We start from the raw sequence: 113,368 nt of genomic DNA on the forward strand, positions 1-113,368 counted from the left end.
GAAAGAACGAGATCGTGAATACAAGCGTCCGAAATGAGTTTCCTCTGCATGTGGCTGGGCTCTCCCTTAGAGATAGGGTGAGAAGCTCAGTCATTCGGGAGGGGCTCAGAGTAGAGCTGCTGCTCCTCCATGTCAGTGGTTCAGGCATCTGGTGAGGATGCCTCCTGGACGCCTCCCTCGGGAGGTGTTCCAGGCATGCCCAGGATGGCCAGGAGGCCGACCCAGGACACGCTGGAGGGATTATATATCTCGGCTGGCCTGGGAACGCCTCGGGATTCCTCCGGAAGAGCTGGTTGAAGTGGCTGGGGAGAGGACAGTCTGGGCTTCCTTGCTGAGGCTGCTGCCCTCGCGACCCGAACCCACCGGATAAAGCGGAGGACGACGACGAAAAAATATTTATTGGGAATAGGCCAACTAAAATATATGCAGGTAAAATCCCACTGTTGTTCATATAAACATGTTTTCAGGAACATTACAAGATTAACTTAACTGGACTATGGTTCATGTACAGTACAATATGTGAAACCTCAAAAAAAGTAGAAACAATTTTTCTTGTTTTAAAAAATTATTTTATTTAGTTTTCACATATTGATTTGAGGGCTGCACGGTGGTGCAGTGGTTAGCACTGTCGGCTCACAGCAAGAAGGTTCCGGGTTCGAGTCCCGGCTCGGGCACAGGATCTTTCTGTGTGGAGTTTGCATGTTCTCCCCGTGTCTGCGTGGGTTCTCTCTGGTACTCCGGCTTCCTCCCACAGTCCAAAAACATGCAATTGGGGACTAGGCTGATTGAATACTCTAAATTCACCGTAGGTATGAATGTGAGTGTGAATGGTTGTTCGTCTCTCTATGTCGGCCCTGCGATGGACTGGCACCGGATCTTTCTGTGTAGAGTGTGCATGTTCTCCCCATGCCTGCGTGGGTACTCCAGTTCATTCCCACCATTCCACTCGGCTAATTGGATACTCTAAATTGACTGTAGGTGTGCATGATTGTTTGTCTCTCTATCTTGGCCCTGCGATGGACTGCTGACCTATCCAGGGTGTACCCCGCCTCTTGCCCGTTGACGCTGGGATAGGCTCCAGGCTCCTGGGATAGGCCCCCCCCCCCCCCGCGACCCTTAATGTAGGAATAAGCTGAAGACAATGGATGGATGGATGTTGATTTGAATATAGGGTGGCACAGTGGTGCAATGGTTAGTACTGTTGCCTCACAGCAAGAAGGTTCTGGATTTGTGCCCTGTCTCGGGCATGGGGTCTCTCTGTGTGGAGTCTGCATGTTGTCCCTGTGCCTGCGTGGGTTCCCTCCGGGTACTCCAGCTTCCTCCCACAGTCCAAAGACATCAAGAGGGGACTCGGTTAATTGGATACTCTAAATAGACTCTAGGTGTGGCTGTGAGTGTGAATGTCTGTCTGTCTATATGTGTTGGCTGTGCAATGGGATAGTAACCCGTCCAGCGTGAACCTTGACTCTCGCCCGAAGGCTGCTGGGATAGGCTCCAGTCCTTCTCTGCATCATTGAGGTGAAAATCTGAATGAGTGAATCATCTCAGCAGGTGCTGAAGGAGAAAAACATGGAGAAAAAATTCCCAAATAAAAATGTTCACACAGCAGAATGTTTGGACAATAGTAGATATTGGCTACAAATGAATGAAGAATCCTAATACAGTGAAATTCGTGTCACTTTAAATGTTAAATGTGAATGGTCGTTCTTCTCAGGGTCTGTCTTCTCCTTCCTCATGGTGCTTCTCAGGGTCGTCCCTCATCTTGTTCAGCCCTCTGGGCTCATTTCACGTCTTCTCTCCATTCTGGGGGTCCTGAGGTCCTCTAGAATTGAAGGCGAAACATCTCTTAGATAAAATAACTGTGTCAAGTCAAAGCTCTCAAACTGAATTTTTCTGTGAGTGGTGTCATATTAAGCTCTTACTTCACATATGTCCCTGTTCTCAATGGGGAGACACTCTACACACACATTGAAACATATAATTTACCTGCCTACCTGTCAGTACCCCAGGACTGTCCATGTGAGCTCAAAAGGGATGAGGAGGAGGAGAAAGAATGGAAGGAGGAGAGAAAGAGGATAAAGAACGGGAGTGGGTGGAAGAGGAAGTAGAGCAGCGGACAGGATTTGAGCAGCGGGGAGGGAGGAACAGGGAGAAGGTGTGGAGACGAGAGTAGTGGAGGGGGTGAGGAGGAACAGGGAGGTGAGAGGAGCAGATCAGTTGAGCAGGAGAGAGGAGAGGAAAAGGTTGGAGGAGGAGGAGAAAGGGGAAGAAGAGAGGTAGGAGGGGCTGGGGAAAGGGGGGAAGAACTGAAGAAGGAGGAGAAAGAGGACAAAGCATAAGAGGAGGGGGAGGAGGAAGAATGCAAGGAGGCTGAGGAAAAGGGTGAAGAGTGGGAGGGGGGAAGGGGAGGAAGAAGGAGAGCAGTGGACAGGAGTTTAGCAGCAGGGAGGGAAGCAGAGGGAGGAGGAGGAAAGGGGTGACGAAATGAGAGCATTAATTTCCTAAAAAAAAAAATTCTGCAACTCAGTCAGTCCCTTGCATTATATTACAGGACAGAAGAACTGAAAATATCACATGAACCTCCAGCAGTAAATACTGCTTTATAACAATCACGGACAAAATGTCCTTGAATTAATTCTTTTTTTGTCTTATTTTGTTCCACCATTGCCCCTACACCAACCTAGCCAGACATTTTTGGTTCTAAATGTGAATATTACATGCAATGATCTGATGATATTTTTTGCATATATATATATTTTTTTTTTAATTTATCCTCTGAATGGTCTTCTTAAAGGTTGGAAAACATTCTCTAAAAAACATTTTAGGATGGTTTTGTTTGATGCAACAGATTAAAGAACAAACAACCACCAATATCCCCAAAAATGACCTCAGAATATTGCAGTTAAAACTTTTTGTCTTAGTAAATGTTTATAGCTTAAAGCTGATGCATCAGTTGGGTTGCTTCATAGAACTCTCTACAAAATTGCCGATAGAAACTGTTTGGAAAAGGACTGACATTTCAACCAGCTTATGTCTGATGAATGAATGGATGAACCATTTGTCAGTCATAGGCTAACTTCAACTGGTCAGATTTTATCAGCTGACAAACAGAGCTCAAGTCAAAAATCAGATATCTTTTCCATCAAGAAAAACCCTTAGTGTCATTCCTTGCGCTTTTCTCAAGGAATAAATTTTCTCCACTTCCAATATAATTGATGCTATCTAAACTGTTGTAGCGTCATACTCAGGCTACAACATAACTCCTCAAAGTATGTTTTAATGGGGAGGACATTGGACATTTGGTCTAATTTCCAGCTTACCCATAGTGCTACCTATCACTGGAGACAGTTTTCAACCCATTTGGACTGATCCTTCTGCTGACGCTATCTGCAATGCTAATGCTAGCACGAGTGTATAGGATCCCATTAGCCTGCCATTAAAAAAAAAAAATCTTACACACTCCACAACACATTCCAGGCTCTTGAAATAAAGCTCCAGAATATCAATTTAAATGTGTATGTTGATAGAATAATTACAGATAGAAAACTTTTCGTACATTACATTTCTTTTTGAGGGACAAGCCTCGGGAGTAATTTTACCTTTCCTCTAGTAGGTAGTAGTGGGCTCATGTTACAGCTGCGGTGGACTGATATGCAGTGATTGCAGTCAGGAAGTAGCAGTGTAACTGTAGCCCACACTTTGTTTACATCCACACCAGTCAGAAGAGGAGCTAACTCGTTGGTATTTTATTTTATTCTACAGTGGCTACTGTTGACAGAGAAAGTGATGCATCTGATTTTGAAGACATGAATGAAGATTTTGTGTTGAGCAACCAACCCAAATGTCCAAAAAGTGAATCTCCTCTTTGAGATATTATATGTTGGGAATTTGGGGGCGGCATGGCTCAGAGGTAGAGTGGCCATCTGGCAACTGAAGGGTCGCTGGTTCGATCCTCACTTCCCCCAGTGACCATGTTGAAGTATCCTGGAGCAAGATACTGAGTCCCTAATTGCTCGGCATGGCCCTGCAACAGACTGGTGATCCATCCAGGGTGTATCCTGCCTCTGGCCCAATGTCATCTGGGATAGGCTCCCTCACTCATATTACCAAGCCCATAAACATGACTGAAGCTTAAGAGGCTTATGAGAAGCACGTTAGCACAAGGAACATACGACAAAGCTGTGAGATGGATGAAATAGTATAACTGCTTTGAGAAGAGTCAGCAGTATCAGAGGCAGCAAACACTAGTTTTTGTTGACAGAAACATGATGCCCTTTTCAAAGCCATCCTGATACAACAAGATCAGATCAGCTGATATATAACAGTAGCATCAGTGCTAACAGCAAGTGTTTGCAGCTATGTTGCAGAACTGTTTAGCAAATAGCACAAAATGCTGCTGAATAGTGAGCAGGCTGCCATTTAGTGGTGGAAAGACATGTTTATATGTGTGGTCCTAGTTATTTAAATACATTAAATTTATTAAAATCTAAACGTAACACCTGCATGGGAACTACCCCTTGGACTAAATCATCCATAAACAGGGATATTGGTGCCTACTGGCAGTTTTCACAGCACCTATTTAATTTTAAAAAAAATTGTAACTAGAATGCAGTTTTAGATCACATATCCACGCCTAGGCAAACTTTCATCTGCCTCACACTTTTTACCCTAATTACAACTGCGATGAGTGGGCACTTGCACACCTACACGTTACAAAGGGCAGGTGTTGTGTACAGTGAGAAGGTGGTCTGGTGCAAAGATCACTTCCTGTGACCGCTAGGTGTCACCAGAGAACACACATGTACGATATGCACGTCACCTGAAAACATCAGGGTAACTTCCTGTAACAATGAGGTGGTGCTATGGCCATGACTTAAATTCAGTTTGTAGAAGTTGTCATGTTGAAACTCTCATCAAACATGTGAAGTTTGAAAGAAAGCTGAGCATGTGGACACCAGTTAAAACTGCCTTATGTTCTATAGGGAAATATTCAATTGCCCACCTTGCCACAGTAACAGCCTTAAGCAGAGTCACAGTCTTCTCTAAACACATACACCACATTTTTAAGGCATTTCTGAGCGAATCTGAGACAGATCTGGTTGACCCACTAGGAGGAGGATATTGAAATCTAAAACATTAATGAATAAATACATAAATAAATCCATGCCATTTCCTGTTGCCACCAGGTGGGGCTATGATTAATATGCCCCATAATTTAAGGAGGTCTCTATACACCTCATCTAAGGCTTCAAAGTTTTCTTGCATAACACTGCAACCACACAAACAAACACTGCAACTGAAATCATGACCTCTTTGGTGAAGATCAAAACAATATTTCTTTTGGCTCTCTTCCATTCAGATGGACTGGAGTTAGTTATCATTCTCTTTTTATTCTTTATTACACATGAAACATGACTATAATTACTTTGATCAGTTTCACCAGGGTTTACCAGCTTTGACATGTCAAAATGGCTGCTGTGGAAATGGCTTATTTTCCTCAACAACTGGATGAGGACATTATAAACTACTGAGTTTTTGACTAATTAAGTAGGTTTTGATTGACTGTTTGTTTGTGTGTGTGTGTGTGTGTGTGTGTGTGTGTGTGTGTGTGTGTGTGTGTGTGTGTGTGTGTGTGTGTAAATGGGTGTAAGTGTAAATCTTTATAACAACTAATGTTAATGATTGGGAGTTGTAGTTCATTAAAAATCAGTTTAAAAATTGATTCCTTAAAGGCAAGCAGAGACTTAAAGACCATAATAATCAATATAAATAAATGAAAATATAAAATCAGCAATAACAAAATATTTACTAATACTTACAAAATTGAGTTGTTATTGTACGATCTATTTTAAAAACCTATTAATTTATGTTGCACACGTTGTTTTGCAACTTGAATTTTACAGTACAAATGATAATAGCGCTAGTAATTTGCAATTTTGCATTAGAATAACCATCCATTTTCTTCTGCTTATCCTGTTAAGGGTTGGGGGGGGGGGGGGGGGGGGGCTGGAGCCTATCCCAGCAGCTTTCAGGCGAGAGGTGGAGAGGACAACACATATAGACAGACAACCATTGACACTACAATCAATTTAGAGTATCAATCAGCCTCGTCCCCTCTTGATGTCTTTGGATTGTGGGAGGAAGCCGGAGAACCCAGAGAGGAACCACGCAGGCACAGGGAGGACATGCAAACTCTACACAGAAATAAAGATCCCTTGCTGTGTCGGGGCTGGAACCCTAAACCATCATGCCGTGAGGTGACAGTGCTAACCACTGCACCACGTGCCACCCGCATTAAAATAACAAAATACTTAATTTGAATCCATCCAACATTTTAACAATTAATATAATCATATATTAGCAATCGCTATTTATTATTATTTTGTGTTTCAGTTCAACTCCTGGAGGTCTTTTACACCATCTAATGTCACTTATGCTGAGAAAGGTGCAAATTGACCTTGTGTAGCACTGGACAGGGTGTCAGGTTGCTCTGCACACTATCACTTGAGTGTGTACAAACAGACATGCATGGAATATGTAGAGGTAAACATAGCAAGGAAAAAAAGATGCATGTACAGTATATGCAGGATATCTGAGCTCCTGCTTTGTTTCCCAGCGGCAGCTGAAGGCCAAATTCTCTGAATAGACATCCAGATGACGAGCACATGAATATGAGCTGATGTCATCACACTGGATGAATATGTGCTCAGATAATAGATGATAATTGACAATTAGTCTGTCCTCCTCTGCTCTTTGACCTTTTTCTGTCAGTCCAATTTACTGTATTTCTCTGAATGAGTTCAGTAGCAATGGTGTCCCTGTTTCACAGCAAGGTGAAACATAATAACTGAAAGGTCATATCTAATTTTTACAGTGAGCAGCAGTATTGGAGAAACATTTAGCTGTGTATTGAATTAATATTTTGCATTTCTCAAACAAAACACTTGGGAAATGTCAATGAAGCAATAATTCACCCCAGATTAGATTGCTTGTTGCATCTTTGTCAGTCCACCACTTTAGTCAAGACTGAAGTACCTCACCAACTATGGAATAGGTTCAGTAATGAATAGCTAAAACTCGAAGGATGACTAATTTGTACACACGTTCTGAATTAGGACCAGCTTTACCTTACTTTAGCATTAAAATGTTCTTGAATTTATAACTAGATTTAAACTAAACCAAAGGTGTCTTGAATATCCAATCGGCAACTTTAAAATATGAGTTGAATACAATGAAATCCCTCAATCCCATCCAATTCAGAAGTCAAAGAAATGAAAATGATGGCGAAAATGCTTCAGTTCATCTCTCCATAGGATTGTCCTGGCAGAACCAAGCTACAAACTTCTTGGAGAGATTAAGGGGACTTTGCTATAAGGTGAGACCTTCATCCAGAAAGATATCCAGCCTGAAGAACCAATAAAAATGGAAAATTCTGTACTGGTAATTGGTCAGATAACTGTGGAGAGACTGGTTGGAAGAGGTGGTACCTGCAGGCTAATCTCACAGTGCTTACTTTGGTGTATCCAAATTTGGGAAGGAAAAAACTCCTGAGTATGTACGATAAAAGCTTAAACTCTGCTTGCTACTTCTCCCTAACAAAGCTTCTGGAGTCTGAATCTCTTGCCTAACAAAGTTTCCATGTGCCTTTTAAGAACTGTGCTCCTGACTACTCTTAGTGACTGCTCAACCAGGACTCCAGCAAATTCAGACTGACTCTTCCAGTACTCCAACTAAAAGTCTCACTTGGAGTTCTACCATGAGAATACTCTACAGTGTACGAATGATATTTCATCAACGACAAAACAACAGCAAAATTTTCCATCCATTTTCTTCCGCTTATTCTTGTTAAGGGTCACAGGGGGGCTGGAGCCTATCCCAGCGGGTTTTGGGCGAGAGACGGGGTTCACCCTGGACAGGTCGCCAGTCCATCACAGGGCCAACACATAGAGACAGACAACCATTCATACTCACATTCAAACCTACGGTCAATTTAGAGTATCCAATTAGCCTAGTCCCCAATCGCATGTCTTTGGACTGTGGGAGGAAGCCGGAGTACCCGGAGAGAACCCACGCAGGCACGGGGAGAACATGCAAACTCCACACAGAAATAAAGATCCCTTGCCGAGTCAGGGGTGGTACCCTGAACCTTCTTGCTGTGAGACGACAGTGCTAACCACTGCACCACTGTGCCGCCTGCAAAATTTTCCAAGAATGTCAATTCATAAACTCACAAACATGCTATCTTCTTCATCCAGCCATACAGGCTGCATACATACATACATACATACATACATACATACAAACATACATACTCACACAAACACTTTCATTTGAGTTAAAACCAACCAACTATATCACCACTACTTTGACACATGAATAAGTGTGGATGATTTGTTCCAACTTGCTGATTGTGCCTGACAGTACCATGAAATTTAGTTTGTTTCAGCTCACATAAAAGTGTTTGTTGATTACTGAGCATACAGATGGATAAAGGAGAAGTGGATGATTTTAAGCAGTTTTGCAGTTTTTTTATCAGTGGAGATTAGCTTCGAGCTAAATATTCTGACTGGCTAATTCTACATTCTGAAGTCACAAAAAAGTGAGGAAGGAGGAGAAAAACATCTTTGTTAGTTCAAGTAATCTAGTTTGGAGTACTTGAAAGGCATGAAAACACTTTTATGGTGAAGTATTGTGTTTAAATGTAGAATTTAAAGCTTTAGATAGCACTTTTGCCCGGTTCATGACCGTGTGATCACTAGCTATGGGTGGTGTCCTGTCAGTGCAATAATAATAATAATGTTAGTCTGTATTGCAATTGCACAAACTAATTGCATATTGTTACACCTTGAATAGTCATGATTTCAGCTGGCTTATCATCATCATATCACACTTTATCTTATAAACCTTCTTCGTGATTCTGTCGGCAAAAAGGGGGCCATAAAAGGCTTGGGACCGTGTGTATTGAAAGTCATCAAGTAGCTCTTCTGTTTCCTCCCCCTGCAAAGTCTCAAAAATCCTCATCACCTACAAGGGAGTTATTCGGCAGTTGCACCAAAGCCTTGTGCTTGCACTCAAACCAAAAATGCTTCCTCATGAAGATAATTTTCACCCACTAATAGTGTTTCAAGATGAATACTGTGAGAACATATGTTTTAATGTGTTTTCCACATTATGCCATCAACACTTTCCTTACACATCTACTGTTATAAACTGAATCTAGTTGCAGTTTAGCCTGTTTTATTTTTATTTTAATGATTTTTTAGTAGCACACACACACACACACACACACACACACACACACACACACACACAAACACACACAAAATCAATCACTCACAAACCAGTTATCCCAGAAGAGCTACTTCTGTTGTGCCTTTCTGACACCATCTCCAGCCGCTCTTCTGGGCCAACTCAATGTTCACCACCCTGGAGTCGAGTGCAGGGGTTCCAACAGTACCTGAACCGAGCAGCAGTGAGAGCAAACACACATACACATGCAAGCATGCACACGCTCCATCGACTTCGGTCAGCGCACAATGCCAGCTGCAGCCTGCTGTACACTGGCACATGCAAGCCTGATGTCCCATAAGGGGACATGTTTGTTTTGTGTGTGTGTGTGTGTGTGTGTGTGTGTGTGTGTGTGTGTGTGTGTGTGTGTGTAAAGGTTGAAAGGCTTAGCCCAAAATCCTGCTACCCAGCTGCTACAGTTAGATGGCCAAAATTAACTCAATAGTTTCAACAACAGAATTTATAATCTCTATTCCATCCTCCAAATGGGAGAAAGATCTGTCGATCAATCCACACCCTAACTTTTGGATACAAATCTGCTCCAACACATTTAGAATGATTCGCAGTGGTAACCTACAATTAATAAATTACAAGGTTCTCACAGAACACACTACACAGGACAAAGGATGTTCCAGATGGGCCTCACACAAACAAACACACAAATCCTGCATGCTTCTCACTGCTCTAAGCATCGCAAAGAAGGCCATCCTGATTAATTGGAAATCCAAGAACAACCTAAGCATCACTCAGTATAGAAACCTTTTATTAGACCACATTTCCATGGAGAGAATGTCTGCTTGGGAGGAAAGTCGATCGTCAGAGTTCGAACAAATCTGGTCCCCGATAATTAAATCCATCACATAGTTTTGATGGGGGGGACTGGGCTTCGTGGCTCTGGCCCCGGGGCGGGTGGCTATGGACGCTGGCTACCTTGAGTGTCCGGTGGCTCGCTGGGCTGGTGGGCCCGGGGTTACTGCCTTCTGCCGCCTGTTGAGGGATGGTGTGGGGGGGCGCGGGGGCGGCTTCCCCTATCATGGCGGCACACGGTGGGATTGGGGGTTGAGGGTCCTTGGGCTGGGTCGGGGCCTCCACCCGGCATGGGGGGGTCGGGGGCCCAGGGCCCTAGTGCCGGGGATTCGCGCCGGTCCCCCGGTGGGGTCCTGCGGTGGGGGGGCTGTGGTCGCCCGGTCCCCGGGCACTGGCGGGGTGTGCTGGGGCCTGCCGTGGCGGCTGGGGCATGCTTGCCCCCGGACGATGGGAGGAGGGTGGGGAAGGAAGGTCAGGTGGGGGTTGGAGAGGGAGGGGGGTCGGGGGGAGGGGGGTTGGGGGGTAGGGGGGTGTCAGGAGGGAGGGAGGTAAGGGGCTGGAGAGTGAGGTAGAGGTGGATTGCTTGGCACCTGGGACTTGCTGGCTTGGGGCCCTGCCGCTCCCCCGGGGGGTCGCACCACATTTGGGAGGGGTTTGCTAACCTCGGCCCGTCCTCGGGCGGGCTGGGCCCTGGCGCGATGTCCTGGACTGCCGCCACTTCCGGACAATGGGAGGATGCTGGGGAACGTCTGAGGAATGGGGGCTGTCCTCCTTGATGCTGATCGAACTGGGGGCCCTGACCATGGGCTGCTGGCTGGTTGGTCGCGGGCCCTGCTGTTGTGCGGTGGCTCGCTCGCTGGCGGTTTCACTAAGTCTGAGGTGCCCTGGACCGTATCAGCATCTATGGAGTTCTCAGCCCCTGTATGGAGGAAGATGAGAGTATGATTGTTTTGTCCGGGGGTGGCGGTCCTGGGTGTGCGTGCCTTCGGCTCACCCCGGCAGGCGGGCTGGGCCTCTCGGGGGGAGTGGGGGGTCCTGGCTGGCTGATGGTGCCCTATAGCCTGAAGCCCGCCTGCTCTGGGGGGAGGGGGAGAACAGGGGATGGGGATCGTGGATTGGGGGGGGATAGCTCTGTTCGGGGGCGGTGGGCCTGGTCGTTGTGGTCGGCTGAGGTTGCCCCGCCTGGGTGTGGGGTGTGGGTGGGTGTCAGCCTCGCCGCTGGTGGACCTCTTGGGGGGCTCTGGTCGATTCTCGGGCCAGAGGGGCCCAATGCCCCTGGGCTCTGCTCATGACCGGGGTCATCTCTGCCCCTTCTCTCTGTGGGTTGCTTCCGGGTGGGGGTTGCTGCTCCTATGCTTTCCTACGGGTCCTGGCATGGGTTGGACCTGTGGCTGTTTCCTGGGGGGAGGGGTGGCCTGGGGCTCCCCGTGTCTTGGGGGTTTCTGGGTGCTCTGGTGGCCTGGTCCTGACCTACCTGCTATCCTGGACTGGGGGTGTGATGTCCTGGCCCCCCCACATCAGCTACAGCCAGCTACGCACAGCATCCAAGACAAACCGTAGCACACACACATACACACACACACATACACACGCGTATACACACATACACGCATGCGGCGCACAACTGACCCATAAACACACACTCAGACATTTATCTTAAAATTACATTAAACCAAATGATAAGCCTGCACAGGAAATTCTGCAACCAATGTTTTATCCTTGTTTTTTCTTCTTTTCTCCTCTCTGTTGTTGTTGTTACTTTTTCTTTGTTTGTTTGTTTGTTTGTTTGTTTTTTGTTTTGTTTTTTGTTTTTTTTCTGCTATTGCTGTTGTTGTTTTTGTCTCCCCCCTCCCCCTTGTCTTCCCAATCCTGTCCCTGTTCTCTCTTCCTATCCACTCCTGAGCCTCAGTCCGGTAGCTTTATCAATGAACCAATACCATTCCTAATAAAATTAAACATAAATGGCAATAGGAGGAGTTTATCAGATTCCTCCTATGCAGAGTAAAACTGCTTCAGTACAACAAGGCACCAGGAACATTGATGCTGCTTGCCCCAGCTACTGAACAGGACAGGTAAAAAAAAAAAAAAAAAGATGGCTAAAAAGACCCACATCAACAGATGTACATTACAAACCATACAAAATACCATGTCACACTCAGAATGTGTGTACTGGACATGCATGTGTGTATAGAGGAGGCTGTTAACTTTCCCTGTGAAAACTTTCAGCAATTTGAGCTGAACGTTAGCAGTACTATGTGTTTACAAGTGCAGTATACTGAGATGTCCTTGGCCAGTTTACAGAGCCACTTCTGAAATCTGGTGTCAGTTTACCAGTGCAGACTGAGAAGTGTACTGATGCTGATGGGCTGAAAGGTAGCTGGGAATCACTCTACTGTAGTTCTACCTGGTACTGAAATGTAAGAGAATTAGTGAGAGTTAAAAACAAAAACTTGACCGGTAGCGCTTTATGGTTGACTGTAGATCACAATGTGTAGGATGCTCTTAGAAGGAGGAGACACAGCAATCAAAACAATAGGGAAAAAAATCCAGGCACTCAAAAAGTGAACAAAGACGGGAGTATTTTAAAAATTGTTCATGAATCCAGAATCAAACTGTTTAAGGCCAGACAACTTGCACAAGCAATTTAATTTAAGTATGCCAGATAAGTCTTTTCTATTGTTAAGGTTTTTGTTTTTGTCTTGCTAAATATTTAGTAATAGTCCTATTTTTCATTCGTTTTTGTCAGTTCTTCTGTAACTTATTGCTAATTGCCTTTGCCCCACCAAATGTATTTGATGTCTTTTCAAACCATGGCATAAAGACTAAAGATAAACAAGAAACTGCCTGATATTTATAAGAAGTTATAAAGAGAGAATGTCAACAAGAAAAGGCTCAAGAACCCCCTAGAAGATATTCAAGGGACCCTGGGTGTCTTAAAAGCCCTAAGGTTCTCATAATATGTGAACAAATTAGGATGAACACAAAACAGCACTTTCAGTTTAAGTGTAACAATAATCTGAAAAGTTAAATTACATGTTGAAAATACAGTAGATGACGTTGTGATCACCTTTATCACCAGTAAAGATTGAGCAACAATGTAGATTCCAATCAGAGGGATTTCTGGAGAATTAAACAATATCTTAAAACCAATTATTGCATTTTCATCACATCAGTATGGCGTGATGCTCAGACTAAAACAAATGGAAACCTTCTTGAATGATTTTACAGTCAGAGGATATATCTGTAAACATTATCTGCTCCTCTCCCCTTGTGACTCCACCACTTCCACATAGATGTGTAAGTTGATCCAGCCTTTCCGACAAGGGAAGGTCCCATTAGCACCAGGCAGGAGCACCCATAGGAGTTGAGAGGAAAATTGTCCCACCCCACTCTGCCCAGCATCACAACATTACTCATGAAACATTCACATCTTTATGTGGCCAGCACCATCACGCCAGCACTCCCATTGGCAGAGGCGGGATCGGCCCAGAACAGGAGATGAGGTTCTATTGGAGTGATGGGAGAGGAAGTGATAGCTGGCCAGTGGAGAGGCCACTGAGGTTGTTGGATCGATCCATCCAGCCAGCACAGACGAAGGCAAGGGCACGCACTGCAGGGTTTCACTGGTTCTTCACTCTGGAGGAGTTTAAGTATCTCAGTGCAGCGGGCATCACAAATACATTCACAAATAAGTTTAAATGATGGCACTTTTTTTCCTGTTAAGGCCGAGGTCAAGTGTGAAAAAGGATCAGTTTGCTGGAGTTATTAAGATTTTATCCATTACTGCCTTTGGGGCGTCAAGCCAGGCAAATGTTGGACAGGTTTTATAATGTCCATGTCAGATTTCCTGGAGGTGAGGAAATGAATGAGTTTTACTTTTAAAAGGATTTAATACAGGTTTGAAGCTTGTTGTTCCCACAGTCAGTCCTCTATTCAATAATAAGGGAAAGCCAGCTCATTCTATGTGGTAATCAAAGCAAAAGTATGATTGAAAGCTCCAGAGCTAATGAAATAGTTAGTAAGGACATATTTACTTGATAAAGCTTGATTATTATTATTAGCTGTATGGATGGTTTAGCTGCAATCCATAGCAAGTTGGAGGTCAAAAGTTCTGACCCAGGCATTCACCTCACTTTCAACCTCAAAGCATTTAATTGCATCTGAAAACATGCCGCCATGCAGTATAAGTAAACTGATGTTTGTAAGGGCTTTTATGAACCACAGATCAACAGAAACTGGCCACAACAGTCTTATTACAACATGTTAAAATTGTAAAAATGTATGATAAATGAATTATGTAGTTCCACTGTTGCCTCACAGCAAGAAGGTTCTGGGTTTGAGTCCCAGCTCGGGCACGGGATCTTTCTGTGTGGAGTCTCCATGTTCTCCCTGTGCCTACGTGGGTTCTCTCTGGGTACTCTGGCTTCCTCCCACAGTCCAAAGACATCAAGAGGGGACGAGGCTGATTGATAAACTGACTGTGGGTGCAGCTGTGAGTGTGAATGGTTGTCTGTCTATATGTGTTGGCCCTGTGATGGACTGGCGACCCATCCAGCATGTACCCTGCCTTTTGCCCGAACGGTGCTGGGATAGGCTCCAGCCCCCCCACAACCCTTAACAGGATAAGCGGTAGAAAATGGATGGATGGATGGATGGATGGAATTATGTGGTGCCATATTTCATGACATTAGTTGTCTATCTCAGCAAACTTGGACTGAGTGGAGTTTCTATATTTGTTGTCAGATTATTTTTAAGGCTCCGTACAGAGGACTGAGATAAACTGGAGATGTAATGGTTTTAGGTTATCTGTGTCCATTCCATTCTTGTTAACAAACAGCCATTGGGATTCATGGATGATCTGAAAAGATTTTGGTCATCACTGGGAAGGGCAGACATTGTGGGGGCGTGCAACCATGATGCAGTAGTTTTCTGAGTGTAACAGATGAGCAGATGGTATGGTATAAATGTCTGGTCTAATAAGTGGGCATCGTCAGAGCTCCCCATCAATCCCCGCCAATCAAGTTTAGAGGTTTGTGAACATTGTGTAAGGGAAAGAAAGTTTTTCTTCAGTACAGCTTTTAATTTTTTGCTTGGGGTATATATATATATATATATATATATATATATATTTTGGTTTTGTTTTGTTTTTTGTCCACAGCAGCACTGAAAATAACAGCTCAGCACTATAAAATGTCTTGCTAGTGCCGGGACAGGCCTAGAATTTAATTTTCTTCTGATTTATTGTCTACAAAAACCTACTATTTTATTGTAACAATGTTGGGAAGAAGAGTCAAATATTAGGCAACTATGGGGGTAAAACAATCAATCATCTTTTAAAAAACACTTCTCCCATTTAAGTCAACAGATTCAGTAACTGAATTCTAAATTCTCCTGAGGTCACAGGGCAGGCCAGCAGATGGCTTGTTTTAGTTCATTTAAATTTCCCACTAATGACTTCATGTTCCTATACGTTAAAAGTTTGCAGTTCAGCAGTTAAAAATAAAATCCAAAAACAAAACAACAATATCTCAATGTTTTGTGTCATAAACCAAATATTACAAGCGTGATCAAGATGTGTCAAAACTGCTTTAATAACTGCCAATGAAACAACCACTAAAAGAATGAAAACCTTTTCTCTTTGTACAAAACGAACTAGTAGAATAAAAAGGTATAAAATATGCATATTCATTTTTTTTTTAACACCAGCAGTGATGCATGTCTTTATTTTGCAGGGTCCCATTTACAGAAAATACGATGGTCTTGTGAGACGATGACATGATATGAAAGGGGGTAAAACTTTGAAAAGCCATATTGAACCGAGTTGGTAACTTAAAACAAAAACAAAAAAAACACCTCTGCATGGTAGCTGCAAATATTGTTCCCTTCATTAAAGCCTTGAAACCAAACATGAAGCTAATGCATGATGATGATCTACTGACATCCATATTCATGACAGTCAAAGGAGCCATAGTGCATGTTTTTTTTTTTTTTTAAATCCTCCTTCAGTGTTTTATTCCAGCAATCTACATGAAAGCAAAGTGAAACAAGGAGAGCACTTTACTTGGGCGAATCAAATACGCCACAATACAAACACAAAGTGAGTTCCTTAAAAGTGAAAACAAACATAAAAAAAAGAGGTCTGCTGATTACACAAAGAATGCGTTACTTAATACATTAAGGCACCTGACAATGAAAGGGTTTATGAGGGGTTTAGAAATGGTTTGGGGGTCAACTGTTTAAGGCTGAAATGTTGCTCAAAAGATTAAAAGGATGCAATGACTCAAGCTGCACTGGTTTATATGGACAACTGGGGATACCGAAGTACCGTTCTTTCCATCAGCTGTAATATCACTAATGAGTAAATGGCAATGAAAGTAATATGTCTCTAAATGGGTAGTACTTCAAAGATCTTTTATTTTGTTGTACATTTAGGAAAAAAAAATATTGTGTGTAATTATATATATACACACATATATATATACATATATATACACACACATATATACATATATACATATATATATATACATATACATACATATATATATACATATATATATACATATACATACATATATATATACATATATATATACATATATATATACATATACATACATATACATATACATACATATATATATACATACATATATATACATACATATATATACATACATATATATACATACATATATATACACATATATATACATACATATATACATACATACATATATACATACATACATATATACATACATACATATATACATACATATATACATACATATATATATATACATATACATACATATATATATACACATATATACATACATATATATACATACATATATATACATACATATATACATACATATATATACATATATATACATACATACATACATATATATATACATACATACATACATACATACATACATATATATATATATATATATATGTATATATATATAAAAACTGGAAGTTTTCTTTACAACAAAACAATTGCCTGTAAAAAGGGGTTTATTTGTATTCAAAAACATGCCATGAGACAAATAAACCTCATGAATTTGACCAAATTTCTGAGGGTAGAAATACAAAACTACATCATAAGATGAACTGAAGACTGTAAAAAGCAGTGTTTTGGCTTGTTATTTTGTGTCAAGGGCCCAATCGTATATTACAAAAGTTTCATGAATTTATTTTTTTGAAACAGAAAGCAGAAAATAATTAGTCAGAACTGTCAACCATTTGTAAACCCTTCAGAAATTCCTTCGTAGGTGCTACCTCATTGTAAAGGATCCTAACTGTGGGACTCTGGATATGAAGCATTATAAAACCTGCCTATTTCGACTGGCATAAATAAAAGGAATGGCATTGTAAAAAAAATAAAAATATTAATAATAATAATAATAATAATAATAACAATAATAAAAATGTGACTTGTCTTTAAGTTACTTATTTCAAATATACACAGCGACTCCTTTAGTATTTACACATATGTACAGACTATTCATCTTTGTTTTGATCAAATACTTTGAATGGCGTTGCTGTGAAACTGAACTCTTTCAATGTACATGTATACATTTGAGATTTTGAGAACAAGGAGGTCAAACTGGGCAGCGCGACTTGGAGCCTCTGCTGGGCTCTTCGAAAGGCACTTGCTACCAACTCAAATACTGCAAAAAATCCTCAAACAGAGCTTTCAGCCGAGAAAACAGAGACAGGAGAAAAACAAAATGGAAGGCCACATAGTAGGCACTGGGGTTTCTGTCCCCTCTCCCCTCCAGGCCGAGTGTTTTGGTAAGGCTGGCGCATGATGGCCACAGGTGGATTGGTGGGCAGAGCCAGACAGAAAAATTAGGGTTTCCTCTGTTACTGTATTCAACCCCCCCCCCCCCCCCCCCATCACCACCACCACCAAATATTGAACAGGAGCCCGCTTACAACAAATCATAATCATCTGTAAACTAAACAAATCTTTATACAGCTCACTCTCTTCTTTTCATTGATTCAGTTTCTTAAATGGTACAGTTCCATGAACAAAAAAATGCTTCTTTTGCCTCCTCAAAATTTGCAGCTCTTTCAGGAATAATTAAAGAAAAATAAGAGAAGCAATAAAGGATATTCACTTTGCTCCAAAACAAAAAAAATGATAATTTCAGGTGAAAGTGACAAAAGATGAAAACAAAGCAAAGAATGGCTTATTGAAAGACAAAGCCTTCTCTTTTCAAAACTAGTCCCCCCCCCCCCCCAAAAAAAAAGTGGCTGCCTTGCAGCATCTCATTAGGAGTTTTTTGTTGAAATATCTTATACACAATGGTCTCTGAGGTCTTTCTGACCCGTCAAGACGGCACTGACATTTTTCCAGCGGTTGTCTTTGGGGCTGTAGCCTGGGGTCCGGTGGGGTGCTTTGAGGGGTGAACTGGAACTGTGCATGGTACAGATCACTCCTCCACTGGACTGCACTGCAGTCTTACAGTATTTTCCTGCTTCCGCTCCAACCATCTCCTCTTCGAGCTCAAGCTCGCCTTCTGTCTCCTCCTCCTCCTCCCCATCACATGTCCGATAGGAAGGGTCCATGAGCTTTTTGCGCTCCTGTTCAGCCTCCCTGTTGCTTTCTTTTAGCTGCTGCTGCTGCTGTCGTCCCACTACAAGCCGAAGTGGCTCCCACTGGTTGTTAACGTTGTCGTCAGCAGGTAAGCGTGCATTCCTCTCACGCTCTTTTCTCCGTTTACGTGTCCACCACACACATACAATGATGCAGAAGAGGCAAAGCAAGCAGAGGAGGACACATAGGAGAGGCACCAGGTAATCTGCCAACATCAAGAAGACTTGTTATGACAAAAAAATCACGGGCAAATTCATGGGTATTACTGTAAGACTAAATGTCAGAAAGTCAGTCAGTATAATATACAGTATCAAAAGTTGATGAAGATGATGATCAGTGTGCTTAGATCCAATTATGTAAATTGTTAGTCAGGGACATCATAAAAGTTGCTCATCAAGGAAGTGAAAGCCTGGGACACGTTCAGGATTTATCACTCACCCACTGAGCTGGATATGGCCTGTGTCTCCACTTTGACTTCAATGACAGCCAACATTATGGTGCTATTGTGCCGCTTGGACAACGTGCCCACAATGGCGTTGGCTGTCTCCTGGATCAGACTGTGGTCTGTTAGATCCTCAGGCTGGAAAGACTAAAAAAACAAATCGAAGAAGAGGGAACAGAGGAGACAAGATAGATAGTTGAATTCCAAAATTGGAAATAGAGTTGATTGTTTAGAACTAACAAAACAGCCTCCCAGACACAAACCACTGGTATCTGGCGTCATTGAGATAATGTACACAAGTGTATGATTCACTTACGATTGCCACCTCTACTGCATCTGGGTTTGACTGAGAGAGGTCACAGAGTAGGAGAAGGGCGTGGTCTTTTGCCAAATTCCGGATGTCAGGAAGATACCTCAGCTCAAAACAGATGTTCTCCACTGTTGTTCCCTGAGGGCAAACACACGGACACACACGCAGGATCAGCAATAAAATAAGAATTTCTACTTGAAATGGTGTGGCAGCATTAAATAAACACAATGCAAGGAGGTGACTCACTGGTGGGACTTTATCTTGGTTGAAAACGAGTGTTAAGCGGCCACAATTGTTGTTCAGGTGCCTGCTGTTTGGCTGGCACTTGGTGGCCGCTTGTGTGGTTGAGGCTCTGGCCATGGAGCACACCCCCCATTGATGACAAGGTGGGGAAAAGCATGTGAGGTATCGGTTTTCCAGACACTCCCGTCCTGCTGGGCAGACCTGCTGACTCTGGTCCTGGTCTGATGATTGGAGCCGGCAGGGATGACGGCCACACAAAACCTGCAGTAACAACATCAAAATCTCACTGTTTGCTTGCATGTTTCATTGCCATGGCAACCAACCAATGCTAGCTTGTACCTTATTTATGGCTGTAACCTCTAATCATTTTGATTTCTGAATAATCCAGGTATCATTTTCTAAATAAATTATTAGATTATGGCAGAAAAAGTCTTCATGCTCTTTCATGCTGGACAGAAAAAGAAGAAGTTTCAACAAAGCATCATGTCAAGTCAGATGATACATTTATGCTCAAATAGTTAGATTGATTCTCTAGACTAGGCAGCACGGTGGTGCAGTGGTTAGCACTGTCGCCTCACAGAAAGAAGGTTCTGGGTTCGAGCCCCAGCTCGGGCACGGGATCTTTCTGTGGAGTCTCCATGTTCTCCCTGTGCCTGCGTGGGTTCTCTCTGGTACTCCAGCTTCCTCCCACAGTCCAAAGACATGCAATTAGTGACGAGGCCGATTGATACTCTAAATTGACCGTAGGTGTGAGTGTGAATGGTTGTCTGTCTATATGTGCTGGCCCTGTGATGGACTGGTGACCCATCGAGGGTGAACCCAGCCTCATGCACAAAGGCTGCTGAGATAGGCTCCAGCCCCCCATGACCCTTAACAGGAAAAGCGGTAGAAAATGGATGGATGGATTCTCTTGACTTATTTGCACTTTGCATCAGATTAATAATAGAAATTGGTACATTTAGCCAGTATTTGAAAACTACTATGAACAATATGAATACATATAACACAACAGCAGTAACAGATCCAAGCAATTGTTGCAACTACAGTCTTTGACACAGGTCAGCCAGTATGAGTATTTGTTTAACAGACAGAACAGTTAGCTAGAGGTGCTGTCCGATCAAAATTTATGTTTTTACTTTTACATAGAGTGAGTGACTGTAAAGAACAACAGATGTTTTTCTTGTGGTGAGTTAGAAATGTCTTGTCTCTTTAAATTTTGACAAGAGGTCAATATAGATAAATTACCTGAGTGGCTAACACTGGCACATGAACACAGAAGTGAAGTCCTTGTATATAGAGACATGTTACCTTCGTACAGTACACTTTGCCGTTGGTACAGTGGCAGCTGTTGCACTCCTCCTCCCAGCGGCTGCCATGAGGAAACTGCAGTCCAGCATAGTGACAAGTCTTCCCGAAACCTATGACTTCACATACAGATGGCAGAGTTTTTTGTTTGTACCAGTGAGTTACTTACTGATTGGACAGATAGTCGTGATGAATGAAACAATGAGGTCTGAGTAATATTTACACTCTTGACACCGGGCTCCAGCCCTGCCAAGTGGACAAATGCAGCGGAAACCATTGATCTCATCCACACAGGTGGCGCCGTAGGCACAGGGTGAAGACTGGCACTCATTTATGTCTGTGTGAGAGAGGGACATCAATTTGAATCTATACAACAGGAACTGACACTTTGGACCACCAGCACTTGCCTATAAAGAGTCAGAGTCACTGGTTATACTTTTTTATGAGCTTATTAGTGAATTGATATCACCTTGTCAGATCCATTTTCCTTCTCAGGATTTTCAGTAATTTCCTCATCCTTAACATTCAACTCGATCTGAGCAGCATAAAATCACTAAAGCAGGGGATACACCATTTGATTTGAGCCTCTTTGTGGTCTGCTTTCAGAGCAATACCACTCACCTTGAAGTTAGCTGCTCCTGAAAGGATGTCTGACATAGGGATGAATTTTACAAATGTCAGAAATTTTGGTCGATCATCATCATGCTCAGGCACAGACTAACAAATCAGTCCCTTTTTCACAATAAGACATACATCATAGGAGGCAGGTTAGTCAAGTTTTCGACACATTTCTCTTTGTTTTCTTTTTCAAGATGCAAAGCATCTTTCAAACAAACCTTTATTGATAGTTTTCAATAGCCTGAATGGTCCACGGGTTCAGGTCAGCTGTGCTATGTGAGCACCAGGTTGTGGCATGGTACACAGTGTTTTGGTTTTACACTGAACAATCTATTCCCACAGTGCAACTTGGAATCAAAACAATTTAAAAAAGTGTACTGTATATGCTCATCTTTAACAACTCAAAGGGTTTCCTTTACATCTGCACAGGCTCAAAAAGGATTTTTGCTATGTTAAAGATCTCTTAAAAAAGGATCCAATGCCCCTGCCAAACCAAGACACACAGGTGAGAACGTGACCTCCAACTAAATAAAATCTTATCTACCTGCCTGTTAGCATAGCATCAACATCAACACATATTAATTGTGCCTCCCCGTCAAAACCACTAAAACCTACTGCAATTGTCACAGTTTGGATGAGAAACCTAAAGCCTGACAAAAAAGGTGAACACTTTCTGACCAAAACAAAAGAGTGGAGAAGAGGAATTTCTGGGTCAGTGGGTAATTTGTCTGTGCGTGTTTGTGTGACTGTGGAGGAGGGAAGAACTTTGACCCCTGAGACCTTAAGGGCCTAGGAAAGGGAAAGGGCAGCATCCCCATCTTGCACTTAGGTGTCGATGTGTCCATCTCCTGCCTGTTTCCTTCCATCTTCCACCTATCCATCCTCTTAAATCATTATGTTCCCAAGTTTATATCATGGATCGGCACATCAGGATCACAATATGTAAAATTGGGCCTCCTTGCATATTTGAAATTAATTATTAAGAGGGCTGTATTGCATAAACCTCATATCATCACTTACTGATTCTGCAGTCTGGCCCGGCAAATCCGGGGGCGCATTCACAACGGAACCAGTTGACGCCATCCACACAGATGCCACCATTGAAGCTGAGGAAGGAAATAAATTTAAAAAAAAAAAACGATTAGATGAGGCCGTACAAGAGCCACATCCTTTCCAGCTGCAACAAAGCATATCCTTGTGTGTGTGTGTGTGTGTGTGTGTGTGTGTGTGTGTGTGTGTGTGTGTGTGGTGGTCGGGGTCACAAAGCTCAATTCAGCTCATCAATACAAGCCTCCACCTTTCAGATGCTAATAGGCGTGTCCAGTCCCTTCCCTCCCTGCCTCTCATCATGCCCCTCTTCCATTTCTCCTCAAAAGCCCTGCTCTACCCCCTCCCAGGTCGCAAGGAGAGAATGGACATGTAAGCTCAGCCCTATGACTGCACCCCCACTCACATTCACCACATGCTAGGTGGACCCCCCATTCCCCTCCCCAACTCCCATCCTTCTCTGTTCCATTCAATAACCAAACCCTATCCTCTGAGAGAGGCTTCCTTTTAGGACAACTTCCACTCCTTTTAACAGCCCTTCACCCCTTCAGCTTGTGAGCCCTGGGTAAAGTGTGGACAGGAGGGAGGGAAAGGCAGATAAAAGAGGGTGGGGGTGGGGGTTGGGGAGTTGTTGGTAGTGGGGGTGCAGGAAACTGTACTTACCATGGATGAGGGTTGCAGTCGTCTGTATCTGTTGAAGAGAACACAAAGGAGACATTTAGTGCAAAGCTGACAGTGCACCAGTGTAGTCACTGCTACTTAGTTTAAAACCAATAGCTGATTTTAGTGTTTTCGCTGTACCAATTTGGGTGTCAACATTTCTTAAAACATGCATAACCTTTGTATGGATATAAATATTACAAACAACACTTGCAAAATTGCACAAAACTGGCTGACAATGGTAGGGTTCATGATATCAGTTAGTGTCAACCTTAATTTCACAACACAAAGAGATCCAATGATTTGAACAGTAAAAGAAAAAAAAAAAAAAAAAAGAACTTGAGGGCTTTAAATGTCATCATAAGCAACGTACTCTGGCCACAGGTGGGACCCTCCCATCCCTCTTTGCAGATACAAGTGAAGGTGTCCCCTCCTCCCACACAGGTTCCGCCATTAGAACAAGGACTGGAGGCGCATGTGCTGTTCTTGGCTGTGGGTAAAGCGAGGATGAGTCACGGACCAAACAAAAAAAACAAAATGCATCAAATACAAAAATATTTATGCTTTGCAGAAAAAAAACAGAACTGTACCCTCAGCTGATCTGAATTTTTGCATAAAATTTAAGTTGTTCTGATTATTATAATGATTATGATAATGATTATTATTATACTTCCCATATGACTAAGTTATGTGTAATTATATATTCAATTTACATGCCAGTGATGTGATCAGGAAATATGGGCTGAGGAGGGAGGGGACAAGTGCATTTACTATATATAATATGAGTGATTTTTAGATATTAAAAAAGGAAATGCCAATAAGTAGAATTTCCAAGAAAAACCTGGATCAGCTCATTTTTAAGCAATTCAATAATGCATGAACATGTCCTTTAAAACCCAAACAGAATTTTCTCAGTGATAATGACTAAGAAACTAGTTGACTATAGACCATCAATTCCTTGGTAGTTTGTGACGAATAACTTTGTCATGTAAGGATCATACATGGTATGATGATATATATGTATATGAATTCAATAGAAATCTTTAGAAATCAATAGAAATCTTTCACCTGAACTGACATTAAACATAAATTATAATTGAATACACAAAAAATGTTTGCTACAGGACTTAGCTACACCTGAATTTGATCCAGACCACTAAATGCTATACCTCTGAGTTCTTCAGCAATTCAAATATGCCTGCTGTTAAGCCAATTGGCATATATTTGGAATTTGGAGAGGAGAAAAAATGGGCAAATATGAACACAATTCAGTCATAATTCAGTCGAATAAATTTCACTGGAAAAATTCTGTTCCAATTAAACTTTGATGGGAGAAAAAGGCCTTTTTTACACGCAAATTGTGCAAAAATTTGTGTAATGTGTGAAAGCTGTCAGTCAGACACCTTCTTGATCATTTGAACATTCGTACAGGATTATTCTTCATCATCCTCTCCATGCCTCACCTGTGTTGCATGTGTTTCCTCCCCACCCAGGTGGGCAAGAGCAGCGGAAGGCATCTCCGTGGTCGTAGCAGGTGCCTCCATTACTGCAGGTAGTTGCATCACACTGGCTCTCACCTGTTCCAGATAACAAAGAAACACTGCAATTACATGTGAGCCATTTTAACACAACAAAATATCCTTCAGACTTGAGGAAAAGCTTCTTGTCATTTACGTGTCGTTTACACGGAGCCAGAGACATAACTCACGGGAATGGCAGGTCTTGCCCTTCCAGTTGTTGGCACACTCACAGTAGAAGTCATTCACCAGGTCAATGCAGCGGCCGCTATTCTTACACGGGTTATGTCTGCACTCATTGACATCTGGGGAAGACAACTCTACTGAAACATGTTTTGTTTACTACAAATGCCCCCCGAAAGACAGAGGCGGGGAACTTACTGAGGTCACACAGTTGTCCCTCCCAGCCATCAGGACAAAAGCACTGGAATGAGTTCACTCCATCAATGCAGGTGCCACCATTTCGACAAGGGCTGCTGATGCAGTCGTTAATATCTGAAATAAGAAGTGGTGAGATAGCAGCATTTATTAATGAACAACTATCTTCGGTTTTAGGTGAAATGTCAAAAGTGTGCACATACTCTCATGACAGTAGATGCCACTAAACCCTGGATCACAGACGCAGGTAAAGTTGCCCCCAGGCCGGCTGATGCAGTGTCCTCGAGGACCACAGACATTGGATGAGATGTGCTGCACCTCAGCTGAGTTGTTGATCGCTACAGTAACAGTGCAGCTGTCAATCACTGGGAGGAAAATACAATCAATTGATGTTCTTGCTCACACAATATGGTTCACAACATTTCACAATGTCAACGACAGTTTACCTTGACACGGCGTGGTTTGGCAGTTTTCCTTGACACGTTCACAGTTCTTCCCCTCATAGCCTTCCATACACGCACAGTAGAAGTCTTGCTCCATGCTGTGACACGTGGCTTCATTCTTACATGGATTTGGATCACAAGCATCTGAAGGAGACTGACCAGGGATCTACAGTTTGAGAAGTAAGGAAAATATTGTAAATGGGAAGCCCAATGACAAGTGATTCATGGAGAAAGTTTAGCTGAAAAGGTGTGAGGTGAACATTGTTCATAGCAAATCACAGGTAAGTGCACAGGCAAAGTTAACCTCAAAAACTTTTCCTCAGTTCATTAAGGAAATCTACCTTTCTGGTTTTATATTAACAGCTTGCTTAACCCTGCACTATTATACTGAGACAGAAGCATGCAGAGAGAGTGAGAGCCGAGCAGGCATTGTCGAGGAAAATATTGACTCCGCTCCAAGATCATGCCGAGCCACAGTGAAGATAATAAAGATAAATTATCAGTCATACCACCATGACACAGAAAGAACCATCACACTAGCGTGACATCTTTTGTCATTTCTACATGCAGCAATAAAAGCCACTGGAGTGAAAAATCACTCATTTTATGTAAACAGGTCTACTATGCATAAACTCTGGGTTTCACCCCTTTGCCATTTAAGGTGCTATATCAGAGCATTAGAGTAGGTCAGCAGGGTTGGTGAATTCTGTGGTCAAACTGTTTATTTTAACTCAAGTGTCATGGCCAGATACATTTTTTTCTTCATTATTTGTATCTGTGTGGCCAAGATATTTTGACTAGGAGCCGAGTATCCACAAATTACATCACATTTATGTAGATGTTAAAAGCACTAGAGATACTTTTCAGAGCCATAGTACACAGGATGAGAGTATTTTTTGGGGAGGTCAATATTATTACAGAATAATATGCTCAAAAAGACAATGTTGAGCAGAAAAATGTTTATAATTTTTATTCAGTTTTGTCACTGCGCTACATTGATGCTCTATCTGCTTCAAACATGTGCAAGCAGGTCTGCCATTTTGGACAATGATGTACATCACTAGTTTGACAGACGAGCTGGGAGATTATACACATACTCTGGGTAACTGCCATAGCGGCATGATATCTTAAAAACAGTAGAAACAGTCCATGGATCTTAAAAAAAATCTAACTGGGCTATAATGCCAACTATGGGTTGCATAGAATGACTGACACAGAGTAGCTGATCATGTGATCACACGCTTCTTGACAGTAGTGAGGAGAAACATGCTAGTTAGAGTGGTAACATTTGCAAATTGGCAATTCAATGCAAATAGCAATTTTGCTAAGGAGGAATTAAATCAATCACCAAACAAATGAACAAATTGAGTTTTTGACTTGTAACAAAAAAGGAAGGGAGGCAAAAGGAATTCTTGAGTCAAATTGTTTTTGTTAGAAAATTAATTTTGGGAGCTAAGTGGGACAAACAACATTCAGTAATATATATTCTATGACCAAGTATAGTGGCTCAGTATAGTTTCCACTATGATTCCAATGATCCACTGAAGACATTCATATCAGGATTGAGCAAAACTAGTATTACACAACCCAACTTAAGGACTTGCGAGTAGATACCGATCAGAGAAATATGATGCTGCAGGCATAGTAGTTTTGGCACTGTGGGGCAGGAATGTGCACCATGCCACAGCAGGCATCAAGGTTCTGTAGTATGCAGGCAGCAATCCAGCGTCACCTCATTCAGCCAGGCTCATATTTATAGTAGAGATGCTAAATCAGGATTGGCTCCTGACCAGCAATGTCCTCCATTCAGGACCCAAGAGATGCAGGGAAGTGTCAGTTTCCAAACTAACCTACATTCACTTCAAACACACGCTTTAGAAATATAAAAAGGCTGCAGCAAGAACACAGTGTTATGTCGGAGATAAAACCATACAGCCATGATAAGACATATTCAGGAGGTTTGCAATGAGCACAGATGACTATTGTAATACTTGGTGTATTTTGTATTTACATCCATCCATTTTCTTCCTCTTATCTTGTAAAGGTTTGCAGGGGGGGGGGCTGAAGCCTACCAAATGGCGGTCAATCAAGCGTTTATATTATTCTCACGATATCACCATCATGACTCAGAAAGATGTTTGATCTAATTTATTTGGAATTTTTTTTTACATGAAAACTGAATTTTGATCCTCCAGTGCGTCTTTGTCTGTTTTTAATACCCTGGATCAGTTATTTGCAAGTTTGAGCTCAACTATGCCTGTAAAAATAAACAAAACAAACTGAACCAAGAGGAAATCTTGCCACATTTGCAGAGGTTTGCGTGTTATAGGGCTCAGATCATGTTCAGATCTTGGTGTCAACATAAACACACTGAGACCACCTCTTCAACAGATCTTGCTCAAGATGTTTTTGTAGGTACTAAGTGCGATTGCTGTGTTTTCACCTGCTCAAAATGTTCATCATCCAAAAAAGAAAACCATTTTTTTGGACTCACTTGTGTACAGTAGCAACAAATCCCCCATATCAAGCTCCGTCTTTAACATCTTATCTGATTTACACTGCGATTTTATGCAACAGTGTAAAAAAAGTGAGCACAAATGCCAGACACTCAACATGGCTTGATACAAAACAACTGATTTACATTCTGGATCTGCATCCACGCATCCTGTGCTGGGATCTTAAACATGACACACACCTCACACAGCTGTCCTGCAAACTCCAGTGGGCATTTGCACACAAAGCCCCCCAACACCGCATGGCAACTGCCTCCATTCTGGCATGGCATACTGTCACACGCATTCCTCTGGATTTCACAGTGAGTGCCCAAAAAACCTGGGGGGCACTGGCAGTGGTAACCCCTCGGATTCTCCTTATAAAGACAGGAAATTAAAAACAATATTTAAATGGAGCAGTCAAAACAAATAAAACTTTTATTATGCTTTGTCTTTTTTGAAGTTAGAGATGAAAGCCATCCATACCCTGCATGTCGCTCCATTCTGGCACTGACCATGACAGCCTTTTATGTCTGAGAAGGAAGCAGAGGAGTTGTTATTAATTATTTGAAGTCTTGCATAAAGATGAGGTCTTTGGATCTAAATCACATTATATAGCACTATCTACAAAGTGGTATGTGCACAGATCAAGTCAAAGTTTCGAAAAGAAACACCTAGAGCTGCCAAGAGAGCATTAGAAAGACCTTGTAGGGATTATAACTGGGCATGCACTGGATCCAGAGAGGAACTGGGCATGCAAGTCCTTTCATGGTGGCAGATCAGAGCAGGAACTTCAGTAAGGCCAAGATGAGACAGTAACGCATTATCACGTGTGGAAAAAGTGAGTAGGACTAAACTGCACCTATGTTGTGTGACCAGGAAGTGAATGGAGGCCTTTAAAAGTAGCCCGAAGAGTGAGGTCGCTAGTAGAGACAGAAATGTAGATGCGATTTTGAAGGAGAAATACTGACTGATGTCACAGTTTTGTCCCAACCATCCTGGAAAACAGTCGCAGTGATATCCGCCAATCAAATTTTTGCAAGAGTGAGCGTGAACACAGGGCTTTCCTGCGCACTCATTAGCATCTGTGAAGGCAGGAAGTAGAAGGTTGGTCCATCAAATCAGTTAAACCAGGAAAAAAAACCAAGGAGAAAGAAAAAAAAATCAAACCTTTGAAGCCCCATTGATGGAAAAAAAAACAACCTGACAATGTCTCTTTCAAGATATGTAACTCACTTATACAAGATCATTTACAGACATTGCTGTCAGCAGTTTAAAATACTGGGCTGCAGTTTGGTCAAAAGAAAATAGCATAAACTGCTAACACCAAAGTGACATTTCTGTTGAGTTTTTTGGGTGCTTTGAGCACCACAAGGCAAATACCATGCAGCTACATTGTTAATGAGGAAAGATTTTGGCATATTACACCAAAATCATCTAAATCAGCGGCCACCAAACCTTTAAAGACATTTTAAGTTGATCTTTCAGATTACAGCAAGAACTGCATTTTCATTGACCATACCAAAATAACGAAATTGTTATCCTGTACTGGTGGAAGTCCTATCAAAAAATTGCTGTCGGCTCTGGGTCTGTGACATTATTTAAATTCAGTTAAATTGATGTAAAAAGTGATTCCGTGTGTGCAGCAGTGGATATGATGTGAGCCACTCACAGCCAACTCCAGGAACTGTCCCTGAGTATCATTTGTATTATCATTAATTGAAGTAATGTACAATTAAATTCAGGATTGGTCACATATTTCCACAAGACAACAAGCTAACAACTTTAAAAATGCTTTTTTGTTCTTGAATGGAGTTTGAATCTGAATAGAGACATGAAGAAACATAAATGCTTAACTAAAAATGAAATTATTTTAAATAAGTTTACCCTTTACCCATAGCCATAGCAATTGTTCTGTATTTTCCTTGTCCGGAGTACTATTACCGTAGCTTTCAACGGTGGTGGAAAACTAAGAATTGTGGGCATGCGCACAAATTTATTTATTACATACATTTCTTATGTCAGGAAGACCATCGAAAATGGTAAAACAGCTGCTACAGTTCATGGAGGAGAACAGTGATTTGGAGGACACTTCTTCTGAACTGAGGTATGTGAATAGCATGTTTTAGCATAGGTTATTTGCAACAAGTTTGCTGTGTTTAGCTCAACTTTATCATTTTAATTATTTGCAAGAGTGTGTGTGTGTGTGTGTGTGTGTTTCATAATGTCACATATTGTTCGTGTTATGTGGATTTTCTGTGGAAAATTGAAAGCACTTGTAATTGAAAACCTTTATTTGTCTGTTAGCGGAAATTTAAGTTAAACTGCACAAATGCACCTGAATGTTTTTGGATTGGGTCGGACTTGGCAAATTTTCCCATTCTTTCCATCACTATCAGTGTCCTCTCTGGGGATGAGCAGCCATCCTGCAGTGGTCCCAGCCATGGTGACAACATCCACCACGAGGGAGAGGGAGATGCAGAGACAAAGGCCCTCGAGACTCTGCTCATCACTCACCACTGTTATATGCACTAATTTTCCACTATGTATCCCATTATCTTTTGCAATGTTTTTTGCACTTGCAGAGTCCTAGACTCAGGAAATGACTGGTGATTATTCTGAACATGAAGAGGTTCACATCTCAAATGTCAAATCAAAACTTTATAAGCAATGACAAAATTTATTCTCATAAAAATCATGAAAAAACATTCGTTTTTGGAATTTTTCTTCTTTTTAACTGCTAACAATGCCATATAATGTGCAATACTCCTTAACCAGATGTCAAGTTCAAGTTCTCCTGGGAAAAGGGACAAAGCTCCCAGACTTGGGGCATTTCCTGACCATTTTACAAAAGAGCAAAACATGTCAAAATCACCATTTTTAGCCTCAGTAGGTAAAGGGTTAACATCTTAATGAATGTCACCCACTTATTAACTCTGGATCGAGATGAATAGAATTTTTTTTTAAATCTAATTTGGAGTGTTTGACACTGTTGCAGTGCCCCTTTAAATTTCCTAAACTAGAGTTCAGCATGTGTCCAATAAAAGACTGATTTAAAAGGTTTTTAACCAATTCAATGCTTAGCTATTTGTTTCAATATTAATAACCATGTGTTCAGATAATCTTTATTCAATGAAGATGCAATTTTATTTAAAGGTATTCAAGGTATTTGAGGTATTAATTGCTGTGAAAAAGCTAAAAATTGAGTTGTTACTTCGCCGTTTTATCTGAGTCTCTGGTCCACCTTCAATGCATTCTTTAAATTCCTCTTAAAATTTTTCAAAGAAAAAAGTCTGTGACATTTTGTTTGTTAATATATCCCTTATACATGAAACGCACGCAAACATTCACCTCCGTAGACATCAAAAATGTTACAACAAAGCACTCCTACTCAAATATTCAACAGGTGGGGGGTTGGTACTCCGTGGGGGTCCTGTTTTTCCTCACACACATGCGCACACACACCTTCTATCTGAAACCCCACACTCAACACATCACACAGATCGCCAGGTAAGACAGGAGGCCAATAGCTGTGTGTAAGCTGAGATGTGATCTGGTAAAATGAGACTTTGGATCTCTTTCCTGCCTTCACCCAGCCCCCCCCAACACACACCCCGGCTTTGTTTTTCCAGTCATAATCTATTTCCTAGCTTCATGCTGGTCACGTCTCCTTGTCATAACGAAAGCAATATAGGAGCAAATTCCACTACCACCCACAAACAAATGACCTGAGATATTAACGCTAATAGCTCCTAAAGTCATTGATGGACTAAAATTGTGGGCCGCTGATAGCTAGTCCAAGATATTAACTTCTTTTGTCTCTGTTGTCAGCTGATGTTGCTGGTTGCTGGAGCAGTGAGCAATGCTGTCTGTGTCCTCGAGGCCTTTTATTTATTTTGTGAAGGTACATTATAGAAGAACAGGCAAAAAACCCCCAACAAATCTCAAGTTAAAAATGGAGAACTGTTTGCCAAAAAACAAATCATGAAACAGGAAATACACTCAAAATTACCTCTGGTGGAATTAATAAAAATAATCCCCCTAAAAAAAATCCAGGAGCTTGAGTGAGAAGATGTGTGTGTGTGTGTGTGTGTGTGTGTGTGTAAAAGTATAAGTATAAGTTGCCTTTATTGTCACCAAGGGATCGAGCCCAGGGCGAAACACAACTCAAAGCCTGATACAACTATCACAATCGGTCACAATCATTACAGATTGAAAGTAATAATGGTACACTTCAGAAATTAACAACAGCACATATACATTTGTTGTGTATGTACGCTAAACTTGAGCAGTCCGTTGACCCAATGGAGGCAAGAGTGAGGCGTCGCAGCGGGGGCCGCTGCTGTGTGTGTGTGCGTGTGTGTGTGTGTGTGTGTGTGAACCTCACCAATCTGGCAGGTCTTTCCTTCCCACTGTGGAGGGCACACACACTGAAAGCCATCCTCCTGGCTGATGCAGGTTCCACCCTGAGCACAAGGACTGAAAGCACACTTGTCCAAATCTGAGAAAACATACACCACAACTTGTTTGACGTTTAACAATGTACTGCATCAGAGACATGAAATTAAAACAGGACTTGGGATGTTAAGAGCACAGTAAAATACAGAAAATAGAAAAGGACAGAAGAACTTCACTTTCATGAAGAGCACGATGATAGAACAGATTCAGTACAGCAACTCACTGTTTGCACAGGTCGGACCCCCCCAGCCTGGCAGACACTGGCACTCAAAACCTGTGGGAACTTCATGGCACAAACCACCGTTAGCGCAAGGACTGGAATTACAGGCGTGCTCGGCTGATGGAAAGAGAGAGGGAGGAAAAAAATTAGCTCAAGTTGAGAGCTGAAAATCCCTTGTTTCTTGTCAATCATGATAATGGAGTTTCATTTCTAATACACCACGATAGCATGTACTTTCAGATGCTACATAAAAATCTAAAGAAGGTGAAAGAACCATAAACCTGAGGAACCTCAAAATGAAAGTGCCTGAAGCCAACTGAAACAAATAGAGACCATTTTTCTATTGAACAAAACATGATTAACCCCATATTGGCTGTAAACTTTGGGGTTGTCTTACCTATCTGGCACATTTTGCCAGAGTAGCCCTGTGGACAGGTGCAGTAGTACTCATCCGGTTCAGTGTTCATGCAGGTTCCTCCATTGACACACGGCTGGTGGCGACCACAGTAGTTCAGATCTGTAGGAGACCATGAAACAGTGACACCTTTCAAATTCAAGTCCAACCTGTGTAATACCCATGTTGATTCTGTTTTAAAGGGTCAACCCATGTGGTCTAGGACAGGCTAACATTTCGAGATGCACTATTTGGGTTGCTGAAAACCGGGATGAAACAAATTAATCTAATAGCATGTTAGAAACTCTTCAGCAAAGAATGATCACATCCTCCATCTATCTGACCATCCACAAACGTTTCATATCACGCTTGAGATGGCAATTAGAATTTAAGTTATTCACAGATTGAATTTCACTTAAATCAAACCTGTGCATGCAAGGGAAAACATGTTAAATATCAGATCAGAAGGTAGATGCTCACCAAATTAAGTTAGGGAACAAGAAGTCTGTTAATGTTTAGTTATCTTTTGAAGGGACATGAAGGTTTGAGAAGCAAAGAAAGATTTTATGTACATTACATAAATTGGCTGCAACTGTACCCTAGCAAAAAGGATGGACCCAGTCAGATGGTGCTTTGCTTGTTCCACTATTTCTCCTGTTGGACACAGGAGTGCCGAGGAAGTTTGGTCAGGATAGAGGACCAGTTTTCAGCCTCGTCGGGAAGCACAGTGTTTCCTTAACCACTCTGCTGCTTAGGATCTTCATTTGGTTTCATTAATGGACTACTAGCATTGTGAACCGTGGCGTCACCATCAACAATGTATCACAAACAGGGTTCATGTACATTTTTACTTATAACTTCCCATGATTTGTGAGCCGTTCAGGAAAATTTTCGTGACCATATGCTCTCCAAAATATCAGTATACACAAAAGAGAAATAAACCAAAAACTGCATGTCAGAATTTACCATAACATGTTTAACTAAAATGAAAAACAAGCTATGTGACTTGATACAACACTTATAAACTAGAATTGATGTGATTGGAAAGAAACATAGTATATTCTATTATGCAGACATTTGTTAAACAACTTTCCATTAGCTTTCCAAATTTTTTCTCCTTTCTTCCAGGCCTGGAATTTTTTTTTCAGGTTTTTTATGATCAACGATTATTTTAGACACAACGATTCAGAAACATGACCAAAAACAAATATGTACTCTGGTAGGCTAGGCAGGCACTATTTCAAAATATTTTCTTTCCCCACTGTCCAGTTTTACTACAATACAGAAAAAACAAAAAATTAAACCTTGTTGCTAGCATATAACCCTCGGTCTAAAAGGACAGGTCACCCTAAAGCCTTGTAAATAAATAATTGAGCAGGGATCTGTCTCCACTGGGGATCTCAGGACCCATTCTCATCCCCTGAAGAGCCCTCAGTGACTAAATGAGAGGGGATAGAGTGTCCCTGCTACTCAGATACCACACACAGTAAAACTATCCAGCTGGTTTTCTTAAGTCAGTGAACAGGGAAAGACAATTATCATGTGATACAGGTAGAATCACGTAAATATACGTATATCTCAGTTCTTTCCCTGACAGCAGCATTTTACATGGTGAAATATAACTTCAAAAGACTCTTTGGTTTCATTTCAATGCTGAACTGTTTGCTTACTTGTAAGACATGGTATGAAGCCAACTGTAACTTCTTCTTTTTTTTTACCAAAAAACAAAAACCCCAACATAACCATAACATACCTTTATCACAGAGCAGGCCACCCCAGTTCCTTTCACAGTTGCACTGCCAGGGGAGGTTACACGTTCCATGGACACATCCAGGATACAGCCTACATTCATCACAGAGTTGGCCATCCCAGCCATAGTTACACCTGTCAAACACAGACAAAGATTATAAATCATTCCCCCTTCCATACTGTTTCATGCTCTATAAAGAATCCTTACACTTTCTCTGCTTGGCTCTCATTTTTCTGTGTTTTCACTCATTCTCCCTAAAATGATAAGTCACTCTGGTTTCTAATTATATACGGAAACTAATTGCATACTGTGCAACTGATAGCCAATGCAGTCCAAGTATTATGAGTAGGGATGCACTGATTGCCTGGCCAGCAACCAGAATTGGACGGTTTTCAGTTTGACTGGCCTTACTAGTGACCAGCCATTCAGTGTCATGTTTCCAATTCCTAACAGGTAATTTGCCAAGGCAAGCTGATTCGCCGCAAATATTGCCAAGTCTTTTTTTTGATGGATGATGTGTCAATTTGCATGGAACAGATTGAGTCAGGACATGTCCACATGTATGGAATAGTAAATCTGGTCAAATTTCAAAATAAAATGTCAAGTGTAGACTTAGTTGACAAAGCTGAGCAGGTAGCTAGAAATTGTAGCTGTGGAGGACAGGAACACAGTGCAGCTGTATCCGCTGGAAATACAGGGTCAGTGTGGAAGTTCTTTAATATGAGCATTGAGAACATACAGTCTGGCAAGTCCAAAAGTTGATCATACACTTGACAATTCTTCCATTTCCTATGGAAAACTTCTTGATCTAGGATTTGCATGCAAAGGTCCTCCTTCCATTTATTTGCAGTACTTGCTCAGAGTATGGTGAAAAAAATTGAACTTTTGCTCAAATTTGAATAGGCCATGGAGTGGGCACTAGCTGAAACGAGCTAACAGGCTTTTGCTACCTCTGCAGCCATCTCTGAAGCTTTCCAGGCAGATATTCCATGTGTCCAAGTGTCAAAAAACAACATGGGCTAATCACTAGACATTTTAATTGCCTTTGGGGGAATACTCTGTATTACACAAAATTACAGATACCAGATATGCATATGTGGAAATGAGGCATCAGGAGCAGTTTAACAAGTGCACAAAATCCCAGTACTGTATCTGCTCTTGCATCAACCCATCCCAAGGTCTCCTGCCAACTAATCTTAGTGGAGGGTCACATTCCAAAGCAAGAGGGGTTAAGAATACTTCCAGCAGCTTCCGTGCTCCTGTTAGAGTCTGGGGTGGAGGGGCAGGAGGCTACAAGGGTGGCAAAGTGGTTCTGAGAGCAAGTGGCTGGAGACGACTATATGTTTACAGAATGTATGAGCACACTCGTGCAGATTCATAACAGCACACGGCTATTCCAAGATTGCAAAGTGGTCCAGCCAGCTGTCTTGTCAATTGACTGCTATTTTGAGCCAACTCTCCTGAAGACGGCACCGCTGCCTTTCTGTGAGAAGAGGCCTTTGAAAATCTTTGCCATTCTCAGGCTCTGGCTAGGAGGGTGGGCAACTGGGAATACTTGGCATACCTTCTTCCACTGTATCTGATTAGCTTCAGAGGGTCTGACAGCAATGGAGCAATAACGCTAATAGAAATTTGGCAAGAATGCTTGGTTACACCTTTGGAGCTCGATGGTGTCAAAGACTCATCTAATGGCTTAATTCTTGGGCACACTGGTAACATGATTACTCATCAATTCTTTACAGATATAGGGTGTGTTGGATTCCAACATCTTGACACTTTAGGCCTGTTAGGACCTGTTACCAACATGCATCCTGACTGAGCCAATCAAATGTGGACAGCAATAGTACAGGTATCTAAATACTCAGGGCACAGAGATAACCCTCCAGACCACAGTCACTATACACTATATTGCCAAAATTATTGGCTCATCTGCCTTGACTTGCATATGAACTTAAGTGACATCCTATTCCTAATTCATAGGGTTTGATATGATGTTAGTCTACCCTTTGCAGCTATAACAGCTTCAACTCCTCTGGGAAGGTTTTCCACAAGGTTTCGTGTGTATGTGAATTTTTGACCATTCTTCCAGAAGCACATTTGTAAGGTCACACACTGTTGTTGGACAAGAAGGCCTGGCTCTCAGTCTCTGTTCTAATTCATCCTAAATGTGTTCTATCAGGTTGGACTCTGTGCAGGCTAGTCAAGTTCATCCATACCAAACTCTCTCATCCACGTCTTTATGGACCTTGCTTTGTGCACTTGTGCGCAGTCATATTGGAACAGGAAGGGATCATTCCCCAACTGGTCCCACAAAGTTGGGAGAAAGGAATTATCCAAAATCTCTTGGTATACTGAAGCATTCAGAGTTCCTTTCACTGGAAAGGGACCAAGACCAGCTCCTGAAAAATCACCCCATATCATAATCCCCCCTCCACCAAACTTTACCCTTGGCACAGCGCTGTCAGACAAGTACTGTTCTCCTGACAACCGCCAAACCCAGACTCATCCATCAGATTGCCTGATGGTGAAGTGCGATTTGTCACTCCAGAGAACGCATCTCCACTGCTCTAATCCAGTTGCAGCGTGCTTTACACCACTGTATCTGATGCTTTGCATTGCACTTTGGATGCAGTAGCTCAGCCTTGGAATCCCATTCCATAAGCTCTCTACGCACAGTTCTTCAGGTAATCTGAAGGCCACATGAAGTTCGGAGGTCTGTAGCTACTGACTCTGCAGAAAGTTGTCGACATCTGTGCACTATGTGCCTCAGCATCCGCTGACCCTGCTCCGCCATTTTACGTGGCCTACCACTTTGTGGCTGAGTTGCTGTCATTCCCAATCACTTCCAGTTTGTTATAATACCACTGACAGTGACAGTGGAATAGTTAGGAGCGAGGAAATTTTATGACTGGACTTGTTGCACCGGTGGTATCCTCTCAAAGTACCATGCTGGAATTCACTGAGCTCCTGAGAGGTACCCATTCTTTCACAAATGTTAGTCTGCATGCCTTGATGCTTGATTTTATACACCTGTGGCCAAGTGATAGGAACACTTGATATTAATTATTTGGATGGGTGAGTAAATACTTTTGGAAATATAGTGTAAATGCTTATAAGCGCAAATGTGTGACACAAACAAACTGCTTCATCATTGAATAAGGCTAAATACATACAGTTTTGTACAGTAACAGGAGCATACATATGTCTGTAGAGAAATATTGGTAGTGGAGTTAACATCTTGGGCATTTTGGTTTTACTGGACAGAGCCAAGAATAGAACCAATCAGTATTGTTTTGATTTCCAGGCAATACACACTTAAAATCTCATGCCATGATGCCCTGTCTTGTCAAAGTTAAAACCGGTTCACTTAGCAGCCAATTTTAGAAGATAGACAGAACTCAAAATGTTTGTTTACTTACTGCACCATAAGTACAACCCAATGTTGTATACAGATACAATGATATAAATTAACAATGTGATAAGTCATTGCAAACACAATTATCATCATGACTTAGTACAAGGTAGGGCAAGCGCCATGACCAATTCCTGTCTCAATGGTGGCCAGTGAGTCAAAGGTGGGGACAATGGAGTTTTAGTTTATTCACATCAGGGATCATCTCAAAAATGCATTAATCTCTCAAAGAGAATAGATGCTTTGAACAAGATATAGCTACAAGTTATTTCTATCTGCAGTCCCCAAGTAGGTGAAGGGAACCAACAAACTGGGTCTGAGCTGATTACTGAGGTTTTGGGCTTTCTCCCTCATTTGTCTTAAAGGGTGGCCCTGCCTGGTTTTTGGTGTGTTTCCAAGTCTCCTGATCAGCAGTGAGTAAAACACTGTCTAAGATCTTTGGAACTTCTACAGGCAGTTTTTAAAGATTAATTGAAACCTCTACATCACAGCGGCTAGATGACAGCTACCAGCACCATCTTGGGCAGGCAAAGGCCCTCCAAGTAGGCTTTTATTTGTATATAGAGAGAGAGGCAATGAGATCCGGAAATGTGAACTGGCACACTAAGAGCTGCCCACTTAAGATTGGATGACTCATACTGAGTCTGACCATAGCCTTTTTAATGTCAAAGGTTGCAAAATATTTGGAATAATGACAAATGTGTTACATGTCATGGGCAAGCCTCTGATGAATTTGTCAGAACAAGCCTAATGTGTGCTAATAAAAATCCTCAATGCTGCAATGTGACAAGTACATACCAGCCTTTGTGTTTTTCAAAAGCCTGTGGTGAACAAACCTTTGCAGAGCCCATAAAAATGATGAAATAAAGGAAATGAAAGTGCATGAGATCGCAAGGGAGTATTGCCAGCTTTCTGTGTCCTGGGGCTTCATTAAATTCATGCTACAGCAGGAAAATTCTTGCTGCTCTTCTATTCATATCATTCTTCCTGTTGACTGAGACTTGACATTTTTGGAAGAGTAAGATGCTTCCCTCAGTTGTCTGGCTGTTAACTGGAATAAGGATGCAACCTGGTAGGTCAGCCACAAAAAATGTGAAGCCATTTCCGAAAACTGGTCATCCCCTATTATTCCTCAGCTCCAAACAAAACTTTTTCCTCAATAACGGGAGGCAAGTGTCTCTTTTTATCTTGCAGGTGGGAGGGTTTTTTACAAATGACAACGGGATGTACCACATCCTGGAAATGTGGGCCTGTGGGGCTATTCAACATCACTTTATCTAACCGTCATTTCAACATTGGGGAATGTACATGACACAGTTGGATATTCATTTCCTTTTCTGCACCCCTGCCCTTCGAGGAGGACTGCATTGCAGATGGGGAGGGGATATGCCAATTCCTAGCACGTATACAGTGGTCAAATTCAGGCACTGACAATTCCTTTTCTTCAGCAAGGAGCTGATGGGATGCTCGGTATTCTGTGGAGGATTTTGTTTGGCTAAAAATACAAAAAGGCAGGCAGATGCCCACAAGGGAAGCAAATATAAAAAACATGCCTCTGTTTGGCATCTACCATCCATCATTCTGTCACACTTACAGTTTGTATATCAGTGTCAGGTGGAATCAGTGCAACAAGACTGCAGTGGCATTTTCAATATTACAGTCAACTGAAAACGCAAAGCAGCAGGGAAGTTGCCAACAGAAGTGCAATAAAAGAAATCAAGATCTTCGAAGATAATTGCATGAAAGTGCAGATCTTACTTGCATTCTCCTGGGACAGAGCAGCCACCATGTAACAGGTTACAGCCTTGCTTGCAGATTGCTAAAAGAGAAAAAAAACTCAGTCAGTCAGGATATAAGAGTAAAAACATATTCTTTAAAACAGCTTTACAAACGAGGGGGAAGGGGAAGGGGAGGAGAAACTCATTTGTTTACCATCTTTGTTACAACTGCAATAAGACAACATGAGGATTCTTTGCACCCAGACCAGGGTTGGATGGGGGCGGGGGGGGGGGGGGGGGGGCGACGACTTTATAGCCAACGTGTACAATACTTTCCCCTCTTCAAAAACAACCCAACCCTTCTACACCCCTCCTCTTTACATCCTTCGTCTCTTAAGGTCAGTTGAATGATTTATTGAGGCTCCCAACTCTCCAGCACCACCCACAAGCACAGCCCCAATACTGCTACAATTTTGCTTTTCTGTGGGAAGAAAAACTTTTCATGGGAAGATTGGACAAACAATGTTGTTGTGCTTTGCCCTTACATATAAAGTTTTATTTGCATATTCATTCATCACGTATACATTATTAGCTTTTAATTGCACAATAGGATCAGATATGTGTTGTTCTACAAAATAAAATGTCAGGAAATACCATACTCGTGAATTTCAAAGCCTTATTATATCCTATCCAATCCTATCCTGTATGAAACAGGGGTTGCTAACAGGTGGCTAAACGAGGCTCCAAATATTATCACATGCGTCCGTGGTGTAGCTCCTTTCCAGCAAGTTTATTTTGTAAAAATCATAAAAGTGGTGTTCATTTCTGAAGATCATCTTGTTGAAGTCTCAACTTTATTGTCTGCAATTATTTCTGTTGAGGGGAAACCATGCTGATGCTAACTTCTTGGTTGGCCTACAAAATTATATGATTTCTGCAGCACTCTATTGAAACATATGAAAAACATGATGCTGCCATCATTTTTGTCAGTGACTGTCGTTGACTGGCTGAAACTTACAATGCAGAAAACAACATGGAAGGCTGATTGTGTTCTGGGCCCAAGAAATCTATGTGTACATGTGCAGCTGGTAAAATATGTGTAAAGAGAAATTTCCAGGCTTCAGACAATATATCAAACATTAACAGAAAGTGGGTGAATGTCAGCTACAGTATCAGAGGACTGCTTGTATGAGGATTATAATCAAAGTGTTACTGTAGTCACAGCCGGTCCCTTACCTGTCCTGCAGTCAGGGCCCATCCAGCCATCCAGGCAAACCTGGGCACCTGACTGCTCACAGCGATAGTGGCCGAAGTAGTCATCACGAGGAACGCACAGTTTATTGCACTTGTTGCCATAGTAGTTATCGTCACAGCGCACACGGATACGGTAGATGAGGCGAGCCACGGGCCCGTCATGCTCAATGGTATCCCAGGGGCCACCAGGGTTGATCATACCAGTATTAGTGCTGCGCTCGATAAGCAACTCCTCCTCGTCTGAAAGGGATAAAAAACAGTGATGCAAATTATTTCATGACACAGTAGTAAGTAGAACACTTAAAATATCCTCTCAGTCAATTGTGCTTCGCTTAGAAAAGGCTAGCTCTAGCATCATTACAACAGCAACTCCGTGACACATACAAGATGTGATGGATGACAATTTGACTGCCATCAAAAAGCACAACATTACAGTAACACACAATTAGTTTGAGTACAAGGGCATCTGTCTACCTCCAAATTTTAAAACAATCTATCAGCTACTACATGTAGCAACATGGCAAAACCATATGGAGTAGATGCTGTGTCCCATCAATGGAAGACAGACTCTTCAGTATCCCTTTGCATTGATGATAGTTGAAATACACTGTAAACCTCAGATCTCTTTGCATTGTCACGAATCGACTGCGCTAAGTATGCTACCTCTAAGCCTTTAGCATGCAGGCTTCAACATTAAATATTGTCTGCCTCTGTCAGGCTCACTACAGCGTCAGCCTCCAGGAAGAAAGCAATCTTTACCTCTGTGGGATCGGAGCGCTGGTGAACAATCTTTGTGGAAATAGGGGGTCTGTGATTTCCTTTTCACCATGGCTTTGGGATGCAATGCACCATTGACATTTTGAAGTGAGCAAGCAAACACATACACACACCCTCCTCTGGTGAGGACTGACACAATGTCAGACAGAATTAAGCAACAATAACAGAAATAACCTCCGGCAGTTGTCAGATAGAGAACAATGGGCTTCGGGCCCAAGCCAGGCTTTGCTACTGCCGTGTCTAAACACTGAGCCTGGCCGCCCAGACCACTCCACTTCCTGCTCGATAAACACAAGGAAAACAGCCGGCTGCCTTTCCTGAGGACACAGGGGGAAGGGAAGAGGGGCACACTGGAGGACATGACGCTGGAGGAGAGGAATCTGACAGATGCACTGGTTGATGATTACGTAGGACAAGAAAAGAGGCTGGTGCTGCTGACTCAGGCCAGAGAACAAGTTCAAATCTAATATCTGGTAGGGGTCTGAAGAAGGAGAGAGCTTCATCATCATCATATTGTGGGATTATTCGGCGAGTATTCATCTCTATATCTGTGCATCCAACAAATGAGCTGTGTGGGCACAACTTAGTTGATTTAAGTAAAATTAGGTGTTGCTTTTGCTCGGTTGGAATGAAAACCTGCAGCCATGCAGCCCTTTACTGGATCAGTTTGACAACCCTGGTCTGGATCATCAGGGCAGTATCATATCTGTTCCTGTGATCGTAAGCACAGGAATGAAATGCAATTTTGCATGACTAAAGGAAGCATAATGAATACAAAGCTCATGCAACTCTGCTGACAATGGCTTTAAAAAAAGAGAGCTGACATTGATGCAAAATCAGTATCAGCTTCTCCTCAGTTCGTTACATCAATGTCATTACAGTGGGAGGTTTACATGGGTTGAGTTAAAGGGAATTGTAGAGTTCTCTAAAGCACAAATGAGGGCAATGATGACTGAACTGAGTAGTTCATCATATTTCAACCATAAAACAAACAAATAAAATTCAGTTTGCAATGTCATTGATAAGACCACTTTGTCATTACAGCTTAAAATGAAAGCCCCAATTTCTATGACAAAAATGTTTATGTTGAGTAAAGTAAATGCCTTCACATTAATTCAGTTGATCCACAACTTAAGTTCTATGAATCTACCATGTTTCATTCAAATTTTTGGAGTTATCCTGCTAAAAGACAAATTAGCCCCGGTGATCGCAATACTTCATTGGCTGAAGTCAAAATCAAATGTGACCATCCCAACCCACTTCTAAGCAATGGCTTCAATAACTACAATAATGAAGTGTTTGCTGCTTGAAGCAGAATCCCTTTGTGATATTTCACAGGAGGAAATCCTTGGTTCTCTATGTTTTAGTTTTCTTGAATCTGTGACACTATGGCTGAAGTCAGCTGATGTCTGTAACAGGCGGCTCAATTCCACAACATCCAAAAAACACATTTAGGCTACTTCAAATGCTGAAACTATGGCATCCTAACACAAATGTGTTTTTCCTGTTTATACCAATTTTGAAATCTTTGTAGCTGGAAATCTAAGTTGTCATGTTTCAAGCAGTACTTAAGCTGAACATCCATCAAAAATGTTCAAACAAATTATGGCAAATATAAACAGTCACCACATTTAGAAACTGTAGACAACAGAACATGAAACAGTCCAATCAAAGTGCCATGATCTAAAAAAAAAAATCTATTTCTTCTCCATTGTCTGCCCTGACGAGTGGAAAAGCGTTTGAAGTTATGGACAAAACAGTATGTCGTGACCTCATATAAAAAAAGAACATCTTTGGACAAGAGAGGACGGCATGGTATAGAAATACAATCATACACATGCTCACAAGCATAGAAAGGCTTCGGAGACTGCTGAAAAATGACAGATCAAAGCTGCGTCTACACACAGACATTAGAGTTCTCAATAGGTCCTCTTCCTCCCAGACTGGGCTACTGCTCGGACGGGAAAAAGGGGGCTGTACAGGAGTCCAGCCAACGGACGCAACTTTGGGAAAACAGGATACAGCTGGTCAGCGCTGACCACTACAACTCCACATAGCTAAGAGTGAGAAATGCTTCATTATATATGTGGTGTGTTGGGAGGCCAATAGTTACAGAACAACATATTGTTCAACTTGCTACTGTTGGGAATATTTAAATCCCATTATCAAATTTTAAAAGCACAAACAACATCTCCACCTCACCAACTTCTAGTGACACATTATGCATTATTGAAGCACAACACTGAGATGAGCAAAAAGGTTTACTTACTGTTACGTGTGACGTTATCCCAGTCCAAGGCCTCTACGATTAACGTATACGTCCGCTGTAGAATAAAAAGACAGCTGAGGTTAAAAAAGGATTTTTAACACAAGTTTGTAGTACTTTGACAACTGCATTCTACTAATACCAGCTTACTGCTGATAGACAATAGCTAACACTGAAGCATATGTCACACTTGAGTCAAAAGTTAGATGACCTCCCACCGTACACTTCTGCAGTGGCAATACTAAAAGGAATTTGATCAGCTTTCTTTAGTGATCAAAAATCAGTACATTTCCAGTAAATAACGCATCAGGTGTTCTGTAACATCAATATATGTTGGCATCAACGGTTTGCTAACCAGGTTCTATTTTTGTTTTCATTGTTTTCATTGAAAAACTTGATGAATTGGTAATGTAATGGCCTGAATTGAAAGAAAAGATGCAATTTAACCAAATCAAAGTTAATTTAAATCTGCATCTCAAAACACAAATGACCATATGAGGTCTTCATCAACCTTTGCTTAAAAGAGCAATGGTTTACAATTGGCTTTTGTCATTTCTGTCACATTCAACTGAGCAGTTCCCAATAATCCCACCAGCTACCAGCAGTTTATAGGCAAACACAAACAGGATGAAGTAAAAATCAATTTCATTGCTCCTACAGAGTCTTGATTGCAACTTGGCTGTGTTACCTGGCGGTGTGTTTGAGTTACGCTGTAAGTGAAACCCAATTATTATGAGATGAGACAGTAGGAGTTGGTAAGTACAACTATGGGAGAGAGCCAAGACAAGCTTGAGGATGTGGAGAGGGAAGGACACAGGGAGAGAAGTAATTCAAACTAGGCCAACAATCCTACTCTTCCAGAATATAGTCTTGTAGTATCAACCTGCACCCACTCATGCTGGGCTGAGAGGAGTTGTGGGATTACACCTAATAGGTTACATTACTTATCTTCTTTAATCCATCCATTCCATCAAAGGATACATTTCAAAGCCTTCAGGCAAACATTACTACAGTGTATAACACATGTAGAAAAGACATGGTTTCATGAACATTTAACCTATAAAAAGGTAGCTTTACTTAAGCCTGAGACCAACTCTGGACTAACACCTTCTTTTCCCATACAGCACTGTCCTCTGTAGTCCTTACTTCCATATAATACACAACAAGTCCAGCCATTCCCAATGCTTACCTTTGGGGTTTGTGATTTTTTTGCATTGCTCATCCTTTCATTTATTTTATGTATAGCAAAGTTGACTAGACCTAAGACGGTGTGCTAGCAAAATCAGGCTAACAAACTACAGGCTATAGCTTACTACAGTCATCTGTGAAATGATTCATGCTGATATTCTACATCAAAAACAGACATCATTTGACTCTCAACCCAGGCTAATCAGCGGCTGTTTCTATCAACTTGCAAGGTATCTGGTGCAATTAACAAAATTACCAAAACCAGACAACAGTATGTGGAAACGAGATATCAACCAGGTTGTTCCTGAATGTAAGAAGCCTCATTAGCACGTCAAATTAGAAGCACATCATTGGAAATAAATTGTTTAGAGATATTCCATCCCATCATTCCCCTTCCAGATACAAATACCTCAACAACTCCAGTAGCGGTGCATTATAAAAAACTAATAAAGTGTACATAATTTTTATACTAACAACTATACATATAACAAACCCTGTGTTGATGTGATGCGATGGTTGATTCAGGTTGTCAAACTGGTAAAAATCCAATCAGAGAAAGAAATCATTAAAACATTTATTTTATCCATTGTAACAGTTGCCCTCTGAACTAAAGCCATTAAATATACATGCTAATTGCTGAGTTTTTTCACAAATAAAATACTGACACACCGCTTGCATTTTGCTTTCTAATCATAATTATTTATCAATTTTTCTTGTGGAAGTACAGTGCAACTTCCTGTGTAGATCATCATTTTAGACCAGCAAAGAAGAATTAATTTCCAGTATGTACTATTAGATCGCTGAGCCAACTGTGGAGTCGCAAGGTCCCTTTTAGGGAGTGAGTGTATTCTTACTGATACAAATCCAGCATTTTTATAGAAATGACTCTAGTCTGTTGGAGGGTTTATGTCAGTGCAGTCAGTGGACAAAACTGCCAACAAAACAAGCAGTCTGACTCCAGGTAACTCCCAAAGTAGAGGAACACAAGTAGGACTTTTCCTGGCAAAAAGAGTTTGCTGCTAACCAAAGAGGATGATCCTTAATTCATAAGACACCAATGAGAGGGTTTTCTTTCTGTCCATTAAGTCAAGGACATTGTGTTGGTTGAACTGTTTCATCAGATCTGTAACATATAAAAAGCTTTTCCTCTCTATAAAAATAAATGTTAAGATTTAAGATCTGATTCCACCACGTTTTCAAGGGGAAAAGCCTCAACAGGTATGATGCCCATTAAGAAGGTCACTTTGCCAAAATTAGCTGTGAGGGCTGAATTCCGTCTGGCTTTGTCCTTGGTGGTCAGACAGAGAGGTAAATCAGGAGCTAAGGGGATTATCTTGTTTCACTCAGGTATGCTTTACACTTGACCAGTAAACATCATGCAATACACTTGTCACCAAATTTTTTGCCGACAACAATTAATCCTCAGGTGTATTTTTCACATAGACAACCTGTCCACAGTGAAATAAATGAAGGAAACAGTTCTATAAACACAAATCAGGTCACCATGTCAGAAAAAAGGATAACCTGCAAAGCAGCATCCTCGAGAAGATTAATGATAAATTGATAATTCAAACGTCTATCATCAAAATATTTGTGAAAGTATTTGCAACATTCTATCATTTCACCATCTCATTTGCTGATCTTTTCTTAAGAGCTAGAACACACTAACTTTCACAGCTGATTAAGCTGACGATAGCTTGTTGAGTCACGGATAAACAGAATTACCGGTGGCGATGTCGTCATTGTTCCTCAAAATTGCGAGGAGCACCTTACTTACTGACAATTCACTTTAAGTATCAAATAGAAAACGCTTCCTCAATCTAGCCAAAAGTTTTTTTGTGGTTGGTTGAGGTGTTTGTTTGCCTTATCTGAATAAAGAGTGGCTGTAACAGAAACCTTTTTTTTTTTAGTTTGGGGGTGGCAAACTATTTCACTGGTTGATGGTGAACACAGATTTGAATCAGTGTTTTTTTTGTACTTTTTTGTCATCAATTTCCCCTTTAGTGCCACAATCTTCATTATAAAAGAAAACTTCATAGTAAAATGTGAGCAGAAATTTATATCTAGTGACTGAGAAAATAGCCATTCAAATAATGCAGAGTTTTCATTGTTATATTTCATGATGATCCCAAATGAACCATTTTGATTCTGAAAGTAAACCCAAGTAATACCGTATGAAAAGATGAGGACATTTTTCTTAAAAAAAAAAGAAATTCCAGATCCTATTTACTTGGCCTGTGTTCATCTATGACGCACTGACAAAGACACTCCAAATTGGCAGCCAAAACTGAGCTTTTGTAATATTTCCCCAAACACGACATGTTTTTAAGCATAACAAGACAAAATGATAAACACTGCATACTCAAAAAAAGCAGTCAGGCTTAACATACTATCTTGTGAAAATCTGATAATGTGCAATTAAATTGGGACATGTAGTGTAGATATATACTGTATATATAAATGAAGCCACAGCTCCAGTTTCACTTGAAGATGACCTGAATCAGGAGAGCTCTTAATTGAACATCCGTCATCATATCAAATATAACTGGGACTTAACACTGTTCAATTTCAGCAAAAAAGTCACGATTATTACTGGTCAATATATGATTTTGAAAACATTTATATTCATTATTATCCTAACAACTTGCAAATCAAAATGCATCCAAATAACCTTTCCACAGGAGGCCAAAATTGTAATTGAAAATAAAATTTGATAAATTGTCGTGCCTTAAATATTCTTCACTTAAGTAAAGAATAAAAGGCATTTGATTTTCTCTACTAAATCTGTCAATTTCATCATCATTTTGATTGATACAATTTGAATGTTAGGATGGCTGTTCAAGCACTGACTTATTGGTTTTGTTTACTATGATGTATCTATAAAAAGAGATCTCACCGTTGATACTGGTCTGAGTAAACGTGAAAACACACACACACACACACACACACACACACACACACACACTAACCAAGCTAACCAGCATCAGAGGGGTAATCTAGCTGGTGTGCTGCAGGGCACACTGCTAGGCAACCAACTGACCTAAATAGCACTCATTGCGTCACCACCAGTGACAGTTGTAGTAGCCACAGTGTGACCTCTACTGTAATGTCATTTATAGGACATTGGACTGAAGGGGTGGGGGGCAAAAAAACATAAGGCCAGTATTCGAGGGACTTGTAGTTGTTTGAAGGAAACAGGGAAGAGAAATCACAGGGAGGGGGGACTGTGGAGTGTGTGTCCGTCTGTGTTGTTGATGTGGGGGACCAACAAGCTGGTAGGCGGGTTGCTGATGGGCTGTGGGATTAAGTAGGCTTGTCTGGCTGTGGGTGGTGGCGGCGGGAGGAAGGGGAGGGGAGTGTTATTGTGGAAGATCACGGGTGATAAGAGAAGGGGATGGAAGATGATGAGAGAGGGGTGAGCTAAATGGCCTGGTTCAGAGTTTGGACACATGGATACGATTGGTTAAACTGCTGGGGGAGTGGAGGTGGTAGAAAAGCTATATTTTGAATTGATGTGTGGACAAGATGGGAGTTTGGGGGTTGATGGCAAAGTAATGCAGCCTATGGGTGATGCTGTTGCTGCAAGAAGCTCTGCCAATCCATCAAACCGCAGACACACAACAGATGCAGCCTCAAAGATGATTATTCGACATAGATGTGGATCATCCCACAACATGTAGTTCGGCTTCTGACCTTTCCACACCCCCACCCCATCAGCACTACTTCCACCAACCAATCCTACAAAACGGTGGGCTGACTGTCCTTTTCTGAGCATGTAGGTGGGTGTGCCAATGCATACAAAACTATGAGTGGCAATGCATGAATTAGCGACAGGAGATCTTTAGATAATGCTGCCTTATTTTATAAGAATGTTCAGTGATTGATTCAGTGATTCATTGATGAGTCAAAATTAAAAAGGTCAAAGAACAGGTGGCCATATTGTTACCTGCACCTTTGGGGGTTACCTGAAAACCAGGCATTTGTCCATGCCTGCATGTGGTAAATGTTTGGGTAAAAGCTCCTGAGTCAGTGTATGTTGGGTTGTAGCTAAGCCAACAACTAGTCTGGTTTCCCACAGACCATCCCAGTCTGTGATTAGCTGGATTAAGTGACAGCTGCCCAAATGGTTGGAACAAGATAGATGATGGGCAGGGGGATAAAGGGGAGGAGTGGGGGAGGGAAGGGGGGAAAAGGCTACTGAACAAAGACCCTAGTCCCAACACCGTAACTCACCCCCATCCCAATCAAAACCATTGTCTGTGAAGAGACACAGTCAGCACGAGGACAATTAGTGTCAGCATGTGTGCTACTGAGCCTGGCCAGGACAGTTGCATGGGTGAAGTTGAAAAGAAAAAAAAGCTGCTACTGGTTCTTGTACAAGACTTCACCACACATCAGCTGTGCTACAACAGACTGTGTTTCAACAACATGCCCTTTTTCTTCAACTCAAACACATAACCATGCATGACGAGATAAAATACTACACTCGACCCTGAAGAATCCGCTGACAGTCAAATCACCCAAACCCAACCCAGCCCTTCCCCTAATGGATTAGAGGATTTAAAGAGAGAAATCCTAGTTTTCAAGTCAAGAAGGGGGGGGCACATTGAAAAAAAAATGTTGAGGTGTGTATTTGTCATGAACTCTGTGACTCTGCCCTTCATCATTTAAAAATCTGGTGCCATTTGTGCAAAGCATGCCATTAAAAACTGACTAAATGCCAAGTTCTGCTTAAATTCAGGAAGTTTTTGAAACTTATAATAAAAGATGTCAAGGATGTGGTGGTGATGTGTTTGGAGAGCTTCAGGTGTAGAATTCTGCGAGAGATCATGGTAAAGCCACATAGTTAAACAATTTTACCTTAAAATAGCAGCTTCATCATTTTAATGGTACAGTGACTTGACAAGGGAAAAAGGATAAGCACGATGAAAGCCTGTTCTTGCACCAAAGGCAACTTGGCTGAGAAAGAAACGTGTTTTGTGAAAAGTGTATTTTGTGAGAAAAATGGCAGCATCCACTACAGGCCCTCCACATATGCATAATAGAGCCATGGCCACAGGAAGACGTATTCCATGGAATGCACACTACAGATTGCATAATCATGTTGGTGACATACATACATTTATGAAGAAGAGGAGGGGCTTTGACTTGACAAAATTCTTCACAAAAGTTCTCAAAGTTAACATCCCATTTTAAAGCCTTGCTTGCTTCCTCTGTCACTGTTTTTAATCTCTCTGCAGTTATAATTATTTTCTTCTTGGGATAAAAGCCCAAAGTGATTCTGATGATGTGACAAACTGTGCAAGGATCTGCTTGCAATCAAATGTATTGACATATACAGTATAGGAGATTCTTGAGATAACAGTTGTTGTCCAAGCATGTTTCAACTTGAACTCTGAAATAAGCCAACACAAGCACTTTTCTATATAAATGATTGCCATCATCTTGACTTGGAACCTTCTCTGCTCAAGCAACAGAAAATACACCACCAGCACCTTTAAATAAAAAAGGCATGAGAAACTCAGGGAGGTGGCAGTGGGAAGTGGAAGCTGGGGCAGGTTGGGGTCAGTAAGCATGGGATCTGCATGCTTCCTATTCAAAAGAAGGGTCAGGGTTCTGCATTTGGTGTGATATACATGTTTGCACTCAAAGAATACCAAGAATGTGAGATCCACGCCTGGTGTGTAATCCCATGAGAGATCCCAGTTGGCCAACAATTCGCTATCAATAGAGGGGCATGTCTGCATTAAGGATCAGACGTTTGACTGACTCATTCTAGCCTTCCAGGGAAACTCAGAATAATTCTATAAGCATTAAACATTCCGATTCTAAGTGGCTATCTTTCCTTCCCTGTAACATCAAAGGAACTATTTTCATTCGCCATGCTTTTCAGAGGTGATCTGGACACCCAGCAACTCAAAGTAGAATTTCTCTTCTGATTTATTGCCTTCTGATGGGACATGAGGTCATCACAATTCATCCCGTGGCCAGTAATCGCTGCATGTAATCTTCATTAATCTGTGATGTCAATCCCAGCTTTTGGTTTTACTGGGCTGAGTCTACAGTATCCCAGCAAGGGCACTGAGCAACACCATCTCTGTTGAATGGCAAGGCCTGTGGGTACTAATGGTAAAAATGCAGATAAATAACCAATAAATGGATAATGCTTGATCTTCTGTCCGAAATGCAGACTAAGGTTCTGTGTCCATTTTATTGCATCTGAAATTACAAATACTCAAATTTAACTAAATAAATGTTTGGTACTATTAATGACACTGAAGGCAATAAATGTACATGACTCAGTATAACCAGAGAGGTTTCACATTGTAGATGAGTTTTCAAGGTTTTGGAGATGATGTTGCTTCATATCAAACAATAAAAATGAGAATTGGGTGAATTTATAGCCACTTCTGCCTGAAGGGTGACTCAGAGCACACATCTCTACTGTTCTTGCATCTCAAGCCGTTCAGATGTAAGGATCAGAGACCTCCAGTCGGTAAATCCTTGCAAATGTGAAGATGTTGACAGGCAGAGAAGTACAAGTTGGATTGGTTTTGACCATAGAACAGACGTACTTGTCGCAAGTGATATTTGTTGTTTCCTGTATTCCAGCTGGACAAAATCTGAGTTCCTCTTTATTAAGGCCTCATATTAAGCCCGCACTTACTTTCATGAAGATTACATTTTTGCTTATGTCCAAACAACAGAAAAAGAAATTCAAACTCACATGAGTGAAATTTTAAGTGGGCCAATTGATTTTGGGAAATTAATTATTTGCATTACACACTTTCCTTCATGGGGGGGGCCTGCCAAAAGATAAACTACCAAACATTTGTATTTAAGATGGGCAATGTCTTATTTCATTGTATAGCTGTGCTCAGTTCATTCATTGAGTCAGCTCCCCTCAAACCTGGTTTTGAACAGACTGACAACACAATGGACCCACCTGTGAAAAAGTTCACATCATGCATGTGATACGAGCACATCGCATCATTTGTGAAGAGTGAAATATCCTTGTACATACATAAATACAAGAGATGCACCAATTGCCCGGCCAGGGACTGGAATTGGCTGGTTTTCAGCGTGCCAGGCCTGACTGGTAATCAGCCACATCAGTGTCACGTATTTCCGATTCCTAACTGGTCACAGCGTGCCACTTCGCAGTGAATAGTGGGGAGTCTATAGAGGGACATCACATCAAAGTGCCCAGGGCAGATCGAGCCAGACAGGGAATCTTCACACGAATGGCATAGTATTTCTAGTCAATTTTTAAATAAAAACACCATGCTACTGATTGTAAAAACAGACCTGAAAAGGACTCAATATAAACATGTAGTCTACATGCATGTGATAGAAATATATAAATCACTAGAAAATGACCAAATCAGCAGAATTTGAGCAAGTTGACAAAGGTGGGTGGGTAGCTGGAAATAGCAGTGTGGAGGACTGACATGATACAACATTGCAGCCAAGACACAGTACAGCTTTGCGGCTGAAATTCAGGCTCAAGCTTGCAATTTGTAGAACATCTAAAAGGCTTTAATAGTCTGTGAGGATTCACAAGGAAAAAGTCCTGAGCAAAAAACCTAATCAGAAACTCAAAACTCCAAAAACCAATTGAGCCAGCCTGGTTTAAGGAAAGCAGCTAAGGCCAATAGGCAAAGCTCAGAGCCCAGCACAAGTATGCAGCCTCTCCTATCCTTCACTGGCTCCTGCATTCAACTGCTTTTGTTGATGTCAGACATAGCTGGAGATACAGCAACCCATTTTCAGTAGAATTTTATTTGTACCTCTTTCCAGTTGAAAACTTGATCTTTTCTGAGTTGTTTAAGAGAAGATCCCATAACCTGGTGCAATTTTGGAGAAACTGTAAGAGTAATATTTTCTGTACTGATGAAAATAAAAGTTTCCATTGAAGAAAAGTTTGTTTTTAGTTCTCAGACAGAAAATTGGGATCGGCAAAAATCAGTAATGGTAGGTCCCGAAAACAAAACAAAATAAATTTAAAAAAATAAATAAAAATCTAAAATTTTTGGCCAGGTATGGAATTGGCCCAAAAAACATGCAATCTCTCATACAAACCTGTGAAGAGTGCAATGCAAGTTCAACCCTCCCTGCATTCAATGCACACTCATTTGTTCACATAGCCCCTTCACACACAGACGTACATTAGCTTTTGCAACCAATGGAATCCAGTCATCTCTCTGCTGGGAGAGGTGGAGGGCTGCGAGTCCTGCTCTGCTGCCAGAGTCATGTGCCAAGAGATGTAGCATTGAAGGCAAGGCATTTGGCTGGCTGATGTACACCGTCTGGGCACACACACATACACACGGCCCATTGAGCAAGTTGCTATAATGCCAACAGGGTCATTACCCATGCACATCCAATACAACAAACACCTCCCGTCCTAGTGCTAATTAACCGACATGATCCCAGACATCTAAATATTTTTGTAGATGTGTAGAGAAATTCTGCTGGCAGGTTTGGATAATGCTTTGAATTTTTATCAAATTGATTTTCTTGCATGATTCATAATGGACGTATCAGTGAAAGGGCAAAAAGAAAAGTTTAAGCAAAAAAATTTGATAGTTTCAAACTATCACGTTTAACTCTAGTGTGCTCCTGGTTATTGGTTCATTACCGCCTAAGGTGTTAATTTACCTATAGTCAACCAAGAGCTACCAAGCCAATAAATATGCTTCAGACACATTTAACAGCTTAATTCCTGATCCAAAGTTTTTGGGCCTGACTGTGGTGCTGTTGGTTGGTGCTGTATTGCCTGACTGGTGGGCAATACAGCACCACTTCCAGCCGAGTCCCATTATCATTTCAAACAGGTTCAGCAGCACAGTGATGATTTAACTGACCATGTAATGACATGCTTTAATTACCCCCACCAGGAGCCCCTACCACCTGCACACTATTCATTTAACAAGAGGCAGGGGATGTGGAGGGCCATAGCCACATGAGTGGCAAGGTATTGAAACCCAAGAGTCCATACAGAAACATGCATATGTTGGCTGGGGAATAATACAACCACAGCAGGACTTCAGATGTATTTATAACCTTCGTAGGAAGGTCATAAATACGTCTCAAGCAATACAAACATAAAATGACATACACATTTAAACCATTGAAAGACATCACAACAGAAACAGTGAAAACAAAGAAGCAAATACCAAATAGTAACTGGCCAAATGGAAAGACACATCAAATTATTTACAACCACTATAAATGCACTTATCTCTCATGTAAGAATATGTTTCAGAACCTATTAATGTCAATAGGTTATAGTAGCCAGATTTTTCTAAGGTATAAAATATCTGTGATGGATTTCTACCCACTCAGATGGTAATGATGATACAGTAATATTTCTTCAACTAGTCACTGATCAAATTAGCCATAATCTTATTTTTGAGTAAAACAAACACCCATAACCTGTGATACATGAACCACACCAACCAAGCTTCTCAGATGCTTAAAAAAAAAGGTGCTTGTGGCTCAACTGCGAACAAAAAGGTCACATATGCAAACTTTTCTTGGAAATTTGTTAAATTTTTATCTAATCATTCGTGTGAGTGCATGATCTTTACTATGTTGGTAACAAAGACATTTCAGATGAAAGCAGTCCTTTTTTCATTCACTGGTCCAGCTTTCTCTCCCTCTCTGCACTGTCCTCGTTTCTGTGTAACCTACACGGCTGCGTCGCGTTCTAGCTGCAAGGTCCCAGATTAATAATATGCTGTAACCCAAAAAAGGGTACTATCACACCACGCGCTTGTGCAACAAAGTGAGAAACGTGGTAGCACCAGTGCTACCAGTGGAAAAGTTCGTCTAGAGCCCTGGAAAGGGAATAACTTAGAAACAATGTTCACAAAGAGTGAACTCTCTTTACAAAGTATTATTCATACAGCCCTGAAAGGACAACTAAAGGAAACTACTAAAAAGCCTTCAGCTGCTTTTAAGCTAGCACTCTATTAGCTTGTGTAAGGTCTCTGCAGCTGTTTTCATATAATGTCTATTTTTCCACCATTCTATGGAGATTCATATCAACAAATAGTATTGATATTGATTGAATACTGACAACGCACGTGGAGAATGTCGCAAAGTTAGCCCAGTGAGCATTGGCTCATGTATGCCCATCTCAAAGTGTCTTCAAATAAAAGTGCTACCGAAACGACCGGACTCTAAAAGCCTGAACTCACACCGGCCTGCCTAGTTCAGGAAGGGCATTTCTATGACAGCCCATAACCACTTTGAATGGTTGGCCTAGAAGTGGTTTGCAGTTGGACACTAACCTAAGAACAATGACTGTATTTTCATACACGGATTCTAAAGGCTATTTGTTTTTAATGTCTTGGTAACATATAAACAGAGGGGACAGGCGGCAGCAGTTCATGATAGCTTCATTCAAGTTGTATTCTTAAATCTAATAAACACCGTTTTGTTATATGTTGTGGTAAACCAGACGTCTAACCAACCAGAGAGAAAAGATTCCACAGGCCACAAATAATATGGACTAGAAGTTGCATAACTCATGCAGGTATAAGGAGAATGCACCACTGGGAAACTGGGGCATTTTGGCAGAAGCAAAAATATGGCCCAGATGAGTAGATACTAAAGATTAACTGCTAAATTGAAACATTTTGATATTGTTAGCTTAAAGTCTAGTCGCTCCAAAGCGATACAAGTGGGAAATGAGAAATAAATTCTTGGACAAAACACCATATTAAAACCCGTTACAAAAAAATGTTAATACTTTCATTTCATCATAAGTTACTTCATTTGAATGATAGAAGCAATATCAAAAACAACAGAGCCAAATCTAAAAACATCATCATAACTCCAGGAAGAACCAAGTAGGGCCATTAATAGTCTCCCACAGTAACTCACTACATAAAATCGACAAATAATTTTGAGACAGTGCAGAACCAGAAGAAAGGAGTTGATATTCTCTCAGCAGATAATTTTATGAAAGACATCCATGATGGGCTGAGGTCACCTCAGAAACAACTCACAGCAATTAATTAACAAACCTCAATTATTTTAAACTGTCTTGTTTATTATGAACTTCAATCCACCATGTTACATACAAGAGCAAACAAGGGCAAACATGGAAGGTCCCCTTTTAAGAGTGTAGTCAGATAGCGATGAGTTCAGTCCACACAGGCCCCCATGGAGCAGCTGTCCATAACACACAGTCAATACTACACTGCATCTTTGTTGATGAGCAAAACAACAACACAGATGTCAGACTTGTGCACTCGAACAACAAGCAACAGTAAGCACTAGACTTGTAAGACACAAATGTGTAGTGTCTGACAGTGGGGGTGGGGGGGTGGGGGCTAGTAAGAAATCAGGGCATGGGGTTGGAGTGATGATTCTCTCCATTCCATTAACATCTCCAGCCCCTCCCAAAATCGTTTGTTTTTGTCATGATTTCAAGACAACAGAAGAATTCGCAATTTTGAAATAGTTTACATACTTTCTCTGATCATCTACAAAGTTAAGCATAAAAATTTTACAATGTAAAATAAACATTGTGTTGGAATGTTATTTTCTTTTTAATGTTATTTATCAATTCTATAAAAAATTCTATCCCAAAATGATAACATTGTGACTTCTGAGCTTATCATTAATAAGTGTGTTTCCACTGAATCGTGAGTGTAATTGTGAGAAAAAATTGGAACTGCTGTAAAAAAAAAAAGGAAACTAGGTAGTTTCCATCAACTGGTTTTGGAGCAAATTAAAGAGGCTGTACAATGCCTCCAGAAGATGGCGGCACAGGCAATGTTATGTCTGTGGCTGTAATAAACATTGTGAAGTAGTAATAGGTTGCGAATATCCATGAAGATGCCGGCAGCAGAAAAAGTCACGAGTTTAAGATCTGCTATGGCAAGAGTGTAGTCAAATTAGGGGTTCACATTCAAAACCTCACCTCAAGCTAACATTTTCTGGCAAAACTGGGGGGCATTTTCATTCCACCTTTTCTAATGCGATATCCAAAAACGCATACCCAAATACATCCATGAAAACCTGACTAATTTCCACACTGACCTGTTAAGAGGGTTATGACTAGAAGCCCAAATGTAAATATTGGCATATATTAGTGGCATATATGGTGATGTAGTAAGAATGAATAAAAAAAATAATAATTTCAACAATTAAAATTACACTCAAAATCTGAAGTCTGAGAACCACCACCAGTCATACTCTATGCCATGATTGAATCGGCTTTTTGATTTACGCTGAACAGTAGACTGGATGTTGTAATCATCCAGGTCGCTCTAGGTCACTGTGAAGCACCAGCGTCCCTGAGGACTGTGCTCACGTTTTGATTACATTACACAAGATAGTAGATTAAAAAAAAAAAAGACATCCAGAATACAACTACAAACCTCTATTTAGGAAAAGGTGTCTGCTAGAAAACCTGACATTTCACTGTTGGAGATGAGCCTGACGAGCAAATTGTACAATCAATACAAAGCTAAGCTGAATCACAGGTGAGACTCTCCACACAGCAGCCCTGGGACCAAGAGAGGAAAGATGGGGGAGGGAAGCATAGCCAGAAAAGATAATTGTTTACCAGAGGCCTATGTAACCGTCTCCTAGCAACAGCAGTGACAAGCTCCATATCAGGTGTGGCTAACCATGGCAGCCTCTGGTAGCCTTTGGTTGTGCGAGTGTGTGTTCATCAGGAATATAGCTACTTTACTGCCGTCTCGGCTGGAGATGAAAGGAGACGGAGGAAGAAGAGACCAAGTGTTTGAATGAGCTGCTACGAAAGCCTCTGTCCTACTTGTAATAATTGAGCACTACACTGGATCTGTACCGTGTCCCACTTCTGTTTCCCCACTCTCATTAGCATGAACTCATGTGTTAACAAGGAATAATGACAACAATTCCAGACTTTTTCTAAAATTTCCTAATTTCAGTTGAAATCAGTTAAAGCTGTAGCAAACATCTGGTCAATGTTTGCATACTTTCCAGTGTGAACTTAATCATATTGTAACCTTAAAACATACCAACTTTGATACTAAATTGCTGCCTGTCAGAAAGCAAACTTTAGACAGGCAAGAGGCAAAACAATTCATTGACAGCAAAAGATGTAGAGATGCAGGGTGATGCAAGCAGAGGGAAACTACAATGGAAGATGTTTTGCTAACCACATGTTAGGTTGTGTGAGTATATGAGAAGAGATGTAGGTTTAAAACTGACACAATATTTCATGACATGTTTTATGGTAATGATGAAAATGGCACAATGGAAAATTAACCTATAAGATGCTGTTTTTTTTGTTTGTTTGTTTGTTTTTTAGCTAAAAGTCACTGCCTACATGAGCCAAGACACTAAGAATGGGACATTTTGTTCACTGAACAACTGACTTTCAACACACGCATGTCATCACAGTGAGAAATATTAAGTCAGTTTTTGTCTGACTTGATGGGCATGATTTGGGAATCAGTCAACAAAAATCACTATTTTTTTTCAAAACAAAACTTAATCAATTTTTTTTTAGTAGCCTTCATGTGAACATCAGGTTCAATATATACCATGCTTGAGAAATCAAGGGCATTCATTAATTGCCAAATAACTTTGAGAGGGCTGTTACTTGACATTATACTCAACAGTACATCTGCTTGAGAGCACACACCATGCACATTAAAACGTACACATGGCCAGAGCTGCAAGCCAAATGATTCAAATAGTATGGGTTGACTGGTTGTTTAAAAGTATACTTATTTGCCCTTCTCAGCAAAGCCAGCAATGCTACGTTGCCCACCACTAGCAAGTAAGTACTCGTAGGTAAGCGAACTAGCGGCCAGCAGGTCTCAGTTCCTTACTGAGGCATAGAGGAGACATTTTCATTTCTGGCTCTGAGATAGAAAATAAGCCTAACTCCCAAAAGGTTTATGAGGTGGTTGAAATTGCTATAACTGACTATAATAGCAAACTGCATTTGAATAAGAAAATTTTAAAGCTACACTTGAGCTTCTTGATGTGGTTGCTGCAGCTCTGACTAATGATATGCACCTATTTAGTGGAGTGAGAGAGGAGGTCTGCTGCATATTCAGGTTCAGACCAGATACAGTTTGAAATCAAACCAACTGTGATCTGCCTGATGCGTCTGGGACAGAGACATTCACCAGCACTTTCATTAATGTTCATATGAAGGTAAGACATGTGTTTCTCTCTACGCTGTGGTGAGGACAGAGAAGAACCAAGAAAGTGAGAAGACAGACTCAGAAGCAAACAAGGCATTAACTTATCTGTTCCTTAATATTTCCTCTAACAAATTACATCTAAAAAAGGATTTTTATTCGAATGTACCATTTCAGGAAATTGTTTTCAGAAAATGTCATTTCTCACACTTATCTTAAGAATGGGTGGCAGCAAGAGACTGAGTACCAGCATCCTTCTCACTCGCAACACACACCAGCTCTTCCTTGGGGACCCTGAGGTGTTCCCAGGCCAGATGAGACACAGAATCTCCCCCTACTATGTTCAGGGTCTACCACAAGACCACTGGACCACCAGTTTTAAAAAGTTCATTAAAAATAAAACCAACTGATGGATGGAAGTGAGTGATAACAGCTGTAAGGCCTAGTGTCACACCTGAATGTCATCTCAGCTCAGACGAAGCACCACCAGTTATTTTTACTGGCACTCTGGTAAGAAAATCTAGAATCAGAGAACCACTGGAGGATGTCCAAAGCTTTATGCAATCTGAGTCAAATCAGCCATTAGCCAGACTATCACACTGGTGTGACGGGAACTGAACTGAGGAGAGGTTTCACAGAAGATGCAGCTCTTCCCAGAAGTGAGTGATGATTTTCACTGTAACACACCAGTGACAGGCAAATGCTCTTTAAGAATTAACTTAAGTGTCAATCCAGAAAATGGAAAAAAAAAATCATCAAAGAGCATTTGCACAGCTCAGGATTTCAGGTCAAAATTAACAGAATTAAAAAGTGTATGAACATTGTGGTCTTTTGTAACAAAAGTTTACATATACACACACACACACACACACACACACACACACACACACAACTGGAAATCCATTTTGACAGTCAATATGCCATATTTTTAAGATGATGAATGTAAAAGGCCGACGAGCAAACAGTAATGAAAATAATTCTACAATGAAGCATGACTTTCAATTTCTGTCACTGAAGCTGGGTTTGGAAAGACGAGCTTTAACCCCCTGACCACCAGTAGTTCAAATTTGTCCTTTGTGAAGGACATTTGTAAAGCTGAATATCTCCCATCCATGCTTACGACTGAATTAACTGCTTTTGCTATCTACAGGAGACATTTAGGGTTTGTCAATGATACCAAATGTGAAGGGGTGGGGCTTTGGTATCTTTCTCTCGCTCATTAAGTACAATGGCATCATCAGTGCAAGTGCATTTCATGGGAAGAGGAAAAATAAGTGCATAATTCTTTTTATTTAGCAAATTTTGACTTGAAATGTTGGCATATTTTATACAAGTCTCTTAACAACATATTGAAACAGTTCCTTAATTATTTTAACTGTATTTTTGCATAGTATTTAATTGTTTAAAAAATGTCCTCCGTAGTGGACATTTGTAGTTATTTCCTCTATTTGGTTCTGTTTTTTTCAAATGAAAACAAAGACAGTCATTCTCAGCAGAAGCAGAAAGAATTTTACTGCGAATTGTTAATGGAAACTCAGATACTGAGTTTTGATTTAGAAGATCAGGATGCAGTGTTTGAGGCAGAAGCAGGAGGAAGATGCCACCCACTGCCTATGGCATTGAACCTCAGCACACGCGCAGAAGATGGTCTTCGAAAGACAAAAGGTTTGTCCAGGAGTCAAGGCCACTGGCAATGGCTGAGCACAACACCAACATGGGTGGCGTGGACTTGGCTGACCAAATATTGGGATTCTACAGGATGGCCTCTCACACTCGGAAATGAAAAGATTACTTTGGCCCAAGCAGGAATTGCAAGTAACAGCGAAGATGACGACTATCCCCAACGTCAAAAGTGGAAACCGCAGCCAAATGCAGCTCTAAGACACGATGGCGCCATCCAGAGATGGTGGACAAAACAAATGCATCAAGGTGTCACAGATCCGACTGCAAGAGCAAAACATATGTGATGTGCATGAAGTGCAAGGTATTCCTTTGCATTTCCAAGAAAGGGAATTGCTTTTTGAAGTATTATACCAAAAAAGCACAACAAAACAAAACAAAACATGATGATGGACAGTTATGTGATGTTAAACTCATTCTTATGTTAACTCTGGTATTTTCTTTGAGAGTAACTGGTTACTGGTCAGTTTCACATGTATGGCGTTCCGATGTCTACTGTAGTGGACGCATGATATATTTAAAAAAAAAAAAAAACTTTTCAGTTTTCTAATTACCTTACAAAGATTGGGGAATTTCAAAAAAAAAAAAAATTGTGATTGGACAATACTTTTTTCCTGGTAGTCAGGAGATGGGCAAGTGGCCAGATGACACAGCCAATAATACAGGGCATCTTTGTTTCTTCAGCGAGTAAAGCAACAACGCCACATCAAGTGACCCCACAGGCTTGTTGTGACATCTGGCACTGGTATAGCGCAGCGTTATCAGCCTGAGCCACTTAACAGATAGACAACAAAACACCTGAATAACCCTTTTCACTTCCATCTCGAGGTGTCAGTCACTGCTTCAAATAAGAGACTCCTAGGGCTTCATGGCTTCTGTGAATGTGAGACATGCCGTTCCAAATAAAGCCGGGCTTGCTCACTCAATATTAATTAGCTGAGGTGGTGTGTGTTGCACTTAACTCACTTCATCACTGGCTCTTTAGTTTTTAAAGCAGCATATTTGCTATTTTTCCCTTAAGCCTATAAGTCTTAGTGAAGGCTTGAAGGTTGACACCATTATAAAACCCTCAAACTCTTAAAGGTTTCCTACAGTTTGTCCCACAAAAAACAATATTTACATTTAAGCAGCAGGAGCCAGATGATATTTTTTCAGCAAAAAAGTCAAAAATGATTAGATTGTTGCATATAAATCTTCTGTGAAACCAAATAGCAGAGTTGTCTGATTCCAAAGCCACAAGATTTGTTGAGGTTGCAATGATCTGAAAGCACAAAATTTATTCGCTCTGAAATGGGACCCCGCTGCTTACTTCCTAGTTAGCTCAATTATCTCTGACCAATATTAAATACAGGAAATCAATTCTTTGCTGCTCTAAAACAGTAGCCTTCACAGGAAGCCCTGAGCGCCCACTGGCAAATACTATTTTAGAGAGGCAAAGAATACCTGATTTCCGCAGTGTTTCCCCATACATCATTCATTCATTTGTGGTGGCCCACTAAGGGCTCTAAAATTAGCTTCAGCTCACCAGCCAAATTTCAAGCAGATGACAAATTCTATTTTTTTTTTAAACCACACAAAAAATATGTAATAGAAACATGCATACAACCTTTTTGATGCATTGTATACATAGTATCTCATTGTGGTATTGAATAGAAATAGTTGAAACCTGATTGTGAGCGAATAAACTGCACTTTCTAGTTAAAATAATGAATAAAGTGAAACAGTATCCAATTAGCTGGCGACAATCTCATTTTATATCACACTGGTATCAGAGCAGTATTCAATATCGCCCAATATTAATAGTATAGGTTTCATAATCAGTCATGATGGACAAAATGTACTGAAGGATCTCTTCAAAATAAGGCAGCACTTAGATGGTTTTCAATAGTTATGCCGATGATTATTAACCTAGTTATTTAAAGTCTTTTGGTCTACAGACCACCAACCAAAGGGATGAGTTTCTTATTTTGTCAAATAAACAGACTAATTTCCAATCAGAAAAGATAAGCAATAAATTGATACAATTATGATGCAACCAGAGAATATTTCGCATTTGTGATTGAAAAGAATCCCAGAAATTAACCTTTTTTCCTCTCCATCTTCTTATTTACTTGAAAATATGAAGCACTCTTTTCCCCAGTAAGCCATTCAAAGATTCTATTTCCTTGGAGCTCGAAACATGATAAACTTTGTAAAATTACATCCATTTATGTAACACAACTTACAATAAGAGTACTAAAATTCAACAGGTAGATATTTACATCCCTCTCAAACCAAATTTGCTTAAAACTTTCAAGAATTGAGTTATTTTACAGCTGGGCGATCAAAACACACAGACACTTTATTCACCTGCCTGATTCATCACTCTTCTACAGTCGGGACGAGCTTAATAGCCCTGAAGGGACCACCTGGCACCCACAGCAGGGGAGGAAGCTGGGGGATGCAGAGGGGAAGCAGCCAACTGCCGCCCAGAGGCATCAGTCACTTCAGCTGAACACATATTTCACACTCACAACATAATGTCACCCATTCATCATCATAACACCGCTTAAATTGGAGCATCCACTCAACACATAAAACACGTCATCACACTAATTCCTTGTAGAACATCAAGTCGTTTCCCAAAACTTTTAACTGCTACGCCCCCAAAGATCATCCCCCTACATCCAACCGACACTTAAAAACTGACAGCTTATTAAATCCAAGGACACTTGATATGAATTTGCCTTCAACGCACTCATGAATCACAAAATTTCATGTTGTGAAGTCTACAGTTTTGCCATAACTGTCTCTCCATGTCAGAAGTTCCTCTCCAGGGATCTACAAGCATTTCTTGCAGTCTAATTAGCCATCATGGCCTTGGCAGGTGCAAGCTGGTGGCCTGGAACAAAGCCAGCACTCGTATATCAGGGCAACTTAAAAGATGACCCAGCAGGTGACATTGCCAACCACTGGAGCTGCAACGGGATCCTTGTGAAGCACGCGGTGGTACAGTCATGATGTGTGACTAGTCTTTTGAAGACAGGATGCGACTAGTATCCTCAACACTCCATCTTTAACGAAGAATGCCACGGTTTGGACACATTAACAAAGTCTGGCTAAGGGATGCGCAATGATATCAGTACATCAGTATCTGCAGCTATCCGTCGTTTTCTTAAAATATACACATCGATATTGGTCAAATAACCAGTTAGCAATATCTACAGTTTTACCTCATGTCTTTTTTCATCCTGAGAAAAAAAGTGTGGTGAAATTATAGTTTACTGGCTTCTCCAAATGTTTCTGAAATGAAAGAAACTACATATTCGCAATATGTACATGCATATTCACTTATTTTTTTACAGACATTTAATATCGAAGTTGGTAAATATCAACCAAATCAGATGTAAAAGATGAAATATCTGACAAAAATTCTTATACTGAGCATCCCTTTACTCTTTATAATGAAACTGAAGAAAATGTAAATTAAGCGAATAGGTTTGAAGTGTTTCCACTTATTTTAATCATTTGGTCGTATTAACTTTAACAACCTGAAAACAATAAAACTGCATGTTTTATAAAATCTTCAGGTCTTTACCTGTGGAAGATGTAATGTCAAACTTTTTATCAATGATTTCTACTTGTTTTGGAAAGATGCCATTCAAAAATATGTCCCTCAAGGTGCGCACACAGATTCATTTTTGAAAAATGTTCCCTACAAGATGCATTTGTTACCTCAAAAGTACACGATTTTCCTTCCAGAGGCCAGTAATACACATTTTGACTGAGGGTTCAAATTACATGGTACATCTATTTTTTTGATGTCACACACGAGAACATGCACTTGGACTTTAGCATTTACAACAGTTTACAACATTTACGACACTGTCCAGGCAAGAAGGGATTTAATGTTGGGCAAAATATAAAATGAAATAAAAATCACACTCACCGGCCATGCAAACTGGAAAGGGATGACAATCTTGCCGGCTTCGTCTAGTTTATTCGGTTTATTCTTCGCGCCCTTAAAATTAAACATATTTCCACCGAGAACTTGCGTAGATCCAGCTCCGAAGGTGCAGGAACTCTCGATGTTGACCTCCACCTGGTACTCCTTCAGGCACACTTTGAAGTAAGTGTCGCACTCGTCGCGGGTGCAGCGCAGGTCCTGGGAGCTCCGGGTGCCGTCGCAGCACTCTCCGTCCGCCAGCTCGCCGTTGACATTCTCCACGGAGATCAGCTGCAGCTCGAAATAGCCGGTTGACTGGGACACCTAGAGACAAGATTTTAAAAAAAGGCACAATTATATTTATATGTGTGGGCTGTATAAACCAGTGCGTAAAAGTGGCCAAACTTAATGATTTACGGCAAATTAAACCCAAAATGCATCATGAATGGAGCACGTGAATGGCCCCACCGTGAATCAACCCCCGCAGTAACAGCAAATGATGCCAACTTACAACTTGTTTGGCTCAGGCCTCCCCAAACATAACGCAAAATGGAAGAGTCGCCTGTATCGATTCATTTAGTCATGTCACGGTGACATGATCACATGCTCCACACAACTACGTAATTCAATTATCGATTAATATGCGAACATCCATCAACCCACGCCCACCAACTTTTCACACTGCTTATTTTAAATTTTTTTATGCATTTGAGCGGTGCGTAATTAAACATTATCACAGAAATCGCAGGCGTCTTCTTACCTTCGTCCATAACGTCAACAGCAGGCACACTATTGGGAAGCGGTGCCTAATCCTGGTGTGATTCCACATGCCTCCGATTAATTAGATAGGAGGGAGGGGAGGGAAGGGGGGCGATCAGAAAAGACAAACAGCCGCAGACCCGGCGACTAGTTCCTCCTCTCCTGACATGCAAGAATCAAATCTTCACACGCGCGTATTCCCCACCGTGTGCGTCCCGGTTTCAGCGAGCCATTACATGCGTGTGTGATTGCAGCGCAGTGATGGGCCATGTACAGGAGTGTCCCTCCGTCAAATCTCTCCACGCAGCAACTGAGATATTCCGTAGCCACAGCCTGAGGAGACGATGTCTGCTTTGATTGGCAGCTCCGCAAACCACTTACAAATTGGCCTGCGGGCAGTCTCTGAGCCAACCGGATTAAGGGGCGGACAATAGTATAATAACCCCCAGCAACCCTCCTCCTCTACCTCCTCCTCCTGCCTACAAAATTTGAATCATATTGGTTTTCTATTGAGCTTCTTTACAATGTGCATGTATAAAGAATTAATATAAAAACGCAAGGTTCTGTTTAGATTAAACGTGGAACAAAATGGGCAGATGAATTGTACGAATTTAAGGTTTAATTGGGAATTTCATTATAATGCGGATGCTTTCAAAACATTTATCTTGCGAAGTGTTTCATGATCATGTGACTGTACTTTACATTAAGTGTAATTTCTTTTTTAAATCGTTTATAGCCATTATAGAGACATTGCAAATCTAATTTTTCATTAACGCACTGACAAGAAAATTATTCATGTCAAATTATTGCCTGAATATTGGCTTTTACATTCCGCATTACGTCAAAACTGCATCTACAAGACTAGATTTTGTAATCCAGCAGTTTACTCTGGTCCTCCCCTCAATTCAACCCTACGATGCAGTAGTTTAGAGCGCCCTCTACTGTTTGCATTAGGCCCTAGCTAACCTGATTCTCTAAAACCTATTAGTAGAGATGCAAAATGTGATCTCATGTAAATATTCGTACATATTATCATAATTGTTATGTATTGAATGGATCTTAATTATGTGTGATGAAAAATATTCTGACTATTTACTGATATTTAGTCTTAAAATATTTTTTCCTGGTATGTCAACACGACTACATGCACTGTTTTAATGGACGCCATAGATGAGAAGAACTGAAAAAGCTTTTTTCCCTGTTCACTAACTAACTATTTCCCTGTGAGTCAGCAACATGTGCCTTTATTCCTTCTTCCTGGCAACCTTCTCCCCATGATGCAAAAAACAATATCTATAAAGAAACACATTTGTACAAAAACGTGGGACAATTATACCTCATGACTTTATGTTCAGATGCTCTGAAAGTGGCAAATGGCTACCACATGTATAGGAAAGGAATATAGTGTTATTTTTTTGTGTGTGTTTTACTTCACGGATATTTTTAATAAATGAATATGTGATAGTTGCTGTGATTTTTCTAATTTTGTCAACTAACGTTTGATGCAGCAGTACAATCTTGTAGTTTAGTCATTTCACCAGGTAAATAAAGCATATTCGTATAAACAGTTTTTTGTTTAAAAATTACAGATTTTTTTTAATGCTATTAAATATTATTGCACTGTGAAACCAGTCACACTTTTGGCTGACAAACCAACACTGAATGTGCTATTAAACATATTTAAATTGGACATTGGCAGTGGTGTTGTCTATATAAAGCTGATAAATAGTTTCCAGAATTATAAATACATCATTTTCCTTTACTATCCCTGCTAAGTATAAGTGAAATGTATCAAACTACAACCACAGGAGATACAACATTACGCCTTTAGTCCAGAAAAAACAGGGACAAAAGCTGCCAGTCGAAGTGCCTGTGAGCCCCCCGTCTCCTGCTCGTCAGGTGACGGCTAGGCCACCAGATAGGCCTTAAAGGAGGCTACCGATAGCCCAAACCATCGCAGCCGCTTTGACTGGAACATTTCACACGCTGTCACAAGTACATGTGAGTGGCTCAAGTTGGATCGCACCTGGTAAAGGACTTCGAGTGGTGAAGGGACAATGTGTGTGAGCTGTCTGTAGTGTCTGACCAGTGTGTGTTTGAAGTCTCACTGCTGGTGTGATTTAGACATAGACTGTCAGTTGAACAATCTGACTGAAATATTTCAACTGTAGAACTGCCTTTCTGATTTGCTTTTTAAAATTTGAACATTCATGGTCCCCAGGTGATGTATCCTATTGACTTGTCACAGGGCATCACCATGATGTCCACATGAAATTTGGTTCATGTTCCCCTCCAGATGAATCATGGTCACTTCACCATCATCAGTAGGAAATGTGTTTTTTGTTCAGTCCTATTGCTATGACCAAATGTTTGATAAATTAATTTCATTAGATGTCAATGTACTTGTACCTCAGAACTAATTAATGTTAAATAATATGCTAACAGTGCTAACATGCTAAACTAAGAGGGCAAATTTCAACAGTGTCCGGACGAACACTCACAACTGCTGCCAACATGGTAGGCATGTAAATAACAATACATAAGCATTGTCGTTGTCTGCTTGCACGTTAGCCTTTAGCCTTGAGTGCTTAAATACTTTTTCTTCTTTATTTTTTCTACCAAGAATTGAAAGCATTCAGTGCTAACTCAAGGACTGTTGTCCTTGAAGAGTGACAACATAAAAAAATAATAAAACTGTCCATTTTTACGGGCCTCTAGGTTAAAACTGTGACTAATGAAATGTGTCTTTAAGCCAGTTACCCACCACAACAACCTGGATATATTTGGCCTTTACATTCAAGATAAATTAACCAGAAGCGACAAAAAATATAAAATAGCAACAGAAGATTCCATATTCATCCATTATAGCACCAAATTCTACCATCTCCTGAATACTAGCACCTACCAAAGGGCCTTGGGTGGTGTGTGCCTCGCTTGTATTCCTGTTTGCATACACCACATGCATGTGTGTGAGGCACAGAGAGAAGTATGTGTGTGCAGGAGGAGAAGGGATTATGAGTGGGAGCACTGTGGGGGGTTTGCTAGCCTCCAGGGGGGAGGTGAAGTGGATTTCTTCTCTCATCCATTTTTCATGGCTTTGCTCCTTTCAGATCTCCAGTCTCTGTACATACGGCTGGCGGGTCGATTCTCTTTTATCTTTAAGCATCTTTCAGGGACTTGGTGTGTGTGTGTGTGTGTGTGTGTGTGTGTGTGTGTGTGTGTGTGTGTGTGTGTGTGTGTGTAGTGAACTGGGAGGCTTTTGGTGGCAACAGGGGTCAAGGTTGAGACATGCTGATTTTTACCATGCAGTAATGACTGTCTAGGTTTACTGCCTACTAAGATGATGCTAATTTGCTGATGTCCTCATGGATTCAATTATGGAAGATAGCTTTAGTCACAGGACACTTTTAATATTTCGTGAGGATGATGTGGACCTGTGGATGACGGGAAGATGTGTAATCTCAAAGGAAAGATATAGATGTCAGTCCACATGGACCATATATAAATAGTGCCGTTTAATGGCAGTTTATTCCCCTGTGGATTAATTCAAACACATATGTCTTCTAAAATGGACTGTAAGTAATTAATGTCCTCGATTGGTGACCTCTAAAAGACCCATGTTCCCTGGCCACCACCCTTCCCCTTTTGCTATATTAATGAGGGATGTGGAGCAAAACTGCCATAGAGCAATAAAGACCAATAAAGAAAATTATTTTTATTTGGCGTGCTAATTTGCAAGCTTTTTGGACTTCATAGACTGTATCCAAACTGAGGAAGAACGAGAATTTCTATGAAGACATCCATCTACCTGACTTTCAGGTTATTCCCAAAAAGCAATAAAAGCTACCATATTTTTTATTCTTCCTCATGTTTTATTGCAGGACAGTAAATCTATCATCATTTATTCAGAGTTAGACAGATATCACTCTTGGTCTCGCCTCCACTGATGATTCTTGATCATACCAGAATGCATAATGATGTCTTGTATTCAATTTCAAGCAGAACGCAGCATCAGTGTATTACAATTATGACTCGATCATTATTAGAGAACGTAGAACCATATTTTGGAAAAAGTATCAAATCTCAAAAGGTCCAAAAGGTTTGGTACAATTATTTCCTCCCTGTTTATTATGTCTTCAGCAGGTTTCTCTTGTCTGTTGTGCTGCCCTCACATGATTCCTGGTCTTGTGGAGTCAAAGACAACGAAAAAGCAAGGTATGAACAGAATGGATCCAGGACTAGCATGGTAACCTGTCATCTGTCGTCTAATAAATGAATACCTTCTTTTACACATGCATCATGAGTGCATACTTTATATGCCTCATTATGGAAGAGAATTTAGCATGCTGTAGCTAGGTTTTATTTGTGTGAATCAGCCAACAGAATAAACCTTGGTGGTAAGAATGGGGAAATACAGTACCTGCAGAAAAGAAATTGGAAGGGGACCATAACTTTACTGGCTACACTATTTGTCAAAACAACAGAACACTGTGTGACAGTTATGCAAATCCTGTGGAGAGACTACAGTTTACATCTCCAAAGTTGTGAATTCCAACTTCTGAGTTAAACTGGAATGCAGTATATATAAAAATGTCTGGATCTACCCCGACTGGTTTAGAGTAAGACGGACTTGGCCGAAACATGAATCCTGTATAAAATGTTGTATAAAATCTCATGTCCCTGGCAGTATTTAATATTGCAGCATGTTTCAATCCGTAAACCCTGCTGTGTTTTAACCATGAATGCAGTTAGTTAGTGACGGGTAATTAGAGTGAAGTCAGCAATTTATGCTGTCTCAATGACATAAATTTCCCAGATAATCTTCTAATTAACAAGTGTGGAAAGGGCAGTTCCGTTACAATAAGAGGAGACAGGTAGTCACCACTGACACTGAGAAGTACAGTATATCTATCATACCTGTATGCTCTGCTCTGCTGATGGTACTGTATGCATATGTGTTTCCTTGCCAGTATGTGCCAATCTGCGAGACATGTTACAGTTCAGAGGAAGTGAAAGTAACAGGCATTTCCAAACAAACTGGAAATGCAGATTTAGTTTTCACTAGCACTGGGCCAACAGATATTCTCTCCACCCAAACTCACAGACTGTTCACTCACAATTCTGGAGATTACAGTTACAATGGTAACCAGTTGGGCAAGGTAATGACACTCATGACATTATGGCTTGCTTTTCCTGTTCATGTGCTGGAACTGATTTTGTTGGAGAAGTTCTGGTTTAACCTTTTAGAAAAGAGACACACAACACAATTAATGGCTGTTCATCCAGGGCACCATTTTATTTTGTGAGTTTTTTGTTATGGCACCATTAAAAAAAAGGGTGATTACCATCAGTATAAACAAATCATGTCCAAACACAAGAGAAAGTGGAAAAGCTGGAGGAGCTGCATCTCAAAGCCCTTTAAACCTAAATTATTGCTTCTTTTACCTCCCCTCCTCTACTGTTCAGCCTCTGTAAGTGATAAAATGGCTAGATCAATCCACTGAATCTTTTTTTTTTACATGACTTACGTAGATATGCAGCATTTAGCTCAAATTCTTTCCTCCTAGCGTTACTGCATCATTTATGGATTTACCTTTAGTCCACATGTCCCTCAACCCTCTAATCCATCCTTTTGACCAGGACCTCATAAATATACTGATAAGACATGGCAGATGCTTCACAACAACTCGAAAGGTTCCTAAAAAAGAGCAGAACTATGTTGTCACATTGCAATTTCCCTGGCGGAACGTCCAAAAGGGATTAATAAAGTAATCTGTCTGTCTGTCTGTCTGTTGTCAGCAATCACCTGGTTCCTATCTAGGACTGTTTGAAACAATGCCCCTCCTCTCTGCTTTTCCTCAAAGCACAATGCCATGGCAATCCATTAGGTCATAACCCAAGACTTCAAGGCAGAAGAACAGAACATCTTGAAATAAATTTAGAAAAAGATAAGGTTACAATACAGACAAAAGTCACTTGAGTCTGACTGAAACTCCTCTAAGGGTTTGTAGGATAAATGTGCTTATGAAAACAAGTTCCTCTGACCATATCACTGATTGTCTCTTGTTAGCTATGTGTGGATTTCCCATCTAATGCTTTTTTTTAAGCTCTCAGACTGAACTATACTTTACATTGAAATGTTCACAATTCTTTTCTCTTCAATCAGTGACAAAGTCCAGGAGTAGATTGTTTTTCATTAAAAGCTCAAAAGCCAAAGTAGCTACAAGCACGAGTTAAATTTAGTTTGCTAGTTCCAACTTGAAATGTACTCCAATGAATGTATCTGCTCTTTAAAACTGAAACTAAATGCTCAAGTGCCCAGAACACCTCCACAGTAGACACCTCAGAGGCCAGTAGAAAAAGCAGAAAGTAAAAGCGTATGGATATAGAGAGCAAAGCCAACACATCTTTTTACCAAATGTATTAAGATCTCATTTGCATGCAGATGGCAAGTGTGTTAGAATCACATTGACTGTGATGCATCTTCCAACTACAGTCTTTCCACCAAAGGAAAGGTTTAAGCTACCACCTGTGAATGGACTGCATTGAGAGACACAGGGGTGATAATCCATATGCCGTTTAACACACACGCTCGCTCGCAAGCACACCCACACCCCCCCCCCCACACACACACACACAACCCTATCCTTTTTGCTGAATGTTTCCACCCTAAAAAAGTGCCTTGAGAGAGGGTCTCTGGAAATCAGATATCCCATGTGTCCAGTTACAACATGAATACACACAAATTTAGCACCCATCAGTCCATCCATCCCACCACCTAGAACTTAAGTTTTCCATAAATAACATATGTGCAGATGATTTATTTCAGATTGCTGATCAAGTTACTGATGGAGTGATATTCAGACTTCTCTGACGTCTACATCAGTTGTTTAAACTTCTCTTTTTAAACCAATTGTTTGGTCTTAGGTGGCACGGTGGTGCAGTGTTTAGCACTGTTGCCTCACAGCAAGAAGGTTCCGGTTTTGAGTCCCGGCTCGGGCATGGAATCTTTCTGTGTGGAGTTTGCGTGCTCTCCCTGTGCCTGTGTGGGTTCTCTCTGGGTACTCCGGCTTCCTCCCACAGTCCAAAGTCATCAAGCAGGGACTAGGTTCTGTCTATATGTGCTGGCCCTGTGATGGACTGGTGACCTGTCCAGGGTGTACCCCTCCTCTCGCCTGAAAGCTGCTGGGATAGGCTCCAGATGGATGGATGGATGGATGGATGGATGGATGGATGGATGGATGGATGGATGTTTGGTCTTAAGTAGAATATCAGCAAACGTGAGACATATCCTAGATGTGCAGATCACATCTATATCTCACTGGTTAGCCCAGGTCAAGGACAACATCTGTATACCTATACAATGTGTAAATTGATTTGGACGCCCTTTGGACATGAATTGATTTGGAAAGCAGGTTTAATTTTTTGCATATCTGAGAAGGAGTCCTCTTGGATATCTTTTCCATGTCTTATTCCCGCACGACAGGGAATTTGCTCTGTGCCCCTTCTCAAACTTCACTGTCTTTTGAAGTGTTCTTGGCAAAAAATTATTTAGTTCCGTTTGATGAAGGAACTAAAAACCGTCTTTTGAATTGCGATGACATCAGAAGGACATAGGACTTTGTGGCAAGGGCTGTAGAGGAGGGTAAACATGTAAAAATCTTTATGTACCATTGTTTTTAACTGACCTTTTATTGGTCCATAATGCACTTGCTTTAGCACAAGTTTAAAAAGATGAATGTCACGGCAGACTTTCATAGTATACTAACCCTTTTTGAACCATTACAGCCCAGGTTGTGATGTAGGTTGTAGTAACAGCTCTGCGTGAGTTCATTGTACAATTACTTCTGTTGATGATACAATGGTTCAGCATAAAACTTAAGTAGAAATAGCTAACGTTCAAAAAATCTTGAATGGAACCGGTGCAAGAACCCACACAGATTTGATGCGAAAAAAGTACAAGGGGTTACATTTGTGTGTGTCTCTGCTCAGTTTGGTGAACATTTCTCAACTAATTGTAAGCTTTTAAAAATGTGGGGATTAATTTACTAACAAAGGGGGGATAATCAAAGTACGTGCTGAATGAGGGTGGGCACATTAACGTCCAAGAGTCATCATCTAGGATGGTCTTCAAAAACACATTTTGACATCACTGCGTCTCGCTTGTTTAACCAACACACATTCAGAGTGTTAAATCTTAAGAGTGCTGGTAAATATATTTTTAAGCTTTGGAGAAAGGAAGGTGGCTGTTTCCTCTATCAAGGCCAAAAGCTAAATAGGAAAAAAAAAAAAAACTTTCATGTATATTCAGTTTTGTTTTTGGTTTTGTTTTGTTTTTTATACAAGATACTTCTTTGCAAAAGTCACATAACAGAGAAGTTTGTTTGAAGTGGGAAGGATTGCAAGCATGACCTGGTGCCATCTTGTTCCCAAGCAACATGGATTTGAGAGAGCCGGAGATGCGTGGTTTGAGCATTTCAAAAAAGAAAGGAAGTAAAGTGAAAGTGATGTCAAGTGAGTCATGCTCTGCAGAAATATTTCAGCCATAAAACTGTTGAAATACATAGCAGCAGCTGCTTAAAGTGCAGATTATTGAAAATGAAACAAAAATGATCTCCCTCACTCAGAATGAAAACTATTTTACCCTTGTAACAATGAGGAAGAACATGTTCTTCCTCTTTCCCTGACCTCTTACACATTCGTACAGAAACACCTGAGATAAAAATCACCTCCACTGGCTGAGTAAATAGAACCCTGTCAATCCTATCAAGATGCTCATCAAGATGAGGAGTTCAGAATTTACACTTGCTTTGGTCGATCAGCATGAATGGATTCTTTTTATTCTGTATATGTGTCATCCCATTTCCTGATCTTCATCTACTTTTGTGTTACCAGGATGGATTTGTTCAAGAGAGATGATGTCAATGAATAATTAATGTTAGTGACAGGGAAGTGAACGCTGGATACTTGCTGACCTGTGTTCTTTCAGTTTTCTATGGAAGTTAAGGCAGCGGTTTTGAAACTTCAGACAAAAGCTGAGCGATCTGCTCTATTTTCAGATCATCCAACCATTTTGATGGAGATCGCCAGTCCAGTTGTGCAAGGGGTGGAAGGAGTTAATGTCACTGGAGGCCAGGAAACATGGCAGACAGGGAAGTTGAGTTAGTGGTGGAAAAAAATCCACCAAGACTCCTATCTGGGATTAAATCCAGATGCTAAAGGTGAACCTGTGGACACCGGAGATCCTATCTCCAAGCTGTGCAAAAGATGTGTGCCAGTGAAAGATATGCAAACTACGAATTTATTTTGCAAAGGCTGCCAAACCGAGTCAAGCTTGCACTACGAATGCACCACGCCAGTCCTTGTTAACGGCAGCTTTTACAAAAGGGGCAAAATACAAGAATGGCAGCACAAGATGGGTCAAGTGCACAACGGCTGTTGCCAGATATTTAGCAAAGGTATATGAAAAACAGAGAAATGGGTCTCAGCTATGGAAAGGAAAGATGGTGGACGGTAGGGTAACTGGATCATAAACAAGGATTAACATAATTAATTTGTTTGCCACTCTACAAGAAACAGCATTGTTAATGCATGCATTGGGGTGAAAATTATACACAGTGGTTTTTTGTTTTTTTTTATAAACATTTTATGATAGTGAGTTAGTTAAAAGAAGATCCAGTCATCGTTGGAGAAAACAATTGTGATCAACCATGTGATTGCCAATCAGAACAAGTCTACTTCAGACAAGATCAAACAAATAATAAAAGTGGAAAGACTCAAAAACAAATGAAGTTTTAAAAATATGGGAACGATAACAAAATCCCACAAAATTGTCCAAGGAAAAAAATATAATGGAAACTAAGTACATCTCCAAGAATTTATCAACACCAAAAGATCTCTGACTGCACAATAGAACCTCTCGAAACTTCTGTACAGAGGGTTTAAAAACTGAAAAAATAAGTTACAGGCAATTTCTTCACATTACCAATGGCTTCCATATTCATTAAGTATTTCAGATTGTGGAAGCTTTTTCATAGATCCATATTTTTAACCTACGGCTACAGGAACTGGTAACAATTTTAGCTGTAGGAACTTCGTTTTCAGCAGCCCTTTTAGCTCCTACTTCAAGTTATGCACTTTCTAAGCACACCAGGAACTTTGAGTGATGTAGGTGTTCTTTAATTGGTCAAAGACAAGCCGATGCAGCATGGTAACCTCCGTTTTTAGAAGAGGTAGAGCATTTCTACTAGTGGTGTGCATGCAAAAGCAAAAAAGGACCTAGAAGGAAAGTACTTTTCGAGCAAGCTTCCATCTGGCTGATTCCTAGAACTGTCTTTCTATTACTGCTCAGTCTGAAGCACCTAATAACAGAAGGATAACAGGTCAACACTTTAAATGAAAACTGAAGGGTTTGTGGAGCCCATCGCAGCCATTTCATGGAAACTCTTAGTTACTTTCAGAAAAGTATCTCAGTAAGTCCATCTCTCGATACATTTAACGTGATAGAAAATGTTGATTTTGTAGCTCAGCCCGACTAGAGCTGGACCTTACAATTACAAGAACAAAAATTAAGTCTTATCAAAGCTGGTTTAACATACCTTTGATATGTTTAGCCAGTTTAGTCAGCATGGTTACACTTCAATCAGCCCCAACATGGCCTAGACGCTCTGCATGTGTTTGTTCGCACCACAGAAGTATTCAGCCTACAATATTTCTGGGCAGATGTGGAGAAAAGCACAGCTGAAAATCCGCCCATTTTCCTTTAATATTATTTAAATTCAAGTCCGCCGTTCAACAGCACTCCTGGCTCAAGTGGAGGTACGTGATACAAACCTGAACCAGACAAAAGTTTTGTTAAAGCCAGCTGTCAGAGGGCATACTTCTACATACCATGTCAAAGGCAGTCTGGTTCATGTGTACTGGTATAACAACAGTAGTGCTATGAATAGTCCAAGATTACAACTACTGTGTAAATCCAGCAAGTCTCTCCCTTTATATATCTTAAAGGCCCCTTACCACCCCATCATCCTCATCCCAATTGGAAAACTGTCTCTCCTCTTGAAATGTGTCTGAAAGGTAAGCAAGCAAGAACTGTGCAAGAAAGTGATGTTTTGGGCTTCCAACCCCTTTTATTTCAATTTAATGCAGTTTAATCCACCACAGTTAGTGCACATGCAAAGTATCCTATTTAAATATATACTGTATGTTTGTACCAAGTGTCATGATTTCAAAGTTCAATATTCTAACAACAGGTCATAAATTAAGAAAATGTACTGAAAAACACTGCCCACGATGAGTTAACACTCTTGATAAAGCATAAAATACATGATCATTTCATTAAAACAGCATTTTTTTTCAGAAAATACTTTTTAAAAACACAAATTCAGAGTAAGACACCAGAAAAAAAATCACAATTGGACAAAATTTACCTAGAGACAAATCATAATACTTATTTCACTTAAAGGTATTATGTGTAGGATTTCCAGTAAATATTCTGATAGAATAACGTGTGCCACATCATCACTATGACTAAATTTGATTATCTTTTCTGTGTTGCCTCATCACATCCAGCTATCAGTTTGCTGAAAAAACAAGCAAAAACAAGTACTGCCAAATCAAGAAGTCCACAGTTTGTGAATCATTACATTTTCATAAGTCATGGAAATATTCAGTCACTGCCCAGAGTTAGTAAATTAACTGCAACATCCTTTTTTACAATGTATAATTTAACAGCACTACACCTGTCTATTTTTTTGTTGAGAATTCCACACATAGCACCTTTAAAAACAGACACATTTCAGGATGTTTTCAGTTCATGGTCACTGAAATAGACAGTAATAAAAAGTGTTAAACAGTGCACAAACCATTAACAGAAGAAAAACAAAACGATCATAGTTGAAGAAGCAACTACAGCATAGCCATGGGGGAACATCTAGAAAACTGTTATCAGTGAATTTTGTCACAACCACTGAGTGACATTTCTGATGTGATGCTGAGAATCTGATATGTCACCGCCTTATAAAGAAAGCAAACACACACTCAATACCTCTGTTATGTGCCTGAGTGATGGAGGTAGAAAATGTCCAATGCTGAGCAAATGGTCATATTCAGCATAGGCAAGAATAACTTATACAACCTACCTCAAATATAAATCGTATTGTATCTTTTATAGAAGTACTCTATGGCTTACTGGTGGCGCAATCTGCAACCTCACTCCAAAATGTGCATCTCTTTTTAGTCACAGATGGTAAGGTTATAGGCAGGTCGCAGTGGGAGACTGACGTTCTGGCAGAACAACAGTATCGGCAACTTTAACATGGCTCCCATCACAATTAATTGGAAAAATACTATCCACAGTTCAAATTTACACTTAAAAGTTAAGTGCTTTATGGAGAAAATACATTTTCAATTAAATATGATCATAAACAGACACATTTTAAAAGCTGAAAAATTAAGCCTTAAAAAAATCAGATTATTAATTGTTGGTTTGACAATGTAGTTCAAAGGGTGAGATTTGAGTAACATGAATTTAAATGTGTCACACACTGGAAATAACTTCCTAGTTTATATAGAGAAGCTGACAGAACCAGCTGAACCTGAAGATCTGGTTGGGTTTCTTTTGGCAATTTGAATTCTCAGTTCAACACCAGCAGTTGCAACTTATTCTTCTGTTCCCAAATCCCAAATTGTAGTACGAGTCAGAGTCTGAACTTCATGATTAATATGGCAAAAAGAATTCATAATGAATTCCTGCTGATGTTAATTATTTGAACCAATAATCAATCCAATTAATCTTAGATTTTGTTTAAGATGTACTTTGTCTCTTTTTGGGCAACAAAAAAAATACAAAACTTTTTTTTTTAATTAATATTACATGTTGTATATTTTACTAGTACATCAGTACGTAACGAAACCTCCAGTCTGCTTTAATGTTCACTGAATTTACTTGGCTGTCAGATAATTATTTTCTGCCAAATACTAGAGAAAAAAAAACAGGCACATAAAGTGACATAAAAGATAAATTTGTTTTGTTTGGGGTTTTTTTGGGTCATATTTCATGCCAAACCAACATCACAAACGGATAGCCTTACTTCAACAAACTAAGATTATGTTGAACATACAAAAAAAAAAAAAATTATCGATGAGAAATGTGACGGTTACGGTGAACCGATTTGAAATTTCAAATCAAGACCTAGACAGCTAAGTGATGGAAAACTGAAAGCACCATTAGAAATTGTTCACTGATGGTCTCAATTTGACTGCTTTCAAAAGTGTGTAGATCCACTCAGATTATGACTTAAAAAGATTGTCACATGGAAGAGGAGAGAGTACAGAAAGAGTCTTTTTGTTTAAAACTTAGCCTGATTGTTAAGGTTGTTTGTATACGTTTGAAATGACACACCAAAAATCTGACAGGCTGAGGGCATCAATAATTCTCAGAGACTGACTTAATTTCAAGAATAACATCATCAAAGTATCTTTTCTTTACCAAAAGAGGAGAGGAGAAAATAATTCCAGCAAACTACACATTCCTGCATCAAGGAATGATTTCTGGTGGACAAAGATAGTAGAGGAAGTGATAAATATGGCTATATTGTATGGATGGAGATACAGATTTAGTGTGACACTGGAGTGACAATGCCTGTAGTTATATGATGTGTGTCAATACTGAGGAGTACATAATACAAAGTTGTATGGGTAAATATTGATTGTCAACTGATCCACCAAAAAAACCTACAAGAGTAAATGAAATTCTCATATTCATGTCTTTACTCCAACCACAGAGAATGGAATATCTCTTCATCAGGGTGGAGTCTATTTGTTTTGGTTTGAAAAGACATTTTTCTCATTTTACTTTTGACTGTAATTTTTTTTTTTTACATGCAAATGATATCAATAAACACCATATTATTTTTCATAGTTCAAGTTAAAAAAAAAAAACTCAGATGCCACTCAAGACTTAACGTCAGACACATTTTCCAACTTTGAAAACTGAATTCAGCAGCATAAGATCTGCCAAAGTCGTTCTTTTATTATCCGATTGTGGTAATGTATGACTAGGAGTTGTGTTATCTGCTTGAATTGTTTTGTTTTAAAGTAACTGCTCTGCTCTAAGACTTGCATATGCTCATAAAAAGTACAAGATGTGTATGTGCAGGGGAGCAGGGTTATTCCTTTTCACATATGAAATAATAAATGAAGTACCAGCCCTTTTTCAAATGAAGAAAAATACTAACATAGTAAAAACAAAAGCAGGAACTTTGTGGTCTATAGTTAGGCAAGCTGAGAGTGATTTTGAAATATTAGAATATAATAAAATGCTGGTCGTCGTCACATCCAGAGATTCTCCCTGAATATGAATTTCCCTACTTGGACCTGAGATTTTGGCAAACTGATGTCACTTTATGAGATTAGGGGTGTGTGTGTGTGTGTGTTAATGGATATCACACAAGAGTGGCAGGGCTATTTTATTTGATCATTTTTACTGCACTCGACCTCTTGAATGACTTATGATCAAAGGCAATCTGTTCGATGGGTGGCCTCTTTCAAAATATCCATCGTGGTTTTTCAAATGTAACCCCAGCTAAGTATAAAATGAACCGTTAAGGTGATACATGGCCGTGTCTGAAGTGGCCATTTTCATTTTTCAAGTACGAACAAATAGGTGTCTTCAGCTCAGCACAGAATACAGAGAGAGCCAGCCAAGTATATTTAGTTCCAAGCTAATGGAGGGAGACAGCTTACAACAGCTACTGCAAAATAACAACAACAACAGAACAAAAGCTTAAAAATGTCTGTTTCCAAACTCTCTGCTTCGTCCAGTATAGTCCACATCTTTGTGATTCAGAGCTAGAAACAAAGATAACTAACAACTTAATAACGCCAGCGGGCTTAACTCCTGGAAATTTATTTATGTATTTATTTGTGGCTCAATTCCAAGTGTTTGTGAATCAATGAGCTTATGGCTGGACAATATAAGCAGTATCAATGCACTGAAATAGCAACAGGGGGTATTTTTTTCTTCAGTCTTCAATGAATTGAGAGTGCATTTTCCAAATTCAAGGTTTTTCATGGACATATGAATCTATCTATCTATCTATCTATATATATATATATATACATATAGAGAGAGAGAGAGAGAGAGATATCTTTCTGCATTCTGTTGTCACAGAGAAGTGTTGCAGGTGGTAAAAATACCTTTGTGAGCTCAAGACACCTATTTGTGAATTGAAAGTCAAAATACAGTCTTTGGGTGATGATTTGCTTTAAAAATAGATTGTCATGAAAACCCATTGTACCTTATAGACTGGATTTCCAGTCTGTCTTCATCTCAGGCAAAATTTACAAATATATACTATAAAATGAAAATAACTGCACAACTACGTTAAAGTCAAGTCTTTTTCAAAAGGGTTTACAATGAGCCACTGACATTTTAGGCTCTAAAAATCTGAAGATGAATGGTACCCTACTGCAGCTTTATATCTCAGTTTATATGTGAAGATGTCAGTCCAAGCAAATTTGAGTGTGTTCTGTCTTCAACTCACTAAATATAGAATCAGGACTGAGAACAGATAACAGGCCCTCAGTGCAGAGGTAGGTGTATGCTTTTTCTCTGTTAACAGTTTTAGAATTAGATCTCCTAATGTTTCCTACGATTTCAAATGAAAATCAAGATTTTGTGGGGTGTTTATCTTGGGGTCATGTGAGAAGTATTGCTTTAAGGTTGTGCATCAGACAAATAAATTGAGGCATGCCTGAACAAGTGGTGGTTAAAACACACCCATCACCTTGTTTGTTTCAAGGCTCCACCAATGACTAGCATAGTTTTTGCATTACTGGATCAGGGCTTAAAGGAATACTCCACTGACTTTATTTCACCTCATTTTTGTGTTTTTATGGCTGACGTTATGATCAGTAGGAAGGTTTACCTTTTGGCTATTATTTTAGTAAATGTAATAATCTCCATGCATATTTTGATAAAATGTCGGCTGAATGAAGCTAACCACAAGGCTAGTTAGCATGAAGGCGTGGAATACTGCGCATCGTAGGAATGACATAAGTTAGAACATGAGTGATTCTCAGAAATATTTTTTGCTTCTGTAAAATGTGTGTTCACATTCAACATCCATAATGAAAGCAGTGGAGTATTTCTTTACTCAGGGGCAGGCAAATAAAATCGATGATACGTAGCCATTTATAACAGATGGCACAGTACAGAAAAAAAACAAAGAAAAACGTATCATTTGACAAAAATAAGACAAGAAAAAGTGCCAGTGACAACCAGCTATGGCAATTTGTTTTTAGGAAAAGTTTTAAGTTTTCAAAGTGAAACAGGACAAAACTTAAAAGGTACCTGCTGGCAACAAGATAGAGGGCCCACCCTTCATCATGTACCAATAAGCAAAAAGGCAATAAAGGATAAAGAGCCATGAGTGGGAAGTGCTGGGCCAGTGTTGGATTGAATTTCAGGAAAAGCGGTATTAAGGGGTTTGGTTAACAGTAGTTACACATTGGTGGAGATCTTGTACTTGGGAGACATGTTATTGTGGAACCAGATGAAACTAAATATGACACCCATGGTTTTGGGTATGCGCTCATTGTAAGCAAACGTCATGGCCTCGTGAAGAGGGACTTTGACCACCTCGATAAGCTCTCCTTCCCGTGGCTCACCTCCACCTGCACTCACACAGTTGTCATCAGACACCTCAGCGTAAAACATGGTCTGCTTGGCACCTGTTACTCCAACCCCCGACCTGGTGAGAAGACAATTTCAAGTACAATCAAAATGTATTTTATATTTGCATTTAACAAGGATTCTCCATGTGTTACATTACTTGTGCTACTCGAGAGCTGTGGGGATGATGTATATTGTTAGGCTATACAGGCCTTAAGCATCGCCGCTCCCTCAACCACAATCCAAGGAGACTTCTTTTAATCGTTTGATTATTGCAGAAATTAAGCTGTGTCAAAGAAAAGTGTATGATAATTTTGTTTAGAAAGATCATATTCGCAAATTAATATCTCTTTTAGTTTTTTTTTTTAACTTCCGCATCAAAACAACTAAGATTTATCGTTCTTCTTTGTTCCCCGACATGTTTGTTGATGGAGATTCTCAGTAATTCAGGTACATGTAAGTGTTAGAGGTGTCACAATTCACCAAATCCTTGAACATTCCATTTTAAGGTCAAGGTTTGTTCGATTTTCATTTAAAATGAAAAAGAGTCAGGATATGTAAAGGTCATTAATTTTATAACCTTCATTTATGATAACTGCCATTTACATTTTTAAAGTTTCATTCTATTAATATAAACATATTGGCTTGATTGATAGTATTGTGTGTACTTTGTGAAACATAAAACCATATTTGTTTCCAATCTACCACTCTAAGGGCATTGAGTAAAATGAAGATAATTTATTTAGGAATATAAATGTAGCGGTCTGTACAGAAAATGCTGTAATCCCACAAGCATGTCAGTCAACAGAGAAGCTGTTTCAGGTGCATTTCAACTGTGCTGTTTTAACTGTTCAGATCAGGCCTGCGATTGTTGTTGTTGTTGTTGTTTGTTTGTTTCAAACAGTTCCGCTCCTTCAACCATGTGATCTGTTGCCATTGATTGGCCTGATTGTGGATGCAGGAGAACCTGTTAGCAAAAACATTACAAAAATCAGTCCAGGTGTTCCCCCTAAATACTTATCTGCCACAACCATGTGTGCAACAAGGACTGGGGAAGCAAGGTATATGTTAAATACTAGGTACCCATGGGTTTATTAAATATGTCTGTTTTGGAATATAAGGAGGCTTGACTCATCAGTAACACAACATATTTCCACACCACTCTATTCAGAGAAGAAGAGGGGGGTTCTAGGCTGGTTTGTGTATTTCCATTTTTTGATAATATGCAATAAAAACAAAATAAAAGTAAATATTCAAGAGGAATTTGCCTGCTATTCAAAACAGACTACATTTCTCTACACCACAGGGCTGTGACATAGTAGGGCTGCCTGTTATTAACACAACTTCACAATTTCCTGCGCTTGAGTCAAAACCACCCTCATAGGGGTCATTAGGGTTAAGGTGATATCCATCAATAAAATGGAAACAGCCCACATAAAGCAATGACCATAGACACCACCAACAAAGCTGGAGGTGTGCAAGTCAAATCAAAAGCAAAACTGTGAGAGCTGTCAGACAAAGTTTGGACAGGTGGTGCTGTCTGATGTGGGACTGTTTTCTTTCCTGGCAGCTTTTAATGTTGCATCTAGCTGTAGCTTGTTACAAGTATGCTGAAAAAGATGGGATGTTTCACCGACTGCTCGTTCCTCCTTCAAATACCTGAACCTTGAAGTTTCTACTCTTAGCTTTACATCTACCAACATCAATGGATTTGCTCCAAAAACCTTCCCGTCATTGATTTTTTGTTGTCGTTTCTTTTTTTAATTCAGGTTTTCCAAACTGAACTCTTTAATATACATGCATGAGTTACGATACAATATCAGATCTCCATTTCAGAGTGATTCTTCTCCCACAATTGATCTTTTGGATATGAAACAATCAGGACTGCTCTACTGATCCTGCCTAAGGCAAATTTTTTGGCATGTATTCCTAATATAAAACAGGATCTTGAGTGGGTGTTGTGTGTGAGGAATAAATTGTTTTTGCAGAAAGTAAGGGGTGTACAATTTGATTTGCCCTAATGTGGTCATTTGGGCAGAACAAAATACGCAGCGTTGGTGTCGTCAGTGATTGCAACAAATTTTGAAGCTATTTCTCTGTAACAATGTCTCTAGAGGTATAAGACATTTATATTGTTACCTGGAAATGAATGTCACACCAATATGTCAAAATAAAAAAAACAAAACTGCAAATCCAGGTTACTTTTACTAAATAGGACAAAGGGAAATTAATTCTTAAGGGCTATTAAATCCAGAGGGAGTGACTAAAGCAGATATTTAGCACAAGAGGTAAAAGAGGCAATGAAAACATTATATTTAACTTTCTTGTGCTAATACCTGACATGTTACCTCGAAACATTGAGGACACAAACTAACCTGTAGGATGTGATCCTCTTCAGTTTAGAAGCAGGCACATCGTAGCCACACTCCTCCAGCACCTCCTGTCTGGCAATTTCCTCCAAAGAGAGGTCAGGTTTGTCCACAAGCCCAGCACAGAGCTCGTAGGTAACCCCCGCTGAGGCCGGGGGCCACGGAGAACAGCTCTCTCCCTCTGTGACTGACTGGCCCTCCTGAGTCTCAGGGGTGGTGGTTTCTATGGCACCCTCCTCGGTTTTCTCAGCAGACTGATGTGGCTGTGACTTGGTCCTTTCCCACTCACACATGTATACCGCTGGAGATGGAGGACACAAAAGACATCACGCACATACCATAACTTTGACGCTTTAATGCAGTTTCCTCTTATTCAATTCTATTGATTTAGGAAGCAGTGTACTGACAATATACAAGTATCAATCTCCTAAATTATTATGATCAATATCCAGATATTTAGTAAGTAGTTGCAGTCTCTGAAAGAGATCTGTGGAATTGTATTTTGTAAAGACCAACACTGAAAGCTTTGTCAAGGGTTCCATCTACAAAATGTCAATGGGATTACTGTTGAAAATAAGCAAGCAAATAAATAAACCAATGTTATGAACAAACTACACCACAAATGCCAGACTCAAATCCTCTAAACTACCTTCGCATTGATTCAGTTTTCAGACTGATGACATTTAATTTCCCCAACAACCTCCGTAGTCTCGTTTAGCCACTTAATCACTTGTTTAGCTACATGTTCTGCTATCCCCTGCTTTTTTTAAGATATCTGAGTTTGGAAATTCACAACTGCGGCATTTACTGGCACATTTTATGCCAAAGAGTAAAACATTAAAATATATAAAGCTAGTGGGAACCACTGACCTTACTTTTTGCCGTAACATATAAAAAAAAACAAAAAAAACATCGACTTTGAGATGAGAGAACCACACGTTCAACAGCAACTTATTCGAGGGATTTAGGACTTCCAGTGCCAACCTATTTAGTAGAAAACTAGTCTTGATCATTTTTCAAACCTTCTCAGATTATATTTACATTTATCTTTTCCAAAAGTGTGTAAATTTGTTATAATGTTGCATGCACTTTGATTCTAATCATAAGAAAAGCAAAAGGGAAATTTTTTTTCAAAATTTTCTGAAACTATCCTCAATTATATTTCAAATCTTATCAATTAGATACAAAATCTGTGCAAAAAATTTGCTTTTTTAATATCAGCCGCACAAAACCTCAACTTAAAAAATGAATTATCAAAATTAATGATAACAGACAAGTTCTCATGGAAGTAATGCACTTCCCAGCTTAAAAATAAATGCTACGTAGACTTGCTTGATTTCATTCTGATAAGTTTGTTTCCCAATAGCAATAAGAGAGAAAAGAAAAAGCATATATCAAAGCCCAGACTTCCTTGAATTTAGCAAACTGTAGCGTGGAACTTTCCCTGGCGACTTCTAACAAAGGACGCTTGGTTGCTTTCTTCATGGGGCCTCTCACAGTCTATTTATGTATTGTTACTAAGATCCAGTTGAATAAACAGGAATTGAAATGCACTGCTTTTTTAGTGAAAGTGGCCACAGGATATTAAACAATCTAGATCTTGAATGGTGACAAGAAGGATATGAAAATTGTACTGCACTGTACTGTTGTCTACTTCCTCTCTATACTATTGGTCTCAACAAAGCTGCTGGCTCCTGTGGTTTTACAGATTGAAGAGAAAACTCACCTGGACGGAACTGCTTGACAAGGACAAAACAGTGAGAGGTGGTGTTGAAGATCAGCACTGATACACTGAAAACAAGGGGGGAAAAAAAACTTTTAAGTAAATAAAATAGTTGAAGCGGTTTTTTTTTCCCCCCAGAAATATCAAAAGTTGTCTTGTCTTAAAGTGATTCTTCACCTGAAACATGCTTTTTGCCTTTCAAGTACTTCAGTAGATGTTGAGCCCACTACGACATTTTTCCCTCTCTTAAATCCCTTCTTTGTGACCCTAGAATGCAGAAGGAGCCAGCCATGTGTATTACGAGTGAAGCTAATGGCAACTGACTAACAGCAGCTAAAAATTTTTGGAAAAATTTGCTGTTGGGTTGTTACTTTAGATGTTGTTAGCCATGTTAGCCATTAGCTTCAAGCACATTACACCTATTCTGAAGTACTTGAAAAGCAAAATACACCTTTTGGTTGGGTTTTATAATATCCGCCTTTGTAACTATTCTGTTCACACAACACCCCACCTTTCAAGAGGAAGAAGTGATTTATATTAATTAAAAGAATGTGTTTGTCCATGTACACACATTTTCAAATTGATTGTGGTTTATATATGGAACAGTATGGGGAGACCTGCATGCGCACAGTACAGGAAATTCACTGAATATTAGTCAGAAATACCTGAGCTTGTAGGGAAGAAGCATGGTCCATTTTTGACACTAGTATCGCAATCAGAACAAGTCTAAGGCATATTCTGACTTCGGTCTACATGTAAATATTTGCTGTGGTTCCTACACAATGTTTCAAAAATGAGACCCCATTCTGCTCCAGGATAACACCAGTTTTAAGTATCCATGCACTGCAATTAACCAGGGATACCCAAAAGTTACAAACACCCAGGTGGTTCAATGCGGTGTGTGAGTTGATTCGAGTGAGGCCGTTGGAGACATCAGGCCTGTGGTCTGTGTTGGGAAAGCGGATGAGTCTGAGGTAGCAGGAAACCCTGCCCTGTCGTTCCCATGGTGAACGGGACCCGGAGACTGTAAGTAACTTATCCAAGCTTGGAATATGAGAGTAACGGATCAAAAATGTTCCATTTCTAGTGAGCTCTGTGATTCCCTACTCAATGTTCGGCTTCATGATGGCAAGTTAAAAAAAAATATAATAATCAATTCCACAAGAGAGGAGATATTCAGCCTCATGAATGAAAAGGGCATGTTCAACAGTATGGCATTCAGGGACTCATGTCTAAACCTAGCCATCTACAAACCTCCAAAACGCCCTGTTCTTTTTTGAAGGTGCAAATATAATCCAGTATCAATAATCAAGAACAACATTGGCTAAGTGTCTTTCTTTTTCAGATCCTAAGGTTATGGTTAAAAAATCCCTTGAAAATACCCTCATCATCTAAATTCTTCTTAAGCTGTCTTGCAAGCAATGAGATAATTGAAAACAACCTGGAATACAGAAAGTTTTGAGCATAAAAATTACCATGACAGAAGAGACGAAGGAATGAGATAATATAGCAAGCAGATCTAGGCAAAAAAAAGTGGGACACACACACACATACACGCTGGCCCAAGGCATGGAAGCTGTCCCTCGAGGCAGGTCCGGGTCTTGCAGTACTGTTCCACACCATTACAGTTCCTCTACAGCTTCCCGCAGTCAAAATGCTCTAAAGCTTACACCAAGACTCTCAGGACTTAACATGCACCGTTAAACTCACTACCCTCTCTGTGCTGTGGGCTTCAAGCTGATCAGTGAGGATCTGCAATATGCTCATTTGAGGAGCAGGTCTAAAGGTGATGGCGGGTGTCTCTGTGAACCTTATGGGATCTAAATCTCCCTATGACTTGAAATATACTGCTTTGGTTTTCAAATCTGTTAGGAACACACAAGAAAGCTTGGATAAGTTATTCAGACATTTTTGTTCTGGTGTTTTAGATTTCATCTTGCATATCCCACTCAAACCAAAGAAGAAGGGAGATATTATGTTTAATGAATCTTACTGCCATCATAGACGCCATTGAGGCTTCTCTAAAATCTCAATGGAGGATACTAATGGAATATAAAATGTAAGAAAAACCAGCAGAGCTGCAAGAAAGAAAAATCTGAGTGATTTTTTTTTATTGCTGAGATTTTTCCAGCATCTCGTTAAGTGACATTAACAGTAATAAACAGACACCAATATGTTTGTACAACCTTAAACAAGTAGGTGTCAAAATAACAACACAACAGGAATTCGCCCACATAGTCTACAAGTGTTTCAGTAGATTTGGAGTATCACTTTGTCCCTCAGGACAGCTTTTGATTCCTGCATTTTCGGCATTTAGTAAAGTAAATGTTAAATAATAGTAGTATAATTGTTTTACTCTAATTCTGTTTCAACTTTTAAGGATGCGGGGCACAGCCAATGGGACAGTGTCCAGTAATTAGATAGTTTTGTTGGCTTCATTGCTCTAGTCTTTGGTGTACAAAAGAAAACAAACAGTTGATTATCCATTTCAGACTGTCAGGAAGTTATTCTAAGGTGAAGACCTCTGTATATGTTTGTTCCAAGGGAGCTTGATCTGATTTGTCCTGGTCAAAAGAATTCTGAAGATCACCTAGGACAACAATTCCAATACTTCATTGCAGCAAGGGATTATTTTTCATTTCACAATGTAAATTTGGGTTGATTTTGCCATTGAAAGCCGAACACGGATACCCATCAACTAACCACTTAAAATAATGAGACACACTTCCAGGTACCAGGTCTCTGTCCTAACAAAGTTGTCAGACATGCCAGACGGAGAAGCTCTGATTGAGGAGACATGTAGCAAGTTAGCTGTTTGAATCCCTAACTCTCTAGAACACTGATTGCCAACATTTTGGTGTAGCGGTATTAGAACGGGTGGTTACTACCTAGTGCTACCGTTTAACTGAGGAGAAGCATCGCACAGAATAAAATAACCTCACATTGAGCCTCTTCCTCCGGCTGCAAGTTAGTCATTAGCAGAGTGTGTAGTGTTATGCAAATTAGGCAAATGGGCAAAAAATACACTTGAGTTAACCCATACTTATGTAAGGGTGGCTGTAACCAACCCGTTTCATAGTCATAACCCTGCTCTGTTGAGATATTTTACAGTGCATTGCCCAAAGATCTGTCTTTCACATTATTCGCTCATGCACTTGAAATGTGCAAACTAGTGTTGACAAAAATGAATCCTGCTGAGACGAAAATGTTGTGCACACTTAAACAAAAATGCAAAACAATCTTTGGCCCATTCATTACATGCCAAAGAGGGAATAACACTTGGGCAGTTTTTCCACCTGGGATCAAGCTGGATGTTCCCATGGGCAATTTCCTCTCGGAAGTACTGGTTTGAGGTTTACTGCGGTTTTCTCAGCGGTACTATTTTAAACATGGACCTCTGTTTGGGGTCAGGAGTGGAGGAAAGAGGGCTTAAATGACCTGAGACGTACCCCAGAGCATTAGAGTTCCCCAGGCAAAAGAACCGGGGTTTTGACACAAATGTGTGACATTTCTCTTGCAAAGCATCCTGTGAAGCTCAGATGTTTATAGCTGTTAAAAAGTAGAATAATGGGGCGCCAATTCCCAGTAAACAAGGTCTGTTTTTGTTGGACCTTCCTCCAGGCAGTGGAGATGCAACAGCATAAAGGAATAAAAACAGTTTTGAGAATTGCCAAACGTGTCTACTGCTGAAAGAAAGACAGTCATTACATAAATGTAATTCGTGCATCATTCAGACAGAAAAAAAGATCTTGCACAATGAAAAGCAAAATATGGGGAGTAGACATAAGATTTGGGTACGTACAGGTCATGCCCCTTTTGAACAGATTCTACAAGCACCTTATAACAATGGCCCCAACATCATTACGAAAGGACTGCAATGATTATTTTAACAATTAATCAATGAGTAGTTTAATTTATAAAATGTACAGTAAATGTGACAAATGCTCATTACAGTTTCCCAGGGACCAAATTGATAAGTTTAAATTGCTTCTTTTATCCATTCAAAAGTCCAAAGAGTCCTAATTTTCTGTCATAACTGACAAAAAAGCAAGACATTCTTCTACTTAAGTCTGGAACCAGAATATGTTTGTCATTATTGATTGGAAGAAAAAAAAGACTCAATCAACTAATTGATTATTGAAACACTTAGCAAATACTTATCTTTCGATCAACTTCTTGATTAATTTTTCAATCTCATTATTATGGCTTGTTTGTTTATGCAGAACCAATTCTGCCCTCGCGTGCGATTTCTACATCGCATTCTGGCTTTCTGCAGCAGAAATGGTATGTGTTAAGTCAGCTGTGATGGTGTATAACTGATTCTGTGCTGTTAATTAACTCAAAGCCAGAATAAAATTTTCTCTATTCCTTCCTGCGAGGAATAAAAAAATAAAATAGTAGAAGGCTTCGTTGGCTGCATTGAGCGTATGTGTGTTTCTTGTGCACATATAGAATCAGAGGGAAGGGATTGCTTTCATCCAACATTAGAGAGCAATTTACCTGTCATGAGTTCTCATGAAGTCCCAGGATTTTTTTGTGCCATTCTGTAAAGGAAGAAGACAAATACAAATGAGAGAGTAAATGCAAGAAAAGCAAGATTGTTGCAATGTGTAACACTGTGTTTAAGTAGGATGCACTTCTGGACCATCAAAAAGATATTCTACATTCATTAAAGCATCCATTTGAACGTCTGCCTTCATGCATGACAGGCAGGAGTTGTCTAATTAAATGTAGGTCGATAGAGATGGAGAGCCATCTGAAAAACCCCATCAGGAAATACCTTTGTTTGTCATTTGGTGACATTTTACATTGTATTCAATGTGTCTTCATCTATTTTGTACTGCAGAGGGATTTTGATCATGTGTTTATCAAATTAATAATCCTGTAACAGATGTTTCTAGTTGTACTGTTTTTCCTTCTTGTGAACTTTAAAATAATGACAGCTTAACTCTCAGTTTGTAATATGTGATTTTTAAGAGAATAATCAAACTAATGCTACAAGATTAATTGAAGCGCAATCACAATTCAACACAATGTTGCAAAATCGGCTTTATTTTTGGAAAAGAATATTTGTTGATTGTGCTTACTGTTTGTTAATTGTCTTTAGTTAATTTCAGGATTCGGACTACTTTATTATCCCTTGCGGGGAATTTCAAATTACACACGCAATATTGTAAAACACTGGTATTTTTAAAAACAGAACTGCACAATAGATTTTTTTATGGTAGTAAATGTAAATTACATTTCATTTTAAGTAACTGGTGTTTGATCCGCATGAAAAGTCACAATACTTTATATGATAAAAGAATGACTTTTTTCACCAAATCATGCAGTATTGATTCAAAAAGTCTGACAAATCTGTGATTTACGAATGAAAAAAAAACAATCAGCTCCCCTACAACAATGGTGAATATCCAAACAACACACAACAAAACCATCCGCACCTTGTACTTCATAATAACAATTTTTTACTCATCAACTAAAACGGATGACTGTAGGTGACTTCTAAGATATGTAGCCTTCACAATAACACACGCTAAATCACTGTGGTTACATCACCACATCAACAGGATGTGCAGCATTACATGTCTTCAGCAGGGCGATGATAATCAAACTGCCACGCCAGGCGTTTGACCAACACAAAAGAGTTAATTACAGGTATTTTGGCTTATGGACAACCAATATAACTTGAATATCCAGGAACTGACATACCTTTGCAGACGATCCCAAGCACTGGTTCATCACATAGTAGAAATGTAAGGGGTAAGTAAGCTGTTTGAGTTTATTATTACTCTAGCATTTACTTACAGGATGGAGGAAGTGAAATGAAATGAAATTCATCACTCATACACATCAAATATCAGTGTGTGTGCGTGTGTGTGTGTGTTGTTTGTGTAAATGAATCTTGCCACACCTGTCAAATGAAAACCACAGGTTCTAAAAGCTGCTGCTCATTTTAGTTCACTCAATCACATGGAAACGCCCACACAGGAACACCAACCTTGTGTATTGTTAGTAACTGTATTTCCATCAACACATTAACATATTTCTGACCCCTTCAATATGAACAAATGGGGGGATTTCCATGGACAGAATTGGAGAAAAAAAGAATATTACCAGCAATTCAGTATCACGTAGATGTAATCAAATGTACTCCTTTATTTTTCACATACACAGCAAATATGAATTAAACTGGAATGCTAATATCTCCGTGTCATATGTTGTATTAATACAGTAAAGTTGGCCTACATTTTCTCTGCCTGTAGACTTGATTCAATTTAAGGCTACACCTACTCGCCACCCACAAGCTTTCAGACGCAGCGATGACAGCTTCAGGCTTATTTCAGCTCCGATACAAGAGTGATGATAAGGTTTCAGTACCACCAAAGAAGTGGAAGGAGGTGGGATCGCAAGCTAATAGGACTGATCAGACAATGATAAAGGTAAAGCAGATAAAGCGGATGATGTGACAACAAAGCTTGAATTAGGATCTGAAACTTTGCTAGATTACAAACTTTTCTATTTCTATTTAAAGTAAATCAGGTACACTAGAAAGGAAGACAGATTTCTTTCAAAGAAGTCTCTTGGGTTAAAATTTTCATACTACTTTTAAAAAAAAGTATATAATTACAACTGCTGAATATATATATATATGAATAATTTATTACAGCCAGTGAAATGTACAAAAACAGTACATTAGAAAAAAAATTATGAATTGAAGAAAGACTTAACTAACATCAGTGTCTGTAACCCAGCCAAAATGTCATGTTCAAGGAAATCAAAATAGTCTTTAGGAATTCAGAGTCAAAATATCTCTTAAATTGGTTTATCAGCTCATAAGCTTCATTTAACAATCTGCAGCATGCCTCTATAACTGATCAAATAAACAGATGTGATGGATCTGTATTAACGCTTCAAACACTACAAATATGGGTGGAAGGAGGTTGAAGTTAGGAGAGGAAAGGTAGTCTTTTTTTTTTTAATAAAAGATTACTCATTTGATAATGATTTGATAATTGTGAAACATTCAGCAACAACACCTTAAACTGGGCAGGTAGGATTTTAGAAATGTTGTTCAATTCCAGCTCACATGATATGAGTAAATCGATTGAGATATAAAGCCAAAGCTCATGGTTCATTTGCACACAATCATCATACCACGACCTGAGGGCTCACAGAGCACAGCTTGTGGGCACCCGCCGTACGCCTTCTGACCAATGTTGAAGAAAATGAGAAGAAGAAAGCAGTTGTTGAAAATGAATGCATTGCTGTTAAAGAAGTGGTTGTGGAAGCCAAAGTTTCAACCCTCTGATGCGGGCGGCACTGAATTGGGGGAAATGCCCGGTGCCTCTGCCATTGAACAAGAGCATGAAGTTGGCCACCCTAAATTTCTGACAAGCCCAGCTTTACACGTAACACACATAACAAAATGCTCCATAAATTTTCAGTGCTAGGGACACACCATTTCTCATTTAACAATTTTAACGTGATGTACTAGTTTTTTTTTAATTCTATTTTTTAAATTATCATAAAAAAATTATCAGAAGGTGCAAAAATCTTTCACCTGTTTTGTTTTGGAGTTGAAGGATTCAGGAAATTTGCTCGTGTTTTGAAAAACACTGGCATCAACAACACAAAAGATATCAGTTCTAACAACCTTGATTAATGTGGTTGGTTTAAATCAATCAGATCTTAACTGATGTCTGAAATACCTTAAAGATATCACAATTTCTCTACAGCAACCTCAAAACTACCCATCATGAACGTGTCACTACAGAGGAAAACACACAAACACAGGCATTCCCTCTAGTATCCTGTCACCACTCACAGATGGAGGGGTTCCCCTCTTAACTTGGCCCAATTGCAGAGAGCGCGCAAACAAAATTTCTGCAGATAATTAGTATGGTTTTCCCAACATATTTTTTCCATTGAAATTCTGTGTATTTGTTTCATATGTCCTGTGTGAAGGCTTTCAATTTTCAACAAATAATTCTTTATATTTTAGATCTCAATTCACTCGTAATCTTCAATTTAAACAGAGTTTTTTTTTTTACAACAAAACCAGGCTGTAGCTCATAGTTTTAATATATGCAAACACTTTGCTACCCACTAACAAGGGCACATTCACAAATAATATAATAGTCATTTAACAGGTAAAATTTAAGTTCAATTCAAGCTGATACATAGCAGATTATGTGAGAAAATGTGTTTTAAAATGACAGTGGATGCTGCATTCATTGAAAGACTGAGAAGCCACAGGCTGTATGCAACACATGATGATGAATAATTCAAATCATTATAATGAATAAATGAAGGTAGTTAGGCTGCCTGAAGTAGCAACTTGTGATGGAATAGAAGCACAAGGCAACAAAGGTAAGAGTCATTTCCCAAAGTCAACAACAGACAATAACCTGCTTTGTAGAGATGTGAGGGACAGGAGACAAAACAGCAATAAACAATATTGATGAAAAGATCCTCTTGGACCAACATATTTAAAAGCTATTAGTGTTCTTATGTGCACCAGGATATTTGTGTGAGGGACCACAGCGAGGTTGCAGATATGCTGGGGAATATAAAAGCTTTGGGGAAGATACTCCCTCAGTGAGACTAAAAAGCCTTTGTGGGGAGTCCCTGAACAGCCAATCGTGATCTGCTCAAGGGTTGACGAGGATGACAAGGGAGGACAGAGGAGAGAGGAAAGTCCTCTGCCATAATATCTTTTGTTGCCCATCTGCTATATTAGCTGTTCCGCCATTCTCTAGACAAGCTTAACCCCCCTCCCCTGTCACAGGTGTGAACCCCAAATGGTCAAAACTCCTCAGTGACCTACCCTCACCATAAGTACCATGGAAATTGAGCTTGGAAGATGAAGGCACAACTACAAAGGCACTCCTTCAAACTACATGTGAACCAGTCACAGTTTCTCTAAGTTTAGTCACTTAAAATCATACATCGGTAAAAAACTTTTAAAGCTCTTTGACCTCTGATCTCAGAGCATTCCCCATTTGTTAGAGGCCTTTTATAGTGGACAAAAACTTCTTTTTGAAAGAAACAATCATCATCAGCACAGTTTGTATAACATCCTCATATCATATCTATAGCTCCATACATAATAAGGATGTCAAGTTTTTCCTGTTTTTTTTTTAAATGCATTTCAACACAATAGGTCTTTTGCTACAATGAAAGTACTCTGGTTTTACCCATTAGGGTTTTACACATTAGAAGGAAGCCTGCTACATAACTGAGTAAAAGAAATACTTGTTATTTTAGAACCTAGAATAGAGCTCTAACATTTGGGGTTAATATGCACCCACCATATTTCTAAAACATAGTGGGACAGTGATGTAACATTCTAACATTCAATTCAACATTCACTGTGCAACAGATGTAAAACTGTGACGGAGCATTACCATGTGAGATAAATAAACTATAATGTAATCTAATTGAAGGATACGGCTTCAAGATATGGTCTGCCTCATATCACTTTGTAATTAAGGGTGTCAAATGTAACTGCAATTCCCTTTTCTTTTTTTTTTGCGGCTCAGTCCGAGACAGGGTGTGGCAAATTGGGGGTCAATGTTGGCACGGCAATAGTCCTCCTCCAAGGGTACACTTATTGCCACCTTCATTGCTATGTAAATCCAACCAATCAATGTGCCAGCTGGTCGTGTGACAAACTGCTGCGTGACAGTCAGCTCAGCACTTCGGCAAGATGAGCAACCAAGGAGCCGCTGAGATCAGGGAGCTGCTCACCTTCACTGCCGAGAGGACCGCGGATAACCACCTCACAGGACTGTGAAGGATGGCTTGTTGTACAAAAAGGTCGCAGAGGAGCTTGGTCGATGTGACTATCTCCAGATGACAGAAAAGGGTCACCAGCAAGTTGAAAAACTTAAGAAAAAAGTACCACCCGGTCTGTGACCACAACAGCAGCGGCAGAGAAAGGTTGGACTGGAACACTAAGAGGTTTGCCAAGCCATTGAGTAAGCCTTGACACCTGATCGAGGAGTGGCTCAACGTGGGTGGAGCTAAATGTTTGATTCTGCACACTTGCTGCAACCATTCAGAACCAATGCCTAAACAACTCTTTCGATCAAATGCCTAAACATTATCATTTGGAACCGCAGAGTCAAATGTTTAGCCGCGACCACATTTAGGACCCTACACCTAACCTCTCTCAATGTCATGTCTTAACCTAACCATCTGAACCACGGAGTCAAATGTTTAGCCCCGCCCACATTTAGCCCAACTCCGATCTGCATACTCCAGTCAGGTGCACTTGAAGCCATTTGGGGGGCAAGCCATTCAGCTAAAGCATATGTTGTAAGCTACGGTTCATGTGCAACTTCATGCTGCACGTCCCGTCAAGATGTTAACACCCACACAAGTGGCGGCTTTTTTGAAAAGAGGAATATTACCCCTCCATTTCAAGACGGCAAATTTCCACTTCTACCTGGCTACAAAATTGGCACATTCTATGTTTAATTACATGAAGATTACTTTTCACTGTTAATCAGTAGTGTTGGCCATTAAATACAAAATTTTTTATCATGGTTAACTTCTAGTAGATACATCAAGCAATATAATGATTATATTTTTCTTAACACTGAGCCAGCTAACATGAGGAAACACAGCTTTTGACTTCAATGTACATATGTGTAGATTGATGTAGAGTCACTGAGATTTTGGCTACAAATGGTATTATAATAAGTTAAAAGTGGACAGCAACCAGGAAGTTACACTAAATTAGAAAAAAATTTCTGGAGCTTACTGCTAAATCAGCATAGCTAAACGCTGTCATTTCACAGAAACTCTGGAAATAATGTGGTCCTTCAATTACTGTCTATGTATAGTAATAAATTTAACAGCCTGAATGTGCTAGCAGAATGAGTTTAACTTTTTGTTTAACTGATAAGAATGATAATAATTGCACAAGTCAGTATACAGTGATATTTTCTGCAACTACATGTTCCCATGTAATCTCATACTGCTGCAGATGTTCAAGAACTAACCTGGATAAGCAGCCAAATACATAGATTATGCACATCTGGTTCCATAACCCCAACAGACAACTCAGTGTTAAATAAATTCAGTGCTAACACATAAATACTGCAATAGATTAACTATGAATCACTCGTATTTCTTTATGTTATCACACGCCATGGCTTGTTTTGTGTTTCGTACATTTTTTTTTAAAGAATAATAAAGTGACTATATATAGTAATGTTGAAATGACAACTTGATTTAGTTGGAAGTTAATCATCCAATCTGTAAGCAGAAATATTTGTTAACTACTTGAAGAAAATACATTGCAGTATGTGTTTCCCTGCAGAGGTTCCTATTAGATCCTGAACCTGTACTTATGATATAAAGTAAAGTTAAGCGTATTTTCAGCAATGTAATTACAATAAAAACTGTCAATTAAACTCAGTGTGAACTACACTGGAAGACCCCTAGCTGACCTACAGCCCCCTCACCGACCAGACTTCATTTACATCATTCAATATGAGACTAACACTTCTCACCTGACAAGCAGCTACTAATTGGTAAAAAAGTTTTTGACACGAAACACTGCTAAATCGAATTATATAAACCTCCTAATTTAAAGCATGTGCTAACGTCGATGCTCAACCAAAAAAGAAACCTCTGCAGCAAGCTACCGTTAGCATGTTAGCTTCAAGCAATCTCTTGGCTGTCGGGTTTCACAACAAACACTGAGGTAACTGTTGCCATAATGTACGAGAAAACACACCGACCACAACAGTTTAGACGACATGGTAAAGTAGTGCCAATTGTTGCTACTAGCGCCTGTGTTTAAGGTCAGCTTAGCTTTCCTGTTTTGCTAGCTACCAAATGAATGGGGGGGTTGGGCTAACCCGCAGCATCCAGCAGCCTCTCGTCCACCGTTTGGCAGAAATCTCTCACCTGGTTATAGTGCACCCTGAACGGTTTCAGGTAGTCGGAGTCTGTGCACGGAACGACTTCAATGTTGTTAATCTCTTCCATAGTTTAGAGCTGGAGCTGGATTGGGGCTCAGGGATGCTTGTCTGTCACCGCAAACAAACTGACAGTGAAGGAATTCCTACGGAAGCCCGCAGAGGACAGGACAGTCGGACAGGAGCATGACAGGGACCATGGAAGGGTGCAAATGTGCATCCAAGGATTTTGACACAAGGGTACAATACAAATAGCTTCTTCATACATTTTTATTGATTTGTTATGGGTTTTTTTATGTAAAGACGTATTTACTTTTCGTATAAAGCACTATTTTATTGACGCTGGGATTCTCTGAACTCCACACCACCACTCAGATAGCATCTTCGCACTTGTGATTTGCTCCTCACATTTTGTGTAGACTGACCCAAATAATTCTACAGTAGGATCATAACTGTACATAAATTGTTTTATAATCGAACAACAATCTAAATGCACACATGCTATTGCATTCAAACTATTCATCGACTTACTTTTGCATGCTATTTTTTTTAACTTACTCAACTTAACCTCTGTGCACATATTCACAACTTTCACATAAAACTCACCAAATTATTAAAGGCATCTATGTTTTTTAATTTAAAAAGACAGAGCAGTATAATTCAACTTGATGATTATTATGTGCTTTTTAATCTGTTTGATAGAGTTTGGGTTTGTATATCTTTTATTTAAAGGTTAGGGCATGGTAGTGAATCATAACGGGTTATAAAAAGGTTTTCTTTTATTTTTTCCCCTTGTTTCATATAGATTAGATGGACAAAAATATTAATAAGTGATTGTGTAACATTTCTACACTGTGCCCATCTATCACAGATTTTGCAGGCAATTGCCTCACACATGGAGTGCATACATTTATTTCACTTCTGGTTAGACACTAACAGCATTTCATATTTTTATTATTCATACTCTGTGCAATAATAAGACTATTTAATATAATAGAGCACACAAACAAGAGACTTTAGAAGCTGAAATAAAATTCATCATAGTGTGCATTCACCAACATTTTGGTAAATAATCACATCAAGATTAAAAATCACTTTCCTTCTTACTTGGACATTTTTTTTAACCTATATTGAGCACGTGCAAGTAACTGAAGTCATTCTAAACCTTTTTTTTTTTTTTTGCACAAGAACAAAACTTGACAGGGACAAATTAAGGATCAAACTTAGTCTAGAAAAGAAAGAAAAATGTCTGCTAACTATTTGTAGAGGTTTTACTCACATTATGTGTTTTATGAGCAGATACAAGACTGTGATACAGTTTACAGTGAATTTAACTTTAAAGGAATAATTGCATATTTCTCATCAAGAGTTACAAATTGATGCTGCTATCTGTGTTTCAGAATATTTCCTTGCCAACTAGCTGCTGGCTATAGCTTCATATGGGAAAGCAAAAACAGTGTCAATATATGTAGACAATGTTGAACAATTCCTGTTTTCACAAATTAGTGTTCTTGGCTACAAATAATGACATAGATTTAAGTCAGTGTTGCAGTTTTGGGCTGACAACAGGTTCTAATTATGTTTTGTCTCAGTTTTTGATAGGGTTAGGCTTAGGGTTAGACTCTTTAGGTCTAAGAATGAACTTTTAGACGGCCAGCACAGCATAATTGAAACCTGAAGTCCAGTATCCTCAGTGCTGAGTAATGAACAAGAGATGGGTGTGGGTGCTCTTTCCAACTTGGAGGTTGAGGCTGGATGTTGTCACCCTCTCACATCAATAATAGCCTTATAATGGAAAACCATCTGCAGAGCTCCAATCTCGATGGAGCTAACTTCCTCCAACAAATGAACCCCAGTCCACCACCCACTATACAAGGACAGGACGTAACACTTTTGCAAGCTGATTTACATCTAAATAAATACAGGCCAAGACAAAACAATGTGTAGACCCAAAAGAGGAACCGGCGTCTCTCCTTTTGGGCAAGTCAAATTTATATTGCCTGATCCGGCCAAGCTGCTGGGCATGATAAGACGGGAGGGACTGCTGAGTTAAAGCATTGTACTGGAGTCACACTGCACTGCCATGCAAAGAAAAGTTGACACAAAGAAACTAAGAAATAAGATCAGACAGTTAAAGAAAACTGAAACATTAGCCACAGAGTACAAAACTCCACCAACTCCAGTGTAAAAAGAAGCTTGGGAAGGGAACATTGGATGAGTAAAAAGGATCTGAATGAAAAAAATATAAATTGCAGGTCCTTCAATAGACATTGTAGGGATCATGCAAAATTCGAATGTCTTTTTTTTAAATTTGGTAATATATTAGTTAACATAGACCAATGTTTTGCGGCCCACACAGATCTTCATTGGGATCATTGTGAATTTAAGTTCCACAAATCTGTAGCGTGTTCCATTACTGGCATGAGTGAGAGGAGCAGTCTCTGTTATTGTGCAATCTTATTGCTCAACAACAGGGAAGTGAAGGATTATTGGTAAAAGGAAGAAAAGGAAGGGAAATAAAAGAAATGGTGAAATAAAATAATTAAAGAATGAAAGGACAAGAAAAAACATTTTAGACTTAATTTTGATAGTCATCCACAAAATTGCTTTTACTGATGTTTGTTTATTTGCATGAGACCATTTGGTTAACATAAAATCAGATTAGCCAATCACATACATGCCTTTTGCAGTTTCCAAATTAAAAATTTCCTCTCTGTCACCAAGGCAAAACAAAACCTCTGTTAACATGTGGGGAATATGTCACACCACAATATGCTGTAACTAATCCCTATTTGCTGTCCTTGCTGTGATTTGCAGGTCAATCAAGCAAACCTAGAACCAAACAATCAATTTATTAGCAAAAAATAAGTTACATTTTTTAAAATGTTTTTATTTATTTTGCCATTTTTTGACACAGCAAAGCTCATGCATATTCTCCCTGGCTGATGTTATTCTGTATTTTTCTCTTAATAAATTGCATTAGAGCTGCTGGTCAGTCCTCTGTCCTACTGTTGCTGGACCTGTCTGCTGCCTTTGACACTGTGAGCCATCAAATTCTCCTCCCCACGCCCTCTGAACTCGGCATCTCAGGATCTGTCCTGTTGTAATTCAAGTCCTACCTCACAGGTAGATCCTTCAGAGTGTCATGGCAGGGAGAAGTGTCTGAATCACGTGGCTAATTGGCAGGGGTACCCCACAGGTCAGTGTTTGATCCCCTACTCTTCTCCTTATATGCCACCTTACTCAGTGCTATAATCCGCTCACAGGGCTTCTCCTACCACTGCTATGCTGAGGACTCTCAGCTTTTCGTGTCTTTTCCACCTGAAGACAGAACTGTCTCAGCTCGGATATCAGCGTGTTTGGCTGATATCTACACACAGATGAGGGCATGCCACTTTCTACTAAATCTGTCTAAAACTGAGCTCATTGTCTTTCCAGCGTGTCCCTCCATTCAATACCTCCATCAAAAGTGGCCACAGCCAAATCTAAAGTTAAAAAAAACAACATTTTTTGCAATATTTGATCAGAGACAAAGAGACTGAAAACACTGTTTTGACAGCTCCTATAAAACGCAACATTTCAGCCAGTGTGGCCTTCGTCAAATGCAATACTAAACATGTGAAAGACTTTGGTTCAAAATACAAATAGATTGGTTTGACCCAAGCAGGGTCAAAGGTCAAAGTGTCCAGTGACCTGGACTGCTAATGTGTCAAAGTAGTGCATCAATTGGTTGCATAAAACAAGTACTAATGCATGGCCTGATAGACTCACAAAGTTGTTTGTTTTGTCTTTTGCCATGGTAAATGAATCTCAGCTGAAACCATATCCCTCCACTACATTCTTTTAAAATTGTTCACATATTTTTTGCATAATCCTGCAAAGGCATGAATGAATGAATGGATGCAACAAAATTCATTTTCTCAAAAAAATATTTTAAAAAAAGGAAAGATTGACTAGAATTTCTGTTTGGACCTGTGTTTGATTACATTATTATACTAACTTGGTGTGTTATTGAGTACATGGTTGCATGTCACCATATATAGGATAAAGAGCAGTACAGCCATATAGCTCATTGTTTAAAATGTTTTTGGCCAACAGGGAATCATAGTTCCTGTTTTGTCTGAAAAGTTGCACAGGGGATGTTTTCCATTCAATATTTAAATTTTGAGTCTTTGCTGTTTCATTCATGGGTCAATAAACCAATACAGCTGGATGAACAGAATAAATATTCCTGAGCAAGCTTCATTATGGAAACTGGAAATACAAGAAATGAAGGAGAGGGTGAAAAATGAAATACAGCAAAACAGAACACTCCTTTAAACTGAATACAGTGTGGAAGCATACTGCTATTATCAACCAAGACTCAAGCATACAACAGAAACAATGAATTTCACTACCTCTCTCTTTGTGACCCAATTAAGCACTACAGGTCACATTAGGGTGATATTTCCTGTAGGATGTTTGCAAAAACTGATTCATTCATCCAGGATGTACATAGGATACCAGTTGATGTTTAATATTTTTTTAAACTAAATGTTGAACTTTCTTCTCCTGGGCCTCATTGGAATGAAAAAGAATTCCAAAAATCTTATCAGCTCCTCAGTCAAGTCCTGAGGCACCAATGGCGTGTTAATCTCATCCTTCCATGAACATGTGGGTGCAGGGTCATCACAGTCATGAACAATTACAGTGTGCGGGCGGCTGATGCAGACCAGGCTCTCTGGGGCTTAGGCGAACACAAAACCTGGAGCCTCCTGAAGTCCTCAAATCTGCTCTTCCTGTCTGTCTCCTATTCTTGCCTTTTATAACTCCAGTCTGCTCACCTCAGTTTGTGTGCTCTTTTGGTTTGCTAACTTTAATACTCATATGAGAATGCATAGAAATGCTTATACTGTAATAATAAAGTGGTAGACATTGAGTGACATACTTAAAATATTTGACATTAAAATCATTTGACTCTTCTCAACACGTTTCTGTTTTAAGAAGTATGTGGGAATGTAACTCAAAGATCAATAGCTCATTTCTATCACAAGTACTGAACATGACAGTGAATATGATGTTCCCTTTTTATGACAGCATAGTAATGTTGAAAACAGAGTCACTGAAAACTAAGTATTTTGCATGATGATGCTGAACATTTAGAACAAATGTTGTTAATGTTTTACTTGAAATAAATTCATTTTTCTATTACTTTGCACCCACATATTTTTAACCTTTTTCAGAGTGATAATGTAATCCTGAATTATTTATTTGTTTCTATTATTCAGGGATCAGTTTTTCTGCATCCATTTCCGGAAACTGAGAACAGCCGTGCTCGAAATTACTTTTTAATACCTAAATATTGCAAGAATACATTTGTTTTTTATGATAATGGTAAATATCTTAAGGAAACAAAAGGCAGATTTCTCAAGATCAAAAGACATATTAATTATCATGAAAAGTGGAGCAATGTTAACTCAAGATATTTCAATATTCAGTTAACTAATTAAAAGGATGACAGATCTCAACTTCCATGTCAAAGTGTGTTATAGTTGCAATATGCTACTGTATTTCTGTTGGAGTATTCCAGATAGTTTATTCAGTTTTCACCAAACTTGGAACATGTGCATACATTATTCATGTGCATGCAATCATTCTCAGAATCCCATTATAATTCATCACATGAGCCTTAAACAGCTCAGGAAATCATGTGTTATTGTGGAAACTTTGGGCTAAAACTCTCCAGTGAGCTATCCATAGCAAAGTTTATCAGCCAGGGTCAAGCAGGGATTTGGGCCAGAGCCTCAGGGAATGCACTTAGTCAAGGTGGCGGCTGCACCTCTGTTAGCGGGCACAGGGTGTGGGTCAAAATGGCCATTATCCACCCTTTTGACCAGTCGGGACGTTCAGCCGCCACTCGCCTTGTCTAGGAGATGTTCATAAACCAATCCCATGCAAGCTTGGATTTCAAAATAGCGCCACGTCAAAAGGTCAGTCGATAATGAAGCAGAGATGCTGTTGTGATGTTTTGTGAGGAGATGATGGGGGAAGACAGTGATCAATAACAATGGCAGGAATGATATGGTGACAAGCAGGGGTGCAGTCACAGATTTTAGGCCGCATAAATGGATGATGTTGGTCCCTATTAAACATTTTTATGTTATAATGTGTTCTGAGGGCCCTCTTCAGTGCAGGGTCCTTTCAAATTATCCTTTGAAGCAGGGCTGAGAGAAAATTAGCACTTGAACGCTAACATATTAAACTACTAGGCTTACACTATAAAACTCAGTAGAAGCTTTATGCAAACATTATTATGATAAGTATGACAGAAAAAAATTCTAATAACCAGCCAACTAAAAAAACCTGCAAAATGGATTCAGAGTTAGTTGAGAATAAGTGCCTTAAATGACAACAGGCCTAAAGACAGCTTTCATTAGGGAAAACATGATATCAGCCACATATTCATAGAAATGTTTGCTCGTGATGATCATTGCACCAAAAAAAAATAGCTGCATAAAATACAGTATTGTAAAACAATGTACCAGTTTGGAGCATGTGGCTGGACTGGAAATAGCAGTAACTGCAATTCAGTGCACCCATTTCACTTCTAGGAAGTCCCTAGAATCCGTGACTCATGTACCTTTGTACTGAGAAGACAAAAAGCTCCTCTTCTGCAAGACCCAACTCTCGGTTGTTATAACCTCTTATGTACTACCTGACACATCAGATGGTTTGCTTTACTGAACAGTCTGAACAGTTGCCATAGAAACTCTTTGTAATAGGTAAGATGCTGTAAAAAAAAAATACTTGGCAGGTGACTGAATGAACCATTTGTGTACCTCATCGATCATGCACTGCTCCAGTGGCTTCCTTTGCTCTTCTTGCAGTAATACTCTCCAGTTCTGCTATAACTGATGTTATAGCAGCATCCATGCTAACCTCTTCAGGAGTCACCATTGTTGTTTTTAACAAACAGCCATTTCTCATTATGCCATCACACCGAAACCACATCCTTGACTCAATGTGGTTGAACCATGGTTGTTTGGGTACAAATGCATAACTTAAAAACAGACAAGATGGTTTCTTATATGATCTTGTCATGTTGTGATCTAAAAAAAATCAACTTCCTTGAAAGTTGATCTCTGTACTAAAAGGCTATTCTCATGTAGATGAGAAAGAATTAATGGCACTAATTTTGAAGGATGTAATGTCTTAATGATACAACACACATTTCCTATGGCTTGCAGCTCCTACACCTCAATAAGGATTGTAAATCATTACTTTTTATGATAGATAAAAACGAATCATTCCACCTTACGACCTGACCAGAGAGGTTTTATTGTAAGATGTTTATATCTTCAGAAGGGAAATCTATTGAAGGAAATAAGCTTGGAATTTTGTCTTAGTATGTGGATTTGCTTGACTTTGTTTAATAAAAATCAAGTGGAAAAAAAGAACCTCCTCTGTAAGACCCTTGTATTTTTAGGAAAAGCTATTATTGTTCTGTCCCCTGGTTGCTTCCATGCCCCAGGATGTGCTCCCCACACAAGGTCAGAATTCTTGTTTTGTCATCATTATTCTACTAGCGAATAGGCACCTCACCCACAATGCTTTCTGTTTGCTCGGGTACTTGTTTGTCTTCCATGGATACAAATAGACATGAAATGGCATTCAGCTGAAGCTAAGTCAAGCTATTGTGACAGAGAATAGATGGTTTCGGTTTAACTTAGCTGGAAGTGATGCTGAAATCATTTGTGGAAAGATGAACCAAATTACAAAAAGGAACAGATTTGTGGAGGCGCACGGATGCTTTGATTTTGATGTTTCTAATATGCTGACCTCCCATTCCAACCACCCATTCTGATCACTCTTATGAACATGAAATAGAAAATGACCTTTCTGTCTTACAAATGTTACTGTCTAAGATTCGTAAAAGTAAAATTCAACACAGAGTTTACCTTATTGTGAAAATATACCAAATGGAGTTGCCCATGAGTTCACTATGGTCTAAATTTTTCAAATTAAGAGGAATCAATTCTGTACATCATTGTTTCATTCAATTTTTCCAATTTTGTTCTAAACAATCAAATTTCAAGATTTCACTTCTAAAGAGAATCCTAACTCATAGGTTCATATTTGTATTATACACAGTGCACATTAACTGTGTCCAGCTAATCAAGTCTTTTTCACCATTGTGCACAGATGAGAGAAAAAAACTGTCCTTTGCATTTGAACCCATCCTCCACTAAGCAGTGAGTCACTGAATGTAGTGGGGGTCACGGAACAATTCCAATATTTTGAAATACACTGTTCTAGAGCACTGAGTATTAAGGTTATACTTCACCCAAAAAGGTATTCTTCCTTTCACAAACTCACAAACAGGTGTCTTGAAGTCATGAAGATATTTTTTCTCAATTCTTTTTGCTTCCAGAAAATAGAAAGAGACAGCCACTTATATGTACTGTAGCTTAAGGCTAATGGTGACAAAACAACAGCAAAACTGTCCCTTCTCTGAACCACATCATCTGGTATAATCCATGTCATGTCCATCTGGTCTGTGCAAAAATCAAGAAACACTAAAAATAAACTGGAAAATTTCCAGGTCAGTACTACCATGAGTAGTTTGATTTTCAGCTGAAATCGAAGCATTCATGGGCAAATTGAGCAAAATTAATGAGCAAATGTTTGTATAAAGAAGACAATATACTAGATAACGTGCTTGAAAGTTTGTAAAATGATGTTTTTGGAGGTTTTGCTATTGTTTTGATGCTGAAGTGGTTGTTAGCAGCAAGTAACCATTAGCTTCAAGCTAAATACATGGGCTTACTTTCTGCATTCTGGAGTCACAAGAAAGTGATGTAGGAAGTGGAAAAAGTTTTTTGTTTTTTTTTAACTTACATTGAGCTCAAGACACCCATATGTGAGTATGTGACAAAAATCACTTTTTGGTTGAAGTATCACTTTAACCTAACGTATCATAGATCCTTCGGCTCTGGTTTGCTCTCATTAGGAGCGATATGTGGCCCTTTAGCTGCAAATTCTTCACTTTATTCAGCAGTTAACCACCAACTGTTGCATGCATGTTGTTGTGTGCTGGGCAGGGAGCATACAGTGGATTTATTTAAGATTTCACAGCCGTCCAAACACCTGTCCGCTAAGTCTTGAATGACAGTGATAAGAGTGAGGCACCAAGAAAGTTGCATGAAACCACTGTGCAGAAAAATCCTCCGATGATGGGACCTGCAGACTTGCTTTGTCATGAAGAGTGGCCCTTGTCACACGCATCAGTCACATGACCTTTGAATAAAAAAAATATTGATTATAAGTGCTTAATTTGCAGCATTCTCTTGTTATGGAATAGCAGAGCCTTCGCTTTTGATTGTGTGTTTTTGTTTGGGTAAATCAGATGCACTATGTTAAGCTAAGTTAAAATAACCTGTGGACTGCTCCTGGGACCATTGAAGCTTGATACTATGGGACAGCTGCTGTGACTCCTCTGTTCCCCTGCTGAGAGGGAGCCTATTTTAACAAGCCAGACCTATTGTCTTTTCCCAAGAATGACCAGAGAATGTGGCAACTCCTTGGGTCACGTACTCTTTATATGTGTGTTGGTGAAGTGGGTGAGGGGCAGGATGTGTTCCTGTCATTCGCATCACTATGGGAGCACATGCCACCAGAACTAATTACCTGCCTGCAAGGACCAATTAAGTTGCCCTCTAATGCCCCTTAACAAGATAACTTTAGTTCCACAGGAGGCTCTCAGTAGCACAGGACGGCTGAGAATGAGACGGCTGATGTACAGCGACATGACAGTGATATTTGTTATCAACTGTGTGGAGACGTGGAGCTCTACGTCTCTGTTTCTGGCAAACAAACACAGGAGTGTATTTGGGGGTAACAGCCACTGCAGAGAACATTACAGCATGTCCTCTGTTCCCAAGAAATAATGTGCGACATATTCCAGTGATTATTAACTCTTTATCTCTGTCATCAAACATCAAACATGGATACAGACACCAAAAGTGAAAAGTGTGCACATCTCAAAATCATCCTCTAGGTAAATCTCCTCACTAATTTAATGGCACTTCTCACTTTCATTCTACAGAAATTATTCCAATCATAATAGAAATACTAAATCATTTGTGGAGGAGGATTAGGCAACGTGAAAATTTTAATTGGAAAAAGAAAAATCAGAATCTGAGAATAATCAGAATTTGGATGTCTTTTTTTTTTTAAATTTTACACCTGACAAACTACCAAGAGTTTTTTTTAGAAATTAGTAGGGGTTTTTTTTTCAATCAAATTTACAAATATATATTTAGTCCAACTTTTTTCCTCAGTATGCATCTTGTCTGTAAGGAATCCCTAAGCCTTAGGGAACATATATTTACAGTGGGGAACATCAATATGTCAGACCAAATGTCAGATTTAAACATCCCCCACTAACAACAATGACTCACAATTACCTCAGTTTTCCTTTGTATTGTTTTGACAAACAAAATGTATGCCTTCATGAAAACAATCCTTATATATATATATAGTAGAAAACTGTAAGCATAAAACAACAGCTGCCTCCTGTGGGACCTCTTTGTGGGTCTTGTATGTAATGCCATAAAAATGAGTGTATTACATGTTGGAGATATATATAGATATATAAAGCATACAGGGCTTTCCAGCTCTATGTTTAAACTGTGTTTCCTTTATCTTAGTATCAGTATGAGTGAAGCTGTCACAGCTGGACTCCTGCAGCTCTGCTTGATAATTATGAACAAACATGGACACCAAGGCCATAGGAAGGGGAGTATAATAGAGAAATGATGGCAGACTGGAGGTGCTGACAGTCTGTTTATATTTATGTACTTGTTGTATAAACCCTTCTGCATCCATTGCACAAAAAACATATTAGTAACACTTAACGTCATATTAATAATCTTTAATTTATGATGAGTGCTGACTAAAAATTACTTAAGCATACTTAAGCATACTATTTACCAATGCTTTTCTTTTTTTTTCACCTTTATTGGAAAGTGGAAACATATATCCCTTAAGTAACACCTCAACCTCCCAACCCCACCCCATCCTCCCTCAGTTTTTCAGCCCCTTTGTGCTGTAAACCCTAATGCAACAGCATTTGTAAATTATTCCTAGACTGTTAACGAACGATTAATTATACTTAACTAATCGTTATATACGCAATAACTAATTGTTTTTGATATACCTATATTGTAAATTGTTGCAAAGCACCAAATCTGGTGCAAAATTGTTCATATGTGTTTATTATTGATCTGTAAAGGATTTCTGATGTATAATCTTATAACCATCAAGGCATATTCACAACTGTTTGTGAGGAAATTGACAGATAAATGGTAGTCCAGTGCAGATATATATATTTATATATGATATGAGGTCAAAATTAGCTCTTTACAAATGATGTTGCCATGCTAATGCTTTTCATGATGGTCAAACACTGGAGCCAAACAGCCTCCCCTATGGCTGCCGATTATACTAATAATCACGATAGGTCTGCTTTAAAAGAAGAATCTAAAAAAAATAAAGTCAATGATAATGCAGCTTTTACATGATATGGATTATTTGGGATTGAATGAAAAATAATCCACACCACAACAAAAACAATACAATCTTATTTGTTTTTCTTTCTGGATAAAGTGTCTGGGGTGCTGGTAATATTTAGACCTTACAACAAAATCTCAATTTCTGTCTTTCAAACCTAATTCCTTCTTGACTGTTGGTGTCAGCAAAGGACACTGATGAGGTTACGACAGTGAAACACTGCTCCCGGGTGTGAGGGTAAACAGATTAGAACAGGTTACCCCAAAGGCAAATGTGCAACATAACATAATTAGACTCTCGGTGGGGTGACAATGTCTTGGCACCTATATTCATTTAAGTCATGATTGAACTGTTGCCTCTGTCATTGAGGAAGGAAAGTAGTGTGTGTTCTTATTGTTATTCTTATTTATGATGCCAAGTGGGAAGAGGGCTTCACTTATCGATGAAAGCAAACATTTTATTGTCACATTTAAATTTTAGTTGATAGAGTTCTGTTTTTTTTTGGGGGGGGGGGCAATTAATTGCTTTTTTAACCTGGACCTATCTTTGTTCTTAAAATAATAATTCTAATAGTAAAAGTGATCTTTGGGGGAAGTAAAATGATTTATTTTCCGAAGGTGCTTTTCCCAATCCAAGCTTTAATTTACATGCAAAAGACACATTCTGTATGAGAAAAACATATTGATGTATCTTTTAATACCAGGAAAATTTGAATTGTGGTTCATGTAAAAATTAAGCAGATATTATCAGCTGTCTTTTGTTAAGGATAAAACAACCCAAACAGTGACATTTTTAAACATGTAATTGCATGTAAAATGGATAAAAGAGCAAACTTTGCTCCTGCAAATTTTTTTTTCTGGAAATGTAATCTCAAACAGATGGTGAATGGAAGACAGTGACAGAAGACAGTGGCCTGATTGCAAATAATCCCATTTGTATTAGTGAACAATTATCCAATGAATAAATCTGCCTCACACATTTAAAAAGGAACAATCCTTCAATGGATCAATGAAATGACATTGAGTTGACCCACAGCTGCGGTCAGAAGACCCAAATGCCGCTTCGGCCAAACTTAACCTCTGCCTGGAAACCATGTGTGTCCTCTATCTGCTTTGACAGGAGCTGTTGTTTGTGGGGGGAGGGAAAAGGGGGAGGAACTCATCTCCCCTGATGGCTCACTCGAGGGTGACGGTTTGGAAAGCCCACTTTGACCCCTGATGTCGGGGCTTCAGGAGTGGACAGTCACCCCCTTAACCAATACCACACCCACCCTCTCAGAGGCTTGTCTCTGGCTGTTTGACCTCCTAAATGACCTCTGGACACTGTCCATGTCACTCATGTGTCAGCCCATAGGCTTTGGACCCCTGCAAAATCTTATAGAGGTTCATATTTTCCATTGATGTGTAGCTAAAGAGTGCTAACTGCACTTCTGTCTTACAGCAGTGATGGAGCTGCTATCTAAGTCACTGCTGATGGGAATCAACTGTGTTCATTTTGGAGATCAAGAAAAATCTTCACGAAGGAGAAATGGTAAAAAGGCCAGAAGCATTTTTAAAAATTTATGTTGGTAAATCCAATAATATTTAATTTTCTGTTTCATATTGTACTGCACAAACATGTTTTTGGTTTGAACCATTAAAACATACCAGACTACACAGAATCAAGCAGCTGAAACTCTACATCGTACACGTACTTATCAACAGATCACCAGTGCCGTCATCAGGGAGCCTCTAAGAGCTCTGTTAAATCTGAAGGCTTATAAGATGGTTATTTTAAAAAGAAAATATATAAATGAATTATATAAACTGTAAATTTCTGTAAAACAAATGTGTACACTCAGCCAGTAATGCTTTGTTTTCCCTGGCATTTGTTCATCAAATGGCAGGATTACACGAGGACTGAAGGGGAAATTTTACCAAACTTGGCCAAGTGGTATGGCACCGACCAGAGGAATGCACTAAATTTTGGGACAGATCCATTAAACATAGGGATTGAATTAATTGTTCTGAAAACAACAGCTCAACTCTGTATGAGAACCTAACACAAAGATTACTTGATGAGTAGATTCTATTTCACAGGCCCATAGCGCCACCTAAAGCTCAACTAAAGCACAGTAACAATTATATTTAGCACTGAGGAAGCATAGTGATGAACAGGTCGGGCTTTAAACATGTTGCTGGAATGAAAGATGACTTCTTTCTCTGTGTAAACACACACAACACCATATATTTTTGCCAGAGGATCACATGGCCACTGGATGCATCTCAAAGATGATGAAGGAAATCTAACCCTTTAACTATGACTATCGTTGACAAGTGCTATAAATGCACCATTAATCAGTGAAGTGGGCTTCCAATATACTATATCTGCTAACCATAAGTATAAATGAGAAGAGACTGCATTTACAAATGCAAACCAACACTGTAAATATTTTATTTTGGACATATTTACACAAAATGGTGGCCAAACTAAAAAAAATCCATCCATTTTCTACCACTTATCCTGTTAAGGGTTGTGGGGGGGCTGGAGCCTATCCCAGCAGCCTTTGGCCAAGAGGCGGGGTTCACCCTGGACTGCAGCATTTTTTTTTTTTTACGTTGAATTAAGCATGAATTTCATTTTGAGTTCCAGGGAATCTTACCTACCCTGATGTCCAGTATGATTAACTATCTGTGCATTAAAATTGAAGAAAATTTTGAGAACTACAGCTCCAAAGAGTATCCACACAGGATATGTTACTGAGTCCAAAACAGCAGTGACATCTAGATTGTTGGACTGTGAAAGGACATTTTACAATAATTATTCCATCCATCCATCGCTTTTCTCCCACTTATCCTGTTAAGGGTTGCGGGGGGGCTGGAGCCTATCCCAGCAGCTTTCGGGCGTGAGGCAGGGTTCACCCTGGACGGGTCACCAGTCCATTGCAGGGCCAACACATAGAGACAGACAACCATTCACACTCACAGCCACACCCACGGTCAA

General features: G+C 39.8%; 2 protein-coding genes and 2 long non-coding RNA genes across 6 annotated transcripts; 1 reads left to right on the forward strand and 3 right to left on the reverse strand.

Annotated features, from left to right (window-relative positions):
- Positions 1-1,127: 1,127 nt before the first annotated feature.
- On the reverse strand, positions 1,128-2,216 carry LOC147242731 (uncharacterized). Its single transcript, XR_015110736.1, has 3 exons — positions 1,995-2,216; positions 1,680-1,822; positions 1,128-1,554 (listed from the first exon to the last, which is right to left on the reverse strand). It is a non-coding gene; the product is annotated as an uncharacterized LOC147242731 (long non-coding RNA).
- A 14,870-nt stretch (positions 2,217-17,086) lies between these two features.
- Positions 17,087-66,484, reverse strand: jag2b (jagged canonical Notch ligand 2b). 3 transcript variants are annotated; one of them, XM_086189198.1, is made up of 26 exons: positions 66,135-66,484; positions 65,378-65,698; positions 44,423-44,477; positions 41,359-41,616; positions 40,163-40,223; positions 34,996-35,126; positions 33,246-33,365; positions 32,852-32,965; positions 32,558-32,671; positions 29,142-29,255; positions 28,657-28,703; positions 28,374-28,547; positions 25,682-25,844; positions 25,439-25,600; positions 25,239-25,352; positions 25,049-25,162; positions 24,804-24,917; positions 23,714-23,830; positions 23,344-23,371; positions 22,654-22,739; positions 21,239-21,352; positions 21,019-21,134; positions 19,714-19,971; positions 19,474-19,605; positions 19,154-19,304; positions 17,087-18,920 (listed from the first exon to the last, which is right to left on the reverse strand). In XM_086189198.1, exons 1-26 carry the CDS (start codon positions 66,201-66,203, stop codon positions 18,415-18,417), a joined length of 3,753 nt encoding a protein of 1,250 aa, XP_086045324.1. In that variant the 5' UTR covers positions 66,204-66,484; the 3' UTR covers positions 17,087-18,414. The 3 variants fall into 3 exon arrangements, with proteins under 3 accessions (XP_086045324.1, XP_086045325.1, XP_086045326.1); XM_086189199.1 differs by lacking the exon at positions 29,142-29,255; XM_086189200.1 differs by lacking the exon at positions 25,049-25,162.
- On the forward strand, positions 25,806-30,752 carry LOC147242733 (uncharacterized). Its single transcript, XR_015110579.1, has 3 exons — positions 25,806-25,858; positions 30,196-30,277; positions 30,570-30,752. It is a non-coding gene; the product is annotated as an uncharacterized LOC147242733 (long non-coding RNA).
- A 10,760-nt stretch (positions 66,485-77,244) lies between the features above and the next one.
- nudt14 (nudix (nucleoside diphosphate linked moiety X)-type motif 14) lies at positions 77,245-98,977 on the reverse strand. Its single transcript, XM_086190233.1, has 5 exons — positions 98,826-98,977; positions 91,401-91,444; positions 86,904-86,968; positions 85,184-85,478; positions 77,245-82,887 (listed from the first exon to the last, which is right to left on the reverse strand). The coding sequence occupies exons 1-5, from the start codon at positions 98,904-98,906 to the stop codon at positions 82,638-82,640; spliced, it is 735 nt and encodes a 244-aa protein (XP_086046359.1). The 5' UTR covers positions 98,907-98,977; the 3' UTR covers positions 77,245-82,637.
- Between the last annotated feature and the right edge of the window lie 14,391 nt (positions 98,978-113,368).

Source organism: Aulostomus chinensis, chromosome 20 (genome assembly GCF_037954235.1).
Source record: "Aulostomus chinensis isolate RoL2024-O1b breed Wild chromosome 20, RoL_Achi_v1.0, whole genome shotgun sequence".
Lineage (NCBI taxonomy): Eukaryota > Metazoa > Chordata > Actinopteri > Syngnathiformes > Aulostomidae > Aulostomus > Aulostomus chinensis.

Bases quoted from the DNA above. Each gene is read 5' to 3' on its own strand.
- jag2b (XM_086189198.1), bottom strand. From the start codon at position 66,203: ATGTGGAATCACACCAGGATTAGGCACCGCTTCCCAATAGTGTGCCTG. The intron at 33,366-34,995 runs GTATGTTATGGT...GGTCTCCTACAG, and splicing joins TGGCCTGCTCTGTGATAAAG to ATCTGAACTACTGTGGTCGC. The intron at 25,163-25,238 runs GTAAGTTCCCCG...TGTCTTCCCCAG, and splicing joins GGGACAACTGTGTGACCTCA to ATGTCAATGAGTGCAGACAT.
- nudt14 (XM_086190233.1), bottom strand. From the start codon at position 98,906: ATGGAAGAGATTAACAACATTGAAGTCGTTCCGTGCACAGACTCCGAC. The intron at 86,969-91,400 runs GTAAATTGCTCT...CCTTGTTTTCAG, and splicing joins TTCATGAGAACTCATGACAG to TGTATCAGTGCTGATCTTCA. The intron at 82,888-85,183 runs GTTAGTTTGTGT...TCTTCTCACCAG, and splicing joins AAGAGGATCACATCCTACAG to GTCGGGGGTTGGAGTAACAG.